Source organism: Mus musculus, chromosome 7, assembly GCF_000001635.26.
Source record: "Mus musculus strain C57BL/6J chromosome 7, GRCm38.p6 C57BL/6J".
NCBI classification, from domain to species: Eukaryota; Metazoa; Chordata; class Mammalia; order Rodentia; family Muridae; genus Mus; species Mus musculus.
The window spans coordinates 127,162,862-127,295,109 of record NC_000073.6 but is presented as its reverse complement, the minus strand read 5'-3'; the positions used below and the strand labels follow the sequence as shown (position 1 = coordinate 127,295,109).

General features: G+C 48.3%; 8 protein-coding genes, 2 long non-coding RNA genes and 1 pseudogene across 35 annotated transcripts; 7 read left to right on the top strand and 4 right to left on the bottom strand.

Moving 5' to 3' along the window:
• Positions 1 to 3,213: 3,213 nt before the first annotated feature.
• Gm31897 lies at positions 3,214 to 7,313 on the bottom strand. Its single transcript, XR_378503.3, has 3 exons — positions 7,120 to 7,313; positions 5,932 to 6,000; positions 3,214 to 4,911 (listed from the first exon to the last, which is right to left on the bottom strand). It is a non-coding gene; the product is annotated as a predicted gene, 31897 (long non-coding RNA).
• On the top strand, positions 8,643 to 9,110 carry Gm17511 (predicted gene, 17511; annotated as a pseudogene).
• On the top strand, positions 21,051 to 23,231 carry Sephs2 (selenophosphate synthetase 2). The gene has a single exon (NM_009266.3). It carries the CDS (start codon positions 21,191 to 21,193, stop codon positions 22,547 to 22,549), a length of 1,359 nt encoding a protein of 452 aa, NP_033292.2. The 5' UTR covers positions 21,051 to 21,190; the 3' UTR covers positions 22,550 to 23,231.
• Positions 23,232 to 34,442: 11,211 nt separating this feature from the next.
• Dctpp1 (dCTP pyrophosphatase 1) lies at positions 34,443 to 38,151 on the top strand. Its single transcript, NM_023203.1, has 3 exons — positions 34,443 to 34,587; positions 35,642 to 35,752; positions 37,774 to 38,151. The coding sequence occupies exons 1-3, from the start codon at positions 34,487 to 34,489 to the stop codon at positions 38,072 to 38,074; spliced, it is 513 nt and encodes a 170-aa protein (NP_075692.1). The 5' UTR covers positions 34,443 to 34,486; the 3' UTR covers positions 38,075 to 38,151.
• A 2,086-nt stretch (positions 38,152 to 40,237) lies between these two features.
• Zfp771 (zinc finger protein 771) lies at positions 40,238 to 52,114 on the bottom strand. Of its 5 annotated transcripts, none has more exons than XM_030242585.1 (4): positions 50,502 to 50,590; positions 49,976 to 50,125; positions 49,412 to 49,537; positions 40,303 to 41,305 (listed from the first exon to the last, which is right to left on the bottom strand). In XM_030242585.1, the coding sequence occupies exon 4, from the start codon at positions 41,291 to 41,293 to the stop codon at positions 40,493 to 40,495; it is 801 nt and encodes a 266-aa protein (XP_030098445.1). In that variant the 5' UTR covers positions 41,294 to 41,305; positions 49,412 to 49,537; positions 49,976 to 50,125; positions 50,502 to 50,590; the 3' UTR covers positions 40,303 to 40,492. The 5 variants fall into 5 exon arrangements, with proteins under 5 accessions (NP_796336.1, NP_001347845.1, XP_030098445.1 ...); XM_030242586.1 differs by having other exon boundaries at positions 49,976 to 50,138; positions 50,502 to 50,556; NM_177362.4 differs by lacking the exon at positions 49,412 to 49,537 and having other exon boundaries at positions 40,238 to 41,305; positions 50,502 to 50,584.
• A 4,798-nt stretch (positions 52,115 to 56,912) lies between these two features.
• Positions 56,913 to 62,049, bottom strand: Zfp553 (zinc finger protein 553). 2 transcript variants are annotated; one of them, NM_001360912.1, is made up of 2 exons: positions 61,593 to 62,049; positions 56,913 to 59,846 (listed from the first exon to the last, which is right to left on the bottom strand). In NM_001360912.1, the coding sequence occupies exon 2, from the start codon at positions 59,833 to 59,835 to the stop codon at positions 58,060 to 58,062; it is 1,776 nt and encodes a 591-aa protein (NP_001347841.1). In that variant the 5' UTR covers positions 59,836 to 59,846; positions 61,593 to 62,049; the 3' UTR covers positions 56,913 to 58,059. The 2 variants fall into 2 exon arrangements, with proteins under 2 accessions (NP_001347841.1, NP_666313.1); NM_146201.2 differs by having other exon boundaries at positions 61,624 to 62,049.
• Positions 61,980 to 62,692, top strand: Gm4532 (predicted gene 4532). Its single transcript, NR_030674.1, has one exon. It is a non-coding gene; the product is annotated as a predicted gene 4532 (long non-coding RNA).
• On the top strand, positions 62,125 to 82,401 carry Septin1 (septin 1). 13 transcript variants are annotated; one of them, XM_006508031.4, is made up of 11 exons: positions 62,125 to 62,545; positions 76,879 to 76,969; positions 77,053 to 77,139; positions 77,368 to 77,491; positions 78,075 to 78,209; positions 78,303 to 78,420; positions 79,141 to 79,242; positions 79,355 to 79,451; positions 79,664 to 79,829; positions 80,071 to 80,161; positions 80,266 to 81,332. In XM_006508031.4, the coding sequence occupies exons 2-11, from the start codon at positions 76,960 to 76,962 to the stop codon at positions 80,350 to 80,352; spliced, it is 1,017 nt and encodes a 338-aa protein (XP_006508094.1). In that variant the 5' UTR covers positions 62,125 to 62,545; positions 76,879 to 76,959; the 3' UTR covers positions 80,353 to 81,332. The 13 variants fall into 13 exon arrangements, 8 of the variants coding, with proteins under 8 accessions (XP_006508094.1, XP_030098656.1, XP_006508092.1 ...); XM_006508029.4 differs by lacking the exon at positions 62,125 to 62,545 and adding exons at positions 76,238 to 76,298; positions 76,655 to 76,703 and having other exon boundaries at positions 77,053 to 77,491; positions 80,266 to 82,401; XR_003946523.1 differs by lacking the exon at positions 62,125 to 62,545 and adding an exon at positions 76,342 to 76,785 and having other exon boundaries at positions 79,141 to 79,251; positions 80,266 to 80,663.
• Mylpf (myosin light chain, phosphorylatable, fast skeletal muscle) lies at positions 80,822 to 86,262 on the bottom strand. 3 transcript variants are annotated; one of them, XM_006507421.2, is made up of 8 exons: positions 86,159 to 86,262; positions 85,712 to 85,826; positions 82,157 to 82,249; positions 81,870 to 81,945; positions 81,588 to 81,692; positions 81,422 to 81,500; positions 81,127 to 81,175; positions 80,822 to 81,019 (listed from the first exon to the last, which is right to left on the bottom strand). In XM_006507421.2, exons 3-8 carry the CDS (start codon positions 82,190 to 82,192, stop codon positions 80,915 to 80,917), a joined length of 450 nt encoding a protein of 149 aa, XP_006507484.1. In that variant the 5' UTR covers positions 82,193 to 82,249; positions 85,712 to 85,826; positions 86,159 to 86,262; the 3' UTR covers positions 80,822 to 80,914. The 3 variants fall into 3 exon arrangements, with proteins under 3 accessions (XP_006507484.1, NP_001334584.1, NP_058034.1); NM_001347655.1 differs by lacking the exon at positions 85,712 to 85,826 and having other exon boundaries at positions 80,823 to 81,019; positions 86,159 to 86,211; NM_016754.5 differs by lacking the exons at positions 85,712 to 85,826; positions 86,159 to 86,262 and adding an exon at positions 83,347 to 83,502 and having other exon boundaries at positions 80,823 to 81,019.
• Positions 86,263 to 86,641: 379 nt separating this feature from the next.
• Tbc1d10b (TBC1 domain family, member 10b) lies at positions 86,642 to 97,651 on the top strand. Its single transcript, NM_144522.5, has 9 exons — positions 86,642 to 87,660; positions 91,270 to 91,369; positions 91,629 to 91,736; positions 91,832 to 91,938; positions 94,711 to 94,825; positions 94,950 to 95,015; positions 95,188 to 95,377; positions 95,658 to 95,812; positions 95,898 to 97,651. Exons 1-9 carry the CDS (start codon positions 86,747 to 86,749, stop codon positions 96,537 to 96,539), a joined length of 2,397 nt encoding a protein of 798 aa, NP_653105.3. The 5' UTR covers positions 86,642 to 86,746; the 3' UTR covers positions 96,540 to 97,651.
• A 1,381-nt stretch (positions 97,652 to 99,032) lies between these two features.
• Cd2bp2 (CD2 cytoplasmic tail binding protein 2) lies at positions 99,033 to 103,450 on the top strand. Of its 7 annotated transcripts, none has more exons than NM_027353.4 (7): positions 99,033 to 99,181; positions 99,649 to 99,749; positions 99,952 to 100,087; positions 100,209 to 100,366; positions 100,469 to 100,907; positions 100,989 to 101,095; positions 101,180 to 103,450. In NM_027353.4, the coding sequence occupies exons 2-7, from the start codon at positions 99,672 to 99,674 to the stop codon at positions 101,288 to 101,290; spliced, it is 1,029 nt and encodes a 342-aa protein (NP_081629.1). In that variant the 5' UTR covers positions 99,033 to 99,181; positions 99,649 to 99,671; the 3' UTR covers positions 101,291 to 103,450. The 7 variants fall into 7 exon arrangements, with proteins under 7 accessions (NP_081629.1, NP_001272834.1, NP_001272835.1 ...); NM_001285905.1 differs by having other exon boundaries at positions 99,643 to 99,749; NM_001285906.1 differs by having other exon boundaries at positions 99,033 to 99,195; positions 99,643 to 99,749.
• The last annotated feature ends 28,798 nt before the right edge of the window (positions 103,451 to 132,248 follow it).

Genomic DNA, 132,248 nt, shown 5'->3' with positions numbered 1-132,248 from the left:
AGGGCTATACAGAGAAACCTGTCTCAAAAAAACAAAAAACAAAAAACAAAAAAAAAAAAGAAAAAGAACTCAGGACACAAAGACAACTCGATAACAACTTTAAAAAGACAACTTTTGAGGGATTCTTTTTTTATTTCTTTTCTTAAAAAAAAAAATCACTGGGCCCATGGGATGTTTTTTTTTTTTTAAGAAAAGAAATAAAAAAAGAATTTGAGGTGTTAGCTCCACCCAAAGAGCCCACATAAAGGTCAAGGTTGTCTTCTGCCCTTCACATGTGTTCCCTGCTCCCCGTCGTACACACATAGTAATTTTTAAATATTCAAAGTTTTATAAATAAATATATTTTTCAAAATCAAAAATAACAATAATTTTCCTAGTGCAGGGATCAAACTGATGCATTCTATTGCAAAGCTTTGCCCCTCAGTTCATATTATTTATGGGGGGCGGGGTGTTGTTGTTTTGTTGGGTTTTTGTTTGGTTGGGTTTTTTTTTCATTTTGTTTTGAGACAAAGTTTCTGTACGTACTCCTGGCTGTCCTAGAACTCACGCTATATACAAGGCTGGCCTCGAACTCATGAACATCTCTTTGCCTCTGCCTCCAGAGTTCTGGGATTAAAGGCATGTGGCATCACGCCCAGCCATTTATGTTTTAAACGAGCACTCTCCCACTAAGCTACCTGCCCAGCTCATTTCTTTAACCATGAAATAGAAATGGCTGACAAAAACATGAAGGAATGCTCAACAACATTAGTTATTATAGAAAGAGCACGGCAGCCTGTAAGGCCTGCAATTGGGGATGGAGACGGGCATGAGGTGCACCTAAGGCAAGCTACAGTGCAGACAGACCCTGAAAACAGACCGGGGTGGGGGTGGGCGGGTAGCAACCAGGTGCAAAGGTTCAGATGTGGAATTTCATTTGAGTGACATGTCCAGAATAAGTAAATTTTTGTGTGTGTGTTGTTGGAATCAAATGTAGTGCCTCAGGCTTGTATTTCAGTTGTCTATCACTGAATTGCGTCCCCAGCCCCCAGACAGGTAAGCCTGAAGAGATGAAGCGTGGATGAGTGACTGCCGAGGAGCAGGAGGAGAGCACGGCTGCTGAGGAGTTCAAGTTTTTTAATGATTCATGTTCTGGGTTGAAATGGTAGAGATGACTGTACAACTTCATGAACATATATGAGAAAAGCTTTTAAATGAGTGTATGTCTGTGTCTCTTTCACTCTCTGTGTGTTTGGTTTTTGTTTAAGATAGGCTCTTGATTGGCCCAGGTTGGCCTTATACAACAATCTTCTTCTGTATTGGCCTCATAGAAACAACACACTAGGTCTGAATATATTAACAGTGACTGAACTGGCCACTTACTTTTTGACATAAGTGTCAAAAAACGTGCAGTGGAAAGAACACTTAGCACCTTGTGCTTGCAGGGCTGGGTGTCCAACTGCAGAAAGATAAAATGAGTGATGTCTCTAACCCGGAAGAAAAATCAACTCAAAGTAGGTCAAAGTCTTTAATACTCAAAGTGTTACAGGAAAACATGAGAAATACACTTCACCATACAGGTCTAGGCCAGCTGTGGTGACACTAGCCCAGCACTTGGGAAGCAGAGGCAGGGGGATCTCTGAGTTTGAGGCCAGCTGCTCTACAGAGTAAATCCCAGGCAAGACAGGACTACATCCATCAGAAAAAGGAAAACATGAAATATATATTTCTCAGAAGAAAAAATACAACAAATGGTCAATAAGTTATTTTTAAAAGTGTGCAATATCCCCAGTCCTCAGAGAGATGTAAATTAAAACTACTTCTACATTGTGCCTCACCCTAGTCAAAATAGCTGTCTTCAAGAAATCTAGCAACAAACACTGATGAGGATGTGGGGAAAGAGGAACTCTTATTTACTCCTGGTGGAAGCACAAATTAATACAAAAATATGGAAATCAATATGGAAATTTCTCAAAAAATGAAAACTCTAAGTACCATATGAGTGAGCTCCACTCCTCCTGGGCCTGTGCCCACGATAAATACCCTACCTCAGTGCCACTTGGTCTTCTGAGCTTAGTGTTCTGTGCTCAGAGAAGCAGAGAAACTGAGGCAGCTTAGACGCCCATCAACGGATGATGGATAACAAACATGTAATATAGATACATTCTGGAGTGCTATTCAGAATGTAAGGAAAATTAAGCTGTGACATTTGTAGAAATATGGATGGGTCTGGAAAGTATAATATTAAATGAAGTACCCAAACTCAGAAAGACAACTACATAATGTTCTTTATCATCTGGGGGTCTTAATCTTTAAAGTACAAATGTATTTGTATAAACAAGTATGGATAAAGCCTAAAGAACCAAGAAGGGGCCAGGCGTGGTGGCACACGCCTGTAATCCCAGCACTTGGGAGGCAGAGGCAGGCAGATTTCTGAGTTCGAGGCCAGCCTGGTCTATAAAGTGAGTTCCAGGACAGCCAGGACTACACAGAGAAACCCTGTCTCAAAAAACCAAAAAAACCAAAAAACCAAAAAAAACAAAAAAAAAAAAAAAAAAAAAGGAAACTGGGCAGTGGTGGCACACGCCTTTAATCCCAGCACTTGAGAGGCAGAGGTAGGCAGATCTCTGAGTTTAAAGTCAGCCTGGTCTACAAAGTAAGTTCCAGGACAACAGGAACCTAGAGAAACCCTGTCTCAAAAAAAAAAAAAAAAAAAAAAAGACACAGTAAGAGCAGGTGGATCAAGAGTTTAAGACCATCCTCAGCTACTTTGTAAATTCAAGGTCAACCTGGAGTATATGAGACTCCATCTCAAAGATAAAACAAAATAACATTTGTATGTGTGTATTTTGAAAATCTTGAGGATGAAGCTGATGAAATAATTCAGTGTGTTAAAGTACTTGCTGCAACCCTGGTGACTCGACTTCAATCCCTGGGACCCATACAGTAAAAATCAAGAACTAACTCCCCCATTATTGTCCTCTGACCCACACATGCATGCCCTCCTACAATCAATCAATCAATCAATCAATCAATCAATCAATGTATTAAAAATAAAAATCTTGCCAGGCATGGTGGTGTACATCTTTATTCTCAGCACTCTGGAGAAAGAAATAAACAGATCTCTGAGTTTAAAGCCAGCATGGTCTACACAGCAAGTTCCAGGACAGCCAGGGCTACACAGAAGAACTCTGCCTCAAACACACATACACACACACACACACACACACACACACACACACACACACACACATTGAGCTGCTAGACAGCTGAGGGTGCCTCTGGATCTTCCTGCCCCCAGCACCACTGTGCTGGGATCATCACCCTGTGCCACCGTACCTCTTTTACTAGGTCTAGAATGACCGAGGCCTTCATGCCTCCTAGGTGAGCAACAGCGCAACATCCCTCCACAACCTGATTCCAAACAGTGGCTATTTTGGTAGAATGAGCCTTAAACATTTCTTTATTAACTGATTTTTTTAAAAAAACAACACGAATGTGTAATTTTACTATTTATTTTAAAAAGCATACAAATAAGGCATAGTGTCACATAAACCTGTGATCACAGCTACTTGAGAGGCTAAAGCAGGAGGGTGGCAAGTTTGAGTAATTTAGGAAGATGGAAGACTCTGTCTCAAAAGCTAAGGGAGAATGAAGCTGGGGCAGTAGGTCATGGCACAGCGCCATGAGGCTCCAGGTTGTCGCCCATGCTGCACAAATGGGATAAGGGCAGAGGTGCTGTAATACAGTTTAATTCTCTCTGTGCTGAGCAATCTTTTCAGCCTGCAAGGTCAGCGGCTTTCCTCACTGGTGTACCCCCATCTCTGTCTCTGTCTCTGTCTCTGTCTGTCTGTCTGTCTGTGTCTCTCCAAGGTTTCTCTGTGTAGCCCTGACTGGCCTGGAACTCAGAGGTCTGCCATTCTCTGCCTCCCAGACAATGGGCGTACCACTAAACCCAGCTCCTAAACTGTCACCTAAAATGTCACCTAAAATGTCACCACATTCAGGTGGTGTGGATTGCTGTGGACACATGGGTGAGGGCAGGTATAAGAAAAGGCTAGAGCCTGTGATTGGGCAGTAGAAAAGAAAGGCGGGCTGAGAGTTTTAGAGACAGGACAGAGAGGGACAGAGAGACAGAGAAAGGACAGAGAAAGATGGAGGACAAACCGGATCCATGTGACTTGAAGTAGCCACAGGTAGCTATGAATATCGAAGAAGAGCAATAGAGTAATATAGGGCAATTTGTCCAATCTAGGTGGGCAGCTTGTATAAATATCAATTGACTCTGGGTTCATTATGTGGGGCATTTTGTGGGTTGAGTATTTACTGATGTAAATCTGACTGATAATTTACAAGCCTCTGGGGTTTTGATTTTACTGGGCTACGGGTATTTGTGACAGCTAGCTATAGGGGGTGGATGACAAGGAATGTAAGTAGTTTGGCAGCAAGCAAACCGAGGGAATTTGGGCAGACTGCCTCGTGGGGATAGCCATGGGGGCAGGGAGACCACTGTGGGCAGAGTAGCCGGCAATAGCAGAGATTGTTTTATAGTAATTACACACAACAAGGTGTAACTTAATATATGGTTCATCCTGAGGCTGAAGGGAACCGGATCTTCCTACAGTTTTGAATCTGTCATATTGAGCAAGTCCTGAGCTTCCAAGCTTCATCGGAGGAACAGAAGCAGAATAAGTACGCTCATTACAAAAGGAGAAATGGGAAGTTAGACGCCCAGCGGAGTGTGAAGGGCAGGGAGACGGAAGGAAACCCTCACAGCTGGGCAATCCCAACCGAAGCAGGGGGATTTTGTGGCATTCAAGGTCAACCTGCTCTGCATAGTGAGATGGCTCAGCAGATAAAGGTGCCCAAGTTGATGGCTCTCAAACTCCTACTGCTCCAACTCCAAGGATCTGAAGCCTCCATCTGGCCGTCCTGGAATCCCCACATGCATAAATTAAAGAAAGGCTTTTTAAAAAGAGAAAGGGACAGACTATCCCTTGAGACTGTTTGTGGGGCACTAACACTGCCTAAGGGCAGAGCCCTCATAGCTACCATACTAAGAGGAAGGGGCAAGCATGACAGCTGGGCATGGTGACACACACCTTTTATTCTGGGAATTGAGCCCAGGGCCTCAGCCTAAGTTTTCCTGAGATGCACCTCAGCCCTGTCCCCACTTATTACTCTCACCTTGGTGTCTGAGTTTCAGTATGTTCATGGAGAGCCATATCTATCTGGTCCACAGCAAATACATTGTTTGTTTGTTTATTGTTTGTTTGGTTTTCCTTCTGTTTAAGAACATGAGGCTGGGGCTGGAAAGATGGCTCAGTAGTTATGAGCCCTGGCTGCTCTTCCAGAGAACCAGGTTCAATTCCCAGCAACCACAGCTCACAACTGTTTGCAGCTCTTATTCCAGGGAACCTGACACCTTCATAGACATACAAGCAGGCCATGCACGGAAGGAAAGGAAAGACTAATGTGTAAACCAATAATAAATAATTTAAAAAACAAAACAAAACAAAAAACTCTGAGACTGAGAAAACTGTGAGGCTCAAGAGTTACAGGAAATCTGTGGGCAAGCCAAGAGAGCAATTCCCCTGAGGAACTTGGCCACAAAGATCTCAGCCTGGGACCACATCGGGGAAGTCCTGAGGCAGCATGTGTGTCTCTGTCTCTTAGTCTGTCTGATCCTCTCTCACACATACACACACACATACACACATTCTCTCTCTCTCTCTCTCTCTCTCTCTCTCTCTTTCTTTCTCATACACATACACATACACACACACACACACACACACACACACACACACACACACACCCCTTCCTGGTCAGTTATCATGTCCTTTGAACTATCTCTCATCCTCATTCCTTCTCTTCAGACTTTTCTTTGACCCTCCCTGGAACTCGTAGTCATAATTCAGCTCTTCTCCCTCAGTGGGACTGCTATATTACCTTCAGACACCTGAGTGTGGCCTTCTTCAGCTTCGTAAACTTCTGACAGCTAGGCATGGTGGCACACGACTGTAATTCCAACATTTGAGTGTTTGAGTCAGGAAGAATTCCAGGCTCAATAACTAAGCTACATTGCAAAACCCTTTCATTCTCAGAGAGAGGGGGGGGGTGGGGAGAGGAAGGGGAAGGGAAGGGAAGGGAAGGGAAGGGAAGGGAAGGGAAGGGAAGGGAAGGGAAGGGAAGGGAAGGGAAGGGAAGAAGGGAAGGGAAGGGAAGAAGGGAAGGGAAGGGAAGGGATGAAGGGAAGGGAAGAGAAGAAGGGAAGGGAAGGGAAGGGAAGGGAAGGGAAGGGAAGGGAAGGGAAGGGAAGGGAAGGGAAGGGAAGGGAAGGGAAGGGAAGGATGTAGGTGTAGTGACATACACCTATAATCTTAGCATTTGGGAAGAGGTAGAGACAGGAGGATCAGGAGTTCAAGATCATACCAAGACTGAAACTAAATGAGCTAAATGAGACTCTATCTTGAAAACCAAAACCAAAACCAAAGGGAAAAACAATGGACCAAATTTCCAGGCATGGTGGGGCATGCCTTTAATCCCAGCACTCGGGAGGTAGAGGCAGGTGGGACCTCTGTGTTTGAGGCCAGCCTGGTGTACAGAGCAGGTTCTGGGACACTAAGAGATCCCAGGTGAATGTCTGTACCATTGCTTCAATTAAATGCCTGCTGCCACATGCAGTCCCTAAGGCCTTCACAGTCCAATATCAAAAACAAACGCAAGAATAGGAAGACTAAAGGCTGATATTCTCCCCATTTGCAAAAATCCTACAAAAAGAAAAACCAAATCTACTCACTGATCTCTGGAGGAAAGGCCCTGCCTGCTAAGGACGCTCAGGGATGAGGGCCCAGGATGGGGTCATTTAGGCCAGAGCTTCAGGCTGACAGGGCACAGCTGGAAACTCATTTCTAGAGCTACAATCTTCTTCCTGTTTTAAACTGGTGAGGTAATGACAGCTCTGAGAAGCCCTGCTTCAAAGGTGACCTCAATGCTCAGACAGAAGTCAACAGTGTAATCAGGAAATAGCAACATGATTTGCAAAATGTGTCACCACCAGGATTGTTCCCCTTGCCTTTCTTATCAGTCAAAGAGAGCACAGATCAACAATTCTCCATTCAGCATGATACCACTCACCTGTAATACTAGCACTTGGGACTGTGAGTTTAAAGCCAGCATGACCATGCAGTGACATTCTGTGTTAGGGTTCTATTGTTGTGAAGAGACATCATGACCTTGGCAACTCATAAAGGACACCATTTCACTGGGGCTGGCTTATAGTTCAGAAGTTTAGTCCATTATCATCATGGAGGGAAGCATGGTGGTACACAGGCAGAGATAGTGCTGGAGAAGGAGCTGAGAGTTCTACATCTAGATCATCAGACAGCAGGAAGAGACTGTGAGACACTGACCTGGCTTCAGCTTCTGAGACCTCAAAACCCACCCTGTAGTGATGTACTTCCTCCAACAAGGCCATACTTCCTAAGAGTGCCACTCCCTCTTGGTCTATGGGGGCCATTTTTCAAACCACCACAGTTCTAAATCAAAACATAACAAAACGGGCTGGTGAGATGGCTCAGTGGTTAAGAGTGCCGACTGCTCTTCTGAAGGTCCTGAGTTCAAATCCCAGCAACCACATGGTGGCTCACAACCATCTGTAACAAAATCTGATGCCCTCTTCTGGAGGATAGCTACAGTGTACTTACATATAAATAAATAAACAAGCAAACAAACAAAGAAACAAACAAATCTTTTTTTAAAAACATAATAAAACAAAGGCTGGGTCTATATGTCAGTGAAAGAGCATTTGCCTTGTGTGACAGCTGTTCTTGGTTATCAACTTGCCTACATCTGAAGTTAACTAAAACCCAAATGGCTAGGTTCACCTGGGAGGGATTTTCCCCCCAATTGGATTATTTGAACTGGGAAGACTCACCTAAATCAAGATCTTCTGAGATTCAGCGATCCACCTTAAATCTGGACCATACCTTCTGCTGGCAGCCTATACAAAAAGACATGGAAGAAGGAAGCCATTGCTCTTTATCCACTTGCCCTCGATCCTGCTGGCCAGTCTATTCCTTCACTGACAAGTCACTGGAGCCAACTTGCAGAGGAGGGCTGAGGACGTAGCTGTATGAATGACCTGTCTAACATGTGTGAGACCCTAGGTTCAAACACCAGCCCTACAAAAAATGAGAACCTTCTCTAAATAAATACATAACATTTTCAAATCAGGGCAGGAGAGATGGCTCAGTAGTTAAGAGCACTGGCTGCTCTTCCAGAAGACCTGGGCTCAGTTGCCAGCACCAACAAAGCAGCACAAACAGGTCTGTAACTCACACCCTCACCCAGCCGTATATACAGGCAAAACACCAATGCACATGAAATAAAAATTTTAAAAATGTGTTTAAAAAGTAGAAAAAAATTTTAAAAAGGTTTTTAAAAAGTAGAAGTGAAAGAAAGCTCTGGCGAATGCTTGCCCAGAGGTCCCAGAGGTTTGGCGGGCCTGGGGGCAGATCCCCAACACCACAAGTAAAACTAAGAAACTGAGGGGGGGGTTGGAGAGCGGAGACAGGGAAGAGGTGTATTTCAATTAAAACTGAACTAAAATCTTGTTTTTAAAAAACTGAGCTTTTCCTCAGCTGCCGCCAAGGTGCTCGGTCCTTCCGAGGAAGCTAAGGCCGCGTTGGGGTGAGGCCCTCACTTCATCCGGCGACTAGCACTGTGCTGGCAGTCTACAGCATGGCTTCTGTCTCCGAGCTTGCCTGCATCTACTCCACCCTCATCCTGCATGATGATGAGGTGACAGTCACGGAGGATAAGATCAGTGCCCTCATTAAAGCAGCTGGTGTCAGCGTTGAACCTTTCTGGCCTGGCTCGTTTGCCAAGGCTCTGGCCAATGTCAACATTGGGAGCCTCATCTGCAATGTAGGGGCTGGTGGGCCCGCTCCAGCAGCTGGAGCTGCGCCTGCTGGTGGTCCAGCTCCATCCACTGCTGCCGCCCCAGCTGAGGAGAAGAAAGTGGAAGCAAAGAAGGAAGAGTCCGAGGAGTCTGAAGATGACAGGGGCTTTGGTCTTTTTGACTAAACTGCTTTTGTTAAGTTGGCCAATAAAGAGCTGAACCTGTAAAAAAAAAAAAAAAAAACTGAAAAAAAAAGTGCATGCATACAGAGAAATGGTCACCAATGTCTTGTACCAGTCTGACCTAGGGGATCTACAAAGACCACTAGCAGTAACACGGGCTCATTGGTTAAGAGCACTCATTGGTCTTACCGAGGAACTGAGTTCGGTTCCTAGAGCCCTCAGCATGGTTCACAACCATACCTAGCTGTAGTCTGAGAAAACTGGATTCCTCTTCTGACCTCCATGGGCACCAGGCCCCCCCATACACAGTTCTCATGCGTACATGAATGCAAAACAGCCATACAAGTAAAAATAAGTGAATAAAAAATAAGAAAAGGCTAAAAGTAACCTGATAGTAGCCTCCACAACTAATGGCCACCCTAGTCAGTCTATGTGCTGGTGTACTGCTTGTATGGCTCTTAAATCTTGCAGGAGCAAAAGTAGTGAGCCTCTGGCCATGCTTGGAGCGTATAGACCTCTGACCAGAAACTCTGGCCTGCTAGCCCACTGGGGTCTCTTTGCTTTCTTCCAGTCTCACCAGGTTGATCACCCACAGGCCACAGATAAACCAGTGAAATGTCTCTGCAGAAGCACATACGTTCCCCACCTACCACTTCCTCCCCGTCACTGCCTTACCAGCACCACCTCTGAAAGAGAGTGATAAGAGACGCCTCTTAGTGGCAGCCTCGGCTCCCAGTTCACATGCACTGAACTGAGAAGCCTTTGAGAGGCAGGAGTGTGTGTGTGTGTGTGTGTGTGTGTGTGTGTGTGTGTGTGTGTGCGTGCGTGTGTGTGTGTGTGCGTGCGTGTGTGTGTGTGTGTGTGTGTGTGTGTGCGTGTGTGTGTGTGTGTGTGTGTGAGTGTGCGTGTCCAGGTCCAGAAGAAGGCAAATGTCGGGCTGGAGAGGCTCAGTGGTTAAGAGCACCGGCTCTTCCAGAGGTCCTGAGTTCAATTCCCAGCAACCACATGGTGGCTCACAACCATCTGTAATGGAATCTGATGCCCTCTTTTGGTGTGTCTGAAGACAGTGACAGTGTACTCAGACACATAAAATAAGTAAATAAATCTTTAAAGGAAGAAGAAGAAGAAGAAGAAGAAGAAGAAGAAGAAGAAGAAGAAGAAGAAGAAGAAGAAGAGGAGGAGGAGGAGGAGGAGGAGGAGGAGGAGGAGGAGGAGGAGGAGGAGGAGGAGGAGGAGGAGGAGGAGGAGGAGGAGGAAGAAGAAGAAGAAGAAGAAGAAGAAGAAGAAGAAGAAGAAGAAGAAGAAGAAGAAGAAGAAGGCAAATGTCTACGTTTTAGTCACATGCCATGACCAAAGGAAGTCCAGAACCTTCTCTTATTCTATACCAAAGGCAAAAGGTGAGTAACTGGCAGACAGCAGACACCATCAGACAGGGCTCACAGCAAGGCTGAGACTGACCAGGAAGTGGAAGCCATAAGCTGAAGTTCCCAGTTGAGCTCTCTCCCTGAGGATGGGCTCTCACCTCTTTCCCACTGTGGGCATTTTATACATGACGAACTCTGTGGGAAATGATTTATCCACATGCTGTTCTCAAGAACACAGTTTTCTGTGGGTTTGGAGTAGGGTTTAGTTTCCTTTTCTGTAGGCTCCCCCAGCCTGAAGCAGGCTGGTCCAGACTTTGACCTTGCTGCCACTAAGAAGGAGATTACCTAAAGTGGAGCCTTCTGACCTTGATGGCTCTTTTGTTCTGTCACCTGCCACTGTCCCCTCCAAGACCCTGCTACCTGCTGAGAGGCCCCTGAGATATTCCGGAGGAACAACCTATCCTGCAGGCTCCAGGCACCTAGAGTGGACTGGCAGGGGATGAGCCTTTCCGTTTATAAACACACTCTCTAAGTAAACTGGTGGGCCTTGAACAGAATCGTGTCTTGGTACCCATTAATCTCTCCCCGTCTAAGTCTCTTTTAGCCCCAGCCTGCCTCCCAGGTGTACCTGGTTCAAGTAGGCTGCAGGCCGGTATACAACACTTTTCTTTTTTTGAGGCAGGGTCTCACTATGGATCCTTGGCTGACCTGAAACTTAGAGATCTGCTTGCCTCAGCCTCCCAGGTACTGGGATTCAAGGCGTGCGCCACCATTTCCAGCAAGGATATCAAGTTTATAATACCCATATCTGCTTGTTGTTTTTTCCTGCTATAGAACTTGGGGAGCAGGTTAACCTAGGACCAAGAGTTTGGGGGTAAACAAGCAGAGACCTTCTTGCTCTCAGGACCTGCTTTCAACAAACTGAAAGAGAATATGACAATTAACAATATAATTTGCATTGCAATCATAAATCTCTCTGTGTGTGTGTTGTGTGTGTGTGTGTGTGTGTGTGTGTGTCTTTTTCTCCTACAGCTCTAGCCACCACGCCCGGCTCCAGAGACTCTCCAAGCAGCTCTCCTGTCTGTAGCAATGCCATGGGAAAATGTCCTGTAAAAATACACCTGCTGCCAGGTGGTGGTGGCGTGCGCCTGTAATCCCAGCACTCGGGAGGCAGAGGCAGGTGGATTTCTGAGTTCGAGGCCAGCCTGGTCTACAAAGTGAGTTCCAGAACAGGCAGGGCTATACAGAGAAACCCTGACTCGAAAAAAACAAAAACAACAACAACAAAAATCCACCTGCTTGCAGGGTGGGCAGTGGTAAGGTATGCTTTTAATCCCAGCACTCAAGAGGAGAGGCAGGCAGAGCTCTTGAGTTTGAGACCATCCTGGTCTACAGAGCCAGTTCCAGGACAGCCAAGGCTACACAGAGAAACTCTGCCTTGAAAAACCAACAAGCATACAAACAAACAAACAAAACAAAGGTGCCTGCTTGTAACTTCTCAGCTTTTTTTTTTTTGTTTTTTGGTTTTTCAAGACAGGGTTTCTCTGTGTAGTCCTGGCTGTCTTGGCTGTCTTGGAACTCACTCTGTAGACCAGGCTGGCCTTGAACTCAGAAATCCACCTGCCTCTGCCTCCCAAGTGCTGGGATTACAGGCATGCGCCACCACTGCCCGGCTACTTCTCAGCTTTAAAGGCAGTCAAGACATGTTTGCTCCATCCGACTCTGGAAGGCCCCAGAAAAACTTAGGACCGCTGCTACCTGTCAGTCTTCTCTCTTCTACGCAGAACATCAGCAGTTAGTCAAACATTTCCCATAAGGCAACTCTTCTGGTCCTCTTCTGGTCATACCAGGAAGAACACCTATTTCAACTTCACTCCTAAATTCTGCTACTTCAAAGTCAGTACAATAGGATGTTTCAGACAGGGTCTCTCTATGTAGCCCTGGCTGTCCTGGAACTCACTATGTAGACTAGGCTAGTTTCAAATTCAGAGAGATCCTCCTGCCTTTGCCTCCTGAGTGCTAGGAGTACAGGTATGAGCCATTACTTCTGTCTTCCAGAAAAATCTTTCAATAAAAGTAGGAAGGTGAGCTAGGGAGATGGCTCAGTAAGGTGCTTGCTGAGGATATGGGTTTGGGTCCTCAGGACCCACTTAAAAACCAGGTGCAAGGACTCACATCTGTAACCCCAGGGAGAAGTGAGGCCAGCCAGTCGAGAGGAAATAGCAAGCTCTAGGCTTGTCTCAAAAATAGAGTGGAGAACAATGCGATGCATGCACATGTACAGGGCACATGCCTGCACACACACACACACACACACACACACACACACACACACACACACACACCACTATATCCTTTAAAAGATAAAAGAAAAAGGAAGACTAGGGCTGCTGGGGAAAGCTTCACAGTCAAGTGAGTCTCTCCAAGCCAGGCTCTGGATTTGATCTTCAGCAGCACAGCAGCACACAACACAAGGAGGACAGAGAAATGAGTATCTGTCAGTGAGGAGTTGGTAAAATCAGTTAAAGACATCCATTTTAAGACAGTGGTGGTGGTGCACGCCTTTAATCCCAGCACTCGGGAGGCAGAGGCAGGGGTTTCTGTGAGTTCGAGGCCAGCCTGGTCTACAGAGCGAGTTCCAAACAGCCAGAGCTACACAGAGAAACCCTGTCTCAAAAAAACCAAAAACCAAAACAAAGCATTTTGGGGGCTGGTGAGATGGCTCAGTGGGTAAGAGCACCCGACTGCTCTTCCGAAGGTCCGAAGTTCAAATCCCAGCAACCACATGGTGGCTCACAACCATCTGTAATGAGATCTGATGCCCTCTTCTGGTGCATCTGAAGACAGCTACAGTGTACTTACATATAATAAATAAATAAATAAATAAATAAATAAATAAATAAATAAATAAATAAAACAAAGCATTTTAGCCAGGAAGTGTGATTCCTGACCCGAATCCCAGCACTCAGAAGGCTGATTCTGGGGACCCTGAGTTCATACTTCAAGTTTGTTTTTGTTTTCTAAGGTTTGTTTATTTATTTTATGAGTACATTGTAGCTGAACAGGTGGTTGTGAGCCACCATGCGGTTGCTGGGATTTGAACTCAGGACCTTTGAAAGAGCAGTCAGTGCTCTTAACTGCTGAGCCATCTTGACAGCCCAAGATTCGTGTCTTTATACTCATGTATGCACATGGTTTTGTGTGTGTGTATATGTGAGAGAGAGAGAGAGACAGAGACAGATAGAGGCAGAGAGAGACAGAGACAGGGGACACATGAACATGTGTGGGCATGTGTGTGTGTGTGTGTGTGTGTGTGTGCGTTAGGGCACTATTTGATATTTAACAATGAAGAATTAGCCAGCATAGGTTGTCACGATGATGCAAGGAGAATGAACAAGCTACAGAACAGATGTGCTAGCTTGCTTATCTTTTAGACAGGAAGTCTTTCTTTCCTGCCACTTCTCTGACCCCATTTTTTAACCTTGGAGAGTGAGCCCCGTTGTGCATGCTAGGAAAGAGCTTGCACTCTGCCTTGTCTTAAACATTCCTTAATAAATGTATTCAAAAGGGGATATTTTTAAGGGTGGCATTGTTATTATTTCTAAATCATAGAGATAACTTGAGTTGTATCTAGAGACAGAGGAAGTTTTAAGAAGTGTCTAGGGGCTGGAGAACTGGCTCAGAGGTTAAAGCTCAAACTCTTCTGCCAGAGAACTGGACACCTAGCACACAGGAGGTGTACACAGATATACATGCAGGCCGATCAATGATTCACTTTAGATAAAAATAAATTAAGAACTCGCAAAAGCCTCTTTATAAAACAAAAATGAAAGGGGCGTGGTGGCGCACACCTTTGATCCCAGCACTCGGGAGGCAGAGGCAGGCGGATTTCTGAGTTTGAGGCCAGCCTGGTCTACAAAGTGAGTTCCAGGACAGCCAGGGCTACACAGAGAAACCCTGTCTCGAAAACCCCCCCCAAAAAAAAAGAAAGAAAGAAAAAGAAAAAGAAACTCCTGTGTGCTACTAGATATGCACATATGTAGATACATAAGTAAATTTTAAATTAAAAGTACTTTCCCCCTGTGCTGGTCACTGAACTTAGGGCCTTAGATTTGAAAGGCAAGCACTCAACCACTGTACTAAATCCAAAACCCATTCACTATCTTTGTTTTGTTTTGAGTCTCCCATGATTCAGGATGTCCCCAACTGACTCTGTGATCAAGGACAACACTGAACATCTGGTTCTGCCTCCAGTTCCCAAGTGCTGAGAACTCAGCTGCGTTCCACCACACCTGGGTGCTGGCTTTGAGACTTGGGAACAAGCAGAAGAAACTTACTCAAAGTCCTGCCATTTTGTTTTCAGACTCCAGCTAACCATAGGGAGAAACTAAGTTCAAGATCTCAGGCCCTAGGGGACCTGGGGACTTCCCTGTAGCTGAACAGCTTCTGCTGTCAACAGCTGTCTGAGTCCAGACATCTGAGGGACAACTTGTAAGGAGACAGTTGTCCGAGTTCAGACATTTCAAGGACAGCTTCCAAGCCTTCTGGCAGGGTCAAACTAAGTTCATGTTCCCGGGCCCAGGAACCCACTCCTAACCTGACGGATGGAAATTCCCACGTTCAACCTTATGTCAAAAATGATTGGACAGGACAGGCAGTGATGGTGCATGCCTTTAGCTCCCAGCACTTGGAGGCCAGATTTCTGAGTTCAAGGCCAGCCTGGTTTACAGAGTGAGTTCCAGGACAGCCAGGGCTACATAGAAAAACCCTGTCTCGAAAAACAAAAAACAACAAAAGGGAGCCCACCCCTCCCTTTGTGGTCTCATCCTTTATCTATGCTATACAATGTCCCTTCACTGCCCATGCCCTCCCCACACCCATTGTTCACGGCACCCGTCCTCCCTGGGCATCTGCTGTCTATAGCTACCGCAGTCTGTGCTCACCCTGCGGCCTGAACGGCTTTCCAAAAAGCCCAGCCCAGCCATGTCATCTCAGCTAAAACTCCTCTGCTCTCTTTTCAGGGGAAATAAGCCTTTAGTCCTTGACAGGACTCTGTGGGAGGGTGGGGGAGAGGGAGAGGATTCTGGGGGTTCATTTTGGTTTTGGTTTTGAAACAGGCTGTTATGTAGCTGAGATTGGTCTTCAACTTACTGTGTAGCTAAGGATGGGCTTGAACTCCCAAACCTCCTGCTTCTACCTCCTAAGTGCTAGGACTTCTAGTGTGTGCCAGCATGACAAGACCCATGGAAGCTTGCATACAGGAAGTTCTGTTGGCTTTACCTTGAAAATCTTTCCAGACTCTGGCCTCTCGGCATGTGAGGGGTGTCGGCTGCAGGGCACACTGCTGTGGCTCCCTGGGTTCCTGGAGGATATTTGTAGCCACTACTCTGCTTTGACCTCCCACCCCACCTCCCCTCATGGTGTCAGCCATCTTTTCTAAAAGCCCAGCACACCCTGGTCCTCTCTAGTATCCCTGACAGGCCTCCTCTTCTCCCTCACCGTTGCTGCTGCCCACACCAGCCTCCTTGCTGTTTCTCTCACACACCAGGTTCTCTCTACTGCAGCCGTAGGCCTGTGCCACCTCTGTCCTAAAGGCCTCTCCCCACATTGTCGCTTTCCTCTTCCAGACCCATCCTGCTCCCACCAGCTCTGAGCTCTCCCTGTGCAATTCCTCTGGGATTCAGAAACAGCCTCCCTCTCTCTGTTTCTTTCTCTCCCTGCCCACCCCCACCCCTCCCTTTACCCACCCCTGCCCTCATCCTAGCCCCCCACTCACATCCACACTCCTCCCTTCCCCAAATCACCCCTCCCTCACCCCCTCACCCCTCACCCCCACTCCCCACAGGAGATGACTCGCATTTGTCCAACTCTGCCACTCAAACTCTTCCTCCTTGTGACAGGAGCTGGTGGACAGGGTGTGAAGGTTGTGGTTCGGGGTGTCAATCTCAAGTCTTCCCAGGCAGATCCTGTTGCTAGGAGCCCCTGCAGAGCAAGTTCCAGGAAGGCGGGGGCTGGAACTGAGGCTGAACCGGGCCTAGAAACACCAGCAGAGTCAAAGTTCAGGGAGAGAAGACATCACCACAGAGGCTGTGGGCCTCCACGTTTAACTGCAGTGTTTTTGCCTGCCCGGTGTCTTTCTCTGTACCACACGTGTGCACGGTGCCCAGAGAGGCCAGAAGAGGGCACTGCATTTCAGGAACTGGAGTTACAGACAGCTGAGAAACACGATGTGAGTGCTGGATTGAACCTGGAGCCTCTGGCAGAACAACAATCAGTGCTATTTAACCACTGAGCCAGCTTCCGGGGCCCCAGAATAATTTAGCAAAGAAGCCTGAGAGTGTACCCCAATATACAAGTGCTTGCCTAGAATACACAGACTCCTGCAACAAAGAGAATGTTAGTCATACAACAGTCGGTGAGCCTGGGGGCCGTGGACCCTGCTGCTCTCCTCTGAGTTGCCTGAATTCTTCCTTCAGCTCCGCTTTCCCACCCACCAGGCACAAGCCACATACCTTTGCTCCTCAGACACCTACACACTCATTCCACGTAGGTCTTACTTCAAAGGCTCCTTCTCAGCAAGGCCATCCCTGGCCACCGGTCAGGACACTCCCTCATAAACCACATCTCCCCTTCTGACCTCTCCTCAGCCTTCATCTCCAGTGGATGCTCTTGGATGTTGTCTTGTCCCTCCAGTATGAGGACAGCAGGCCTTAGTTTCTTGCGTGTGTGCCTGTGTGTGTGTGAGTGAGTATACATGTTTGGGCATTCGTGTGAGCCACTGCACACATATGGAAGTTAGAGAACAACATGTAGGAATCAGTTCTTTCTACCGTGTAGGTTCCAGGTGTTAAACTCAGAAATGCAGGTTGGCAGCAAGAGTCATTACCTGATGGACTGTCTTGCTGGCTTGACAATGGGCTTTGTCTGTTGTGCTCCGTGCTGTGTCTCTGATGTCTAGAGCAATGTCTGGCACAGAAGAGGCCATACATACGTTGTTTTGTTTCGTTTTTAATTTCAGTTTTTGAGATAGGGTGTCATGTAGCCAGGGTAGTCTGGTACTTGCTGTGTAGCCAAGCATGCCTTGGCCTCCTGATTAACCTTGCTCCCACCTCCTAAGTGCCTGGATTTTAGTGAAGTGCTACCTCTGCTGGTTCCCAAGCTGCTTTCGTTTGTTTTTAACTGAGGCTTAAAAACCTAAAAGTTATGTGTGTTAGTGGAGTGTCACGGTTCTGAGCATTCTGGACAACTGACACTTAATCTGCCAGTAGGATTATCCTGCTTTTGTGAAGGGAAACACACACACACACACACACACACACACACACACACTTAAATGTAAAACAAACTCAAGGGAAGAAGGCTATCTTTTGTCTTGTGATTTTTGGTCGCAGTGGCTGGCCCCATTGTCGTAGGCCAATAAAGAGGCAAAGTATCACCCAAAAGAGTGTGGCAGAGCTGCCAGCTGGTGTCAGTCAGGAAGGAACCCAAGTAATAAGAAAGAGCAGAGAGAAGACACAGCCTTCAAGGCCTTTGGTGGCCTGCGTCTTCTGACCTAGTCCCCTTCCTCTGGTTTATAACCCCCTCCAATATTGTCAAGTTACAGATTCATTCGTGCGTGCATCAGTCTATTGGTCAGATCAGAGCCCTCAAGGTCCAATAACCTCACAACAAGCAGATCCATCAGCAGGGCTTCAAGTTCCACACATGAGCCTTTGGGGGATATTTCATACCCAGACAGTAACATGAGCCTACATGATTGTCATCAAATGGGACAAATTTTAACTGCGAGGGGAAAGTCCAAAGGACAAGAGAGAACACAAACAACGGGCCTCTGAGACTAGTCACTGTTTAACTTGCCAGCTGACGACAGACTTTCTTTTTCCCTCTGAGACAGGAGGCTCCTTCAAGTGTGCCACACACCTTTATGCTGGACTCTTTCATCACCATAACTCCCAAACGGGAATTACCAGCCCCAGTTTACTGAAGTGGCTTGGGGGAGCAGGATGGCCTATCATTTCCTCAAGGTCACAGCTTGGCTACAATTGGGTGTAAAGGCCAGGCCAAAGATCAAAAGCCAGGGGATGGGGTGGGGTGGACGGGTGCAGCTCATTGGTAGGCTGGCCCCACACCCACTAAAAAACAAGGCAGGAGGATGGAGGAGGGCAAGCCTGGAAGAGAGGGAGGAAGAGAGACCCTGGTTTAGATCCAGCACCCATATGGCATCTGAAACTCTACTTCCACTTATATACATGTGAGCAAAACACACACACAAAAAAGCAACCAGTGTAGTTACAAGTTGAAAGCAAGCCGGGCGTGGTGGTACACGCCTTTAATTCCAGCATTTGGGAGGCAGAGGCAGGTGGATTTCTGAGTTCGAAGGCAGCCCTAGTCTACAGAGTGAGTTCCAGGACAGCCAGGGCTATACAGAGAAACCCTGTCTCAGAAGAGAAAAAAAAAAAAGTTGAAAGCAGGGTGGAGTGGTGCTAGTGGTGCACACTTTTAATCCCAGAACCCAGGAGGCAGAAATAGACAGATTTCTGTGAATCCAAGGCCACCTTGGGCTACACAGTGAGAGACCATGTCTCAAAAAAAAAAAAAAAAGAAAAAGAAAAAAATCATGTCCTCAAATCCTACATGTTAATATGTCCTTATGTCCTTCTGAAGTATTCCAGGCAGCCTCAATGAGTGGTCTCTGGAGCAGACTATTGGATTGTGATTCTGTCCCACTCTAATTGGTGGTGACCTTGAACAGGGTCACCTGCACCTCATACTCTTCCTTTTCCTTTTTTTTTTTTTTTAAGATTTGTTTATTGTACTTATATGAGTCCACTGTAGCTGTCTTCAGACACACCAGAAGAGGGTGTCAGATCCCATTACAGATGGTTGTGAGCCACCATGTGGTTGCTGGGAATTGAACTCAGGACCTCTAGAAGAACAGTCAGTGCTCTTAACCACTGAGCCATCTTTCCAGTCCCCATATTCTTCCTTTTAAATAAATGTTTTATTTTAAGCCAGGCAGTGGTGGCCCACCCCTTTAATCCCAGCAGTTGGGAGGCAGAGGCAGGGAGACCTCTGTGAGTTTAAGACCATCCTGGTCTACAGAGTGAGTTCCAAGACAGCCAGGGCTCCACAGAGAAACCCTGTCTCTATGACATGTGTGTGAGGAGACCAGAAGAGGGCTCCACGGAGATCCTCCTGCCTTTGTCTCCCAAGTGCTGGGGCTAAAGTCATTTGCCACACCATCCAGTTGTGAAAATCTTGACAACTTCACTTAGATTCCACGAATCCATGTAAAGGTTGGGGAGAGCCAAGCTACACAGTCATCCCCGGAAAGCCACACGCACCATCAAAGACAGCAATAATACAAAGATTCATTTACTTTTATTTTGTATGTGTAGGAGTGTTTTGGCTATATGTTTGACAGGGAACTGTGTGTTCCTGGTGCTCTCAGAAGCCAGAAGAGGGACATCAGGTCCCCTGGAAACTGGAATTACGGATGATAGCCACCATGTAAGTTCCAGGAACTGAACCCAGGTCCTTTGCAAGAACAGCAGGCGCTCTTAACCACCTACCTACCTCTCCAGCACCTATTTTAGGCTTTTTGAGACAAGATCTCACTGTGGAGCCCAGGCTAGAATGGACATCATTGTCTTCTTACCACAGTTTTCCAAGTACTGGGATCACACAGTGGAAAAACCTATTCATTTATTTGGTTTAGGGTTGCAAGCTGTAGAACAGGCTGGCCTGGAACTCACTATGTAGTACTATGTAGTACAGGCTGGCCTGGAATTAACAGTCTCAGTCTCTCAAATGGTGGAATTACAGGCATAAAGCCACTACTATGAGTTTAGCATTTATAATTTCAGTAGACATTGGCAAACCCCCCTGCCTGGATCTGAATTCTCACATATATTAACTTCAAGAAATAGAGACATCTTAGCACAGAGTAGCCATAAATAAATAATAAATTAGCTTGCACTGAAGATGCAACTCACTGCTGCCAGATAATGGCCAAAACAGTACCCAAACCTGTGCAGAATTTTTAAGTCCATGTGAAACTTCACAACATCAATTGTGCAATTTGCTTATGCAATCATAGTATTTACTTTGTGATGTCCCCTTTCTTCCCCTAAACCTCCCCTTAAAGTATTTTCTTAGCCTAGATTAGCTTTGTGTCCTGTCAAATGACCCTAGGACTGTTCTGACCTTGGGGCTAGCCCAGTGCCAGAGCTTCCTTCCGTAAGTAATTTATTCTTTGGTAAAATGATTCCAAAAACAGCAGACTTCTGCCAGCCAACTCCAAGACCAGGTTCCCAGGGCGGAGGGGGGCGGAGGGGACAAGACACGCACGGGTAACGTGGCTCCCACCTGTAATAACAGCACTTGGAAAGCTGAGACAGATCGATGGACTCGAGTTCGAGTCCATCCTGATCTGCGTTCCAGGCCGGTTACAAGGGGTTCACGTGATGATCTCGCGGGGACCGGTTGTGCAAGCAGACGGTTAATTTGTAATACACCTTTTTGAGTAAAGGAAGCCCGCCTCTCGGTACGGGAATCGTCATTGGATAGAGCAGCTGTCAATCACGCTGTATATAAATAGAGGCCGCGCGGCGCTCCGACAGGCAGCGTGGCTCGAGTCCTCCGGTCCGGCTCGCGTGGTTGATCATCTCCTGGCGTAACCTTGGCCCGCTGTGGCTGGGAGACTCATCTGCAGGTATCTGGGCCTTCTGGTCCGCACGGCCTCCCGGGCGAGCGGCGCGATGGCGGAAGCGGCGGCGGCGGGCGCCAGCGGAGAAACCATGGCGGCGCTAGTGGCCGCAGAAGGTTCCTTGGGCCCGGCGGGCTGGTCTGCCGGCCGGAGTTTCTCCAACTACCGGCCGTTCGAGCCCCAGACACTGGGCTTCAGCCCGAGCTGGCGGCTGACGAGCTTCTCCGGCATGAAGGGCTGAGGCTGCAAGGTCCCCCAGGAGACCCTGCTCAAACTCCTGGAGGGACTGACGCGGCCCGCGCTGCAGCCCCCGCTTACCTCGGGTCTGGTCGGGGGCCAGGAAGAGACGGTGCAGGAAGGGGGCCTGTCCACCAGGCCCGGCCCCGGCTCAGCCTTCCCCTCGCTGAGCATTGGCATGGACTCCTGCGTCATCCCCCTGAGGCACGGAGGCCTGTCGCTGGTGCAGACCACCGACTTCTTTTACCCCTTGGTGGAAGATCCCTATATGATGGGGCGCATAGCTTGTGCCAATGTGCTCAGTGACCTCTATGCCATGGGTATCACTGAGTGTGACAACATGTTGATGTTACTCAGTGTGAGCCAGAGCATGAGTGAAAAGGAACGAGAGAAGGTGACACCGCTCATGATCAAAGGCTTTCGTGACGCTGCGGAGGAGGGAGGCACTGCAGTGACCGGTGGACAGACAGTGGTCAACCCGTGGATTATCATCGGTGGCGTTGCCACGGTGGTGTGTCAGCAAAATGAATTCATAATGCCTGATAGTGCCGTGGTAGGAGATGTGCTGGTATTAACCAAACCTTTAGGAACCCAGGTTGCTGCCAATGCCCACCAATGGCTGGATAATCCTGAGAAATGGAATAAAATCAAGATGGTGGTTTCCAGAGAGGAAGTAGAGTTAGCCTATCAGGAAGCTATGTTCAATATGGCTACTCTAAACAGGACTGCTGCTGGCTTGATGCACACTTTTAATGCCCACGCAGCCACGGATATCACAGGCTTTGGCATATTAGGACACTCTCAGAACCTGGCAAAACAGCAAAAAAATGAAGTGTCCTTTGTCATACATAATCTGCCAATAATTGCCAAGATGGCTGCGATCAGCAAAGCCAGTGGGCGCTTTGGCCTCCTCCAAGGAACGTCAGCTGAAACCTCTGGGGGATTACTGATTTGTCTGCCAAGAGAGCAGGCGGCCCGCTTTTGTTCGGAAATCAAATCTTCCAAGTACGGAGAGGGTCACCAAGCTTGGATCGTTGGCATCGTGGAGAAGGGAAACCGGACAGCCCGGATCATTGACAAGCCTCGCGTTATTGAAGTTCTACCTCGGGGAGCCTCTGCTGCTGCTGCTGCTGCTCCTGATAATTCCAACGCAGCCTCTGAGCCTAGTTCTTGAAATGGAATAGCGGTTGTTGGGAACTCGGAGCCATTCTACCCGCTCAGGGACTGCTGGCCAGGGTTGATTTTAAGACCTTTCCAAAGGCTGCTTGCATGGTTCCTCCAGGCCCATCCAAAGCTTCCTGTATGTGCATCCAGGCCTGTGAGTAATGGCGCTGCGGATGTGTGTTCATCTGTTGAGAGCATGAGGAGCAAAAACCCGTTTCCCAAAGCAAGAGGAGGCTATTTCAGTTTTAGGGATTTTTTTTTTTTTTTTTTTTTGCACTGAGTTGATTCATTTCTGCACAGGGAGTAAAGATTATTAAGATTACATATGAGAAAAGTAAACCTGCAACATGAAAAATTATTTGGACCAATATATTGATAAATCTAAATTGTTAGGAGAACTCTTACTGATTTATTGTCAAATTTGTTATTAATTTTTTTCTGAGAAACTGCCTCTTTTCCTGTTCTGGACAAGAGTTGAGCAGCTTGTCCGACAGGAAAGGAAGACTAGCCACCTGACTTGGTCTCTGATAATGATGTCTCTCCCTCTAACTCCCAGTAAGGACTGGGAGAGGCTGAACAAACCTCAGAGCCAGGTGTCGGTGGCCATTGAATCTTACACTGAAACTTCTGGAGATTTAATTAATAAAGAGAATTTCTTACAGTAACTAAATAAAAGGGACTTTGTTGGAAAACTTGTGGCTAATGTTTGGTTCTGTGGATCACTTTCTTGTTTCAGACAGGTTCTCCGGTGCCTTGATTTTGCTTCTGCCTCCAGTATGCTGCCAAAACCAGCTGGAACGCGGACTCTCTTTACCCCTTGACATTACATCTGGAACTTGCAAAATAGAAAGTAGATGTTGTCCTTGCCCCTGAGTCAAGGGATTTGGGTTTGCACTGTCCCTTGAGATGACAAAAGAGGACTTGGAATGGATATAAACTCTAGGGATTTTAAGGTAGACAGAAAATGGGGAAAAAAGTCATAAAAGATGACTTAACAGAATAGAAGAGACTGTCTGAAGGTGAGGAGGCTAACAAGAAAGAGCTCTGAAAGGATTCATCGAGGTGAAGGCAGGGAGTTGGCGTGAGAAGAGACGCTGGCTAAAAGCTTATACACAGAACAATTATGTCCTTACACTTGCAACACCCCCTGACACACACACTTTGAGGTGAGTGACTGCCTTTTCCCTCTAGGAGGAAAAGAGAAACTCCAGGCACAGCAGTAGACAAGGAAGCCTGATTGAAAGCGCCAACTAGACATTAAAAAAATGAGCCAGGGCTGGGGATGTGGCTCAGTTGGTGGAGGGCTTGCCTAGCATACCTGACAGTGAGTTCCGTGGGTGGGTTCCTCAGCACCAAATAAGGCTGGGGTGGCACCACTGGCATTTGGAAGGTAGAAACAAAAGATCAGAAACTCAAGATCATCTTTGGTTATATTGTTCAAGGCTGACCTGGGCTACATCTGTATGAGACACTCAACACCCCCCTATAGAAGAAACTGACCTAGGATTTGCTAGCAGGTGTCTAGCGTGCAAAAGAACTTTGGTTCAGTACCTGTGGTTTGGACGTTGGGAGTACCTTGTACTTTGGACATTGGGGATAGGGTGGGGATAAAGGAGAAAGAAAATAAGGTTTAAAAACAATGGCCAGGGGCTTGAGGCGTAGTTCAGTATCACAATGATGTAGCTTGGGCAAAGTCCTAGTTTAATCTCTACCACCAGAAAAAAAAAAAAAAAAACCTTGCCCAGGAAGCAGCCATCAGTAGGGTGACACAGATGAAATACTCTAGAGAAAATGACCGTGTCCAGTGACATGTTCTTCAAGCTCGAGGCTCTGTATCAGGAAAGCCACCATCCTGAAGTCTCCCACTTGAAGTTTGATTCAATCAATACCTTAAGCTTTTAAATGTCACACCCCTACCTCCACAGCCCCAACACATGCTTCTGACAGCATCTTGAGGTGTAAGCCAGGTTTGTCTAGATCATCCTGCTTTGGCCTAGCTCAGTGCTGGCTCAGAAGTTTTGATGTTGTCTTCCGTTCTCCACTGACAGTGCAACTTTGTTCTTAATATTTTGCAATGTTGCTTCCCCTTCTGCAGACTAGATGCCAGGCAAACACCACTGAGTCACACTCCCGCATTGTTTGAGACAAGGTCTTGTTATGTAACCCTGTCTGGCCTGTAACTTGCTAAGTAGATCAGGCTGACCTAGAGCTCAGAGATTTGCCAGCTCTGTGCTGCCACATGTGGCTCATTTTTATTTTTCAGTTTCTCCATTATTTTTATGTGTATGAGTGTTTTGTTCACATGCATGTGTGTATCACACACCTGCAGTGTGTCCCCTACCCAGGCCAGAAGAGAGGCTTTGAGTCCCCTGGAACTGGAGTTACAAATGGCTGTGAGCTGCCATCTAGTTGCTAGAGATGGAGCCTGGGTTCCCTGCAAGAGCCACCCATGCTCTTAACCACTGAGGCACGGCTCCAGCCCCTCACGCTGTTGCTGCTGTTTTTTTTTTTGTTTGTTTGTTTGTTTTGTTTTTTCCATTAATTTTTAAAAAGATTTATTTTATGTATATGAGTGCACTGTAGCTGTACAGATGGGTGAGCCATCATGTGATTACTGGGAACTAAATTCAGGACCTCTGCTCCCTCCAGTCAGCCACCCTTGCTCCGGTCGGCCCTGCTCACTCCAGACTAAAGATTTATTATTATATCTAAGCACACTGTAGCTGTCTTCAGACGAACCAGAAGAGAGCATCAGATCTCGTTATGGATGATTGTTACCCACTGTGTGGTTGCTGGGATTTGAACTCAGCACCTTTGGAAGAGCAGTCAGTCCTCTTACCCGCTGAGCCATCTCTCCAGCCCCCATTAATTTATTCACTTTATATCCCAGTCACTCCCTGCACCCATCCCTACCCCCCAGTCTATTTTTACTTTTCTTGAGAGAGGGTCTCATTGTGCCGCTCAGGATGTCCTAGAATTCACTTATGTAGACCAGGCTGAGCTTGAATTTACAGAGCTCCACCTGCCTCTGCTTTAATCCAAGTCCTAGGATTAAAGGTAGGTACCACTACACCCAAGTAGGCCTCTCATTTTTATTCTTTTGGTTGTTTTTTCTACACAGGGTATCTCTGTGTAACCCCTGGCTACCCTGGAACTCGATCTGTAGACCAGGCTGGCCTGAATCTCAGAGATTTGCTTTCCTCTGCCTGGTCTACAGAGTGAGTTCTGGGACAGCCAGGGCTATGAGTGAAAGAAATAGAATGTATCAGAGACGAATGCAAGTGTTCTCAAACTTAGAAAGCTGAACACAGTGGCTGGATTCTGCTTAACAGCTAAGCAGAGCACTGGCTGCTCTTCAGAGGGCCCAGGTACCATTCTCAGCACCCACCCACATGGTGGCTCACAACCATCCATAGCTCCAGTTCCAGGAGATAGGATGCTCTCTTCGGAATCAAGGGCACTAGGCATATATATCATGCATATACATACATGACATCAAAACACGTAGACATATAAAATAATTAAAAATTAAAAAAGGTTTTTTTTTCTTAAATTGAAAGTAGCTAGGTCTGATGGTACATGCCTGTAATCTTGGCACTTGAGAGGTGGAGACAGGAATATCAAGGGTTCAAAGTCACCTATAGGCTTATATTTCTCATAGCATTCTTTAAATAAGACTTCAACCTCCCTTCTAGCCCACCACCCAACAGAGGTAGTGGAAAACAAACGTTATTAGGTTATGGGGGAAGTGACCTACTTAGAATAGTTCTTCGGGGCGATTCCAATCTTCATTATTCTGAGTCCAGTCCACTAGCAAACACCAAACACCAACCAGACCTACAGTCCAGTCCACTTGGCAGACACCAAACACGAATCAGCAATTAATGCAGTTAATCCGATCTGCCCAGGTCTGTGGAAGCGGCAAGAAGTCGCAGGAATCTCGAGAGAAGGTCTTTGATGAGTTTCTCTCTATGAAGCCACCACAGGTAAACCTCAGCGAAGCAATGTAAGGCGAACCGATACATGTGTGTAGTCAGGGAAGACTAGCAAGGTGGAGCAAGGCAAACCAATGCTCCAGCTCCCACTGTCATATTTATACTCCTTCTAAGCATCACACATCCTTTCACTTGTGTGCCTCAGCACAACAGCATTTGACATAATTGACTTTCCAAAAAAAAACAGAAGTTTCCCCTTCAGTCACCCACATGTGTGTAGAGAGATCAGGGCAAATGAATAAGACCCTGTCTTTAAAAACGACAGCAATGGGGCTGGAGAGACAGCTCAGTGGTTATGAGCACCGACTGCTCTTCCAGAGGTCCTGAGTTCAATTCCCAGCAACCACATGGTGGCTCACAACCATCTGTAATAGGATCTGATGGACTCTTCTGGTGTGATTCAGGACAGCTACAGTGTACTCATATACATAAAATAAATAATTCTTAAGACAACAAACAAAACAAAACCAGAAAATAAATTGAAAATCATATGCCTCTTGAATTTCTAGCATACTAAATTTTGATATTACTGTTTGCTTTGAGGCAGGGGTCAGATTTTATAGTCATAACTATCCTGGAACTTACTATGAACCCTAGGATAGCCTTGGACTTGTGGCAATCTTCCTGCTTCAGCTTCTCAAGGACCAAAATTACGGCCTTGAGCCACTGCGCCATGCTCTAGTTTAGGGACTTCTAAGATATACTAACTTTTATGAAGTTTTAAATTCCCTGGGTAAAGCTCCAGAGTCCAGTGGTGGTCAGAGCTATATGGTGAGATCCTTTCTCAAAACGAAGATATTTTGAAACATTCAAATGATCAAAATGGCTTCATCTCATACAGTCTTTCTCAGGCAACTACTGGAAGGGCTAAGAATGTGTTTCAGTGGTGGAGTGTTTGTCTAGTGTGTGTTAGGGCTTGTGTTTAATTAATCCCCAGCACCACAAAACCAAACCAAAACAAAACAAAACAAAACAAACTGGCAAAACTGTTGAGAGCTGTGTTCCCAGAGAACAAGGTGAAAGGGAAACTCCATCTGGATATTATTGGAGAGAAGAGAAGCCTATAGCTACAGAGGAGACAACCCAGCCAGCCAGAACAAGTGTCCAGGCAAGAAGACAGTAGAACTGAGTCTTAGCACAAAGAATCGTGCTTTAATCCCAGCACTCGGGAGGCAGAAGCAGGCAGATTTCTGAGTTCATTGCCAACTGGTCTACAAAGTGAGTTCCAGGACAGCCAGGGCTACACAGAGAAACCCTGTCTCGAAAAACCAAAAACCAAACCAAAAAAGAATCGGTAATAATCATAGAGAAAGTTAACAAATGGAAACAAAAAATGAAAAACGCCCAACCAAAACACCAAGGAAATGTAATCACACTATAGTATTCAGCCATCAATGCCACAGTTGATTAAATGCCATTTAGTAACAACAAACGTCCATCAACTGCCCTCCTCGCGACTCTTCACCAAATGCTGCTGTGTGGACCCTGCTGCAGGGCTCCAGCTTCATCGGATGGCTCTCTGTCACTTGGCAACCTCAAACCCATGTGCTTTTCCATGGGCGTTAGACAGAACCTCACTAGAGACTCCTTTTTTTTTTTAGATTTATTTATTATATATATATATATATATATATATATATATATATATATATATATATATATATATATATATATATATATAAATACACTGTAGCTGACTAAAGACACCACAGAAGAGGGCATCAGATCTCATTACGGATGGTTGTGAGCCACCATGTGGTTGCTGGGATTTGAACTCAGGACCTTCAGAAGAGCAGTCAGTGCTCTTAACCGCTGAGCCATCTCTCTCTCTCCAGCCCCCACTGTAGACTCTTACATATTTAGAGTTGGAGCATTTTTCAGTCCAGTCCTAGCACAAAACCCTTCAGCAGGCCTAAGAATGCAGCCCGGGAGTAGAACACTTAACAGTCACGTGTGAGGCTCAGCCCGAAATTCCATCCCCAGTACCACCACTCCCAAAATATTAAAAATAATTTAAATTCAAAATCTATTAAACATAATAAAAGCAAAACCTCAGGAAGGACCTTTCTGACAGCCACCAGCTGCAGAAGGCGGAGCAGTGAGCAGAGCAGTGGGCGGAGCTCACAGCGCCAAGCACAGGAGGCAAGCTCTCCTGCCACCCAACCATTCTCCCACGCGTCCCATGTAATTGCTTAATCTATAATTACCTCTCAATGTATTCATTTACTTTAAAATAATTTTCTGGAGGGGCTGGGTTAGGGCTTGGTGGGTAGAACCCTGGGGCCTTCCGTGCATGAAGGCCTAGATTTAATTCCCACTTCTGTTTTTTTCACCTTTTTAAGTAAACTTTTGTTCTGATGAGATGACCTAGTAGGAAAAGCACCTAGCCTGGTAACCTTAGTTCACACCCCATAACCCATGGTGGGAAGAGAGGACAGGTCCCCTACAGCTGTCCCCCGACCTGCTGTACTTGTATGTATGAATGCATACACTCACACTCATTCACTCACACACCAAGAGTAAATACAAACAATTAATGTAAAACACAATTGCTCTCTAGTAATATAGGCTTCAAGAGGACAGGGATGGTCACACTTCGGACTGATCATTGCCTGAGTAGGGTTCAAAACTGAGGGAGGGAGAGAGGGAGGGAGGAGGGAAGGAGGAAGGGAGGGAGGGAGGGAGGGAGGAAGGAAGGAAGGAAGGAAGGAAGGAAGGAAGGAAGGAAGGAAGGAAGGGAGGGAGGGAGGAAGGAAGGGAGGGAGGAAGGAAGAAGGAGGGGAGCATGAGGACCCAACACCCTTTTACATTTTTCTAGCACTTAAGTCTGGCTGTCTCTGAGCAGTGGAAGCCAGGACCACTTAGTCACAAAACAAGTATTTGGAGAAGAAATTCAAGTCTTGGACCTGTTTGTCCACTTAAAGGGCATCTCTCTGTCTCTCTCCCTCTGTCTCTGTCTTTCTCTCTGTCTCCCCCGCCCCATTTATTTTGTTTTATGTGTATGAGTATTTTGCCTGCATGCATGTGTGTGTACCACGTGTGTACCTGGGGCCGATGCCTGTCAGAAGAGGCTGTCAGATCCCTTGGAGCAGTTGTGAGCCATCAATCATGTAGGTTCTAGAAACCAAACACAGGCCCTCTGCACGAGCCACAAGCGCTCTTCACTGAGCCCTCTCTCCAGCCCCTTAAAAGCTCTTATTGGTTCCTTTTTTTTTTTTTTTTTTTTTTTTGGTTTTTCAAGACAGGGTTTCTCTGTGTGTCCTGGCTGTCCTGGAACTCACTCTGTAGACCAGGCTGGTCTCGAACTCAGAAATCTGCCTGCCTCTGCCTCCCTAGTGCTGGGATTAAAGGCGTGTGCTACCACGCCCGGCACTGATTCCTTTTCTAGACTGCATTTGACAGTAGAAAAGGAAAGAAAAGTGGCTCCTCTGTGTGGGTCCTCTACTTAACTTCGGCAGAGTCAAAGGTTGGCAATAAGGCAGCACCCAAGTCTGCCTTGGGGACAGGCAGGACACACACGTGATGGCTGCAGATGAGAGGGAACAGTGTCACCTGGAAATAAAAAAAGACTGGCTTAATGAGTAAGATCACTGGCTGCTCTTCCAGAGGACCTGAGTTCACTTCTCAGCACCCATGTGGCAGCTCACAACTGCCTGTAACTCCAGTTCCAGGGGATCTGATGCCCTTTGCTGGCCTCTGTGGATGCAGCATTGAAAAGCCATTGCACCTGGGGTTTACTCTGAAGTGATGGCCACTTAGCCTTGAAGTGATCTCTTGTAAATATCAGTGATTGTTTTCTGGAATGTATAGGGTTGCTCTTACTTGGGAATTTCAGAACTTCAGTCATAAGACACTCCTGGAAAATCTGCGATTCTTAAAATGACTGCGTTTGCTTAGGTAATGGTTCCTTAAGACAACTCCTAGGTCTGATAAGATATTTTGGTATGCAGGAATTGCCTTGCTAAACTGCCGTTTGTGTAAGAATCGGTAAAAAGTGCCTCTGCAAAGCTGCTACTGTTCATTCAGAACTGACCCCTCCTGCTGAGAAGCCTAAACCCATCCATCAGTATCACTTGATCATCCCATGGAACCCAGGTGGGCACCAGGCACGTGAGTGATACACAGACATGCAAACAAAACTCTGATTTAAAAAAAAAAAAAAAAGATTTATTTCATGTGGTTGCTGGGAATTGAACTCAGGACCTTTAGAAGAGCAGTCAGTGCTCTTAACTGCTGAGCCATCTCTCCAGCCCCCTGATTTTTTTTTTTTTTTTTTTGGGGTCTGGGTAGTGGTATCGCACGCCTTTAATCCCAGCATTCAGGGAAGCAGAGGCAAGCAGATCTCTGAGTTCGAGGCCAGCCTGGTCTACAGAGTGAGTTCCAGGACAGCCAGGGCTACACAGAGAAACCCTGTCTTGAAAAACCAAAGAGAGAGAGAGAGAAAGAGAGAGAGGAGAGAGGAGAAAAGAGAGGGGAGAGGGGAGAGGGGAGAGGGGAGAGGGGAGAGGGGAGAGGGGAGAGGGGAGAGGGGAGAGGAGGGGAGAAGGAGAGAAGGAGGGGGGGAGAGGAGAGGAGGAGGAGAGAGGAGGAGAGAGGAGAGAGAAGGGTTAGTACATTTAGAGACTTTCCCTGAACTATGGAGTGGTTTCAGTTTGGCAGGCGGTACTTTCTACCTGATGAGTTCTTCAGCCTGAATGATGCTTCCACCAAGGCATCAGCTGTGCTAAGGTCTGGGGGCCTGTTGCGGTTATCATACCCTGCTAACCCAACTAACCAATCTCATACCCTGCTAACCCAACTAACCAATCACCTTTCCTTTTTTTTTTTTTTTTTTCTTTTTTTATGTATTTGAGTACACTGTCTTCAGACACCAGAAGAGGGCATCAGATCCCATTACTGATGGTTGTGAGTCACCATGTGAGTGCTGGGAATTGAGCGCAGGACCCCTGGAAGAACAGTCAGTTCTCTTAACTGCTGAGCCATCTCTCTGGCCCCAACCTTTCCTTTTTAGACAAGTTATTACATAACTAGTCTGAACTCACTATTTAGACCAGGTTAGCCTCAAATTAAAGAATACTCACCTGCCTCTACCTCTTAAGTGCTGGGACTAAAGGCGGGGCCCGCCATGCCCAGCCCAATCTTTTCACAGTGTTTTTAGTTTTGGTTGGGAGGCAGTGTGGAGGATCAAGTCCAAGGCCTAAGCAGGCCCTCCACTGCCATGCTTCCTCACTGCGCAGGTATAACACAGCCTTCAAAACCAAACTGTCTGAAGTCTGGCACTACTAACTTAACAGTTGTTTAAGTGCCTTACTTTCTCAGTTTCCTTCTCTGTAAAGTGGGCATGACCATAACATTACCTACTCCTAAAGGTTGCCACGGTTAGATATGTGAGGTGCTGAGTCTGGCTGCCACAACCCAGTCCATTCCCCAGGCTCATCTTACCCAGCAGTCATTCCTGTGCCCCTGAAACAAATTGCATTTACTTAGTAAAGTGGTCTCCTTTTTTGGTTTGTGTTGCTGAGACAGGGTCTCAAGTAGCCCAGGCTGGCCTTAAGTTTTCTCAGTACAGCTGAAACTCACCTTGAACTTCTGATCCTCCTGTCTCAGCCTCCCAGATGATAAGGGTTACAAGCATGCACCACACTTGCTTCAGATCCCCTTGCCTTGTTTAAACCAGTTCAGAATTGTGTCTGCTGCTTGTACTCCGTGTGAACTGCTGACAATGTCCATTGTGTAAGCAGCCTGTAACACACCGGCGCCTCTGAACTGCCCTCGCTTCTGCCGATATCACAAAGAAAACTGTGATGGCCTTCATGTCTGTCTCTTTAGATAAATGCACTAGCTTGCCAGAGGAATCTATCTGTACTTAGCAGGAAATCACTACACCATTGGGTTTTATTTATGAATTTGGTGCTAGAGTTTGAGCCAATGCTCCCTTGCATGCAAACCTCTACCACTAAGCTACACCCAGCCTCCTCTCTGATCTTAGTGTCTAGAATCTGACTCTTTCTTCCACTTTCTTTTTTTCTTTCATTTCTACAAGAATGCAAGCCCTTTCTAAAGCGGAGAACAGACAGAGTGACTATGACTGAGGTACAAAAACAAACAGCTGTACAGCTGGGTTACACACAAACAGCTGGCACCCGTCCATGCCTCATGTCTATAATTTCAGTGCTTAGAAGGCGATGCAGGGGGATTGGCATGAGTTTGACAGTACCCTAAGCTACGTAATGAGTTCCAGGGTTATAAGGTGATAGACTGCCTCAAAAACTCAAACCAACCGAACCAACAAAACAACCCCTCTTCTTGGGTAACTCCATTCCTGTCATGGTCAATGACTGACTCTGTGATTTTTCAGATTGAAAATTCTGAAGAGATTGGATAGCTCCATGGGCTGGGTACAGAACTTGCCTATCATGCTCAAGTCTCTGGGTTCCATCCTGGAACCTTTAAAAATGAAAAAGGGAAGCTGGACGGAGGTGGCTCATGCCTTTAATCCCAGCACTTGTGAGGCAGAGGCAGGTGGATTTCTGAGTTTGAGGCCAGCCTGGTCTACAGAGTGAGTTCCAGGACAGCCAGGGCTACACAGAGAAACCCTGTCTCGAAACAAACAAACAAACAAAAAATTGAGAAAGGGTGTGCAGTGCTGATAGCTGAGCAGTTGAAAACCTTTGTTACCTGCCTGGTGATGGTGGCACACACGTTAATCCTAGCACTCAGGAGACAGAGGCAGGTGGAGCTCTGTGAGTTTGAGGCCAGCCTGGTCTACAGAGTGAGTTCCAGGATAGCCAAGACTATACAGTGAAAGCCTATCACAAACAACTTTGCTCCTCTTATAGAGGGATCAGGGTTTGGTACTTCATAACCACTGATAACTCTAGTTCCAGGGGATTCTACATCTCTGACCTTTGCTAACAACTCATGTGCACACACCCAATGCACATACCTGGACACACGCATATACATAATTTTCTTTGTAATTCTTAAGGTTCTTAAGGAGAAAAAAAAATCTTACGGGTCTGGAAAGATGGCTCTAAGGATAAGACCACTTGTTGCTCTTGCAGAGAACCACAGTTCTAATCCTGGATCCGACATCTTCTTCTGGCTGTCCTGGGCACGGGCACACAAGGGGTCCAAAGACATACATGTAAATATGGAGAGAGAGAGAGAGAGGGAGAGAGAGAGATTGAGAGAGAGAGAGAGAGAGAGAATAAAAACAAGTCTTTTAAAAGAAAACAGGCTTCAAAACCTAGCCAGTGTAAACGAGCTTGGTGTCCTCTTGTGCATTGTGTAAGGCTGTGATAGTGACCCATGGGAAAGAGGTCATACCCTATCTACCTGCTACAAATGTCAGTGTCACGTAAACGCGAAGAGGAGGTATGCCTTCCTCTCCCTGTAGGATTGCTTGCAATCATTGGAATCCACTGGTGTAGGACGCTGAAATGGGTTACAAAGACTGGGTCCTCCCCCTCTCTGGAAGTATGCAGTTTTTCTCATCAATCTCTTTCAAATTGTGTGAAGGCCGTCCACGTGAAATGACCACGCACATGCTGGGTCCTTCACTTGTAGGGTTTTTGCTCTCAGTGGACCCGCCTCCTCCGCGCCTGCCATTTCACTTTGGCGCCATCTGGCGCCCATTAAGCAAGTCACGTCGCATTAGGCTTTCTGTTCTACTGTCTTTCCCAGATTGAATTTGTACCTGTCCCTTTAAGAAGTTTCGCCTGGGCGGAAGAACTCGAGGGCACAGAAGGAGAAAATACACTTGAAACTCCCTTCAGATTGGTTCAGGCCGGAGAAGGGGCGGGCCGTAGCTAAAATTCACGTATATGACTGGGTCCTCCTCCGGCTCCGCCCCGGGAACGCACTGAGAAGCCGTGATTGGTCAGAACTCTGGAGGCGGCTCCGAGCGCGGCGCGGGGTCCGCTCCCGCGCGGGTTGGACTAGTGGGCGGAATGTCCACGGCTGGTGACGGTGAGCGCGGTACTGTGGGACAAGAAGACTCTGCTGCTGCCCGCCCGTTCAGATTCAGTCCGGAGCCCACGCTTGAGGACATGTAAGCAGTCCTTGTCCGTCCTCGGATGGAGAAACTAACCTTTTTGTGGTAATGAGGAGGGTCCCTCCACGTGGTCCAGAAGAACAACACGTCCGAGGCCATCCGGGTCCTCCTGGCTGACCTCTGGAGAACCTAGCTAAATAAACATTATGTGCACAGTGCACACCTGAGGCCGGGGAAATTGGGTGACGCCCCCGGGCATGTTAAGTACCAACCTTTAATACAACCTTGGAGAGATAACAGAGGTCTGTTAGAACCTCTGCACCCCAGGAGAGATGGGTAGTTGGACAGGGGAAGCTGAAGTGTAGAATTCTTTTTTCTTGCAGAATGTCAAGGAAGGCCCCAGTGGGCAGTGTCTCAAAACTGCATCCTGTGAGTTAGTTAGACCTAGATGTGTGGAGATAGGGGCGTTAAGGTGGAGTACCGGAAGAAGTAGCAGTAGGAAAATGGAATAATAAAGGGTGTTGCTTAATTTGGCTTGAGGTTAAAATCTGTACAGGGGCACGTTCATTTCCAGATGATAAGAAAGTCTTAGCCGGGCAGTGGTGGCGAACACCTTTAGTCCCAGCATTTGGGAGGCAGAGGCAGGTGGATTTCTGAGTTTGAGGCCAGCCTGGTCTACAGAGTGAGTTCCAGAACAGCCAGGGCTACACAGAGAAACCCTGTCTTGAACACCACCCCCAACCCCAATGAAAGGCTTGTTAGGGCTGGAGAGATGGCTCAGTGGTTAAAGAGCACTGACTGCTCTTCCAGAGGTCCTGAGTTCATGAGTTCAGTTCCCAGCAACCACATACATGGTGGCTCACAACCATCTGTAATGGGATCTGATGCCCTCTTCTGGCGTGTCTGAGAAGAGTGTCAGTGTACTCACAAACATAAAATAGGTAAATAAATCTTTTTTAAAAAGTCTTGTTAAAAGTTAGTAACATAAGGACATCCAAGATGTTTGACTGTAGGATTCAGAGTCCCATGCCCTTTCTAGATGTATGCCAGGCACCTGCGTCTTGTCCTCTAACCCTGAGACTTGAACCTCCACCCCTTTACTTTATTCCAGCCGACGCCTCCATGCAGAGTTTGCAGCTGAGCGGGACTGGGAGCAGTTCCACCAGCCTCGGAACCTGCTGCTAGCCTTGGTGGGAGAAGTGGGCGAGCTGGCAGAACTCTTGTGAGTAGATGGAGTCTTCCTGGAAGAGGCTGTTTGGGGTTGGGGAAACAATGTATTTTAGCCTCAAAAACTGTGGTTGGTTTTATTTTCCTTACTGCTGTATTCTGTGCTGCTGCTAGGGATACAGAGATGACAGACGAGTCCCAGCCCTGGTGGGTGCTGGGGACAGTTTCCAGGGAGAGTGAAATGTAGAAACAGTGAGGCAGACCTAGGTCTAAGAAGAACAGTTGTCAGCAGGGCTGTGGTGGTGCACGTTTTTAATCCAGTATTCAGAAGGCAGGCAGGTGAATATGTAACTTTGAGGCCAGCCTGCTTTACAGCATGAGTTTTATGACAGCCAGGGGTACACAGAGAGACCCTGTCTCAAAGGAAAAAAGAAGGTATATGGGGACGGGGGTGGTGAACAGTTGTCACCGGCATTTTACCTCTGTGTAAGGCTGAAATAAGGAATTTAAAAGGGTGGCCTGCCAGACAGAGAACTTCCTTTACAAAGGTAGTGCAGGGGCTGCTGAGATGTCTCAGTGCTGATGAGCACTTCCTGCTCTTGCAGAAGAGCTGAGTCAGTTCCCAGCACCCCTGTGCCAGGTCACAACGTCCCATAACTCCAGTTTCAGGGGATCTGACACTCTTTTCTAGCCTTAAAGGTTCCTGCATATGCATAGTATACATGCAAACACGTGCTTACATATGTCTGCAGAATAAATAAATCTGGTTTGTTTTTTTTTTTAATAGTGAGAGAAGGGGCAAGTTAAAATCTGGGAGAATTCAGAATTATCTTTCCCAAGAAAGAGGGAGGATTTTTGTATCTGTTTTTGTTCTCTGTATGCCCTAAGTATCTGGCCCATCATAGGCATGATGTAGAAGATGGAACTGTGGAAGGTAGGGCAAGAGGCAAATCCAGGTTGATAAGACTGGAGTTAGGTGATAAAAGAGTTCAGACAGAAAGCCACATCTAACCTGAGAAGCAGAAAGATATCTGGGCCTGCGGGGCAGATTGGACGCCTGAGAGAATGGATTAGAGCAGGCTAGTGAACAGGCTGGTGTGGACCTAAATATGGGCGGTCGTTGTGGGATGAAGGGTAGAGGGCATACAAGATGCATCTGAGGGTGGTCCATCGCCTGTTTACAGATGGATCAGCATCGGTTGTGTTCCAGGTCATCTGGAAGCAGGATGGGACCTTGGACCAGACTGCCTCCATTCCTGGTGGAAGGAGACTGATAGCACAATTTTAAGTGGTCTAGAACTGTGACAAGGATTAAGGGGAAATTAAGTCAAATGTGGTGGTATGTGATGTGACCCCAGGGCTTGAGAGGCAGAGGCTGGGGGATTACATGTTCATCCTTGGCCACATAGAGACTCTGAAACCTGAGTTATGTAAGAGCCTGTCTTGGGATTGGAAGGGGAGAATAACACAAGGAGATGAGAAAGTAAGTTTCTGAGATGGGAACCTCTGAGTTGAAACCTAAGTATTAAGAACGGGAAATCTAGGAGGATTGGGGCGGGGGTGTTACTCATAGTAGAAGGAACAGTGACCACAAACAGGGGAGGTGATCAGGCTTTGTGTAGGAGAGGGATGGGTGGGGGAGGTAACAGGAAGGTGAATGCCCGCAATGACTCGGGTCTGGGGTTTGGTTTGGAGTGACAGCAGCTAGGGCCAGTGAAAAATAGACTTGGACCTCGGAGTGTCTCAGCAAGTGTTCTCTTGGTTACTCCCATAGCTTAGGTAGAGTCACGGGCGTGGTGGCGCACGCCTTTAATCCCAGCACTTGGGAGGCAGAGTCAGGTGAATTTCTGAGTTCGAGACCAGCCTAGTCTACAGAGTGAGTTCCAGGATAGACAGGGCTACACAGAGAAACCCTGTCTCAAAGAAAGAAAAAAAAATCTCTTTCCCACCTGGCTCTACCCAGGGCCTGGGCGAGTACATTGTTCTTGGAGGGATTTTCTGAGCTGTGGTGGTTTGAAGCTATAGACAGGCCCACTAAACTAGCAGGCTTATGTGTCTGTCCTGTTCTCTCTCTAGCCAGTGGAAGTCTGATACAGAGCCTGGTCCTCAAGCATGGCCACCAAAGGAGAGAGCAGCCCTTCAGGAGGAGCTTAGCGACGTCCTCATCTACCTGGTAGCATTAGCAGCCCGCTGCCATGTGGATTTACCTCAAGCAGTAATCTCCAAAATGGACACCAACCGCCAACGTTACCCAGTCCACCTGTCCCGAGGTTCTGCCTGCAAGTACACTGACTTGCCCCGTGGGACCATCTCTGAAAACCAGGCTGTGGGGGCTGGAGACCCTGCCTCGGAGCTGAGAGACCAGGCTTCCACATAAAAACGAGGTGCTAATCTGGCCTTATTAAGTCTGGGCCCAAGTGTTTTCTCTCTCAATAAAATGACTTAAGGCAAAAACATCTCGATTTTTCTTGAGTAGCTAGACAGAATATCTCAAATCCTGCAGAGAAGTGGGGTACTGTCCAGTGTAACTAACAGTTGCTGTTTTGCCTTTTCAACTTAAAACTTGCAGAAGAGAGTAGGAAGTAAGTATGGGCCACAAGTCTTGGGTACAGCTTCCTTTCCTTGGCCCCTTTGTACAAGTAAAGACCGCCTGCCTCTCTTCCCTGGCCAGGGCCAATTTCTGTTCCTTCTTTACAGTCAGATGGTGTTGAATGCACAGTTTATGTGGTGTGTGGGCACATTATGTCCCGACAACACCTAAGACTGCCTCCCAAAAAGCGAGGTCCTGCAGAGAAACCAGTGCTATTGACGAGTTAATTGTCTGCCTCCTCTGATGACCCTTCGTGCCTCCCCAGGTAAAAGAATTCATCTGATTAAAAATGGCTTAGTTTGAGGCTGGAGAGATGGCTCAGTGGTTAAGAGCATTAGCCACTCCCCTGAGATCCTGAGTTCAAATCCCAGCACCCACATGGTGGCTCACAACCTCTCCTGACACACAGGTGTAAATGTAGATAGAGCACTCATACACTAAATCTTTTTTTTAAAGGCTGAGTTTTACATTTCCACCCCACTGTGAATATGGTGACACTTAAATCACATCTGTACCCTGCCTTGTCTCTGGAGCTCCAGCTCCTTTTCCTTCACCTAGACAAATCTTAAAACATGGCTTCTGGAACTGGAGAGTGCTCAGCAGATATGTGTACTTGCTGTCTTTTTTTTTTTTTTTCTTTTTTTTTTTTTTTGTCTGTCTGTTGAGATAAGGTCCCTATGTATTGTTGGCTGACCTGGAACTTGCTGTGTAGACCAGGCTGGCCTTGGACTCACAGAGATGCATCTGCCTGTGCCTCCCAAGTGCTGAGATTAAAGGCATGCGCGACTATACTTAGTACTTGAGGCTCTTGCAGAGGACTGAAAAGTCTTGTTGCCAATGCCCTCATCAGGCAGCTTACAGATGTCTTAACACTACTAGGTCCAAATCTCACTCCATCTTCCTGGTTTGACTAGCACGTGCATTCAAGTATGCACAAATCTACACACTTTAAAAACACAAATAGTACTTCCAGGCTTACGAGATGGCTCATCAAGGCCAATGTCCAGTGACCCAAACTATCCCAGAGATCCACATGGCAGAGGGAGAAAACCAATTATTGCAAGTTGCCCTGTGACCTCCACACATGCCATGGCTCACTGTCCCCCATCCCATCCCCTAATGATATTTAAATCACTTTGGGGCACGGTGTTGCATTGCACACCTGTAACCTCAGCATTAAAGAGACTGAGACAAAAGGACATAAGTTTGAGGACAGCCTGGCAGTGGTGGCACACGCCTTTCATCCCAGCACTTGGGAGGCAGAGGCAGGTGGATTTCTAAGTTCGAGGCTAGCCTGGTCTACAGAGTGAGTTCCAGGACAGCCAGGGATATATATACAGACAAACCCTGTTTCAAAAAATGAATCCCCCCAAAAAATAGGTTTTAAGGACAGCTTGCGCTACAAACCAAAACTACCTTTTATGTGTATGTTTTGCCAGTGTGTGTCTGTGTACCATGTCAGACGTCAGGGCTTTGGGTCCCCTAGGACTGGAGTTATGGATGGCTGTTAAGCCATGTGGGTGCTTGGGATGAAGCCCTGATCCTCTGCAAGGGTTTTGGTTTTAATCCTGTGGTCATCAGTTTCCTTGACAAATGGCACAGTTCCTGCTGTACCGTTCACTAGCTGTCTGCAAAAGTGGAGATAAAATGAGGTTTGGAGCTAGCTATGGTGGTGCATGTTTGTAACCTCAGGATTCAGAGGATCCCCAGTTGAAGCCAGGTGTGTATAGTGAGTCGGCTTAGGGTTAATTAAATGGGGAGAGGGCGCTAATATATTTACATAAGTACTTAAATCTATTTACAGGGCCCCATTTCTCACCTTTGCCATACCGACCCTCAAAGACTGCAAAACACAATCATCTAGCCAAGCACATGTCTTGTTTATGGCTCTTTTCAGAACTGAGACTGAGGCATAGCCAGCCTGGTGTGTGTCTCCCAATCCCAGGCTAGTTTATTGCCCCATTTGGTTCCGTACCTAATGTTCCCCTTCCCACCCACCTCACTTACAGGCATCGTGAGGTGAGGATAGAATACTTTATTCACTCAGAAGGGCCAAGGGAATGTAGTCGGGGACGAGGCATGGTTCTAGGGACCCCGGTATGGCATTCCCTATCTCCCAGTCCCAGAGCACCCCGACCCAGGTGCAGGCATGGAAGGAACAATTCAGGTGCCAGTCCCAAGTGCCCCTCGCTGCCCCGCCGTGGCTCAGCTGCCCTCGCACTCCGGGCAGCGCTCGGTGGGCGTGGCGGCTGTGGCACTGGCGGGTAGCTTGAAGTCTCGGCCGCAGCCCGCGCAGATGTAGAGGCGGCGCCGCATGTGCGCGCGACGGTGGCGGATGAAGTGTGAGCTGAGGCGGAAGCGCCGGCCGCACTCCGTGCACGGGTAGGGCCGCTCGCCCGTATGCGTGCGCGCATGCTCCGCCAGGTTGGAACGGTGGCCGAAGCGCCGGCCGCACACGGCGCAGCGGTGCGGCTTCTCGCCCGTGTGCACGCGCCGGTGCTTGGCCAGCGCCGAGCTCTGAGCGAAGCGCGTGCCGCAGTCGGCGCATGCGTACGGGCGCTCGCCCGTGTGCGTGCGTCGGTGGCGCGCCAGGCACGAACTTCCGCCGAAGGCTCGTCCGCAGTCCGGGCACGCGTAAGGCTTCTCGCCCGTGTGCACGCGCAGATGCTGCGCGTAATTGGAGCTCTGCGCAAAGCGCCGCCCACAGTGTGCGCATGCGTACGGCTTCTCTCCGGTGTGACGCCGCCGGTGCTGCCGCAGGTTCGAGGCGGCGGAGAAGCGCTTGTCGCATTCCGGGCATTGGTAGGGTCGCTCGCCCGTATGCGTGCGGCCGTGCTTGGTCAGCGCCGACTTCTGCGAGAAGCACCGGCCGCATTCCGTGCACGCAAAGGGACGCTCGCCCGTGTGCGTGCGCGCATGTTTGGCTAGTGTGGAGCGGCGCGCAAAGGCGCGGCCGCAGTCCGGGCACGCGTGGGGGCGCGCCGGGTCGGCCGATGGCGCTGGCATCTGGCTGGCAACCTGCAGGGAAAGGGAGAACAGGTCAACCCTAAGGCCCCAGCGGAAACCTCGGTCTCTCGAACACTGCACACTCTTTGCGCCTCAATTCCTTAAATGACTTAATACATCACAACACCAGGTGACATTATAGTTACCTGTGTTCACAAAATTTATTGGGCACGATCTAGGTTATAGAGTTAAGAGACACTGGGGATTTGGCATTAGATAAAAAGTGCCAGGTGTCTGACATTGTAGAGATGAGACAGGAAGATCAAGAGGTCCAGGCCAAGCTGGCACACGCCTTAAATCCCTCCCAGCACTTGGGAGGCAGAGGCCGGTTGAATTTCTGAGTTCGAGGCCAGCCTGGTCTACAGAGTGAGTTCCAGGACAGCCAGGGCTGCACTGAGAAACCCTGTCTTCAAAAACCAAAACAAAACAAAAACAAAAAACCAAAAAAAAACATAAGGAGCCCCTGTTTCGAAACCCGAGTGCTGGTAATGTAGCAGTGACAGCTTGCCTCCTAATTTCCTCAGACCTGTGAGGACTGAATCCGGGGAGGAGTCCCACCTACAAGAGCAATGGGTTAATTGCTGGAGTGCTGCAGACACACATAAGGCTGGGAAGACCCTTGGTTGTAATAGTTATCAGGAGGAAGGAAACACGAGGGTTTCTTATTTAAGGACCTGTAGTGTAAATGAGATGGAGAATCACTGAGGGATTTCTGAGAATTTTGATCAGGAAAGTGACGGTCACACTCTTTGGGAACCCGAATGAAGGAGAAGACAGAACCAGGAGCCTCGTGAGGAGGCTACTGCACTCATCTGACTTGGCCTAAGCCCAGGAAGCAAGTAGAAAGTAGAGCCAGTGAGATGTTGGTTTCTCTCTCCACTTTACAGGTTGAGATAAGAGATGGCAACAAACTGGCTTTGAGGTATGGAGATTCAAAATGACTATGGGTTAGTCCTGCTTGCTTCTTCTGCCTCTCCTCCTCGGATTAAAGGTGTGGGACACCATGCCTGGGTCCAAGTAACTAAGATGTTTAAGTTCAGAACTGCACAGATGAGGGTTGCCATGTACAGAGGGGAACCAGGTAAGAAGAAAGATCTGGGGCTGGAGAGATGGCTGAGGTTAAGAGCACTGCCCTTCCAGAGGTCCTGAGTTCAATTCTAAGCAGCCACATGGTGGTTCATACCATCTATAATGACATCTGCTGCCCTCTTCTGGCCTGCAGGCCTACATGCAGGCAAATAAAAAAATCATGCATGCATGATAAAAAAATCTTTTTTGAGGAGAAGGAGGAGGAAGAGGATGGGGGAAGAGGAGATGATCTGCTGTTTGGGGCTGTATGGAACGCAGGAAGGAGCCAGGGCTGGCGATGAGAGGTTTTTGGTGTATAAATGTCTAGAGACTGAAGAGATCTCACAGGGAATTGCAGAAGGAAACTGGAGCAGCCATTTGGCAAATATAAGCAGAAGCCAGGACAGGGACAGCTTGGCCAGGATCAGACCCTTCAAAGTTTTCAAGCAAGCACTTTCTTAAGCTATGAAGAGAAAGCCAAATGTTGCTCTGAGACCTGAGGTTCTGAAGCTTGGAATGAGTCAGTTTGGACTTCTAGAAGTAAACTAAGGAGAAGGAAAGCATGCTGTGTAAGAAGCAGGTGAAGGGGCAGGTGAATTTCTGAGTTCGAGGTCAGCCTGGTCTACACAGTGAGTTCCAGGACAGCCAGGGCTACACAGAGAAACCCTGTCTTGAAAAACAAACAAACAACAACAACAACAAAATTAGTTCCAGGCTGGTGAGATGGCTCAGTGGTTAACAGCTCTGACTGCTCTTCCAAAGGTCTGAGTTCAAATCCTAGCAACCACATGGTGGCTCACAACCATCCAAAGTGAGATCTGACGCCCTCTTCGGGTGTTTCTGAAGACTGCTACAGTATATTTAGATATAATAAATAAACCTTAAAAAAAAAAAAAACTTTAATTCATTCTGGGCTTAGTGGTTCAAACCTTCAATCCTAGCACTTGGGAGGCAGAGGCAGAAGGATCTCTGTGAGTTCAAGGCCAACCTGGTTTACATAGCAAATTTCAGGACAGTCGGGATAACAAAGACCCTGTCTTTAAAAATAAACACACACAAACCATTAATTCATGACGAAAGACTCACCTGCCACACAGGACAAGACACAGGCTGCCTTGTATTCAGCCCACCACCCTCCTTTTACAGAGGAGACAACAACATAAAAAAACCTAAGTGACAAAGAGCAGGACCTTCCCTTTCAGAAGCTGTGGTGGAGCACCCTGAAGGCCATCGCCCTCTGTCATGAGAAACTGGCTCTGGGGCCAGGTAGGTGGTACATGACTTTAATTTCTGCACTCAGCAGACAGAGGGAGGCACAGCTCTTGTGGATTTAAGAACAACCTTGTCTACATAGAATTCCAGGCCAGCCAGGGTTGCACAGTGAGACACTATCTCAAAACAAACAAAAAAAATAATAATAAATCAAAGAAAGTAGCTTTGAACTACAAGATATGACAGTTTTGGAAATTAGCAATCAGCCAAAAGAACTCTGGTTTTAATAATAACAATAGTCTTCCCTTAACTGTGGCTTGATTTTCCTGTTTCAGCTGCTAGCTGTCATAGTCTAAAAATATTGAATGGAAAATTCCAGAAATAAACACCTTTTAAGTTTAAAACAACTTTTATTATAGCATATTGTTATCGTTCTATTTTATTATTGTTAAACTCTTATTGTGCCTAATTTAGAATTAAATTATATTATAGGTATATACCTAAAGGAAAAAACACAGGCTGGGTATGACCGCAAACCTATAATACCAGCACTCAGGAGGATCACAAGGTCTCAGCCAGCTTGGAGAATATAGCAAGAACCTGTCTCAGCAATAACCTAGTTAAAATGTGTGTGCGCATGACTGAATCCACTCAAGGTTTTAGGCACCGGTGACAGGGTGTGTCTGTCTTGAAATGTCCCCTGTGAAAGGAGCTTCTGTAAGGAAGACCCTCACTTCAGGCTTTGATGGTACTGCTTTACGTATGCTATCACAGTAAATCTTCCTGACACCCCTCAGTCAGGTGGGACAGTATTTTATTTTATTTATTTATTTATTTTCGTTTTTCGAGACAGGGTTCCTCTGTTTAGCCCTGGCTGCCCTGGAACTCACTTTGTAGACCAGACTGGCCTCAAACTCAGAAATCCACCTGCCTCTGCCTCCCGAGTGCTGGGATTAAAGGCGTGCACCACCACTGCCCGGCTGGGACAGTATTTTAATGTGTAGCTCAGGTTAACTTATACATATAGACGATCTAGCCTCTGCCTCCTGACTGTTTGATTACAAGTGTGTTCCACTACGCAGGGTTATTTTGTTTTTGCTTTTTTTTTTGGTTTTGTTTTTAGAGAGTTTCTTGCCTTGCCATATAGCCCAGGCTTACTTCCACCTGCTGAGCAGAGATCACAGGGTTATCTAGACAGCAGAGAACACCAAGGCTTAGAGAGACTGAGCTGACAGAGCATGGGAGGGTGCCACTCGCCCTGACCTCACAGCAGGGCCGGACAGAAGCCGTTCTCTAAGTCTCTATCTTTCTCCAAGAAAGCCTCCATGTTAAAGTAGATGCTGTGGGGAAGTCCAGTGTGAAGTAGTTCGAGGCCACACTTTCTCCCTTGCCCTGGCTGTGACACTGCAACCTTTCCCCAGCGCCCTTCTCTAAGTTGTCACTGCCCAGCCTGGGGACGGCCTCACGCTGGCTTTTCTGAAGCATGAGAAAGAAACCCTTCCCACTAATCATCCTCATTGTCTCCAGCCCAGGAGGAGCGGCCTGGGCACCTGGAGAAGAATCGTGGTAATGGTCTGAGTCTAGCTCCTCCAGACATGGATAAGGCTGGGGTAGTAACCAGCATCCTAGCATCACTGTGTAGCCCAGACTGGGACTTACAATGGCCTCAAACTCAGAGATCCACCTACCTATGCCTCCCAAGCTCTGGGAGTGCGCCACCACTGCCTGGCAATGAAACACATCTTAAGATTTTTTAAATCTTCATCTTATGCTGGTAATACAGCTCAGTGGTACCCAATATGCACAAGACCCTAAGTTCAATCTCCAGCATTGCAGAAATTAAAACTTTCACTGTATCCAGTTCCCAATGATCTGCCTGCATGTGTAACATAAGTCCAAACACTCCCTCACACTGGCTTCTCTGACTTACGGTGGGCAGTGAGAGCATACTCCTTCAAGTCTAGCAATCAATCTAGAAGTTGAAGCAGGAGGACCACAAAGTTCAGAGTCACCACACGTAAGGAGGAGATATCCCATCTCAGTAAGTAGGAAGTGTAAAGCGAAGCCATCTAGTCTGCAGGTGAGAAGAGCCACACCAGAGAGGGCGGGTGCACAGCAGACAAAGTTTGTGGGCTGAACCACAGTTGCGTTCAGGGTCAGGTGTGTCTGAAGCTGGGCATGAGGTGCCAGGCTGGGCATGAGGTGGGTGCCAGGCTGGGCATGAGGTGGGTGCCAGGCTGGTGCCAGGCTGGACATGAGGTGGGTGCCAGGCTGGTGCCAGGCTGGGCATGAGGTGGGTGCCAGGCTGGTGCCAGGCTGGGCATGAGGTGGGTGCCAGGCTGGTGCCAGGCTGGGCATGAGGTGGGTGCCAGGCTGGTGCCAGGCTGGGCATGAGGTGGGTGCCAGGCTGGTGCCAGGCTGGGCATGAGGTGGGTGCCAGGCTGGTGCCAGGCTGGGCATGAGGTGGGTGCCAGGCTGGGCATGAGGTGGGTGCCAGGCTGGGCATGAGGTGGGTGCCAGGCTGGTGCCAGGCTGGGCATGAGGTGGGTGCCAGGCTGGTGCCAGGCTGGGCATGAGGTGGGTGCCAGGCTGGTGCCAGGCTGGGCATGAGGTGGGTGCCAGGCTGGTGAGGGCACTTGTTGCTAAGTTTGATGACTTGAGTCTAATTCCTAAGACCCACCCTGGTAGAAGGAAAGAACTACCTTTTGTAAAGTTGTACTCTGGCTCTCATAGGTGCCATGGTAACCCCATACTGTGGTACCCACTGTACCTGATACTCAAAGTCACACAGATAAATATAATTGAAAATTCAGACAGGTCAGAGTTTGACAGGCAGACAAAGACTACTCCAAACTCTGAGTGTAGCATCATTGAAGCCTATGTTTCTCCAGTCCTGTGAACCACACAGTAAGGCCAGCTTTACCCCTGAGCTACATCCACAGCCCCTTGACACCAATTCTTAACAAAGAACAGCCACTGTTGACAGGTAACAACCCCAGTCCACTGGTACTGGATGCCACATCCCAGAGACGCATTTGCTATGTAAACCATGCTGGCCTAGAACTTGCAGTCCTACCCTGGCCTCCCTAGAACTGGGATGGATTACAGGCATGCACCACAATGATGGCTGGAAGGCACTTTTGAGAGAATTAACATGTACATGAACAAAAGAGGCTAAAGGAGGCCACATAGCAATCCTTGTGCTATTTTGTTAGCAGAGGGTCAACTGTGGCTGTCTCCAACCTCCAGCTGGTTCGCCCTCCTAATCCACTTACTCAGATTCCAGATTGAAGTTTTGATCTGTCTGTTTGAAACAGGGACTCTCTATGAAGTCTTGGCTGTCCTAGGACTCAATATGTAGACCAGGCTGGCCTTGAACTCACAGAGATCATCCTGTCTCTGCCTCCTGAATGCTGACATTAAAGGTGTGCACCACCATGCCCAGCACACTCAGTGATCTTATTACTGAAGCTGAGGCAAAGTTGGTAAATGATAGAGCTAGGATTTGCTTGCTACCTGACACTATATAGTCTGGCCCAAGGGAACTTTGATGACTTTCACAATAAACCTTCTCTTAATCCTTGGTTTCGGCTGTTTCAGAGGGGGTATCCAAACACCCTTTTCTCTTACTGCTGCTACTACTTCAAAGCAGGCCATTAACCTTAGCAGCTGATGTTGTTGGGTTTTTTTTTATTTTGGTTGGTTAGGGGTTTTTGTTGTTATTTTTGAGATAGGGTTTCATGTAGCCTAAGCTGTCCTCAAACCCACTACATTACTGAGGTTAAGTTGGAACTTTAAAAAAAAAAAATCATGTGTATGAATGTTTTGTCTACATGCTTGGTGTCCCTGGAGGCCAGAAGACGGCACTGGATCTCAGAACTGGAGTTACGGGTATTGTGAGCAATCCTGTGGGCGCTAGGACTTGAACCTGGGTCCTCTGGAAGAGCAGCAAGTACTCTTAACTCCGGAGCCATCTCTCTGGTCCCAACTCTAACCTTCTGATTTTCTTTCCTCTACCTCCCTAGCACTGAGACCACAGTACATGCCACCAGGCCTGATTATGTGGCGCTGGGTATCAGGACTTTTCTGCATGCTAGACAAGAACTCTATGGACTGACACATCCTGGCCTCCCTGCTGGGGATTCTTGTAAACAGAAAATCTAATCATTTTTATCAGTTGGCCTAAGACTTCCTATGTCACAAGATGGAACACAGTATGCCCAAACTGCTACCCTGTCCTGCTTAGCAGCCTTTCTCAGGCTGGCCTTAATGAAACCTTCTAGTGCTGCCTTCTGTGAGCCTTTGCTCCTGCCCTTCCTCACCTCAACTTGCCACCTCTCCTCCCCACACAAGCCGTCAAGGTCCACACTCAATATCTTTCCCGAACTCTTTCCCACTGCCTAGGTAGTTTGCCTTCACTCTATCCAATTCCTGAAATCAGCCTAAAAAAACATTCGATAAGAATGAGCGGAGAGGTCAGCAAGTTGGATCAGCAGGTAGAAGGGCTTATCATGTAGCCCTGAAGAACCAAGTTCTGTCCCTAGAACCCTTAGTGGAAGGAAAGAAGTGACTCTCAGAAGTTGTCTTCTAACCTCCACCTGAGTGCCTACACACACACACACGTGCACACACGTGCACACACGCTCACGAACACAACAAATAAACATAATGGTTGGAGCCAGCTATAGTAGCACACACCTTTAATCCCACCCAGGAGGCAGAGGCAAGTGGCCATCTTGGCCTATAAGGCAAGTTATAGGCTGCCCAGGGCTATACAGAGAAACCCTGTCTTGAAAAACAAACAAACAAACAAGGACAAAAACCAGGTAGGTGTGCCTTGTACCCCTTGTACCCCTTGGTGCTGTAGTAAGAGGCCAGGGGAAGATCAGTTGGACTTGTAGGCCACCAGCCTAGTTCCAGATCCAGTGAGAGACCCCCGTCAAGGGAATCAGGTGGACAGTAATGGAGCAGGTACCTGCTGTACCTGCCCAGCTCCGGCACAAGCACAGGACACACATTCACATACACCGCTCACCTACACACACAGAGAAAAAAACGGAACTACTTACACACTGCTTATGTGCAAGACATAGCTCTAACTCACATATTCACTCAGTCCTTACATCTCCAGGAGGTAAGTGCTGCTATGCTCTCCCTGTACAAATGAGGAAACTGAGGCACAGAGAAGGTAGAAAGCCAAGTAGCTTTGCTCAGGCCTGAAATCCCACTCAATTAATAGGAATGCCAAGGTCAAAGGACTGCCTGCCTGGACTACAGAATAAATTCTAGGCCCACCTGGGCAACTTGGTTGAGACTCTACCTCAATAGAAAAGGGCTTGGCTACAGTACAGAGACGGGTAAAGCCTTGGCTCAATTCTTAGTACTGCAAGAAAAACTAACAAGGCCGAGAAACTTGTCAGCTGGTAGGGAGGTGATGAGAATGGAAGTCCATCTTAATCTCTGGAGCCTTAGGTCCTTAGTGTTCAAACCAAAGTGTATGCGAGGTCTCAAAGTCAGGCTGAGTGAAGATGATAGCCAAGAAGGCTGGAAAGAACCGGACTTCACAGTTAGCAGTGGAAGAGGCCTAGAGAGCAGGTGTCCTTTCCCAGCAACTCATCAGGTCCGCTAGGGGAACGAGCATTTATCCCCAAGGCAGCCAGAGCCCTCCAGCTGAACTCAAGTCTACTGAGAAAGGGACAGCCCAGGGTCCCTGGCAGCTCTGGGAAGTAAAATAATTGGTGAATAGTTAGGGTCTCAAATGGCAGACTCTAACTCATTCTGATGTCCTAAAAACCTCCAGGAGAAAACCCAGATCCCCAGCATGCTCTGCCAACCAACCTGCCTGGAGCTGTGCTGGAGTATGAGGGAACTACTGTCCCATAGCTCCCTACAGACAGAGCCACTCTTCCAGTCTGGGGTAGTCACTTAGGTCGGTTGCCAACTGTCTTAGACTCAGTTCCTCACCTAGAAAATGGAGTCAGTACTAGCAACAAACCAGACTGGAGGTGCTTAGAATAGCATCTGGCACACCATAAACTATGCGAGAGGTAGCTGTTGTTACTGCGGCCTGGCCTCATCTTCCCTCACCTCTGGCCTTTGCTAACTCCTATATCTGGACTCAGGATACAGGATTGTGAGTTTACAGACATCAGGCTGCGTGGAGACTGAAGCCACTCAGCACGGTGCCTCAAGCAGCACCCAGCATGGCATCTGGCTCTCACAGTGGGCCAAACGTCTATCCAATGGGGCGTGGGGGGCAGTGAGCACAAGGATGGGCCAATTCTGAGTTTCTAGATCTGAGATCCAGGAAAAGGCGGGGGCAGGATTTTTGACTTCTGTCTGAGGGACGTTGAACCTGGCACAGGTTCGAGGGTGGGGGTGGGATCGGGACGGAACACGTACCTCCTTGTTGTCCACAGGGATCTTGAGTTTCACCACCTCATACTTCTCCTCACCCTCCTCCTCCTCACCCTTCACCAGCAGCACCATCTCCTCCTGCATCTCTTCCTCCTCCTCCTCCTCTGCCTGCTGTTCGCCAGGCATCTTGGTGTCCTGAGGCGGGGCGCTGGATCAGAGGCTCAGGACCCGCCCCCCACCCCCACCCCCACCCCCACTGTGGCCCCGGCCCAGACAAGGCGGTGCAGCCGTGGCTTCCCCCGCCCTGCCCAGGCTCCGAGTCCAGTCCTTTCCCATCCACCCTAACCCAACCCCACGCTCCGACACTGCCCAGGGCCCAGCTCAGAAGACACCCGTTCACCCCACTCATCCCGACATTCAGGGCCCTGAACAGTTCGAATCTCCAGCTCCCGCGAGTTGCCACCCTCCTCGCGCTGAGTCACTCCCCAGAGCCTGGGTCGGCGACCTGAGCGCTAAGGGATGAGCCGGAGGCCCGCTGGAGCTGAGGCCCCGGGGTGGAGTGCGCACTCACCAGCCCGAGGTTCGGTGCTCGTGCGGCCCCGGGCCTGGGCGAGGGGCGGTTGGGTGCTCTGCGAAGGCCGCGGCTCCGGAGGCGGGGGCGGGGCGGGGCCCCAGGGGCGGACATTCATTGGTTCGCCCGTCTGGCCCCGCCCCTAGGGGAGAGGCTGGAGGCCTGAGCTTCTGTCCCTAACCGCCCCGGGAGGGGTAGCCGGGACTCAGAGGTGTCCGCGGCCCGGAAACTCCTAACCAACAGACCATGCCTAGCCCGGCCTTCAAGGCCCTGCAGCCGAGTTCCAACCACCCTCAGCCGGGCTCCGCCGCTGCTGGATCTTGACGCCCCACCGAGATTGCTGTGCCCGCGTAGGCCACGTGCGCTCCCGGGGGTCTGGGCCTCTCGCTGGCGCCCCGCCTGGAGAGCGGGCCCTGTTGCCTCCTCTCTTCTTTCCCCTCCTTTTTCCTTCTTCGTTCTTTCTCGCGTCGCCTTCCCATCCCCTGATCTGCCAGACAGCTTACTGTTTGCCCGCATGCGGCCCAGATCCACCACCGCCCAATCTGTCGCTTTCATCTACCGAGTGTTGTTTCTGACTTGTCAGAGGCTCACTATGTAAACCTGGTTAGTTTAGAACCAGTGGCAAGCCCCCGACCCTCACCCCGAATCTGGAGAGTATAAGGCAGGAGTTGTCGTGCCTGGCTTGGGTACCTGTTCTTGAAAGTTTGCTGTTTTACACACTGGGTCACATTTGCTCAGCACAGAGGATTGCGATCTCACTTTACACGTGCACTTAAAGATAGTTCAGAGAGGACTGATTTACCTAAATTATACAGTAAAGAAGCATTTCTCACTACTGGTAGTGTGGGAAGAAATAGCCCAAGGTCAAATCCACTCTACAATACTACATACAGTACCATCTTGCCTATCTCTCTAGATATTTTTAACTGGGCATGGTGCCACTTAGCCCTGGGGAGGCAGAAGCAGGTGGACTTCTGTAAGTTGAAGGCCAGGCAGACCTGCATAGTGAAACTTTTTTTTTCTAATAAAAATAATAAAGGAGCCAGAGAGATGACTCAATGGTTAAGAGCACTGACTGCTCTTCCACAGGTTCAATTCCCAGCAACCACATGGTGACTCACAACCATCTGTAATGGGATCAGATGCCCTCTTCTGGTGTGTCTGAGAGAGCTACAGAGTACTCATACACATAAAATAAATACAATCTTTGTGGTTGTTGTTTTGGTTTTTTGTTTTGGTTTTTTTTTTTTTGGGGGGGGGGTTCGAGACAGGGTTTCTCTGGATAGCCCTGGCTGTCCTGGATCTCACTCTGTAGTCCAGGCTGGCTTGAACTCAGAAATTCACTTGCCTCTGCCTCCCAAGTGCTGGGATTAAAGGTGTGCGCCACCATGCCCAGCAAATACAATCTTTATTTTTTTTTTTTTTTTTTTTTTTTTGGTTTTTCGAGACAGGGTTTCTCTGTATAGCCCTGGCTGTCCTGGAGCTCACTTTGTAGACCAGGCTGGCCTCGAACTCAGAAATCCGCCTGCCTCTGCCTCCCGAGTGCTGGGATTAAAGGCGTGCGCCACCACGCCCGGCCAAATACAATCTTTAAAAAAAATAAATTAAAAAAGAAAAAGAGAAGGGTGGGAGACAAAATCAGAGAGGACAGTTGTGTCCCAAAGGCTTCTGATACCACCAATATCTAGTGACTCCCATGAGTATCAGTTCCAGATAGGACTGGAAACAGAAACTTGAAGTTCCATGTGATGGCTCACCTCTGGAATACAAGCAACTCTGGAGGATCCTGAGTTCAAAGCCACCTGGGCAGCAAGATAGAAGCCTCCATTTCACAAGGAAAGAGACTGCGTCGGGAAGCTGAACAGGAGGCGGCAGAAGCGGCTCCGGAGCTGTCCTGATGGTCAGGATGCTCCTTCGCAGTTAAATGCCTTTTTTTAAGGTTACTGTTTAAAGATACACGACTGTGTGTGTACACATGCTTGCAGATGCCCAAATAGGCCACAAGAAGGTGTGGGATCTCCTGAGGTGGACTCAAGAGTTGTGAGGGATGCACGAGGGTGCTGGGAACCAAGCCCTGTGCCTCTGAAAGAGCAGCCAGCTCTCTAGCTTCTGAAAGTTTTTCTTTTTTTCTTTGAATGTGTGTTTGTGCACACTTGAGTACCTGTATGTGTGCTGCATGCCTGCAGGAGCCCCAAGAGGTCAGGAGAGGGAGTCAGATCTCCGGGAGCTGGAGTCACAGATGGTTGCGAGCCACCATGTGGGTGCTGGGAACCAAACCAAATCTTCTGCAAGAGAAGTAAATGCTCTTAGCCACTGAGCCCTCTTTCCAATTCTAGTTAAATATTCTCCAAATGGCAGTTGGGTTCTGGTTGTATAAGAAACTATAGTTCTACCGCAGTCTGCCATCCCTGTGCACCAAAGAAGGTCTGCCTTCTCAAAGACTTCATTACTGTTTTTTATTCCTCCCCCCCCCCCGTTTGTGGGCTTTTCAAGAATAATGTGGAAAGAAATAACCTAACAAGGTCTGATCTGTTGAGGCTTGCCCTCTCCCCAGCACAGCTGTAGCCATTTTGTTCCATGCCTGCCAGCTATTTCATATTGTTGTTATAATATACCTGCCAGTCATTGACATAGAAAAATAACTTGACTCACAGCAAGGTCATGCTGATCACATATCCTGTCATGTTCTGTAGGAAGGTGTTAATCTTAAGAAATTCTACAAAGCCGGGCGTGGTGGTGCACACCTTTAATCCCAGCACTCAGGAGGCAGAGGCAGGCAGATTTCTGAGTTCGAGGCCAGCCTGGTCTACAAAGTGAGTTCCAGGACAGCCAGAGAAACCCTGTCTCGAAAAACCAAAATTCCACAAAGCTGTATGTAGGACCCATCAAATTAAAGGTCAATATAAACTGTTACGTCTAAAATAACTTGTGTCAGAGCTGACCACTGGGCGGCACGGCCTACACCTGCATCTGAGCTCATTGTGGTTTTTGCAGTTTTAGCCTTTATAAGCTGCAGAGAAAATCCGTTTTAGGGTGGGCATTCAGTAAACCATCCCTGTCTGACTGAGATCAGTGTCCATGTGGTTTGTGGATATCACCTCCTGATAGGACTGGGAACAGAAAATCTGAAGTTGATTGTGGTGGCTCCTCTCTGGAATCCAAGCTACTCTGGAGTGACTCCTGGACCCCAACATGATCCATCATGAGGGAAGGGGGACAGGGAGGCATCTTACACCCATGAATATAATATGCCTTCCACCTAAGAATCTCCCGTAAAACTTAAAAAACCACCGGGCGGTGGTGGCGCATGCCTTTAATCCCAGCACTTGGGAGGCAGAGGCAGGCAGATTTCTGAGTTCGAGGCCAGCCTGGTCTACAAAGTGATTTCCAGGACAGCCAGGGCTACACAGAAAAACCCTGTCTCGAAAAACCAAAAAAACAAAAACAAAAACTTAAAAAGCCCTCAAGGCAGGACACAATGGGCTATTTATCTCAGCTGTTTTATATCAGTCCTCTTCAAATCTCAAATTTGAGTTTTAACTGTCTCAGCTGAATTCTCAGTGAAGGAAAGGATTTCTCTATATAGGGTTTCTCTATATAGTCCTGGCTGTCCTGGAACTCACTCTGTACACCAGGCTGGCCTTGAATATCCCGAGCTTTTGTCCACGCCGGCAAGGCAAGAACACGCTCAGGACAACCGGAATCTTCTGTGGCAAAAGCTTTATTGCTTACTTCTTCAGGAGCAAGAGAGAAAATGGTAAAACCCCCGTCCCTTTTAAGGAGAATTATCCTCCGCCTAGGACGTGTCGCTCCCTGATTGGCTGCAGCCCATCGGCCGAGTTGTTGTCACGGGGAAGGCAGAGCACATGGAGTGGAGAACTACCCCAGCACATGCGCAGATTATTTGTTTACTACTTAGAACACAGGATGTCAGCGCCATCTTGTAATGGCAAATGTGAGGGCGGCTCCCCACATCTCCCCCTTTTCTTTTATTTAAGAGCAATAGGCCACCCATTCTAATGAGAGTGGAGAAAATGGCAAAACCCCCGTCCCTTTTAAGGAGAATTATCCTCCGCCTAGGACGTGTCGCTCCCTGATTGGCTGCAGCCCATCGGCCGAGTTGTTGTCACAGGGAAGGCAGAGCACATGGAGTGGAGAACATGCGCAGATTATTTGTTTACTACTTAGAACACAGGATGTCAGTGCCATCTTGTAATGGTGAATGTGAGGGCAGCTCCCCACACTTAACTCAGAAATCTGCCTGTCTCTGACTCTCAAGTGCTGAGACTAAAGGCATGCGCTACCACTGCCCGGCGAGCCCTTCACTCTTTAAAAAAGCAATGTAAGCGGAAGGTCTAAGGCTTAACAGGCATTAATGAGCCAGGCGCCTCTGTCCTAGGCTTGAAAGTCATTGTAAAGACAAAATTAGGCTCATTCCTGTTTATGATTAAATCTGTTTCTTAAGATTGGGCTATGCCCCACCTGTAACCTTAACTACAAATGGTTTAGTACTGCCTGTTCCAGGAATGGCATCAGTGTCTTTGTTTCAAAAGTTGTTTATTACCATCCTGCAACCCTTTGTTTCAAAAGGTTATGACTACCGAAGAACTAACCTGGCTCCATTTTAGGCTTAAAAGCCATTTTATAGTAAAGACAAACTAGATTCATTCCTGCTTGTGATTAAACCTGTTTTTCAAGGATTCTGCTATGCTTCACCTGTAACCTTAAAAACAAAGGGTTCTGTACTGCCTGTTCCAGGAATGGCAATTATGTCTTTGTTTCAAAAGTTGCTTATAAGTATCTTGCAACCCTACCTTTGTTTCAAAAGGTGACACATCTGGACCTTGTTTCTTTTTTTGTTTTTGTTTATTCGAGACAGTGTTTCTCTGTATAGCCCTAGCTGTCCTGGAACTTAACTTTGTAGAGCAGGCTGGCCTCTAATTCAGAAATCCCCCTGCCTCTGCCTCCCAAGTGCTGGGTTTAAGATTTATTTTATTTATATGAGTACACTATAGCTGTCTTCAGAAGAGGGCATCAATTCCATTATAGATGGTTGTGAGCCACCATGTGGTTGCTGGGATTTGAACTCAGGACCTCTGGAAGAGCAGTCAGTGCTCTTAACCACTGAGCCATCTGTCCAACCCTGGACCTCGTTTCTTTGGCTCAGGAGGTCCTTACTGACTTCTGTGCTTATGCCCTGCTTCTGTACCCTGTTTTGCCTGCCAAATGCTCCATTTGGAAACCCCCTACACCTGAACTATAAAACCCTTGTCATCTTCCTCACACCCTCCCTAGGGGGAGGCAGCCCATGCACACAAATCAAAGTTTGCTTTGCTTGCTTTGATCTCCATGACTTGGGTTGATCGTCTTTCTCCTCTAATCTTTGGGATTAGCAGAGGTTCCCATCTTTCAAAAATTTTTTCAAAATGTTATGTTTGCTTGTATCTATGTGCACACGTGCGTGCCTGATACAAGACTTCAGAAGAGGGTACCAGATGCCCTGACTGGAGCGGGCGGGTGTGTAAGCCACTATATAAGTGTTGAGGACCGAGAAAGGTCCTCTTCAGAACCAAGCCACCCATCCAGCCCGGGAGTTATGCTTTAGAGAGTTTTCAATGGAGCAGTGAAGTGGCATGGCTAACAGCAATTTACAAAGTTCACTGGGATCAGCTTAGAGAAAGGAGACAATTAGGAAGAACCTTCCAAGGTCCCTCAGAGGGCCAACGGGATGCCTATGCACTGAAGTATACAAGTCTCTAAAGATCCTGGGACAGATTGTAAAGTTCCAGGGTTTCAGGTATGCATCCAACTTCACAAGGGCCTGATTTCTGAGGAATCCAGTCAGATGGCAATCATCTTGGGAGAACTCCTGTGACTATTCCTGAACAATTAGCTGAGTTACCAGGTCTGGCAGGAACTTGCCAAGTAAGATGAATGGAGCTAATGATGCCTGCCATTGGCCAATTAGGTCACTCCTTTCCCTGCCCTTTGGCTCTGCACTCAGAACAAGATAGGGACCTGCTTCCTGCTCCTGAGTTAGCTCTACTGTTGGAGAAACTGCAGAATTTGTAAAGGTCTGAGGAGGTGGGTCTTCCAACATCCCTTGACAAATTAGCATCCAGACTTTCTGAACCTGTACCAGGCAAGCTGGCAACTTCTTTCCAGGCTCACTCATCACCAGCCTCCTGCTTCCCAGTCACTGGTCCTCCCTCCTTGGTACCTCACCTTCTTTTCAAGGGTTCGTGTTGTAGCTAGGTTCTTGTGGGCAACCAGACCTTGGCCTAGGACATCAGCTGACTAACCTGAAGACTACTGAGCCTGTCTCAAATCTGAGTGATCCTCCTGCCTCATCCTAAATTCTGGGACTACAGGCATGAGCCCTGTCATCTTCCTCCAATGAAAGCAGCTTAGTTGTCTATGACAATGTCTTTTATTTAATGGACATAAGGCTCGGGACCCATTTAAATCTCATGGCTGAGGGCTTTACAGAGTCTCTGTACTTGCTTCAGTCCTTGCTGGCCTTTGTACTTACCCATGCACACACATACACATAACCACACACAAACCTCAGACAAGGGACAATTTATTAATAAGGAGACAGACAGACACTTAGCTGTGGAGACTTGAAGCTCCTCTGGCCTGCACTGGCTCCGCCCTTGCTCGGCAGGCTGGCCTTTGCAGATGTCCACACGATGACCTAGGCTGGAGGCTCTGAGGGTTCCTGCTGGCTCTTCTATTTTTTGTTTGTTTGTTTGTTTGTTTTCGTTTTTTTCGAGACAGGGTTTCTCTGTATAGCCCTGGCTGTCCTAGAACTCACTCTGTAGACCAGGCTGGCCTCGAACTCAGAAATCCGCCTGCCTCTGCCTCCCGTGGCTCTTCTATTTTACCAGGTCCCAGTGTCTGAGTGGGAAGGACCCTCAAATCATACAGACATAAGCTCTTTCCCAAAGTGCCCTTCTTGGATAAAACCACGCCCAGTGCCCCACAGGCTGAGGTGAGAACTGCCTTCTCCACAGCAATACTTCACCCCCAGGGTGGCCAAGATGCCCCCGCCTTGTCTGGACACCTAAAATTCCAACAATCTGCTCTCCCAGACTAAGGCTGAAAGGATCAAGGGTTTTTATTTGTTTTTTTGTTTCACCAAAGAGTTCTGGCTTACCTAGAACTCTCTGTAGATCAGTCTGGCTATGAATTCAAGAGATCTGCCTGCCTTTGCCTCCTGAGTGCAGGAACTAAAGGCTGGACACAGCTGTGTCCAGTTGAGGGGCGTGTTAACAGGAGGCAGTAGGATTTTAAAACTGGGTCCAGCTTTTACAACTATTGGGGGCCTAATCTGTGCTAGGCAGTGTTCTAGAAGCTGCGATACAGCTCACACTGGCAAGGTCCCAGCGCCTAACCAAGACAGTTTCCTGAGCATGAAGGTTATGTAGTCTCTAATCTGTTTCTAGCTATTCTCATCCTCCTCTTCCCTCCCACCGTTTCCCAGGCTCTTCTCTGCCTTCACCTGCAGACACCCTCCCTCCGGTACCCTGGGCTTCTACCCTCCCTAGAATTCCCATCACTCCAGTCCAGCTGGTGACTCCTCCTTAAGGGGCCTTGGCGGACCATCCCCCACCCCAAAGGGCTTTAAGGCCAGATGCCCACGCTGGTGCTTTATTCGAGCAGAGCTGTCACCAAAGCCCTTACCACATTCTGCACATTTGTATGGCTTCTCCCCGGTATGTGTACGCCTGTGTTTGACTAAATCTGAGCTCCGGGGGAACTCTTTCCCACAGAAGCCACACACGTGAAGCTGGCTGGGTCCGGAGGGCCGACCCTGCACTCGAGACTGAGGGACAATGGGTACAGAACCAGGTGGATTATGGGGCCGCAGGAGAGTAGATGGTGGTGGTGGTGGTCTAGTGCGTTCGCCCTGGTGGGTGCGGAGGTGTTTGACTCGGGCAGAACTGTCAGCAAAGCCTTTGCCACACTCAGGGCAGAGGTAGGGTTTCTCCCCTGTGTGCACACGATGGTGTTTCACCAGATCAGAGCTTCGTCGGAAACCTTTGCCACACTCAGGACACTTGTGGGGCTTGTCACCTGCCAGAGGTGGGGGCGGCTCCCCAGCCTGCGGGCCCCCAGGCTCTGGTTCCAAGCCAGGTAGGCCAAAAGGCCCATCACTGGAGTGTGAAGGGCTCCGAGGCGTCAGTGAGGGGCTGGTGCCGAGAGGAGGTGGAGGAGGGCTGGGGATGAGCGGGACCACGGGGTAGGCTGCGAGACTGAAGTCCTGGGGCTCCACATGGGTGAGGCGATGGCGAAGAAGAGTGGAGCTGAGGCTAAAGCTACGGTTACACTCTGGGCAGGCGTGAGGCCTCTGGCCGCTGTGGGTGCGGAGATGCTTCACCCGGGCGGAGCTATCAGCAAAGCCTTTGCCACACTCAGGGCACAGGTAGGGCTTCTCACCTGTGTGTACCCGCAGATGTTTCACCAGGTCAGAGCCCCGCGCAAACTCCTTTCCACACACATCACAACCGAAGGGTTTGGGGCCTAAGTGACTCCGTTGGTGGCTCAGCAGGCTGCAGCTGAGCACAAACCTTTTGCCGCAGTCGGTGCAGATATACGGCTTGTCCTGGGCCTTGGGTCTGTGTGGAGCCGCCGGAGCTGCCGGGGATGGCTGCCGTCGGGGAACCACTGGCCGGGGCAGCTGATCCCCTCTGTGTGTCCGCTGGTGCTTTATTCGGGCTGAACTGTCCCCAAAGCCCTTGCCACAGATGCCACACTTGTAGGGCTTCTCTCCTGTGTGCGTCCGCTGGTGTTTGACCAGGTCAGAGCTCTGCCGGAAGCTCTTGCCACACTCGCCACAGATCGTGGGGCGTTCACCAGCAGGAATCCGAGATCGAGGCATCTTGGGAGGACCTGGGGCCGGTGGCCGGACCCTGTAGGCCTTCTCTCCAGTGTGAGTTCGCTGATGTTTGATTCGGGCTGAGCTGTCCCCAAAGCCCTTGCCACAGACGCCACACTTGTAGGGCTTCTCCCCTGTGTGCGTCCTCTGGTGTTTCACCAAATCAGACATCTGCCTGAAACTCTTGCCACACTCACCACACACAGCAGCTCGGTCATTACTGCCCTGTCCCCACCGGGGTTCTCCCAGAATCCGGGGGACTGGGTCTCGAGGCTGTCGCTTTCCAAGCCCCTCTCTGCGGTCCCATAAATCATCCCAGCACTGAATGCCATCGGGTTTGAGAGAAGTGTTTCCTACTTGGAGAGTTGGGGCTAACTGTTCCTCTTCCTTGATCTCTGGGCCATCCCTCTCTTGTGGTGAGTGTTCAAACTCATCCCCCGGAGAAGCCTCCATAGTCTCAGTCCCTACAATTAGAGAAAGAAAACAGAATTATAAATCTCACCCTTTGGCTCAACCTCATCTTTCCTTTTATGGCTCCCGGAATGGAACCCAGGGCCTCTACCCCTGGGGGTAACCCCCGGTAACTCTCCCAGTAAAACATCTTTAATGAGGCACAATCTCTGAATGTTCTCCCTCTCTACTGAACTTAGGGAGCACTAATTATCTGCCTCTCACTAATTATAAGTACTACTGTGCCGCAATCCTTAGCTGAGACAGGGGTTTTGATAACTTGCCCAGGCTGGCCTTGAACTTTCAGCCCTGATGGGCATGGTGGCACATGCTTTTAAACACAAGCTGGGAAGGCAGAGGCAAGTGGATCTGACTTCAAGGTCAGCTACATAAGTAACAACTTGTCTCAAAACAAAGTGTTCTTAGCCTCCCAAGTCCTGGGATAGTAAGTGCACCATTACCCCTGCTTGCTATGCATTTAATCAATGATCACTAAACTAAACAATACAGGGGCCTTCTAACAATACAAGACTTTCACAATCCTATTGGTAATATTAGTCTCTTTGGTTTACCCCCATGGAAACAAAGAGAATTAAAGCAATTTTTTTTCTTTCTTTTGTTTTCAAAGCAGGGTTTCTTTGTGCAGTGAGTCTGTCTTGGAGCGCACTCTTTAGACCAGGATGACCTGAAACTCACGGAGGTGTCTCTATCATTCCTCTGACTTCTGAGTGCTAGGATTAAAGGCATGTGCCACCACCACATGAAAGTTAGTAGAAGCCCGGTGTGGTGGTGCAAGCCTTTAATCCCAGCACTTGGGAGGCAGAGGCAGGGGGATTTCTGAGTTCGAGGACAGCCTAGTCTACAGAGTGAGTTCCAGGATAGCCAGGGCTACACAGGAACCCCCCCCCCCAAAAAAAAGAAAGAAAGAAAGTTAGTAGAAAACTTTCCAAGCCCCTCTCTGCGGTCCCATAAATCATCCCAGCACTGAATGCCATCGGGTTTGAGAGAAGTGTTTCCTACTTGGAGGAAACCCTACCCTGGGCCGAGTTTCTAACTATCTACTCAAGCCTGTGTTATATTACAGTATTTCAATTTAGAAAACCTAGTATATGGTCTTTTGATCGAATTTCTGTGGGTTTTTTTTTTTTCTTTTTTTTCCTCCAGTTTTTGAGACTGTCTTACTGTACTGCCCAGACTGGATCTGAATTCTCCACTCCATTGGCTCTATCCTGGTAACTTCTACGATCTTGTATAAACTTACTTCCCTACAGATAAACAGATATGGGGTGTAGGAGAGAAAAAACAAAGTAGCAATGATTGTAACTGCGGGTTCGGAATAAACCTGCTGCCACAAGAGGCAAGAGATAAGTCAAGGACCGGCATTACTCTGCAGCAAAAACAACGGAAAGGAACGCGGTTATTTGGAAAAGGATACTGAGACTACTCTGAGCACGCAAGGTCTGTACTTAACACTAGAGCTTTTAAATTAATAAAAATAAGAAAGCCAGGGAAGGTTTTGAGAAGGCAGCCAGTATTAGAGCTGGATTTACAGCAGAACGCATGCAGAGAAAGAGCACCAGAGATTACAATTGAGCCTGGAGGCCTGCAGTAGGGCTGAGTGAAGGGGGAGGGGAGAGCGTTAGGGAGGATGCCCCTCACGGCCTGGCACACAGTAGGTGTTGGCTTCTTCCCTTCGGATTTTGCTGCCCCTTCGCCCACGTCCGACTTTCCTGGGCCCTGGGTCCCCAAGCATCCATTACCTTCCTGTGCGATGCGGACCGCCGCCCTCACCTGTACCGATGGCTCTCAGCCGCTTTCAAGTCCTCTGTACCGCGAAGCTCGGCGCCCCAGGGCTGTGCAGCGCGCTGCACCGTCGGCCCACGACCGGGACGCGGCCCCGGTGAGTCCGAGGGCACCTGCCGCCCCGTTCCCCTCGGTACAACAGGAACCCAGCAGCCAGCCGCACGGGTACGGGCTCCACGCCACGCCAGGAGGGGGCTCGGCCCACGTCCCGGGCGCCGCTGGGCGGGACGGGAAGCGGAAGCACGGGCCTCGGCGAGCTGCTCTAGGACCCGGAGGAGCCGCGGGCTCGGCGGCGGCGGCGGCGGCGTGGACCAGTTCTAGCCGTGCCCTGCGGCGCTAGCGGCGTGCCTCCTCGGATGGACAGCTGGCACGGCGGAGCCGGACTGCCCGCGCGGGACAACCAGGAAGGAGCCCAGGAATGGAGTGGCAGACAAAGGGAAACAGAGAGCCGGCGGGCGGGGCGGGGCGCCGAGGCGGGGGAAACAAAGCCCAGCTCGGAGTGGGGGCTGGGCCGGGGCAGGCAGGTCGAGCTGGAGCCTGCCAAGTTCTAGCCTGAGAGTCACGAGTCGGGGCACTGTCGGCGAGAGACGATGCTCGGGGACAGGACCTAGAGACTGGGTACCAGAGACAAAGAGATGTAGAAACAGATAAGAACCGTCAAGTCACCCTAATGGAATCAGGGGCCCTAAGAGGCGGAGAGCCTGGAGAGAAACGGGCGGGAGACAGAACAAAGGACGACAGGCGGAGACAAAGGTAGAAAAACAAAGAAAGGCTTTGCAAAGGCCAAGCCCAGGGAGGGACTGAAGAATAAACCCTGCCTCCATCTTGCTGGAGTCACGTTCCAAAGGATCCAGGCCCTAGAAGCATAACCCCGGCATCTTATGTTGTAGGCAGGTTTTCCTTTATAGAGGTGAGTACCCAGAGGCTTCCGTCCTGCCACTAAAGCGAGTGCTAACGGGGTTTTTATTAATTCGTTATGTTTTAGCAGTACATAATGTTATTTGTATTATATTAGATTTGTCAATAAAGCAGAAGTTAGAGATAAAGTTAAACCATGCATCGTCTGTCCCTTGAGTGCGGTCAGTTTTTGTGGGGTTTTTTGTTTTGTTTTTTCGAGACCGGGTTTCTCTGTATAGCCCTGGCTGTCCTGGAACTCACTTTGTAGACCAGGCTGGCCTCAAACTCAGAAATCCACCTGCCTCTGCCTCCCGAGTGCTGGGATTAAAGGCGTGCGCCACCACGCCCGGCTAGAGTGCGGTCAGTTTTTTTAAAAAAAATCATACAAGGCGTGGAGAACTGGGCCAGTGGCATGCCTCAGTGGGAAAAGGGGATTGTCCGCAAGCTTGACAACCTGAGTTCTCTCCAGGGAACCTGTGTGGTGGAAAGGAGAGTGCACGTTGTCCTGTGACCTCCACATGCACTGGTGCAATGTGCCCCCCAAATTTTAAAAATTCTAACTAACTTAAAAAAAAAAATTGGTTGGTCCTGTTAATCCCAAAGCAGGGAGGAGAAAGACCACTGACCCAAATTATCATGCCCAATTAAAGCAAGCTTTGTTACTCTTCTACACGAGATGCCTGCCCCTAAGATGGATTCAAAGGTCAGTATTGAACTAGGGAAAAATAAGGGTTTTATAGCTCGAGGGGGTTGGGGGGGTCCAAACTGGGGATTTGGCAGGCAAATAGGTGGAGTTACAGAGCAGAACAGTTACAAGGCGTTCATAACAACAGGTGGTTACAGTGATCTTTTGAGACAAATGTAGGCTTGCAAGATGGCTGTAACTTTTTGGAACAAGGACGTGGTTGCTGTTTTCTGGAACATTCTGTATGGTACTATTTGTAGTTGAGGTCACAGGTGGGACATGTGTTAGGAGCTGCCCACATTCCAGAACCAGGTGTGCCCTCACCTGCCTTCAGCAATCCAGCCCCAGCAGCTATATCATCACCAGCTGCCATACCCTTTATAAAGCCCATGCCATCAATGGTTCGTTCTCTCTCTCTCTCTCTCTCTCTCTCTCTCTCTCTCTCTCTCTCTCTCTCCTGCTCTGAATCAGCCTTTTGTGCCCCCCCAATAAATCTCTTAACATTTATTGCATTATTATAGGTCAATTGTGTGGTGTGTTCTCTGCAAATTCCTTGGCCCCAGCCACCAAGGTCAACTTTCGATACAAACCCGCCCTAACATGAATATCCTGGTGCCTGCTTTCCCCTTTTGGGGGTTAAAGCCACTCTGGGACCCTACCCACCAGTTCTACCTGCAACAGACCCACCTGGCCCACTGATGGCTTGATAAATGCTCCCCCTTGGTTGGTGTAAATGCTTCACCAGATCTCTGGTGTTCTTGGAGGCAGAAGTTCCCACCGGGCTTTGGACCCTATCCCTTTGGGTTAGGCTTTATTTCTGAGCTCTGTTTCTGCCTTTTGGGTTCCCTCAAAGGCCCTGGTACCAGTCTCCTCAGGGTTTTAACCCTTGTCCCACATTCAGCTGTGCCTTCCAGTTCAGCCTTCCCTGGATCCTGGTGACACTGATCTTCAGGCCTAGGACCTCTTCCTCTTCCTCACCCATGGGAATAGCTTTTTGTACCTCCTGGCTCCCTTTGGGATGCTTCTTGCAGAACACCCGACCCCTCTTTACCTGGCATCTGAACTGAAGGACTCCAAACGTATTGGCTTTTGCAATCAAATTTGGCCTCAGTATCCCTTAGTCAGTCCAAATGTGGCCAACTAGTGGCATCCTAGATCTTAGTCTACACTGCCAGCAATCGAGGGGAGTGGAAAAGAGATTCTCTCCCTATTTCTCTGTTCTCTGCTCCAAGCTCAGTTCGTTTTTGTCTAGTTTTCCCAACACTGTGTAAATGTCCCGTCTCTAAATTACAGTTGTTGGGTCTGTAGTCTGACTCTTCAGCTGTTGCTTCCCTCCCTGCTGTGCCCACCTTGTGGGCTCCGCTCTCTGGCTCCCACAGCCTGCTATGACTCTAGCCTGCTACGCTCACATGGACATCGCCCTTTTCCATTCTGCTCAGAGCTACCTGCTCGCTCTTTATGCCTTCCTAGTCCTAGATTTTGCAGGTTTCCTTGCTTTATGTAGGAGCCTGCCTGCTTAGTCCTGCAGCGTCTCCACACCCTTGTGGCTTCTGTGACATTGGAACCCTCCCTTGCTGGAGTTCCTACTTGTTTCTTTCTCCCTTAACTTTAACCAGTCTACTTCTGGTCTATACCATAAATGCCTCTCTCGAACCTGGAGCCTGCTATGCCCTTGGGCGCTCACCATTGGGCAACAACCTTCCCTCAGCTCTGGCCTGCTGCATCCATCTGGATCTTTCTACTGATGTACTAGTCCCCTTTCCCCCTGCACTCTAGGCTATCTCTCCTTCCAGCCTGTAGTCCCTCAGCTTCGGCTCTCTGCTTCCTCTTGGAGCTATAGGAACACCCCACCCCCACACAGAGAAGCCCTGTCTCACAATAACAAGCAAAAGGATTTCAGGCAGACTGGCTTCCAGACTCCATCCTTACGCCAGTGCTCTAGACCACAGATCCTTAGGCACTTAGTTGGTTCTGAGGCCAGGCGGTTGGTCTTACTCCTGGCATCCAGAGTCTCCAAAGGCCTGACTTGGGACTCTTTAACCACGGCAAATCCTGAGCCAATTCAGTTGAATCCCCAAGCTCTAATGACAGATTTGGAATTGGGTGTGATCGAAGTTTGAAATTTTTCAAACTGTTACCCTAGACGGTGAAGATGGTTCCCCAGGTAAAGGGCCTGCTGCTTAAACATTATGGCCTGAGTTTAGGCCCCCAGCAACCATGTTAAACCTGTAGCAGTCGCACATCTATAGCCCAAGTGTTGGGAGAGAGAGCAGGCAGCTGCCAGATGCTGGAGGCTCAACTGACCAGGCAGCCTAATGAAAACCGCATTCTCCTGTTCAGGGAGAGACCCTGTCTCAAAACGTAAGGTAAGCATGATTAGAGGAAGGAGCCGGAGTGATGGCTCAGCATTCTCCCAAAGGACCTGGGGTTCAAGTCCCAGCATCCACTTGGCAGCCACAACTGTAACTCCAGTTCCATAGGATCTCTGACAGCCTTGTGTAGGCATACATGCAGGCAAAACACCAATGCAGGGTTAAAAAAAAAATGAGGAAGACATCCACGTTTATTTGTGGCTTCATTATGTATCTGCACTGTGGTTTGGTCATGTACCTGCACAGGTGAGTGCACACAAACACATAGAAAAAAAAATACCATTCAGCCCAAAGCATTTGGTAGGAGATGTAGATAATACAGCAAACAGGAACACTTTCACCATAAAAATGCATCATTGTGGGCAACAAGATGAGCCAAGTCAGACAACCTGAATTTGGTCCCTGAGACTCCCACATGGTGGCAGCAGAGAGCTGGTTCTGACAAGTTGTCCTCCTGTGCTGTTCCCCTACCACCACCACCTCCTCCCCAACTTCCATACTTGGGATAGACAGTAGTGGTACATGCCCTTAATCTCAGAAGACAGAGGCAGGTGGAGCTCTTAGTCCAAGGCCATAGAAGGAGTTCCATGCCAGCCAGGGCTACAGAGAGAAACCCTGTCTCCAAAAACAAAACCCAAAACTAAAAAAAACAAAAGAGCACTGACTGCTCTTCTGAGTTAAAGTCCCTGCAACCACGTGGTGGCTCACAACCATCTGTAATGGGATCTGATGCCCTCTTCTGGCGTGTCTAAAGAGAGCAATGGTGTACTCATATACATGAGTGGCGCACGCCTTTAATTCCAGCACTTGGGAGGCAGAGGCAGGCAGATTTCTGAGTTTGAGGCCAGCCTGGTCTAGAAAGTGAGTTCCAGGACAGCCAGGGCTATACAGAGAAACTCTGTCTCAGAAAAAAAAAAAAAAAAAGTTGAGTAGTGGTGGAGCACACTTTAATCCTAGCACTTGGGAGTCAGAGGCACGTAGATCTCTAAGCCTGGTCTACACAAAGAAACTCTATCTAAATAAACAAAAAATAAAACAACCAAAAACCCATAAATACCTATGTATAGACAAAGGAGAAAAATCTAGAATAATACAATTAGAGTAGTGTTATATTGATACAATATATTAGATTAATACCTGATAGTATGTGTATAAATGGGCCAGTTTCCTAATGGTGTGTTGTACATATTTCATTGGTTGATTCTCTCACATACTCATCATCTCCTCTCCTAACGCTCTGACCCCCTGTTGACTCCAGAACCCTCCTCCTCTTCAATAGCTCCTGTATTCTATTGGTCTTCCACCCTCTGACTTTATAGAAATGATTTTATTTATCTTAGATTTATTAGACAGGGTCTCTCTATAAAGCCCTGGCTGTCCTGGAACTCATGCTATAGACTAGGCTGGCTTTGAACTCACAGAGATCCACCTGCCTCTCCCTTCCAAGTGCTGGGATTAAAGGTGTGCACCACCTTGTCAGGTGAAAATATATTGCTGTTGTTGTTATTTAATTAATTGGGTATATGTGCATCTCTGCGAGGTTTGTGCACATGAATACCACAGAGGCCAGGAGAGAGTGAGGGATCTTCTGGAGCTAGAATTACAGGCAGTTGTAAGCCACTCTACGTGAGTGCTTAGAACCAAACATGGGCCTCTACAGGAACAGCCAGTGTTCCTAATGGCCGAGCCACCTCTCCCACCCCCAGCCCTTCCCTTAAAGCCATTTCCCCTCATCTCATGGATCATTTCCTACTTCCTTGGCCTTTATTCATTCATCCAGATAAACACATTTAACAATTAGAAGCTAGGATCTGCTAGGAGAGAGCAAGTGCTGTTTGTCTTTCTGAGTCTGGCTTGCCTCAGTAATGTAATGTCTTCAGTTCTAACCCTCGTTCCCAAAACTTTCATAGTTTCATTTTTCTTTAGAGCTGAATAAAACTCCATGGTGTATAAGCCCCACCTTCCCATTGTCCTCCACTGTCTGATCTCATTCCCCAGCATGGAGAGAGCAGGTATCCCCACGGCTGGATTTTGTCTTCTCAGAATGCAGCCATGGGTGGTGCAGCTGGGTCATAGGGTGGTTCTAGATTCTTGTTCTTGTATATTTTGAGACAGGGTCTCTATGACATACATACATAGAGTTGTTCCGCCTGGACCTTGGTATACAGACCAGGCTAATCTAGAATTCGTAGAGATCTACAAGGCTTCCTAATGCTATGACTAAAGCCATTGGTTACCACACATGCTATTTTTAGTGTTTTTTGTTTTTGTTTTTTTACGGGAGTGTTTTGCTTGTATATACATCTGTGTACCACTGATATGCCTGGTGCTCTCAGAAGCCAACACTAGACTCCCTACGATCAGAGTTAGTGATGGTTGTGTGTCACTAGGTAGGTGCTGGGAACTGAATTTGAGTCCCCTGCAAGAGCAGCAAGTGCTCTTACCCACTGAACTATCTCTCCAGCCTCTATTTTTAGTTTTTATGAGAAATCTCTACACTGATTTCCATAGTGGCTATACCAGGTCACACCAGTAACAAATACAAGTTCTCCCTTTCCCACCATCTCCCCAGAATTTGCTGCTATGTTTTCTTGATGATAATCATTCTGACTGGGGTAAGATGAAATCTTTCAGTTTAATTTATTGGTGTGTGTGTGTGTGTATGTGTGTGTGCTCGCGTGAGGGGTTGCACTCCAGTGGCCTGCAGCATACAACAAGTGTCTTTCTCTCTCCAGCCCTCATTTTCCTCCTTCCTTCCTTCCTTCCTTCCTTCCTTCCTTCCTTCCTTTCCTTCTTTCTTTCTTTCTTTCTTTCTTTCTTTCTTTCTTTCTTTCTTTCTTTCTTTCTTTCTTTCTTTCTTTCTGTCTTTATTGTTTTTCGAGACAGGGTTTCTCTGTATAGCTCTGGCTGTCCTGGAACTCACTTTGTAGACCAGGCTGGCCTCGAACTCAGAAATCCGCCTGCCTCTGCCTCCCAAGTGCTGGGACTAAAGGCATGTGCCACCACCACACCCGGCTGTCTAGTTTTCTTTTGAGGCAGGGTCTCACTATATAGCTGTCCTGGAACTCACTGTGTAGACCAGTCTGACCACAAACTCCCAGAGATCTGCCTGGGTCCCTGGGGAGAGCACCTGGTGCTCTTAACCTCTGACCCATCTCTTCAGTCTCTTGATTTATTTTATTTTATTTTATTTTTTGAGACAGTATTGCTATGTAGCCTCAGCTAGTCTGTATTCACGATGTATCCTAGGCTGGCCTCGAATTTTGGGCAATCCCCTGCCTCAACCTGCCCAGTGTTGAGATTACAGGTGCAAGACACTACAACCAGCTGCATTTTGCTTTTTGAAACTATTAAATCCCCCGTTGAGAAAAAAGAGACACATTTATATAAAAGATAGATGGGATTTGGAAATCAGCTGGACATATTCATGGAGGGTGAGAGGGAAAAGAGTTTACATTGCTTTCTTTACTTCTCTCCCTCTCTAATTTAATTTAGGACAGGTCTCAACAGGTAGCTCAGGCTGGCCTGCAACTTGAAATCCCCTGGGCTCAGCATCCCCAGTCTAGGATTACTCACAAGTACAGAAATCCATAGCCTGTCCCTTTCCTTTTCTGTCTCCCCTTTCCTCGCTTCCCTCTCAGTGCCAGGAAGAGAATCCAGGGCGTCACACTTCACACTCCAACCCCCACAAGTCTGCTCTGTGTGATAAGAAATGAAGGGGAGGAGGCAGTGTCATGTAATAGGATGGAACCATCCCTTTCTTTTCCTTGTGTCTAAGCATGGCTTCTCTGCCAACACTGTCATCATGGTGCTACAAGTGATGATCATGGCGGTCTCTCTCTCTCCTCAACAGCTAGGATGCCAACTTAGCTCACACTGGGCCATCAGGGGCTCGTGCAGAAGAGCCGGTCCTCGCTTTAGCTGACACCCCACTGTGTGGCTGAGCCTGGGAGAGGATGAGCGGCCTCTCCTGTAAACTCATATCACACCCTAGGCACTGTTCTGAGCGCTGCATGTGTGCACTAACCTATATCCTACCATCTTCATTAAGTGTGGTATTCTTTTGTTTTGTTTCCAATGAAAGAGTAATAAACTCAATGCTCCAAGGTATGCTAATCATAAAGCAGATAGCGACATACCTTCCTCCACCCACCCGCTTCCTGGGTTCAAAGAGTGTTCATTCAAAGAAAGTCACCCTGACCCACCCTGACCATTACCTTAACCTGCAATGTAAATGTGCTATTGTTAGGGGCTCTTAGAAACTGTCTTGAAAGTTAACAATTACCAGTTATTCCTTGTGACACCTGTGACTTTGTACTTCCTTGTGACTCTTAACTGGTATTTTTGGTATTTTCCAACAACGCCCTTCCCACCTCCTTGAGTTGTGGTTTTTTCCTTTAAATACCCCCTTACTCAGCTACTGGGGCGCCACGGTCCTCTACCCCTGCGTGGTGTATGACCGTGGGCCTGAGAGCGCTCTTGAATAAAAATCCTCTTGCAATTTGCAATAAGACCGTTTCTTGTGGGTGATTTTGGGGTGTCGCCTCTCCTGAGTCAAAACGTGGGGGAGTCCTCACATTGTGGGTCTTTCACCAAGATAGGGTTTCTCTATGTAGCCTCCGATGTCCTGAAACTCATTCTATAGACCAGGTTGACCTTGAATTTGGAAACCTACTTGCCTCTGCCTCCCAAAGCATGAGACACTACCACCCAGTTTTCATTATGTCTTTGTGTGTGTGTGGTGGTGGTGGTGGGGGGAATTATCAATGAAGCACTGAACAACTATAGAAATGGAGTCACTAAGGTGTTGCTGTAAATCTCCAACCCAAATAAGTCCAGGCAAAGAAAACACAACTCAGTTAATATGAATACAAGCTGCACGCCTAGATTGGGCAGATCTACCGCTACACTACCATCTTCCCCATCTATGAGACCCCTAAGAACTTGCGGTTTCTCCAGACCACCTGCTTCTGCTCCACTTTTCTTCTTCTTCCTCCATTGTCCTCTCTTCTTCCCTCTCCTCCTTCTCTCCCAAACTTTCAGCTCCACTTTCCCTTCTCCTGCCCAGTCACCCAGACTCTAACCTTTATTTTAGGAATTAAGGTTGGGGGGTTGGGTATGGGGGACCTTTGGGATAGCATTGAAAATGTAAATGAGGAAAATACCTAATTAAAAAAAAAAGGAATTAAGGTGGGAAGAAGATTCACCTGGGTGCTGACTCATTCCTTGTTCTCAGTCCCTCCAGGAGAGTGGAATTAGCATCAAAATACCAGCAGCCCAGGGTTATCTGCAACACTATGGTGTTAGTGGAAGATGTCCAAGGTCACACAGCCATGAATGGCCATAAGTCTCTATAATCATATTGATCACTCTGCTGGTTAAATTTTTTTTTTTGTAGTTGTTTGGGATGTTGGATCCTTAGTTGCGGATTTGCCTTCATCTTTTAGCCTAGAGCGAGTCTGTTGGGTCTTTTCTTGGTTAATGATTGATATGGAAGAACTGGCCCTAGACAGGTGGGCCTGAGGACCTGTCACACTGTTCTATTGCTGTGAAGAGATACCTCGACCAAGGTAACTTATAAAAGAAAGAATTTAGCTCCGTGGGCTCTAGGGGGTTAGTCTATAACCATCATGGTGTGTAGCATGTTGCCAGGCAGACAGGCATGCCACTGGAGCAGTAACTTAGAGCTTACATCTGATCCACAAGCAGCTACCTGTCCCTGTGAGGGCTTTTGAAATCTCAAACCACACTCTGGTTGACACACCTCCTCCCACAAGGCCACATCTACTTCAAGAAGGCCACACCTCCTAATCTTTCCTAAACAGTCCACCAACTGGGAACCAAACACACAAACATATGAGTTTATGAGGGTCATTCTTACTCAAGCCAACCCAGATGTATAAGATAGCAGTGTGTGCCTTTAGTCCCTATACTCGGGAGACGGAGACAGCCAGCTTGGCCTGTTCCAGGACTACCAGAGCTCCATAGAGAGACCCTGTCTTAAATTCAAAAGCAAAGGCAAACATGAAAACACACAAAAAAGAAAGAGAGAAAGAAGGAAGGAAGGAAGGAAGGAAGGAAGGAAGGAAGGAAGGAAGGAAGGAAGAAGGAAGGACAAACCACAGGCTCCTGGGCAAATCAGGAGGCGTGAGCCAGAAGCAGAGATTCTCCACAGCCTCTGCCTCAGCTCCTGCCTTCCAGCCCTGCCCTATTTGGGTTCCTGACTTGAATTCCCTCAAAGGTGGGGACTGAGGTGGAGACATACAAGCCAAATTAACCCTTTATTCCTCAAGTGGCTTTCGATCATGGTTTTTATCACAGCAATGGGAAACAAACTAAGACACAGCGCAGGACCTGTGGGTTGAAGATGGCAAAGGCTTTCAATCCCATTTGACAGATAAGGAGCAAAAAAACTCAGAGGGGGCTTTTTTTTCCTCTTCCTGTGTGTGTGTGTGATGACACATGTACATAAATGTGCAGATTTGCATGCCCACGTGTGCATGCAGAGGCCAGACTTTGTGTGTCTTTTTCTGTTGCTCTCCACATTATTGTCTTGAGACAGGGTCTGTCACTGAACTGGAAGGTAGCCTTGGCTCCAGGTTGGCTAACAGACTCCGAGGATCCATTTGTCTCCACTGCCCAGTGTTGCTATGATGCCATTCCCATAAGCTTGAAGCACTGGGTCTTTGACATAGTGTGCCCACATCAACAGGACACATTCACTCAGGCCTCCACTTATTCTTCCCACATTCATTCAAGGCTCCCTCCATTCCTTGCACTGGGGCATACCTGTAATTCAAGAATTTGAGAGGCTGAGGCAGAGAATCACAGCAAGTCTGAGTCTAGGCTGGGCTGCATATTGATATCCTAGCTCAAATAAACAAGACAACAACATCAACAAAATACCAAACCAAAACAAACCCACCAACATGCATAGCCACAAAAAAAAAAAAAAAAAAAATGGGAAGAAAATTCACTGTGAACATGCTATCGAGGCTAGCTTAGACAGGGATAGAAAAGGAGGGAACTGCATGGTGTACAGTCTCCTGGAAACTGTCTTAGTCACTATTCTATTACTGTTACGAGACACTGTGACCAAGGCAACCCTTATAAAAGAAAACATTTCATTGGGGCCTCACTTAGAGTTTTAGAGATTCAGTCCATTATCATCCTGGCAGGAAATGTGGTGGGAGTCAAGCACGGTACCAGAGAAGTAGCTGAGAGCTACATACTGATCCACAGACAGAGAGAATGATGCTCAGCCTAGTGTGGGCTTTTTAAAGCTCATAGCCCAATCCCAGTAATACACTTCCTATAACAAGGCCACACCTCCTAATCCTTCTCAAATAGGGCCACTCTCTGACGACTAAGCACTCAACTATATAACCCTACGGGGGCCATTCTTAGTCACCACACTTTTATAACAGGAAATCACAGACCAGGTGACATAAAGAACAAACATTTATATTCTCACAGTTCTTCAGATTGAAATTCCAAGATCAAGGTGCAAGCAGGGTTGGTATCCAGTGAGGCTCACTCCTTAGGTTATGTGTAGCCCCCTCCTGCTGTGGCCTTCCTGAGCCTTTCTCTGTACATGGGTGGGAGGAGGAGTTTTTTTCCTTGTCATATAAGGACATTAGTCCTATTTGATTAAGCCACCAAATTTAATCACTTCCTTTCTTTTTTTTAAATATTTATTTATTTATTTTATTATATGTAAGCACACTGTAGCTGTCTTCGGACACTCCAGAAGAGGGCATCAGATTTCCTTATGGATGGTTGTGAGCCACCATGTGGTTGCTGGGATTTGAACTCAGGACCTTTGGAAGAGCAGTCGGCGCTCTTAACCGCTGAGCCATCTCACCAGCCCCTCCTTTCTTGCTCTATATGCAAATATAGTCAGATAGGGCTGCAACATATAAACGGGAGAGGGGAACACAATCACAAAGTTCAGTCCGTGGTTAGAGGCTAAGAAGGAATATAATAAATAAAATGAAACGAAATAGAGGAGCCAGGCTAGACTGCACAGGCCTGTCATCCCAGCACTGAGAATGTGGAGACAGGAGAATGCAAAGTTTTAGGCGACACAGGGAGACCCTAAAATAGAATTAAAGCAGAGAATGAGCAGGTTCCAGGTCACAGGGTCTTGCAGACGATCAGATGACTAGTTTTTAAAGTCCAGAGGAGTTAATTTCCATGCCTGAGGTCACCCAGCTCAAATGTTACAGACAAAGTTTGTAGGTCATAGAAAACCTAGAATGGTGCTGATGACGTGCTGAAATATGTCAGCACTTCATTTTACCCTGAGGAAACTGGAGTTGAGAGAGGTCAAAAGACTTGTTCAAGGTCACACATCAAGTCAGGGGTAGATCTGGACTTTATGGGGGCTTCCTTCTGACCCCAAAGCAACGGTCTCTAAGTTCAGCAGACTTCTAGCATTTATTCTGCCTAACTTCATTTATTCATCCCTGTTTGTTTGTTTTGTTTTGTTTTTTTCAAGTCAGGGTTTCTCTGTGTAGCCCTGACTGCCCTAGAACTCACTCTGTAGACCAGGCTAGCCTCAAACTTAGAGATCCACCTGCCTCTGCCTCCAAAATGCTGGGATCAAAGGCGTGCACCTCCACCCAGCTCATTTACTCATCGATTGCACACACACACACACACACACACACACACACACACACACACACCCCTAAGAAATCAAGTGTTATGAAGCACCGAGAATATACAAATTAGGAAGACATAGTCCCTGTCCCCAGGGCATCAGACACAGACAGGTAGGCAAATGGGAGCACTGAGGGGCCTGAGAAAGATGCTAGGCAGTTTAAAACAGAAAAGCTCTGTCAGAGGCAACGGAAGAAGGTGTCACTAGAAAACTGGTCACCTGGTGCAGAGAAAGGAAATGTTAGAGCTGATTGTATAGCTCGGTGGCAGTGCGACTGCCTGAGTGATGTCATCCATAAGCTTTGCTCGAGCTGCACTGTCTGGGGAGGTGGGACAGCCTTGCTATCTCTCTCTCTATCTCTGCTATGGGAGGAAGTACATCACAGAGGTGGGCTTCGAATGTCTGTAGCCCATCCCAACTTCCAGACTGCTCCCTTTCTTTCTCAGTGGTTGAAAGTGTGATTGCTTTCTTCTTGCTCTGGCTGTCTACCACATACCCTTAATGATGGTCTCTTACCCCTCTGGAACCATAAGCCAAAATAAAAATCCTTTCTTCTGTAAGGTACTCTTGGTCAATAGTGTTTTATCACAGCAACAGAAAGTAGCTGATACACTTGACCTGCATCACCATTCCAGCCCCAGCCCTGCCAGGGTGAAGATGGAAGCTCGGGGACTGGAGAGATGACACAGTGGTTAAGAGCACTGGATACTCTTCCGAAGGACCTGGGTTCAATTCCTACCATCCGCATGGTAGCTCATAACTGTTTGTAACTTCAGTTCCAGGGCATCTGAAATCCCTTCTGGCTTTTATGGGCATCTATGTGGTCATTTCATGCTTGTGGTGCACAGACATATGTGCAAGCAAGCAAACACCCATACAAATAAAACAATAAAATAAAATGGTTTTTTAAAAAGGGGTTTGAGGGGCTGGTGAGATGGCTCAGAGGTTAAGAGCACTGACTGCTCTTCCGAAGGTCTCCTGAGTTCAAATCCCAGCAACCACATGGTGGCTCACAATAATCCGTAACAAGATCTGACGCCCTCTTCTGGAGTGTCTGAGAACAACTATAGTGTACTTACATATAATAAATAAATAAATCGTAAAAATAAATAAATAAAAGCCTTGAGAGATGGCCTATTGGTTAACAGCACTGACTGCTCTCCCAGAGGTCCTGAGTTCAATTCCTAGCAACCATCTGTAATGGGATCTGATTCTCCCTTCTGGGTGTTTGTGAAGACAGATCACTCGTGTGTGTGTGTGTGTGTGTGTGTGTGTGTGTGTGTGTGTGTGTGTGTGTGTGTGTGAGAGAGAGAGAGAGAGAGAGAGAGGCCATCAGGCAAAGAGGGACAAACAAACCTTGCTTCCCAAGACTAGAAGACTAGAGTGCAGACTGCATTCTGATGTAGAGGGGCTAGGGGCGTTGGGGGAGCAGCTCTCAAGAGTTTGAGCTGTGACTTCCTGGGTCTGGATCTTGAAAGCCTTTCTGATAGTTGTGACCAAATACCAGGTCTGCACACACCTGTAATCCCAGCCCTGGACAGCCAGGGACAAGGCATAGTAGATCAAGAGCTGAAGGTCATTCTGACAACAAAGTGAGTTTGAAGCCAGCCTAGGCTTCCAGGAGATCCAGTCTCAAAAGCAAGACAGCTGTAATGGAGGTACACGTGGGCCTGGAGTCCTAGCTTTCAGGAGGCTGATTCAAGGCCTGACTGGATAGACAGCAAGACCTTTGACAGTCCTGTGTCAAAATGTCCAAAATCCATTGGGAGCTGGGAGTATAGTGGAGTTGAGCACAGCAGTACCCATGACTTGAGTTCAATCCAAGCACTAAGACCCTCAAAAAGAACCCATAGCCTGAGCCTGGAACTGTTAGTCACCTACCTCCAATTCTATCGTGGTTTTTATGTTCGCTCACACCCTGGGAACTTTTTTTTTACTTTTTGCAAATCATCTTGCTCAACTCTTATCAGACTTGCTAAGGAGAACATCTTGCTTCCTTTCTTTCTGTCCATACCCACCTCTCACCATGATGATGAGGGCCATGGTAAGTCTCATCATAAAGCCATGTGGAGAATGAAGGGGCTGAAGCTGTATATAAGGTGGCGGGAAGAGATGCATCGGGGCTTATCAATTCAGAGGGTGCCACTCTTACAGAGGACCCAAACTCAGCTCCCTCTGTCTATGCCAGGCAATGCTCAGCTCCCTGTGACTCCAGGTCCAGGGGATCCAATGCCCTGTTCTGGCCTCTACTTGTGTGCGCAAAGAATAAAATCTTTGGACTAAAAGAAAAGGGATGGGCATGGGTTCTCACCTCTCTCTAAGCAGCTCAGCTTCCTGCACTGCCCCCTCACTCCACCCCCCCCCCTTTGTTTGACACCGTTCAACTTCCTGCCCCACCAGAGGAAGTGGGGAGCAACACCAGGTGCAAGCGACAACCAGCAGAGCCATGGTGAGTTCTCGGGGGCCCAGGAATCTAGTCATTCAGGGCCAGCTCTCTCCCTCGAGGGTCCCCAGTTCAAAGTTAACCCACAGTAAGTGGCCTTACTAGCTTTTGGGCTCAGGTGGTACTGGGGCACTCCCTGCCATGTCCAAGAACCTCATATTGTCTCCCTTTACCCCCACAGGACAAGGAATATGTGGGCTTTGCTGCCCTGCCCAACCAGCTGCATCGCAAGTCTGTCAAGAAGGGGTTTGACTTCACACTCATGGTGGCAGGTCTGTGGGTTCTGGAGGGGGTGATGTACTTATGAGATCATGGCCATCCTCCTGTCTGACCAGTGGGCCTGTCCCGTACACAGGGGAGTCAGGCCTGGGGAAATCCACCCTCATCAACAGCTTGTTCCTCACCAACCTCTACGAGGATCGGCAGGTGCCAGATGCCAGTGGTAAATCTACCCCGAGTCTCCACAGGCTTCCCATCCCCACTGCTGTCCTGGCTTCCCTCTGTGCTGTCCCTGGCCTCTTCCTGTGTTATCAGGCTGCATTCTTTTTCTTTCTATCTGGGGACTTTGGTGGCCTCTGGTTTTCTCTGAGATGGTTTCCTCCCCTGAAAACACATGTGGGAATGGAGCCCTGCTTCAGAGCCCTACGCAGCCAATTCTCTGTCCCCATAGCTCGCACGGCACAAACTCTGACCATTGAGCGCCGGGGTGTGGAGATTGAGGAGGGAGGTATCAAGGTGAAGTTGACCTTGGTGGACACGCCTGGCTTTGGGGACTCTGTGGACTGCTCAGACTGGTGAGAAGGGGGAGGGGCAGGAGCTAAGCCTTTCTTCCATTATGGAAAACCAGAGGTCAGTTGTAGGGCTGGCTTGTCACAGCCCCTTGACCCAAAAGGGGGCACCTGTTTCTGGTAACAATCTAGCCCAAAGTATCCAGTGTTTCTTGTTTTGAGATAAGGTTTTTCTATGTAGCTCAGGGACCTCAAATTCACTGTGTAGCCCAGACTGGCCTGAAACTCAAAGTCCTCCTCCTGAGATTACAGGTATATATATGCATGCCTGGTTTGTTCGATGCTTTTGTTGTTGTTGTGGCTTGTTTTTGTTTTTAGCCATGGTGTCACATTAGCCCTAGCTGGCCTGGAACTCACTATGTAGGCCATGGTGGCCTCAAATGTGACAATCCTCCTGCCTCAGCTTCCTGAGTGCTGAGATTACAGGTGTGCAGCCACCACATTCTGATGTCTCATGTACTGTGGCCAGCTGTCCCTGATGGCTTTGGTTAGGAGCAAAGAAATGACTTGGGACTGCACAGTCCTGGTTAGCTTCATCTTGTCCCCTGGCCTGTGATCTCGGACTATCTATCTCCTTCCCACACACCAGCTGGCTGCCTGTGGTTCGCTTCATTGAGGAGCAGTTTGAGCAATACCTCAGGGATGAGAGTGGCTTGAACAGGAAGAACATCCAGGATTCCAGAGTCCATTGCTGCCTCTACTTCATCTCACCCTTTGGCCGAGGGTCTGGAGAGCACCCTGGGGGTGGACTGGTTGGGGAGGCTGGAGAAAGCTCAGTACTTGAAGCTGAGTCCTGACCAATAAATCCCTGAAACAGGCTCCGGCCCCTAGATGTGGCTTTCCTCCGGGCAGTGCACGAGAAAGTCAATATCATCCCGGTCATCGGTAAAGCAGACGCCCTGATGCCTAGGGAGACTCAGGCCCTCAAGCAGAAGGTATGGCTGAGGCCCCTAAGTGACAGCCAAGGCCATGATTCAACCTTGTCTGTCTGGACTTTTTTTTTAATCTTGGGGTGACCTTTTTGGGGGTGGGGTGAGGAAAGGGTTATGATCCTGCCACAAGCACCATGGCCCTAAGGGCTCAGGCTCAGAACAGACCGGTCATACAGCCCTGGAACTAGATGCTTGACTAAGAGGAAAGGGGGAGGGGCACCACAACTCAACTCCTGGGGTCTCTTTGGTTCTGCGATAGTGATGGCTGCCTGTCTCACTGTCTTCAAAGTGCTTTCCCACGGACCCACGTCCTCGGGTTTTTTTTTTTTTTTGTTTTTTTTTTGTTTTTTGTTTTTTTTTTTTTTTGTTTTTTTTTTTTTTTGGTTTTTCGAGACAGGGTTTCTCTGTATAGCCCTGGCTGTCCTGGACCTCACTTTATAGACCAGGCTGGCCTCGAACTCAGAAATCCGGCTGCCGCTGCCTCTGCCTCCCGGAGTGCTGGGATTAAAGGCGTGGGCCACCACGCCCGGCCCCCTCGTATTTTGATATTTGTCCTATCTGAGTTTCTCACCATCATGTCTCTGAGGTTTGGTTTTGGTCATCTTGTGTGGCCATTTCTCACCATTTGTCCTTCATATCGTTCTTTCTCTCTGATCACCCCATTCTATCTACCCCACTGTTTCTAGCCATGTAATGTCCGTTTCTCCTTCTATCTGCTCTGAGATCCGGGACCAGTTGAAAGAGGAGGAGATCAACATCTATCAGTTCCCAGAGTGTGACTCTGATGAGGACGAAGAATTCAAGAAGCAGAATGAAGAAATGAAGGTTTGACAGGTGGAGGTGGACAGGGGCAAGGAAGCAGGAAGTGGAGGCGAAAGCTGAGAAAGAGGATTATGCCCAGGATGAGCCAACGTGACTCCTGACTCCCGTTCTATAGGAAAACATCCCTTTCGCAGTCGTTGGGTCTTGTGAAGTGGTGAGGGATGGAACCCGACCAGTGAGGGGAAGACGCTACTCCTGGGGTACCGTGGAGGGTAAGGCCAGGCATGCTTTGAGAGCAGTAGGGAGTTCGGTCTGAATTCATACGTGAAGTTGGAGGTGGGCTCTAGTCTTGGGAGTTCCTAGAGGCCACAAGAGGGGTCCTTGGGCTGCAAATCCTGGGTTCTTCTCTAGACTAGTGAAGTACTCCCAGAGAGCAGAGCCTAAGGGTGGCGTTGAACGCAAAGCTATCTGGTCCGCCCTCTAGTGGAGAACCCACATCACTGCGATTTCCTGAACCTGAGGCGGATGTTGGTGCAGACCCACCTTCAGGACTTGAAAGAGGTGACCCACGATCTGCTCTACGAGGGCTACCGGGCTCGCTGCCTACAGAGTCTGGCTCGACCTGGGGCCCGGGATCGAGCCAGCCGCAGGTGAGAGCAGGGCTATTTTGGTGCTTCCATGGCGCCGCCGTTTGGGCAAGCCTTCCTGACTGGTCCTGCTACCCTTCTTAACTCGGCTTCCCAAATCCAACTAAGCCTCTCCCACACTGACCTTAACCTCAGGGACAAGGCCCCGCCTCCTACACTCAGAATTCGCCCCAAGGCTAGACCCACAATGTCAGACGTCAACATGTTTTCTGAACGCACACAACCTTTCCCTCTACTCTCTTAGCAAGCTTTCCCGGCAAAGTGCCACAGAGATCCCGCTGCCCATGTTGCCTCTGGCTGACACTGAAAAGTTGATTCGCGAGAAGGACGAAGAGGTGAGCAAGCACTTCTCTTTCCCTCTAATTAATGCCCTAGAACGTTTTCTAGATCCCATTTTGGCCTTGCCGGGTTCCACTGCCTGCAATCTTGCTCCGCACAGCTGCGCCGCATGCAAGAAATGCTGGAGAAGATGCAAGCCCAGATGCAGCAGAGCCAGGCTCAGGGCGAGCAATCAGATGTGCTGTGATATTCCCCAATACCGCCTGTCCTCGCCTCTGCTCACCGCTAATCGGCTATCCCATCCCCGCGCTGGACAGCCCAGCGCCCAATCCGGGGATCCAGAGGGTAGGCCTGCCCTTGCACTTAAACCAGATCCCTCCAATCCGGAAGTTTAAGGCCCATCCGACTTCGTCTTCCGCGCGGCTCTAAGAGGACCGCACTCCAAGAAAAGCCTCCCCACCACTCCTCCCCCCCCCCCCCCACCGCTCTTCCCGCGTTCCAATTGGGTTTTCCTATTCCTCCAAGTTCTCCATCTAATAAAAACTGCTTCCCGCCTTCCCCCAGCTGCCGGAGTCTTCTTCCCAGCAGGAATGGAGCTGCCCGCTGGGGGCCTCCTGGCCACTAGTCATTCCACTGTTAGCCACTCCTGTCTGTCTGGGCCGTTGTTTCAGCCTCCCACCTGAGTTTGCGCATGAACACACTGAAATTGCCACCAATAAGAAACAAAGACCAGTTGAGTTTTATTGAGGGCCAGGGTGAGAGATGGAGCGGCTACAAGCCTATCTAGGTCTTCTGAGACCTTGGGTCCCCTATTCCTGGTCCTTAGCATCACCATGTGTGATGACGTAGCAGATGTTCTTGTAGTCCACGTTGCCGCCCACGTCTGGGGGGAAGGCTGCCCACATGTTCTTGATCTGTAGGAAGACAGGAGTAGCTCTAGGACCGGTTCCCCCACTGCTTCCCTCTCTCCCACTTCCCTCCACTCGGAGTCCTCTTCCTTCCCGGGCTCTCCCCAACTCACCTCCTCCTGGGAAAATCGGTCGCACTGCGTGGTAAGCAGCTCCTCCAAGCTGAGAAGGACATTCGGGGAGGTGAGATTGGATTCATGAGTACGGTCCCCTCTCATTTCATTCCTGTTCCCACCAACCGTTCCTGAAACATGTCTGGCGCATCTCCCAAGTACTGTCTAGAATTTCTTCCCTTAGTTATTATAAAAATGTCACCCAGTCCTTACTGCTCATGCATTCTGTCAACCTGTCACCCCTAAGCAGGGATTTTTGGAAAAGACAGTAGAGCCACTAGAGGGAGCCACTCACAACTGCTTTTTGATGGTGCCCTTCCCTTCTGGGTCCAGGACCTTGAAGGCTCCAGTGATCACATCCTCCGGGTCCGCACCTGCAGGGACAGAGGACACGAGTCTAGCGCGTCCCCAAAGGTCTGGAAAGAGCAACCAGGGTCTTGGGTGGAGAACCTTTTACTCACCCTTAAGCTTTTCCCCAAACATGGTCAGGAAGACAGTGAAGTTGATGGGCCCACTGGCTTCCTTCATCATAGCGTCGAGTTCCTCATTCTTCACATTGAGACGGCCTGAATGGGGTGAGCGTTAGGGGTTGGAGTTGGGTGTTGGGGACCAGAGGTGTGCTTCTCATAAGCTTATATTAGCTCATTCATTTTTTTCATCTGGGCAGATTAAGGCCTGAAGCCACTGGATTCCCCTCCAACTCCATAGCTTTCAACATTTATAGATAGGAGTAGGGGCCTCACCCATGGCTGCAAAGGTGTCCCGAAGATCCTCTTTGTCGATAATGCCATCCCTGTTCTGATCAATTACAGTGAACGCCTGTGGAGGGGTAGGGGTGAGGACAGATGAAACCAGGAATTGGCCCAAGGCAGATCAGATTCTGGCCCTGAGCCAGCTGTCCCCCTCCACCCTTTGAAGGGAGGGGAAGGATTCTCCTCCTCCCTCAACAGGTGCACTTTCTGGGAAGGAGGGGTAGGGAGGAGGGTGGGGAGGAGGGTTGGGGAGGCTTTCCTTAGCCTCCCACTCTCACCTCCTTGAACTCCTGGATCTGAGTCTGGTCAAACATGGAGAAGACGTTGGAGCTCCCTTCCGCTCCTGCCCTTCTCTTGGCCTTCTTGGGTGCCTGTGAGGGTAAAGGTTGAACAGGGGAGTTACAGGCCAGTTCCTGTACCTCTCTCCTGGGAGCAGCAAACCAGACTTTTGTTTCTGTTAAGGACAGGGTCTCATGGAGCCCTCAGACTTGCTACTTAACAGAGGATGACCTTGGCCTGCTCACCGTGCCTCCGTCTCTAACCTTGACCGTGCGAGTTCCAGGGTTAGCGTCACGAGCAGCACATCCTATTTTATTTGGTTGCTTGTGCATGCTAGGCAGGCTACATCCTCAACCCCAACCCTGTCCCTCCCCACCCCCACCCTGAGACGTGGTCTCATGATTTAGCCCTGGGGCCTATTCTATAGACCCAGTCTTCCTTTCCTTGAACCCAGGAGATCTGCCTGCTTCTTCCTGCTGAGAATAAAGATATTCATCACCACACCCAGATTCTCCTCCTCTTTTCTTTTTGTTTTTCTTTTTTAGACTGGTCTCACTGCATAACTCAGGCTGGCCTTGAACTCCTGGACTCCTGGATTCCTACCTCTTCAGGCTTTAAAGCAGTTGAAATTACAGGCATACCCATTATGCCTGATCAGATTCAGATTCGGAGTTCTTTGAGTCCATTTTTATAGAATAACTCTTCTTTTTCTTGGCACCTCTTGGCTAAGGGGCCTCATTTTGGCTGTGTGTCTTAATTCCCAACTATAGCTCCCAGATCACTTCATCCTGACTGACAAGTGCCCTTCTCAGAATCCTCTGCCTGCCAACTTGGCGTCCATACTTGCTAGCTTAATCTACTCACTGGCCCTATCTGAACCTCTAGTTCCCACTTACAAAATGCAAGCAGGATCATCTCATTCGTCTGAGGACTTTAGGAAATGATAGAAAGGGGTGGAACAGACTTTGAACAGGTCTACCCCTACCCCTAGACATCATGGTTAGATATCTGAGCATATTATCCTTGACTGAACCTTTCAGCCCATCACTCTCCTCTGGCCCCATTCTGGTGCTAAGAGAGAGGGTTCATATTTTGCCTGTAGTTGGAATGAGAAGCAGCACCCTTTTTTTTTTTTTGAAGGGTAGGGCTATCCTGAGCTAATGCTAGGTTGGGAGGAATCTTCACTCACCATGTCTTAGATCTCCTGGGGGCAAGGCAGTAGCTCCAGATGGAAAAAGGAAGAGAATCTGCTTGGAGCAGTTCTTCTGGGGTTATATAGTCCTGCCCCGGCAGCCCTTAACATACCGTGGTAACCTTAGCCCTGTGGATACCCACCCCAGATACTAAAATAGCCCAGCTCAGGGGCCTCTCCTTTCTTGGAGGCCTGCAGCAGCTGGAGCCCAGGAAGGGAGGGGGAGGAGGCCTTGGGATGCAAGTCTCGTTAGGACCTAGGTAGGAAGGGATGTTCTTTCTCCCAAAGGGGGACTGCAGTGTGCCAGGATTCAGAGGGGCTCAGGGAAGCCCACAGTTCTGGAAGAGATGAACTAGACTTTTGAGCCCCTGAGTGGGGTGGGCACAGATCTAAACTCAGTAAGCATTTTGTGCCAATAGACAGTATGCTTGGTTTTGTGGGTTCACTTTAGCAAGCAAGCAGGCAAGTAAGCAAATGACAACAGCAAAACTCAGCAGGAAGCTAAGGAAGTGAGTGAGGTGAGGACCAGTGAGCAGACCGCAGGGCACATGGGCAAAGGCCAGCACAGTGAAAGTCAGCTGTTAGGATTGCCAGAATCAGGATGGGGCTTGATGTTAAGGTTGGTGACCAAATGCTGTGGGGTTTGCAACAACAAGCAGAGACATCATCGGTGCACTTGAAAAGAAAGGATTGAAGCAAGAGAGGTTTAGGCTTTTTTTTTTTTTTTTTTTTGGTTTTTTTGAGACAGGGTTTCTCTATATAGTCCTGGCTGTCCTGGAACTCACTCTGTACACCAGGCTGGCCTTGAACTCAGAAATCCACCTGCCTCTGCCTCCCAAGTGCTGGGATTAAAGGCGTGCGCCACCACGCCCTGCAAGGTTTAGGCTTCTTGCTGGACCTCAGAGAAAACACAGAGGCCCCAGCCATCCTCTCCCAGGTAGCATAACCAGTATCTTTTCCTTTCTGGGAAAATGCTAGCTTGGCTGATGTTGTGACTTTCATAATGTTCTGGGCCTCAGTGGCCCATACTGATCCATGCAGTGGGAATCTAGGGAAACCGCAGTATAGGAACCCCAGGCTGGCAATGGTACGCATCTCCTCCTGCTCCCTTTAGGACCTGATGTCCTGAGGAATGTGTTCCCTCCCTTGCCCTCCTCCAGTCCATGCCAATGCCACTAAGACATTTTCTTTTCTGGGCACTGGGGCCCAGCCACCTGTTGTCTCTAAGAAGAGAGAAGGAGCCACCCTAAACTTAGCAGCTGCCCTTGGCCTTCGCACAGCCCCTCCCGGCTTTAGTTGGCAGCTGTTTTGCCTTATATGGGTACCACATATGGGTACCACGGAGGGGGCTACGTCATGCAGGAGCCCACTCATTAGTGCATTCTGGGAGGTGAGAAAGACTCCAAAAAGGGAATGGGATTTGTGGACTTCTCAGTAAACTTGAATCAAAGGGGAAGATGGAGAAGTTATGAAAAGAAGATCTGACAGGTCCTCACCGGGTCCGGGTCAGAGCTGGAAGCGGGAAAGTAAGCTGACAAGACTAAGGAGCTTCAAAAGACAGAAAGGGATAGGGACATTGAGAGCTAGGTCTCACTAGGATTTTGAGAGTGGCCTTATGGATTTGGTAGTCCACTCATCCTGGGGCTCAAGAGAATGAGAACAGAGGAAGCAGTGTTTAGAAGTGGGAAGGTTCCTGGTTCAGCGGTGGCCTTTAGTCTCAGAACTCAGGAGACAGAGGCAGGCGGATCTCTGAGTTTGAGGCCAGCATGGTCTTCAGAGTGAGTTCCAGGACAGACGTGCAGGGCCACACAGAGACACTGTCTTGAAAATAAATAAATAAATAAATAAATAAAAAACAAAACAAAAAAAGAAGAATCTGGAAGGTTAGAACTCATAACGTCAGGTCTTGTAGTTAGTAGCTAATGAGTACTAAGAGAAGTGGATAACAATACGGCTTGGTTCTTGAATCCTTCAAAGAGGAGGGTTCATGGTATTGAGGATTCATGGATTTGGGTTCTGAGATGGGACCTCCACCCACAAGCCGGGAGAGTGAAGTAGTGCTCAGAGGATATGGGTTTCAGAAATTGCAGTGTTTGCGGCGGCGGGGTGGAGGTGGGGGGGGGGGGAGAAGCTGAGTTTGTACATGAGAACTTAGAGAAACCTGGTCTGAGTTCCTGCCTGAAATAGGGAATTGAGAGATGAGTCTTTCAGAGGACTGACTATAGTCTAACTAGACACATCGAGGTAGAGAGTACTGATGAGGGCACTGGGTTTGTGGTGCAGCTCAGGAGTTGAATGAACAGGGGCTCTTTTGGAAACCCAAGAAGGCCAGCGCGGCACTCTTATTGGCTAGGAGCCGCACCGATGCTCCAGGCTCTTCTCAGTGATGTCCCCAGTTGTCACCTCCTCTCGCGCTTGTCTCTGGTTGTCACTGACTATTCTTGCTCTGGCACCGCCTGCTGGCAGCATCCCTGGCCCTAGAAGCAGAGAATGTTATCTATTTCTACTCTTATGCAAAGTGGAGAAGGACAGTCATTGGCTAACAAGTTAATCACAAGTTAAGCCCGCCTCTCCCTGGTTGTCATTCCTTCCTGATCATCTCAGGAAGTCTAAGAATTTTTCGGCTCTTTCTATTGACTGCTGATGCTGTCATCACAGGAATAGACGTGACCGTCAGTCAATTTGACTGCCTAGCCCCCCTTTTTAATTTGGTTCCCTTTTCACCATTTCCATTGGCTAACAAGTTCCTAGTCCCTGCCTCTTACTGCCCAACACCAGCCTCATTCCCCGCCCTTCTGCGGTCACTCACTCTCTTCAGTTGTGTTTATTGGCCTGGATGCTCAGGATCTCTCTTTTCTATTGCTTGTTTTCTTCGTCCTGCCTCTGCCTTCTTCACTTCCTCTTTCTCGAGTACCCACCCTCTTCCCGCCTCTAACCCCACCCACCCTTCCATCGATTGGCAGGAACTCAGTTTTCTCTCTCCTATTATCCGTCCTGGTCTTATAGAGGGGGCGGGAGATTAAAAAAAAAAAAAAAAAAAAAAAAAGGAGGGGTGCGGGAGGGCCTTTCCTCGCGCAGGCGTAGTTCGCCGGGACAGTGGCTGCTCCTCCGCGTCTGCGCAGGCGCGACGTCGGCAGCCGGCCCCTCGCTGGGAGGGGGCGGCGCGAGCGCGCGAGTAGGGTGAGAGGCCGGGAGACCCCGGCGCGAGCGCCGTCGACCCTTGCCCCGCCTGCGCGCGCCGCCCGCCGCCTGCCGCCGGGTCCCGCCCCGCCCCCGGCGCGCGCCGAGCCGCGCCCTTCGCCCTCTCTGCAGCCCCGGCGGGCTGCTCCGGGCGGCCTGAGGGGCGGCGCCTTCTGCGGCCTCCCCGGCGGGGGGATGTGAGGGGCCGCCCGCAGCTATGGAGACGGGTCCGGCGCCCCTTGTGGCCCCGCCGCGCCGCCACGGCGCCCCCGCTGCCCCTTCGCCCCCGCCCCGGGGCTCCCGGGCCGGATCGCACTTAGTGGTGGAACCGGGACCGCCAGTGACTACAGCCACTTCGGCCCCAGTCGAATTGGTGGCCCCCGGGGAGGCTCGGCCCGCCTGCGTCCCAGGATCATCACAGACCTCGGCCTCTACACCCACGACAGCTACGAGCAGCACGGTAGTGATGCTGACCCTGGAGGCCTCACCCGAAGCCGCGAAGACGCAAGAGTTCCCCGCACCAGCGGCAGAAACAGGAGCCGAGACGTCGGTGGCTTTGGCTTTGGGGACAGACACTCAAAAGACGGAAGAGGTTCGAGCCTCTCCTGTCCCAGGACCAGGGACCCCCACTCGGACACCTTCCAGAATGGCGCCTGGAGCCCTGACTGCCAAACCCCCGCTTGCCCCCAAGCCGGGGACCACAGTGGCTTCAGGAGTGACTGCACGGGGTGGAGTAGGACAGGTGGCAGGTGGGCATGAAGCTGCGACCTCAGCATCAGCAGGGTCGGTGCCTGAGGACCCCTCAGGGCCTGTCACAGGCCCTCCCGGGACATGCGAGGCTCCGGCTCCGACTCCGGTGGCTGTGGTGACAGTGACCCCAGCTCCGGAGCCTGTTGAAAACTTTCAAGACCTGGGCTCCACGTCCAGTCTAGGACCTGGCATCTCGGGGCCTCGGGGTCAGGCCCCAGACACCCTGAGCTACTTGGACTCCGTGAGCCTCATGTCAGGGACCTTGGAGTCCTTGCCGGATGATGTGAGCTCCATGGGTTCAGACTCGGAGATAAATGGGATGGCCCTGCGCAAGACGGACAAGTATGGTTTCCTTGGGGGCAGCCAGTACTCAGGCAGCCTGTGAGTACACAGTGGGCACCCCGTGGGGGCTGCCTGGGGACGCGTAGGGGGAGGGGAGGGGCGGGGAGGGGATGCACCTGGCCAGCCCTGGCCCAGGGAGTCATTAGCAGGAGCTGCAGTGCCCAGAGCATCCTGGGGTTTCTATGACTTCAGAGCTGAGGACCAGGGATCAAGGCAGTCGTCTCGATTTAAGCCTAGACCTTGCCTAGGCCCGTGTCCTTGAGCTAGTGGTGTCCCTGTTTCTATGCCTCAGTTTCCTCTATGAAGAGAGGGATTGAATGAGCTGATACCTACTAAGCAGCTAAGATGCCAGCTGCTTGGTATGAAACTATTAACTAAAAAGGCCAGACATTCTGGAAAGTTGGTTGGGCGAGGATTCTGGCAGAAATCTTAGATCTCTGAGGGCAAGAGGGATGCCTTCAGAGTAGCAGTGGGTGTGGGGGGGTATCTGTAGGCAGAATAGTGGGGTGAGAAAGTCTGCTTGATGGAGGAGAGACCCTGAAGGCAGGGCTTTTGTGAGAGGGCAGTTTTGTATTTTCATTGAAGGGAAAGGGTGGGGGAGGCCTCTTCCCCATTTCCTCATCTCCCCTGCCCTAGTTGAGCTTTCCTAGTTCCTTCCAGGGAGGGGCCTGAGTCACTCCTAAGGTGGGGGTGAGTGTGATTAGCCTGACTTCTTCCTTCTCTCTCTGGAGCCTGGCCATTGCTTCTGTGCTCCCTAACCTGCTTGCTGGTCTGTACCTGGTTAGCTCAGCCTGGAGCATCGCCTGAGGACACTGCAGCCCGGCTCTGAACTGAGCACTCACTCAATCCACTAACTGAAGGCACTCATCAGGAGGGAATGCCCAAACAGTCTCAGTGTAATTGGCTGGGTTTAGCTTAGAGATGAGAGGCTTCTGTGAGCGCCTGGGTGTGAGAATCCTCCTGAGGATCTGAACCAGGGGGTGGGGTGGGAGAGGAATACAGGCAGGGCTTGTAAGCTAACAAAATTCAAAACTTGATTGGGGCCAGGCAGTGATGGCCCATGCCTTTAATCCCACCACTCGGGAGGCAGAGGCAGGAGGATTTCTGAGTTTGAGGCCAGCCTGGTCTACAGAGTGAGTTCCGGGACAGCCAGGGCTACACAGAGAAATCCTGTCTTGAAAAACCAAACCAAAACAAAAAACCTGATTGGGCACCGACATTCAGTCTGAACTCTAACTTAAGTTTGACCCTGGACCTTTCTCCACATCTTTTACCTCATAAGAAACAAAACTAGAGTTGCTTCCCTCATATAACATTTATCTATGTGACTAGGGGACATTCCCCCATACTAGTCTGTCCAGAGGAACTTGGTTACAATTCGGTTTTAGAATATCACTCCTGTGTCAGGCACTCTGCTGGGTGCTATTTTTCTGCTTTATAACTTTAACACTTAAGAATCTATCTTCCTGGGGAGTGGGTGGGTAGGGGAGAAGGGGTGGGTGGCTATGGGGGACTTTTGGTATAGCATTGCAAATGTAAATGAGCGAAATACCTAATAAAAAATGGAAAAAAAAAAAAAAAAAAAAAAAAAAAAAAAAAGAATCTATCTTCCTGAGCCTGGCAGTGGTGGCCCATGCCTTTAATCCCAGCACTTGGGAGGCAGAGGCAGGGGGATTTCTGAGTTTGAGGCCAGCCTGGTCTACAAAGTGAGTTCCAGGCCAGCCAGGGCTACACAGAGAAACCCTGTCTCGAAAAACAAAACAAAACAAAACAAAATTTAAAAAAGAATCTATCTTCCATACCAGAGGAATTACCTCTGAGGCACTTCTTTCTCCTACAGGGTCAAGTCCGAACTCTTTTGCCCACACATTGGCTCCACACTGCCCAGCTGTGCTTGTTGCTTTGGTCTCAGCAGCAGTCTGAGACTGTATTGCATTAGTAGGGTTATTTGGGCCTGTCCACCTGCCAGGAGTGCTCTGCCCCTTCTTTCCTCTGTCTCTCGTCATTCCTTGTGGTGCACTTCTGATATCTTTTTTTCCAGGAAGCCTTCCCTGATACTTACTGTCCTTGTAGTAATGTCCCTGATACTCACTGTCCTTGTAGTAATGGCTCTGTGTGAATGTTTTGCCTTTGCATCTCTTCCCATAGCTGGCATCCTCCCTTTCTGTCTGTATTTTTATTTTATGTGCATGGGTGTTTTGCCTGCACTCATGTCTATGCGCTGTGTGCATATAGTGCTCGGGGAAGCAAGAAGAGAGCTCCAGACCCTCTGGACCTGGAATTACAGACCATTGTTAGCTGCCACACGGGTGCTGGGAACTGAGCCCTGGTCCTCTACAAGAGCATCCAGTGTTTTTATAGCTGAGCCATCTCTCTTGCCCTTCCCTTCCTTTGTAAGCTGTAATGTTCCTTGAGACAGGAAAAGTACCTTAATCTTTTCAGCCCTGAGAGTATAGAACTGACATTAATGTAATAAGAGACGATGTCTCTGTTTAAGGAGTTGCTAGCACAGAATAAATTAACATCATGTTGCGTGCTTATTAAATAGTCTTTTCGTGTATTTTCTTACTAGTCCTTATGACTGTAGGTAGCTACGTTCTTTATAGCTGAGGAAGAGACTCAAGTTACCCACATGTCTTTTTGGTTTTGTTTTTTTGTTTTTTTTTTTTTTTTTTTTTGGTTTTCAAGACAGGGTTTCTCTGTATAGCTCTGGCTGTCCTGGAACTCATTTTGTAGACCAGGCTGGCCTCGAACTCAGAAATCCACCTGCCTCTGCCTACCAAATGCTGGGATTAAGGGCGTGCACCACCACTGCCCAGCAAGACTTTGTAGCTTCTTAGGGACAGAACTGGGCTTTGAGCTTAGTCTGGAATTTTTAAATCCATGGTCTTTCTTCCATTTCATTCTCCTGTAACTGGCTCCTGCAAGTAACCAACCATTTCCAGACAGATGGAGCACCTTGAGCATGGAGCCGTCAGAATAGCATCAGGGCAGAAAAACTCATTTGCTTGGGAATCTGGAGAGGTTGCGAGGAGGAGGAGGACGAGGACGAGGAGGAGGAGAGAAAGCCACAGATGGTCCAAGAAGTCTCATGTCTCATAGGATAAAATGACACATCTAAGGTCATTCATATGAGCTTCTGCTACAGGCTGTTTATAGGTTCTTTCAGGTCTATATTGTTATTCTATCGACCTTACAAATGAGGAAAGTGAGGCTTAGAAAAATTAAGTGACTTGTTCAAGGTCACATAATGAATGGTAAAACTAGGACTTAGATCCAGATTTAATAAGCTTATAGTTACTTATTTTTTTGCAGTGCTGGGACTCAATTCGGAGCCCTTCACATGCCAGAGAGAAGCACAGTACCAGTGAAGTACGTCCTCAGCCACAATGTGTCTTTTCATTATGACCAAAATCGGACGTGCCAGAAGTGGGATTTAAATGACCTGTGTAGAAATTCAGTAGTGAAGGAAGCCTTTAAAGTGTGGTAGACTAGGCTTTGGATGGTCAAGGGTTCAGACATTTTGATCTCACACAATGTTTAGTGTCTCAGTTGCGCCTGAGGGAACTGGCTGGCTATGTTTCCCCAGCAGCCTGGGGCTCTGCACTACTGCATCTGACCTCTTCCATACATACTCCCATTCTGCAGAGAGAGCTCTATTCCGGTGGATGTGGCTCGCCAGCGGGAGCTCAAGTGGCTGGAGATGTTCAGTAACTGGGATAAGTGGCTGTCACGGCGTTTCCAGAAGGTTTGAGAGCTGTACAGTGGGCTGGGCAATGCACAGGGGTGGGGAGTGGAAACTACTAACATCTGCCCTCCTAGCGCATTGAGGATCAGTGGTACTTGGGCATTGGGAAGAGGAGCTTTTAAACTGTAGCCAGGCCAGGTCCAACGTTGTCACATCTGGCATGTGGGAGGAATGTCTCTGGGAGCCTGATGGCTGGTGGGGAAAGCTTAGAGAATGTTCCAGGCCTGAAGCTGTCACCCTAGATGTTACTCTGCCTTAGGTAAAGCTGCGCTGCCGGAAAGGAATCCCCTCCTCTCTGAGAGCCAAGGCCTGGCAGTACCTGTCTAATAGCAAGGAACTCCTGGAGCAGAACCCTGGCAAGTTTGAGGTTTGTGCAACTCGAGGGTGGGCGATATGTGGCACTGTCTCTGCAGGAGAAGTCAGTTCTCCCAGACCCCGAGGTAACCCCGCTGTCCCCTGCAGGAGCTGGAGCGGGCTGCTGGGGACCCCAAGTGGCTCGATGTGATTGAGAAGGACCTGCATCGCCAGTTCCCTTTCCATGAGATGTTTGCTGCTCGAGGAGGGCATGGGTAAGAGCCTGGCTGGGGGTCGGTTGGCAAACGTCTGCTGAAGGTGCCAGGTAGATATAAGGCTCAGTCCAAGCAATTCATGCCCTCTAGGGCTCTTAGAAGAGTGAGTGTAATCAGTTGAAAGTCAAGCAGTGTTAAGTGTCTGGTGAGGGAGAGTCTTATGTGGGCCTTCTTATAGGTACATCAAGGACTATGAGGTTGTATTTGTGCTGGGTTTTATAAGCTAGTCGGGGCTGAGGCAAGGCAGGGTTTTCCTTCCTGGGAGGTTGTATAAGCAGGGTCTGGGCAGTGGGTCTTTACAGAGCTGAGTCTGGAAAGTTCAGGCTCGGTCACCAAGGACCAAGGCACTTGGGTTTGTATTCTGTAGGTTAGGCTTCCTTCAGATGAAGCCCGTGCACCACTCCTAGTATGTAAGGTGATCCTAGGTAGTTACACGGACTTTTGTTGTTGGATTGGAGCTTATACCTGGGACCGCTAACATGCTAGGCAAGTAGGTGTTCGACCACTCAGCTAGTTCTAAGCCCTAGATGACCATTTTTCATGAAATATATATTTACTTTATGCAATATAAGAAAACAGTATGTATATTTTTTTCTTTGAGATAGGGTCTGACTAGGTAGATCACACTGGCTTCAAATTCAGATCTATCCCTGCCTCCCAAATGCTAGGATTAAAGGCTGTGCCACCATAGCCATAGGCAGCTAATTTATTTATTATTTTAATGAGTGACTTTGAACTTGCTAGGTAGCCCAGAGTATCTTGAACTCAGTGTTCTGCTGTAGCCTAAGTGTTAGAATTATAGATAAGTACTATGTGTAGCTTAAATAAACATATTTATCAATATGTTCATCTTTTTTTTGGTTATTTTTGGTTTTTTCAAGACAGGGTTTCTCTTTATAGCCCTGGCTGTCCTGGAACTCACTCTGTAGACCAGGCTGGCCTCGAACTCAGAAATCCGCCTACCTCTGCCTCCCGAGTGCTGGGATTAAAGGCGTGCACCACCATGCCCGGCTTGTTCAACTTCTAACAAATAGTTATTGAGTACCTACTTCTCCTAGGTACTGTTCTAGTCACAGATGACAGCAATGAACCGAAACCCAAAAGTTGTCTTCCTGAGGGATGGACAATCCTTGATGGAGGAAAGTTTGTGAAATATGTGTAGTAGTGGTCAGCACTGGTGAGGGTTTAGACAGTAAAGGAGGATGGAGAGCATGTGGGGACAGGATTCAAGAACACGAAATAAAAAGAGACTTGCGAGTTAATAATAAAGACCAGAGAACTGGAGGAAATGTAGGTTTGGGATATGTCAAAAGTTTTAGAGTCAGACATGGTAGCTCATGCCTATAGTCTCAGGTACTTAGGTGGACTTTGGTAGTGAGGCTGTGGATCAGACCAGCTCTTAGGAAGCTGTCGCAGGAGGAGTGACATGCGTTTAAAGCCAGCCTGACATACTTTTTTTTTTTTTTTTTTTTTTTTTTTTGGTTCTTTGTAGACCAGGCTGGCCTCGAACTCAGAAACCCGCCTTCCTCTGCCTCCTGAGTGCTGGGATTAAAGGCATGTGCCACCATGCCCGGCTTTGCCTGACATACATCTTGAGTTGTAGAACAATTTGGCTAGAGTATGACTCTGTCTCAAACTAGGTGGGGGTTGTGAATGGAAATCTAGGGGATGTAGGCAGGTTGGGAACCCAGTACATTATAAGTCTGGATTTCAAGAAAGAAGAGTGTTTGTTTATTTGTTTGAGACAGGGTTTCTCTGTGTAGCTTTGGCTATTTTGGAACTCACTCTGTAGATCAGGCTGACCTTGAACATGGAGATCCACCTGCCTCTGCTGGGATTAAAGATGTGTGCTACCATTGCCTGACTCAGGAAAGAAGTTTAAATTGGCAATACATTGGAAATTGGAAGTATGCTTATGAAGGGATTAGGCTCACTCATTGGACAAGATATTGCCAAGCAGCACGTATAGATACAAAAGGAAGATGTGACCTGGTGTGACAGCACACATCGTTCAATCCCAGCCTGGGGAGGCAGAAGCAGGGGGAGCCTGGTGTTAGATAAAGTAATCAACACCATCAGGTGTGTTCCCTCTTCAGGACTCTTGCAAAGTAAGCAAGCAGGTGGTGATGTAGCTCACTCAGTAGAGTGTTTGTCCAGCATGCAGGAAGCTCTGGATTTGATTTCCAGCACCACAGAAAGCAGAGTGTGATAGTGCATGCCTTTAATTCTGTTACTGGAGAGGTGAAGGCAGGAGGATCAGATTCAGGGTCACTTTGGGCGGTTGGAGGTTGGAATTCAGCAAGCGCTGCATGAAACCCCATCTCAGTAATTTGTAAGTAACAGTGAAGTAGTTGGGTGCAGATATAAGCGATCACATCTGAGTGACTGGATCGGGGTGGTGCTAGGATAAGCAGTGTTAGCAGTGTGACTGCAGGCAGGGAGATTGGGAGGCTAAGAGGTCAGAGATGGAAGTAACTGTGAGTGGGGAAAAAGAGATTAGAGGATTGAGTTCAGGAAGGAATGACCATGATTGCTTTGCGGCTGGTTGCAGGTGAAAGAAGAAATGTATAGGAAGTCTATGGTATATGCAGCTAAGGGTGAAAGGCCAGGACATAGACTGCTTCCAGTGCTGAGCCTCTAGTAGCCAGGGCTAGGAAGGTAGATGGCTGTCTGGTAGTAAAGCTTTTGAGGTTAGTTTGGAACTTGATGTGAGAGTACTGATCCAGGGTTAGGGGCAGATTTGATGATTGCCATCTTCTGTACTCCCCTTAGGCAACAGGACCTGTACCGAATCCTGAAGGCCTATACCATCTACAGGCCTGACGAGGGCTACTGTCAGGCCCAGGCCCCAGTGGCTGCGGTGTTGCTAATGCACATGCCTGCTGAGGTCAGCATAAGTGGACCTGTTTGGGGTGGGGGTGAGAAGATATAGACATACCATGGTGAAGGGAGAGCTGCATACTCCCTGCTTCTCAGGCCCCATCCCTGCCTCTTGTTCTTGCCCTTCTTAGCAAGCGTTTTGGTGCCTGGTACAGATCTGCGACAAGTACCTCCCAGGTTACTACAGTGCAGGGCTGGTGAGTGTCTGGAAGCTGGGTGCACTGGGGCTGCCTTAGGACCTTGCCCTGCCTCATTTGTCCTTCTGTCCCTCGACCATTGAGGTTAAGACAGCCTCTTAGGTTTGATTGTACCCTGAGGGGACCACAGCAAACCAGACCCACTTCTTATAGCTCTTCCCACCGCCTCTAGGAAGCCATTCAGTTGGATGGAGAAATCTTTTTTGCACTCCTGCGCCGGGTCTCTCCGCTGGCACATCGTCACCTTCGGCGGCAGCGCATTGACCCTGTGCTCTACATGACAGAGTGGTTCATGTGCATCTTTGCCCGCACCCTCCCCTGGGCTTCAGTGCTGCGTGTCTGGGACATGTTTTTCTGTGAAGGTATTTCAGTGGCTGGCCAGGCTGAGGGGGGAGGCTAGGATTTGTTACTTACTGGTATCCCATAGACAAGTATTGTTGGGCCTAGGCTTCATAATAAACTCTGCAGTTTGGAAAAACAGGGCCTATCTTGGTTTGGCCACCAGCCTAGAGTCTGCTTGCCCTCCAAGAAATCTTCAGCTGTAAGGCTGGCAGGCATCAGCAGCAGCAGGGCTGTTTGCCTCCATAAGACAGCGGAGGTCCTGGACCTGATTTCTCTTTGCATTCTTCTCTGACCCTGTAGGCGTTAAGATCATCTTCCGAGTGGCTCTGGTTTTACTGCGGCACACACTGGGTTCTGTGGAAAAGCTGCGCTCATGTCAAGGCATGTATGAAACCATGGAGCAGCTTCGAAACCTACCACAACAGTGTATGCAGGAGGACTTCCTGGTGCATGAGGTAGGCCATGAGCCTCAGCACACCCTGACCTGCTTCAGCCCATTCCCACACAGGTCTACACTCTGGCTTCCATGTCTCTGTCTAGGTAACCAACCTCCCAGTGACAGAAGCATGGATTGAGCGGGAGAATGCAGCCCAACTGAAGAAGTGGCGAGAAACTAGAGGAGAGCTGCAGTATCGGCCCTCACGGCGACTACACGGCTCCCGAGCCATCCATGAGGAACGCAGGCGGCAGCAGCCACCCCTGGGCCCTTCCTCTAGCCTCCTCAGCCTCCCTAGTCTCAAGAGCAGAGGCTCCCGGGCAGTTGGAGGGGCTCCTTCCCCACCACCTCCTGTCCGCAGGGCTAGTGCTGGGCCCGTCCCTGGGGCTGTCGTCATTGCTGAGGGACTGCATCCATCCCTTCCTTCACCTACTGGTAACAGCACCCCACTAGGCACCAGCAAGGAGATCAGGCGGCAGGAGAAAGAGCGGCAGAAACAGGAGAAAGATCGAGAGAAGGAGCGGCAGAGACAAGAGAAGGAGCGGGAAAGGCAGGAGAAGGAGCGGCAGAAGTGGGAAAAGGAGCAAGAGAAGGAACAGCAGAAGCAGGAGAAGGAGCGGCAGAAGCTGGAGAAGAAAGGCCAAGGCCGGAAACTGTCCTTGCGTCGAAGGGCAGATGGGCCCCCGGCATCCCATGATGGTGGGGACAGGTCAGCAGCTGAGGCCCGGCAGGATGCTTACTTTTGACCTCTGGTTGGATCTGGATGGCATGGCCCTCCTCCTTCCCCTCATCGAGAGCAGCCCTGGCAGGCTCTCCCAGCTCCCCTTGGCAGGCTCTTCCTTTTTCTGAGGAAAGTGGCTTGATTCCCCTGACTCCTTGCCAGCTGCTGATCCGTACATGGCCAGGACAGCCACAGTGCAAGGGACAGCTGCATTACCTAGGGTAACAGTGACCAAGTCTGGAGACCCTTTTGTCCAGTTAGGCTCAGCTTGGGTCTCTGTCACACCTATGAAATCCTTCTGGGGTGCTGTCTTACACTCCGGTGGCTTCCCTTAGATGGTGGAGCTAGGTTCCTTTTCCTGTCTTGGGGCCCTGCCTGTCACCCCACTGCCTACTGGGGGCCAAGGCTGTTTTCTCTCCTGGATATCCTTGTGTTGTAATTATGTACAGAAGGTCAGGTTGGCCTGGGGTGGGTGCTGTCCTTTCCCCTCTCCACAGCGCTGCTTCACTCCAGTTTATTTAAGAGGATATGCTAGGAAGTGTCCTCCGTCTCCTTCCCACCCGTGCCCTGCTCTCTCCTAACTCACTTGCTTTGTATGCTCAGGCCTCTCTGCTGCAGTCACAAAGTCTGTCTTCGATTTTGTTCCTTTCTAGCCATCAAGCCCCTCTCTGAATAAGGGTCTTCCCTTGAGTCCAGGGGTGGAACCCAATGTTTACATTCTCTTCTGTCTTGGTCCCACCTCAGTGGCAGTTTTGTGGCGCTTTGAGGAACCGGAAAATGAACCTGCTGTTATATCTGTCTCCCGCCTTGTTATTTGAAGAGTGCTGTAGAGTAAGGGGAGTGGGGGAGGCAGGCACAAAGTCTGACTTTCCATAGGTTCAGTCTGCAGGTCTTGGCAGGAACATCTGGACCACTGGTTCTCAATCTTCCTAATGCTGTGACCCTTTAATACAGTTCTTTATATTGTGGTGACTCCAACCATAAAATTATTTTCATTATTACTTAATAACAGTATACTACTGCTATGAATCATAATGTACGTCTCTGTTTTCTGATAGTCTTAGGCAACCTCTGTGAATAGTATTCGACCCCCAAAAGGAGTCACAGTAAACGCTCACTTCATCTCTCATCAACAAACATAGTGGTCCAGCTCCTTCCTCCTCAGCTTTGCCTGGATTCTGCTGCTCCCACTCTCACTGGCCTCCTGGGATCCTCTGCACAGCTTGCAGGACTGGGATCGCCTTTCCAATGGCTTCAGCCCCCTGGAAGCTGAAGGAGGGGCCTGAGAGTGTGTGCAAAACCACCATCTTTAGATTGGGCTGGGTTCTTGGTCAGCAGCTTGGTGCAGTTCCCTGGGCGTCTAGGGTAGACTAACTGCCTGGGGTTCATCCCAGCAGGTACACACAACCAAACTGCGCAGCTCTTGTTTTCTGTGGCTAGATCTTTGCCACACACCCTCTACTCCGGGTCAGGATGATAAAGGTGTGGGCTTCTGTGGCCGTAAAGCTCCACTTGGCACTTCTCAGCAGAAAGGGGATCAGGGTGTGTGGTCTCCAGGTAGAGAAAACCCCCTCCGGATGAACCAGCAGTGCTGAGAGCTGCTTTCTTCAGGGTCCTGTCTGTAGCAAGATGCCCTCCTGGTCTAGAACTTGTGTTCTGTACCCACAGAAGTGAAGTTTCATGATTCACAATGGGAGAAAACCCTGGAGGAGAAAGGCGTGGTCCATCTGGCTGCCCTCTTCCAACTCTAGTAGGATCACCGGAGCTATTTAGCCGAGGGTGGGGACGGGGGTGGAGGCGTTGAGGTTTGAGTTGTTCCCCAGAGCTCCAGATCTAAACCTCACTATTGGGGAAGATCTCACCTGGCCCCAGCTTTGCAGGAGCTGGATCCCAGCCCTTTGGCAGTTTGCTAAGGGATGAGGTAGGCTTCGTGTAACTGATGGGCTTCTGCCTGGTTACAGGCCACGGACGGAAGCCAGTGGCACCTCCTGTGATGGTTGTCCCGCTACAGAAACTAGGAATTAAGTGGGAGAATAGACATGGTGCAAATGACTCCTGGGTTCTAAAAGGGCTTGGTTTGGAAGGTGCCCGAGCGCTTATAATCAGAAGCAGGACTCAGAGAGAAGAGCAAGACTTTCTTTAAAAATAGACGGTCTCATGTTGTATCCCAGACTGTCGTCAATCTCGCGACAATCAATCCTGTTTCAATTTCCCGAGTGTTGGGACTGCGTTAAGATCGGAAGCCCGGGTGTCTACTGAAGGCCACTAGGCGTACAGAACCCTATCCATACATGCAAACGGAAGCCCGAAGCCTCTGTTCGGCCTGTGCCTCTCCATCCAGGCCTTGGGAACCTCTTAGCACACCACGTCCTTATCCTCACTGTAGCCTCCATCGTAGAGGAATAATAAAACATTTCCCGCCATCCTCAAGTCCCGTGAGGCAAGGACGTAGTTCACGCGAGTCTTTGCAGGTCTTGCGTCACTTCCTGCCGCGAGTCGGCCTTGGCTAATGGTATGCATCCGCCCTTTTTGAATAGAAGTGAAGCCACTTCCGGGTCCTATGCCGGTCTCCACGGTTTTTTTCCGGGTGATGAAGGCGGGTGCCCCGGATGTAATACCGGCGAAAGCATCTTTCCTTTTCTTCCCCGCCTGACCCTGGGTTCCTAGGTGAGCACCGGCGGGTAAGATTGTTTGAATCCCCGCGGGTTTGCTTCGCCTTTAGTTTGTACGCCAAGGACATGGCCGAGCAGGTCGCTACGTGGTATTCGGGGATCTAGGCAGCTCCAGCTCTTGGGTCCGACCGGCCTCTGTGAGCACTCGGGTGGGAGAGGTGGTTGAGTTCGGTAGCTCCGGACTGGTAGGGGAGTGGTGACGTAGGGGAACCTGACTCCCCATCCCCGGGTGGGAATACCCGCAGGGTCCACGCGGGGGCGGAGATCCTTCCCATCGCCTCTCCTCCGGGCCTCAGAATTGCCCAACCAACCCCGGACGTCGTGCCTGCTAGTTCTCTCAGATGCTTTAGCGATCTGTCCTCGCTCACATTTACCAGGAAAAATGTTGGTGGCCCCTGCACTCCCCCGCGGTCCTCTCTCCTTACCTCACTTCCTCACTACATATCTTTTTCCGAGGTCCAGCTGGAGGAAATCCACAGCCAATCATGCCAAAGAGGAAAGTGACTTTTCAGGGTGTTGGAGATGAGGATGGTGAAGATGAAATCAGTGTGCCCAAAAAGAAGGTGAGATGGCCAGATTTCGAATTTCCGTGGAGGACTGAGAGGAAAGAAGAAGGAGAAATCTGATGGGAGGAAAGCCGGGAAGCCAAGGAAGTGTTAGTTTTCCCCGGCGCACTGGGTTTGGAAAGATTTGTGTACAGATCCTGGAGTATCTGGGGAACTACCCAGTTGGCTGCATTTCTCATTTGCTTCGGCCTCCTCACAGCTGGTGGACCCTGTGGCTGCAGCAGGTGGTCCTGGGAGCCGCTTCAAAGGCAAGCACTCTTTAGACAGTGATGAAGAGGATGATGATGAGGAAGGGTCCAGCAAATATGATATCCTGGCCTCAGAGGATGTAGAAGGTGAGCTATGTCCGAAGCGTTAACTGAGTTGGGGGGACAAGCCTTCAGGATGGAGGTGGGAGGTGTGCCTGCTTCCCTTTTGCGTGTCTAGCATGCCCCACCCCCAATGTCTTCGGTGCAGGTCAGGAAGCAGCTACTCTCCCTAGTGAGGGCGGTGTGAGGATCACACCCTTCAACCTGCAGGAAGAGATGGAGGAAGGCCACTTTGATGCTGATGGCAACTACTTCCTGAACCAGGATGCGCAGATCCGAGACAGCTGGCTGGACAACATTGACTGGGTGTGGCCCAGGGACTATTCTGGCTGAGGCCTGGGAGTGCAGGTGCAGGGCCTGGGCCCTGGTGGAAGTTTGTAAGAAATTCTAATTATCTTTTCCTTGTAGGTGAGGATCAAGGAACGGCCCCCTGATAAGCACCAGGTTTCAGACTCGGAGGAGGAAGACAGCCTGGGTCAGACTCCAATGAGCGCCCAAGCACTCCTGGAGGGACTTTTGGAGTTGTTGTTGCCAAGAGAGACAGTGGCTGGGGCCCTTAGGCGGCTGGGGGCCCGAGGAGGAGGCAAAGGGAGCAACAGCAAGGGGACTGGACGGCCCAATTCCCCCCAGCGGCTAGACCGGCTGTCTGGGTTAGCTGACCAAATGGTGGCACGAGGCAACCTTGGTGTGTACCAGGAAACAAGGGAACGGTTGGCTATGCGACTGAAGGGTTTGGGGTGTCGGGCCCAGGGATCCCATGACCCCACACCTCCACCCTCCCTGGACATGTTTGCTGAGGAAGTAGCAGAGGGTGAACTGGAAACCCCAACCCCTACCCAAAGAGAGGGTAAGTTTGGAGGGCACGGGTGGGGGGCAGTGTGGGCTGGAGACTGAGTGCTTGAGGCCCAAGTATCGTTCATTGTGTTAGAGGCAGAGTCAGCAGGAGATGGCCTGATGGATGTGATGTGGGAGTATAAATGGGAGAACACGGGGGACGCCGAGCTGTATGGACCCTTCACCAGTGCCCAGATGCAGGTGAGCTGCCCCCTGCCGCGTCTGTCCCATCTGTCCAGCCCACCTTCTGTCAGCTTGCCTGAGTTCTGTCCTCTGTTCTTACAGACGTGGGTGAGTGAAGGTTACTTCCCGGATGGTGTTTATTGTCGGAAGCTGGACCCTCCGGGCGGCCAGTTCTACAACTCCAAGCGCATTGATTTTGAGCTGTACACGTGAGCCCGCTAAGGGCCCCATGCGGCACGGCAGCCCCTTCTTTCTTGAACTTGGCAGAGGAAGCCCCAGCTGCTCTGGGCAGTGAGGATATTGGAGGCCACTTTAAAGCCATTGTTTCCCAATAAAAGCCTTGACTGTGCGATGGCCAAGAGCCAGGGCTTCTCCATAGCTCCTTTTGGCTTCACCTGGTAGGTCCCTGAGCGTTTCTTCCCGAGAGACTTCCTCACTTGCTTCTCTCTGGTGTCTTGGACCACCTCAGTTTTTTTTCCCACCCTTGGAGGCAGAGGTAGGGCCCATCAGATGTCCTGTGACTTTCCTACGTAGACAACTTCTACTTGCTGTGTAAAATTCCCTCCATCACTCTTTTCTCCAGTCTCCCTTGCAAGTCCCTGTTCTGCTGATCTTTGACTTTTAGGACCTCAAATGCTCTGTCCTGGCAGCTCCCTTGTAGCTGGGACATTGGGAAGACCTTGAAATCCTATTGAGAGATTCTCTTAAACATGCATTCTCTTCTTCCATAGTCTGATTTTTCTACCCCTCGCCCCCCTGCAGTAGCTTCTGTAGCTTTTAGGTGAAGTATAAACTTGGTAGCACTTCAAGGTTGCTTGAGCCACCATGTGACACAGAGGGGGGCAAAGTGCAGTGGCTTATTGGAGATGCCACAGTAATAGAGAGCTGGCCATGGAGCTAAGTCTCCTGACCTTTTTTGGCATAAAGCTTTTTCTTGCTTGGCCTTTCAGGCATTGTAGTGTACGTTTCCTGGGCTCCCACATCTCGGGCATGGGGCTGGTGCCTCGAGGAAACAGTCGGTCTGGCCCTTCCAGGAATCTGGAGTGCAGTAGAGGGCTGTGGGAGGCAGGCAGGGCCTAAGTTTTCACCCCACCATGCTGCTCTGCTCGCCTCATCTGTCTCCAGGAGGCGCCCCAGGAGCTACAAACTGAGAACTTGGGAAGTAGTTCCTAGGCTCAGCTCGGGCTTGGTGGTGGGTATTTGATGCAGAGACCTCCAACACATCTAACAACTAGACTGGTTCCTGCCAGTCTAGACTGCAGTTGCCTTGACTTCAAGAAGCCCATTAGTAGTAGTAGGACATCTGATGCAGTGAGTCACTGAGACAGCAGAAACCCTCCAGGCATTGGTAAGGTGTTAACTGTTACAGAGGAACTGGCTTTCTGAGGTACCTGGCATCTTGGGACGAGTGAAATCTAGTCAGGTGGCCTGAGTGTTCACAGGTGTTGGGGGATAGATACCCAGGTGTCACTCAGTTCCCTCACGCTTGGCGAGTTCTCCCCTTCTCTGATAACACCAAGGAGGGGGCAGAATAGTGATCCCTGAAGATACCCACATCCTGAGCTGTGTGAATACCACTTTATGAGTTATGTGGCAGAGGGAAAGGGTAAAGTGACATTGAGGTTTTGTTTTGTTTTAATTTTTTGAAATGGGGAAGGGGGTCCTCACTGTGTAGCCCTGACTGGCCTGCTGCCTCCCAAGTGTTGAGACTAACGTCATGCACCATGGCGCTGGGCAAAATTAAGAAATTTTGAGACTGGGAGATTGATTACCTTTGATTATTTGGGCCATTGTAGTCATGGGTCCTTGCTGATCCCTAATGAGAGCAGAGGACTCTGAAAGCTGGAAGTGAGGCGTATGTCTCAGGGTGCAGGTGCCTGGAGAGACGGGAAAAGCAGAAGACAGATTCTTCTCAGACAGGTGCAGTCCCACAGTGATAACCCAGTTAACCCACTTTGTACTGTACCCTCTAGAGTGGTAAGATAATAAATTTGTGTCAAGCTGCTTACATTGTGGTAATTTAATAAAGCACCGGTCGGAAGTGAGTCTGCGCCCAGCTACGCTCTGGAGAGCCACCAGAGTTCCTTGTCTTCCCGGCCAAGCACTCACCTGACCCAACCCTGCTTAGGTTCGGAACTGGGTCTATTCTGGGTGGTAAGACCATGGACTTTGTTAAGCACAAAGCCAGTAATTGTTTGGATGGGTTTTTGTTGTTTTGAGACAGAGTCTCTCTTGGACCCTGGCTGGCCTGGAATTGATTATGTAGACCAGGCTGGTCTTGAATTTAGAGAGACCCATCTGCCTCTGCCTCCCAAGTGCTGGGTAAACTGCCTTCCTCTCCACTTCCTCTCCAGTAATAAAACTACAATGTGCTTTTTTTGTTGTTGTTTTTTTGAGACAGGGTTTCTCTGTGTAGCCCTGGCTATCCTGGAACTCACTTTGTAGACCAGGCTGGCCTCGAACTCAGAAGCTGCCTCTGCCTCCCGAGTGTTGGGATTAAAGGCGTGCGCCACCACCGCCCGGCTACAATGTGCTCTTCTAATAAGGGGGCCGGAGAAATACCTGAGCAGTTAAAAGGGCCCAGGCTTGATTCTCAGTAATTACATGGAGGCTCACAATCAGTCTCACAATTGTCGCCAGGTAACTGTGGGGGAGTCTAATGCTTTCTAGCTCCAGGCACTAGACTACCAGGTGGTTAGACAATACAAAGGCAAGCACTCATACACATGTAAAAAATTGGTTTTAGCCGGGCTGTGGTGCTGCACGCCTTTAATCCCAGCATTTGGGAGGCAGAGGCAGGCCGATTTCTGAGTTCAAGGCCAGCCTGGTCTACAGAGTGAGTTCCAGGACAGCCAGGGCTACACAGTTTTTCGAGACAGGGTTTCTCTGTGTAGCCCTGGCTGTCCTGGCACTCACTTTGTAGACCAGGCTGGCCTCGAACTCAGAAATCCGCCTGCCTCTGCCTCCCAAGTGCTGGGATTAAAGGTGTGCGCCACCATGCCCGGCTTGTTGTTTAATTACATTCATTTCTGTTCTCCAGCAGCTTATATCCAGCCTTATCTCCCACTCGCCCAAAGTTGAGTGGTTATTCCCCCACTGAGTCCACTTTGTGTTGTGCAGCTACTTCTCTTGGGAGTGCAGTGGAACTCGGGCTTGCATCTGCTGGACAGGCACTCTAGCACTGAGGAATAGCCCAGCCCAGTTCTCGGTTTTGTTTTGTGTGTGTTTATGGTAGGGGGAGGGTTTGAGAGAATTAGCTTGGTGGTTGTTTCTCCCACTGAGTCTGTAGCCCAGACTCTGACCAGCACCTAAACTACCTCCCCACAGTGTTAGCCTTAGAGGCAGAGCGCTGAAGACAAAGGAAGCGAGCCAGCTTTTCCCTGTCCAGTTGACAGGGGCAGCCTTCTCAAGGAGACTAAAAGTGAGGGTGCCATGGTTAGGTGGCTCACGTCTGATCTCAGCAGGAGCATCAGAAGTTCAAAGATGTCATAAACTGAAGTTCTCTGGGTGCTGTTTGAATACTGGAATACAGGTGTCTGAACCCAGAGTCTCTTAGAGGGCAATGAAGTGTGTCTTAATGTTTTCCTTGCTGGGATAACGTAGGACCCAAGTAACCTAAGTAAGATATGAGTTAAGGTGGAGGCGCACACCTTTGATCCCAACCAGAGGCAGGAGAATCTCTCGAGTTCAAGATCAGCCTGGTTTATGGAGTGAGTTCCAGGATAGCCAAAAACATACAGAGAAACCCTGTCTCAACTAAAACAAAAAACTAGAAAACCACCATGACCAAAAGCATCATGGGAAAGAAGTTTAGTTCATTGTTAAGCTGACGGGAGCCAGCTGGCAGAAGCAGAGGCAAAGACCGTGGGAGAACGTGGTTTACTGGCCTGCCCGGCTTGCTTTCTGATGGCACCCAGGACCACCAGCTCATACATGGGATACAGTGAGCTGAGCCCTATAGACTTGCCTACAGGCACATCTACAGAGGCTTTTTAATCGAGAGTACCTCTTCCCAGACGACTTAACATAAAACTAACAGCAGCCATTTTTACTCTGTGGAGTATCCTTGTATCTTGGACAAACACACAAGAAAGCCTTAAGATCAAAGCTATAGGTGACAATGTCACATTCAGTACATTGACTTGACTGCTGTCTGTTTCCAAGGAGGTAACAGGAGCCAGGCGAGGCAGGGAGTCTGGACCCTCTGGGTGAGGTAACTCATGAGGACAAGGAGTAGTAGAGTGATGTCCAAACGCTGCTAAAATAAGCCAAATGGGGTGTGGTGGGACACACTGGTTGCAGCACTTGAGGGAAAGCCTGAGTTGCATAGTCACAGGTGTGGTGGCACATGCTTGTGATCCCAGCACACAGGACCAGGAATTCAGTCTCAGTTTACCTAGCAAGTTTAAGGATAGCCTGGGCTACATGAGCTGTCTTAACCCCTCAAACAACAAAAACCCAACTAGACAAAAATGGTTTTATTGAAGAATGTCTGACACACCCTCCATTCCTTCCCACAGGAAGAGGTCTTAGCCTCACAGCATTCATCTGCTGGTTTTGGTTTGTTTGTGTATATGTGTGTGTAGGGGGTTGTTGTCTTTTAAGATTTTACTTGTTTTCATGTTTGCTTGCATGTATGTGTACTGTGTCTGTGTACCATGCCAGACTTGGAGGCCAGGAGACTTGATTGACAGATGTGAGGCACCTGTGAGTGGAGAGCGAACCCAGGGCCTCCTCTGGAGAAGCAATTGCTCCTTACTGCTGAGCTATCTCTCAGGCCGTTTTTTCTTGACAAAAAACTGGCCTCAAACTTTCCACCCTCGCATTTCCTTTGAAGTTCTAGTATCTTTAGATGTGTGACAGTGTCTGACTCCATCTGTTGACTAGATGAGCCTTTTTGCTTTGCCGCTGATCCTAGATTGCAGGCTGTGGCTGTCTACATGAAGTCAAAACCAAGCTGTGTATCTGAAAGTACCCAACTTCTCATGATCCTGAAACCCGATGACTGTCTCAGGTCTGGGTTATAAACAGGTGTGTGCAAAATGGGAGGTGTTGATGCTCTGGGGAGTGTGAAGTCATTTCTGAACTCCCCCTGGAGGACAGGCTGTCCTTGGTCCTTTTGGGGATCAAGGTTATGGTGTTAAACAGGGTTTCAGCAACCCCAGGCCACCACCAATACTTTGGGGCCCTATATACAGTCTACCTACACTCAGCTAATTCCAGCTACTGCCGGCCTCTCCCTACCAAGTCTCTGTTCTTCAGGGGCTTGTCAGGCCTAGACTATCTCTAAGGTAGGACTCCAGCTGCCATACTGCAGGTGCTGGGGCTGTAGAAGCCAGCAGCCTGGGGGTTGCCCCGGGGGATGCCTTGAGCAGTTTCTGTTTTCCTGTTCTGATGCGATCAGTCTTGCTCTGACTTTCCGGTTCCCACCCTCTCCTCTGCCGGCCTCTGCCCTGCAGTTTGCAGTGGCTTCAGGATCCCTGGCTCCAGTGTCCTGCTCTGAGCACATTTATTTCTGCCGCTCCATGCTTGCCAAGTAGCTGAGTTTCTCACCCAGTCCACACTGTCCTTGTTCCGAGTATCAAGCCATCGTTTGGCAAGGAAGACTGGCATTGAGGCATCCCTACACATATTAGTCCCAACTCTTTATTTAATACCGAATTTGCCCATTGTGCTGAGGAAGCAGATGAGATGCGGAGCGGAGCACTGAGGTGAAGCCGCAAGCCCGGTGCCCCTCAGCCTGTGAGTGTTCAAGGACCTCAGTCACTCTGCCTGTCCCTAAAGATTAGTCACGAGATTCAGTGATTTTTTTTTTTAATATTTATTTACTTACTTACTTACTTACTTATTCTATGTAAGTACACTGTAGCTGTCTTCAGACACTCCAGAAGAGGGCATCAGATTTTGTTACGGATGGTTGTGAGCCACCATGTGGTTGCTGGGATTTGAACTCGGGACCTTTGGAAGAGCAGTTGGCGCTCTTAACCGTTGAGCCATCTCACCAGCCTGTGATTTTTTTTTTCTTTATATTTTTGCCCATTTTTTAAAAGCTGTAGTTGGGACTGGCGACATATGCTTATAATCCAGGTGCTCAGATTGAAGCAAGAGGAGGCTCATGAGTTCAAGTCTGGACTGGGGTGTAGCATGAGAGACATGGCTGTGTCTCAAATTAACTATAATTCTTAGAATTAGGTTATCTTCCTCTCACTGAGATATGAGAGACATTTTTATATCCCAGACACAAGGCATGGTCAGATGCTGCTGTTAAGTGTTCTCAGGCAGTAACTTCTCTTTCCTCTTCTTTTCTGAGACAAGTTTATGTCTCCTAGACTGGGCTCCAGCTTGCGTTCCTCTTAGGTCCATCTTCAGATACCGAGTTTACAGGCGTGTGTTATTACACTCAGTTTATGTGGTACTGAGGTACTCAGGGCTCTATGGATGCTGGGGAAACACTTTGCTGTAACACACCCCAGCCCGCTCCTGGAACTTACAGAGATCTGCCTGGCTCTGAGTGCTGGGATTTAAGCGTGCACCCTGCAGTTTCTTTTCAGGTTTAAAAACCAGTACCTCAGCTGGGTGTGGTGGCGCACGCCTTTAATCCCAGCACTCGGGAGGCAGAGGTAGGCGGATTTCTGAGTTCGAGGCCAGCCTGGTCTACAAAGTGAGTGCCAGGACAGCCAGGGCTACACAGAGAAACCCTGTCTCGAAAAACCCAAAAAAAAAAAAAAAAAAAAAAAACAAAACCAGTACCTCCTGTTTTGATTCATGTCTGTCCCTCTCAGCCCCAACCTGATTCTTCCCCTGCTGGGAAGCCCAGGACCTTCAGCATACTGAGGCAACAGGCAAGCTGCACCTGCAACCCTGTCCAATTTCTACCATCACATGGTGCTTGAGAATAGGAGGTGTAGCCAGGCGTGGTGGCGCACACTTTTAATCCCAGCACTTGGGAGGCAGAGGCAGGCAGATTTCTGAGTTCGAGGCCAGCCTGGTCTACAAAGTGAGTTCCAAGACAGCCAAGGCTACACAGAAAAACCCTGTCTCAAAAAACAAAACAAAAAAGAGAATAGGAGGTGTCAGGGGCTGGAGAGTTGGTGCAATGGTTAGAGCCCTGGATGACCTTAGAGAGGGTCTGAGTTCAATTCCTGCACTCACATACAGGTTCACAGCCATCCATAACTTTGGCTCTGGGCACAAGTAACCTGGCCTCCCCAGGCAGCAGGCATACATGTACAACACAGACATACGTTACAGACAAAGCACACACACACACAAAGTAAAAGAGAGAGAGTGGGGGCGCCATCTGAGCAACAGGTTACTAGGTGATTGCTTTTTCCATTTATACAGTTGCTATGCCAACAGTATAGGGTGTTACTGCACAGACCTAAATAGTGTATAACCTGTTACACAGCTGCCGGCTGGATCCTGGGCTGTAGCCCTGTGTATGTGAGTGACTCAATGTCATGGACAAGGGTAAGGGTGTGGGAATATTTATCCCTAAACATAGAGCAGGACCAGTAAAGAGGCCAGGCAAGCTCCTAGAGAAACATGAATGACCTCCAGGACATTTTCAGGACAGTCCGAGACAAAGCCCACTCTTTAGGCTGTGTCTCTCCACAGGCGAACTCGCCCTCTGCATGGATTGACCCAGACAAGCTGGTGACAAGGCAGTTTCAGTCACAGTCACTCCCGTGCTTTTTGTTGTTGTTTTCCCATTTATTTATTTATTTATTGAGACATGCTTTTTCTGTGTGGCCCTGGCTGTCCTGAAACTTGCCCTGTAGACCAAGCAGGCCTCAGACTCAGAGATCCACCTGCCTCTACCTCTTAAGTGCTGGATTAAAGGCCTGCAAATCTATGCCTGGCATTTGTTACTGTTTTGGTTGGTTGGGTGTTTGTTTGTTTGTTTGTTTGTTTTTGAGACAAGGTTTCACTAGCCTTGGTTGACCTAGAACTTGCTGTGTAAACCAGGCTGGCCTTGAACTCACAGAGATTCACCTGCCTCCTTTTGAGTGCTGAGATTAAAGGTGTAAGTTACCAGGCTTGACCTGTCAAGTTTGTTGTTACTTTAAAATGTAATCTTCCGTGTTCAACCCTGTCCCCAAGTTGTATCCTCAGTCAGTGACAGCTGACATGGGCTTGGAGGAATCCTTGGGTTTCCCACTGACATCTCTGAAGTTCTCTCTGGAGGTCAGCAGGGGGCTCTATTCTCTGTGAATACTCATGCAGTGTATGCTAGAGACAGATGGAGGGAGCAAGGCAGTTTTGGGAGACTGGATGTGACCACTATGGTAGACTTGGCTGGAGCCCCTCTGCCACCGACTCTTCTGGGTCCATCTAGATGCGGAGCTTTTGACCCCCTCCCTCCTGGGGGTATGAAGTCTGTGGAGTGGACTATAGGCCCTGGAGATACAGCCAACTGTGAACTGCCATGTAAGTTCTAGGCATCCAACTTGGGTCCTCTGTAAGAACAAGAACTCTTAACCACTGAGCCAACTCTCTTGACAGGATTGTTCCAGAAATTTCCCTAGTGCTCATGTATGTAGACCTATTAATGTGCACTTAGACACATCTGTACACTTTTCACGCACATCTGTTCTGGTGATGAGGAGAAATGTCACCCTCTTAGTAGTTGGAGCGTAGGACCTGCAGGGTGCTTCCTGAGGGAATGACAGGGTAACTGAAGAAAGGGGGTGGATCTAGGGGTTGCTTGGGCCAATAGTTATGCAGCAAGAGGCATAGACCTATTTCAGTTTCTCTGTTGTTTGAGACATGGCTGGCTTCCATTACAGGCAGGTGTCATCCTTTCAGCCTAAATCAGGAAATTCAACCCCCCACCACCACCCCCCTTTTACCAGTGTTACACATGGAACTCAAGGCCTTGTTCATGATCCGACCTTAGCTAGAATATTATCATCTATCAACAAAAAAGTCTATTTGAGGAAGATGACAAGAATGAAGGGGTTTTCCATGGTGTCTGCTCCTTCCTCCCCCCCCCCCCCCCCCCGGTTAACTAGAGAAGTCCTTTGTTCAGGAAGTATTAATAACATAAAATACTAGCATTGGGTTATTTTTTCACATTTTTTGAGATTACAATACAATTACATCATTTCTCCTTTTTGTTTCCTCTCTCCAAATTCCCCCACATACCCTCCCCTTGCTCTCTTTCAAATTCATGGCTGTGTTTTCCTGTAATTCTTGTTATGTATATAACAGATATTCCTAAATACATAAATATAACCCACTCAGTCTGTACACATTACTTGTGTGTATGTTTTCAAGGCTGACCATTTGGGACTGGATAACCAGTTGTGCTCTACCCAGGGTAAGGCTGTTGCTCTGCTCTCTGCATCCTTACTGTTCTTTGTCTAGGGTTGAGGTCTCCTGAGCGCTCCTTCATCCACATTAGCATGTCTGTTGGTGTCCTTGTTCAGATCAGGTTTAGGAAGTCATTTAGAGGAGGAAGGCAAAATAACAATCTAAAAAAGGTCATAAGGAACCAGCCTATTAAGTGCCCAGCTAGGGGCTGGAGAGATGGCTTTCCCAGGACATTCCAAGCCTGATTCATTTTAGGAGCTGTGAATTGGAGATGTTTTCCTCCAGAAGTCCCTTCTTCCTAATCCCCCATGGCTGGCTCCCTTTCTCTGTCAGGTCTCACCTTCTCAGGTCAGCCTATGAGAAAGAGCATTTCCTATCAGCCCCAGTGCTCTACGGTGTCTGCAGCATAAGCTTGTTTAGAATTTGTCTCAGGAGAAGTCAGTTTAGAGACTCACCAGCCCAGGTCTAAGTTCATCCCACAGGGGAGAATGTCCACAGGACAGTTGTCCAGGATATGAGTGAGAATTCTGGGAAAGAAACTGTGTCCGCAAAGACCGACTAACTGATTAGAACTGCTGTGGTTGCAGCTGTATAGCACCGGCTGCGCTTCCTGTGGACTTTGGCTTGATTTCCAGCACCATCAGGCACAGCAGTACATAGCACATTAGGTCCAGGAGATCTGATGCCTCCTGCTGGCCTCCTCAGGCACGGCACATACGTGGTGCATGTTCATACAAGCAGGCAAAACACCCATACACATAAAATTTGGAGGGGAAAAAAAGTAGCACATATCTTTAGTTCCAGAACTCAGAAAGCAGAGGCAGGCAGGTATCTGTGAGTTTGAGTCTTGTCTGCATAGTGAGTTCCAATACATACAGGTACACTTGCTGGTTTGGGGGGTGGGGATGGGGGGTTGGAAGGGCTGCAGCAAGGTGAAAAGATGAGATTTGTTTTGTTTGTTTTGTTTTGTTTGAGACAGGGTTTCTCATTCACTCTGTAGAGCAGGCTAGCCTCGAACTCAGAAATCCACCTGCCTCCCAAGTGCTGGGATTAAAGGCGTGCGCCACCACTGCCTGGTGAGAGATGGAATCTTTAGCGCCTTAAACAGTGACCTTTGCCCAACTCTGTACCAGACTAACATCCTGCGACTAATAGATAAAAACCTTGGGTATCTATTAACTCAGAACACCAACGTCCACAAACCCAAAAGCTAAGAATGGCATCAGATAGCGTCTAGGGCTTCCCCCTTCTGTAACTGCCTCTTTGATGTTTCCACCCATGCATTTTAAACTTGCTTGGATTTGACTTTCTTTGACATGTCACTATAAATGCCACGAATCTGCTTCCATTGGGGACCTGGAACTTGAGGTAATCTAGTCCCATGTTCCTCCAGCCACACTCACTCAATCAAATTCAGCTGTCGAAAAACTATCATTTACTCTCCTAGAGGTGAGAGCTATGTTTTTTTTTTTCTTCTTCTTCTTCTTCTTCTGAAGACATGAAGAAAACTTGCTTCCAGTGTCCAGGACGGATGAAGAGCTGGGCCTATGGATCAGTAGTCCCAGACGCAGGCCTCAGGAGTGGCAGACAGGCAGGAAAAGGGGAGGTTGTTCATGCTCTTTCTTGGGTTAGGTGGAGGAGTTCCAGTCGGGAGGAATGCCACCTTCCAATCCTCTGATGGTCTGGAGGTCCGGCCATGTGGCTGGTAAGTGCCTTTATCCTTGAAGGCCAAAGAGAGCAGACACTTACTGGGCAAGTCTAGGTCACGTTCCAGACAGGACACTGCTCAGGGATCAACAGGTCTAAAGCTGAAGAGAATCCGACCTAAAGACAAAGGCAATGAAAGAGACAGACCTGTTACTTAGACAGAGAGGCCAAGTCTGTTCATCTCTTCCACTTCACAGCAAGGAAGCATTTCTAGTAAAAGTAGCCTTCAGATCCCTGGAAACTGCTTCAGATCCCTGGAAACCGACCCAGGCCACTGTTGGCACCACAGGCCACAGCAGGGATTGTCACTACAACAACGCTAATAAGCTGATTAGGTATTGCCTGGCTCTGCGATGTCCAAAATTAGTACTTAAAAATTACTTTTAGACTTGTTTACCTTATTTTTATATGTATGGGAGCTTTGCCAGAATATGTGTACATGCGCCACATGCATGTCTGGTACTTGTGAGGTCAGAAGAAGGGGTCAGATGCCCTGAAACTAGAGTTATGGATGGTTGTGAGCCATCATGTGGGTGCTGGGATTTGAACCAGAGTCTTCTACAAGAGCAGTGGTTACAATAAGATGGGAGAAGCTTTTACACTGAGCCCAGCTACTTCAGTTGGTGGAGCAAGAGTCTCTTAATCTCAGGGTCATGGGTTCAAGCCCCATGTTGGGTACCATTTATAGAAGTTTGGTCTGGTTCTTCCAGCCCCATGCTCCCAGAAATAAGACTCAGATTCAAAATATATTTACAAATACCTTGGTGATATAGCTAGGCTTTTCTCTGACTAGATCATAACTTAAAAGAACCCACTTATTTTAACCTGCATTCTGCATGTGGCTGGTTACCTGTGCTCAGGTACCATGTGTCTGTCTCATCAAATCTTGGTTGACTCTTCTGTACCTGGCTCTGTCCCAGAATTTTTTTTAAATTTTTTTTAAAGATTTATTTATTATATGTAAGTACACTGTAGCTGTTTTCAGACACACTAGAAGAGGTCACCAGATCTCATTACAGATGGTTGTGAGCTACCACGTGGTTGCTGGGATTTAAACTCAGGATCTTCAGAAGAAGCAGTCAGTGCTCTTAACCCCTGAGCCAGCTCTCTGTTGTTGTCTTCAGATGCACCAGAAGAGGGCGTCAGATCTCATTACTCAGGACCTTTGGAAGAGCAGTCAGTGCTCTTAACCACTGAGCCATCTCTCCAGCCCCTCACCCCCCCCCCCCCGCCTCTCAGATGTCCTTTAATTCTATCCTTTTCTATAGCCCATAGAGTTTGATTTTTAATTTTTTTCAATTTATTTTATGTATGAGTACACTGTAACTGTATTTAGACACACCAGAGAAGGGCATTGGATCCCATTACAGATGATTGTGAGCCATGTGGGTACTGGGAATTGAACTCAGCACCTCTGGAAGAGCAGTCAGTGCCCTTAACTGCTGAGCCATCTCCCTACCCCCAACCATGTTTTTAATTGACAAATGATGCACCCATACAATATGCACAGTACTCTCTCTCCATCATCTCTCCATCATCTCTCCTGCTCTCCCACCCCCTAATTAGTGATTCTTAAGTCATCTGAAATAAAGTGAAACTGGAGATTTATTTAGTAACAAGATCATCTTCCCTCCTCCTCGTCACCCCCCCCCCCTTTCTTTTTTTTCCTGACACAGGATTTCTCTGTAGCCCTCACTGTCCTGGAACTGGCTCAGTAGACCAGACTGGCCTTGAACTCACAGAGCTCTCTTCCTCTCTGGAGTTGGGATTAAAGGCATGCACCACCACCACACAGCCAGTTTCTTCGTTTTTGACTTGATAACTCACACCAGTCTCCCTTCTGAAGCCAGTCTCAGGAAACTGGAGGTTGAGCATAGAGCCAAGGACTACTGAGAGTGCTTCCTCAGGCTTGGTTGTGCATCTGTGACTCTGAGAGTGCTTCCTCAGGCTTGGGTGTGCATCTGTGACTCTGAGAGTGCTTTCTCAGGCTTGGGTGTGTATCTGTGAATGTGTGTATTTTTGTTTATGTCAACTCTGTCACCAGCTGTTTCCTGTGGGTGCTAAATTACAAATGACACTTTTGTGGTTTTGCTGGCTTGGGGTGTGGTTCTTGCATTGGGCTGGCACTAACTCGATGTTTAGACCAGAGATGAAAGCATTTGGCCTAGTGAGCATCTTCTAGGATGTGTCTCCCATCCTTTCTCCTTCCATTTCCTCGGTTCTCTCTTGCTAGTACATTTATAAGTTGGTTCTTGGCCTGATCTGCTGTGACTCTGTAGAGAAGAACTCAGAACTTCAGGAATGGATTCTTTCCTCCCACTGGAATCCTGGGATGGAACTCAGGTTGTAAGACTTGCGTGAATTCCAGGCTTAGGCTTGGAGAGATTCAGCCATCCTTGTGCCCACACTTCCCTTCCCGCTAGTAGAACAGATCCATTCAGACGACTACAGGACCCTGTCGGGTAGCAGAGGAATTACTACAGAGCGATTGGAGCCCATGAATGACACAGGAGTTGCTTCTTTGCCACCACATAACATGTTCATCAAGAGAAGTAGTCTGAAGGTGGACATGGTAGCACACGCCCTTCATCCCAGACCTGCTGAGGCAGGCGCAGGCCTGTGAAGTAGAGGTCAGCCTGGTCTGTAGAGCAAGTTCCAGGATAGCTACGGAGAGACTATTTCCAAAAACCTACACCAAACACAAGAGTGTGTGCAGGGAGGAATCTGGGTTGTTTTCAAGGCTATAACTATTGGAGCTTTGTTAGGTCTTGACAGTGCAGATTCACCTAAGATAATAGAGTTCTCTCTCTCTCTCTCTCTCTCTCTCTCTCTCTCTCTCTCTTTCTCTCATTGGTTTTTTGAGAGAGGGTTTCTTATGTAGCCCTGGCTGTCCTGGACCTAGCTCTGTAAACCAGGTTGGTCTCAAACTTAGAGGTCTGACTGCCTCTGCCTCCCAAGTGTGATTTAAGGCATGCCATGATGGCCTGCCTATCTGTCTGTCTATCTATCTATCTATCTATCTATCTATCTATCTATCTATCTATCTATTTTGTCTTCCATTCTTACTTGTGTGTGGGGGGGTTCTATTTTTGGGTAGTTCCTTGACTTTTTGTATTAACGCTTTGAGTAATTAGTATTATATTTTTGATTTCTAACAATCCAATCTACTATTCTTTTTAAAACTTTGTTTATTTATGTATTTATTTAATGTGTGTGTGTGTGTGTGTGTGTGTGTGTGCGCGCACACACTCTTATATGCATGTGTACCTAAGTGGGGACAGAGGCTGAGGTAGTTGGAGTGAGAATGGTCTTCATGGGCTCATATATTTGAATGTATTGTCTGCAGTTGGTGGCACTGTTTTGGAAGGATTAGGAGATGTGACTTTGTAAGAGGAGGTGTGACACTAGGGCCAGCCTTTGAGATTTTAAAGGACTCAGACCATTTCCTCTGTGTTTTCTCCTCTTCCCAACCAGTTCCATACCTGTTGCTTGAAAATCAAGATGTGAGCTCTCAGCTAATCCTGCACCATGCCTTGCTCTACCATTATGGATTCTACACCTTTGAAACCATGAGCCCAGTTAAACCCTTTGTTGTGTAAGTTGCCTTGGTCATGGTGTTCAGTCACAGCAATAGAAAGATGACTAGTGCACAGCCAACCTTGAGTACTATTCCTCAGGGCACCCACCTGGCTTTTTAAAAATATAATATTTTATTAATTCTCTTTAAATCTCATAATGCACACAATGTATTTTTAAAAAATATTTATATTAATTTCAAAATATATGAGTGTTTTTCTGTGTACCATATGCATGCAATGCTCATGGAGGCCAGAAGAGAGGCAGTGTAGCCCCTGAAAGTGGAGTTGAAGATGGTTATTAACCACCATATAGATTGCTGGGAATTGAACCCAAGACCTTTGGAGGAACAAATACTCTTAACCACTGAGCCCTCTCTTCAGGTCCTCACAATATATTTTGACCAATTTCTTCTTCCCCCACAGCTCTTCCAATATCCATACCTACCCTCTCCCAAGTTTGTCTCCTCATTTTTTCTTCTCTTTCTTTCTTTATTTCTTTTTTTTTTTTTTTTTGGTTTTCCGAGACAGGGTTTCTCTGTATAGCCCTGGCTGTCCTGGAACTCACTTTGTAGACCAGGCTGGCCTCAAACTCAGAAATCCGCCTGCCTCTGCCTCCCAAGTGCTAGGATCAAAGGCGTGTGCCACCACGCCCAGCTTTCTTTCTTTTTTCTTTTCCTTCCTTCCTTCCTTCCTTTTTCTTTTTTTGAGACAGGGTTTCTCTGTGTAGACCTGGCTGTCCTGAAACTTCCTCTGTCAACCAGGCTGGGCTTCAACTCAGAGATCCACCTGCCTCTGCTTCCTGAGTGCTGGGATTAAAGGCGTGTACTACCACCACCACCAAAGCTATGGCCTCAGTTTTGAAAACCCACTGATTCCAATTTCTGCTGCTCATATACTTGTGGTTGTGGGGCCATCCATCATGAGTGCATGCCCACCCTGTTTGTTGAGGTGGAGTCCCTCACTGGCTTGGAATTCTCTGAGTAGTCTAGGCTGGCTGGCTGAGAGAGCTTCCTGTCCCTGCCCCCTCCCCCCTGCTGTGATTTCAGGTGACACTCTATCTAGCTCTCTTATGTGCATTCCAGAGATGAGTCCAGTCACCCAAGAATCCATCTGGGGCCAGTTCCTCTCAGAGTTTCAGGATGTGGCTTTAGTCATGTCTGGTGGGAGAAGGCGTCCCTCTTTCATTCTCTTCAAAGTAGACAGACTTGGCAAGAAGTGTCTCTTCCTCTGTCCCAGGGGCTGGAGCTGGGGATCGTGTCATGGGGGATGTGCTACTGTGGCAGCAGAGTGCCAGATAGAGTCAGCCTTCATCCGGGGTTTGACGGTATACATTCCTTATCAGTCCCAACTCTTAAGAGGTGGAGCCAGAAAGCTTAGGAGTTCAAGGCTAGCCTCTGCAGCACTGGTTATATGGGACCTTGGGTCAAAGAGAAGGAATGACACAAAATGAAACAAAGCCCTTCAAAATGCAGAAGACAAAATATTTATTTGGCTCATTGTTTTAGCCCATGGTTTCTTGGTCTTGGTGCTTTGGGCCTGGGATGAGGCTAATTGTTGTGGAAGGTTGCTGCCTTGTGTCTGCTCCTCCCTCAGGGTAGGGGTAGTCAGGCCCATTGTACACCAGACTAGAGGAAGAGAAGCACAGTGGGGCAGGGGGTGCAGGCAGGGTCTTGGTCCACAGTGAGTGGTGAGTATGTAGGGAAGGAACACACACCCTGGAACAGCTTGGAGAACTCATTCAGTTTATTGGAGGTGGGGGCAGCAAAGGCTATTTAAACCTTTGCGGGGTGAGTAGGGACTATTGGAGTGAGTGTACATCACTGGTGGGGGGGCCAGCGTGCTCAATGGGGGGGCCATGCCTCAATCCCATGAGGGGGAATTTCAGGTGCTGCTGGACATGATATTTTAAGGGGAGAGGAAGTTTAACTTGGCTACATGGCCTCCTCTGGTGAGGCAAAGATGGGAGCACAGGGCTACCTGTGCAAGGACATGCATGCCTGGGACAGTGGGGGAGCAAGCCTACTCCTGCCCTTCTCAGGAGGGGATTTCCAGATTTCCAAGGTGTGGACGCACCTTGACCCGACTCTTGCTCTAGGCCTGCTTCTCCCTGTTCCATGGTTCCACGGCCCCACAGACTTCTATGGTGGGAAGGGTTTGGCAGGGAAGAACTTCACCTCACAGCAGTCTGAAAACAGGGGACCAGGAGGAGCTGGAGATGGGGCTACAGATCTAAGAGACGCCCACTGGCCTATTTCCTTCAATCAGGTCGCATCCTGTAGATGAGTCAGCCATTGTGTCAGCTGCTTTCACATCACTGATGGAAGCCCTGAAAAACAGCCCAAGCGAGGAAAGCATATTGGTTCAGGTTTCACTCCATCATGCCAGGCAGAAAATCCATCCCTGGCAGCAGGAGTAGAGGGTGAGGCTGCTCACATGGTGGTAGACCAGGAGGCAGCCAGCTGGGCCAGAGCTAGGGGCTGAACTAAAACTTTCAAAGGCTTTCCCCTAGTAATCTACATAATGATTCCTAAATATTCCACAGTGGATTGCATTGTCGCCATCGTCTGGAGAACAACCTTAAAACACGGAGCTGGAATCCAAACCTGTAACAGGCCTAGGCTTGGATTCCATCAATAAATTAACCTATTAGTATAGGAACGGGCGGGGGGGGACGTGGGGGGGTGAACTGACCCTTCAGTACAGAGACAGACAGCCGAACCGACCCCTCAGTGCAGGGACAGGCGAATGGCCCAGCTGCATTTTAAGTATGTCACCAGCTGCAGACTACACTTCACATGTCAGCCTTTTGGGTTCATACACAAGTAGATTAATCAAACTTCACCATTCCTAGTGCTGTGGAGGCACACAATCGGGGGCTCTGTCAGCAAGGAGAGAGATTGTGAGAGCTGCTTACTCGGTGCTCTTGGTTCACATTTAGGATCTTTGGATGCCTGCACCTCTGTTTTAGGTGGTGATGGTGTTGCCATTGGCTTTTGTTTGTTTGTTTTGTTTTGTTGAGATAGAGCTTGCTGTATAGCCCAGGCTAGCCTCCATCCACCTCATAGGCTTGTGCTAGAGCTCATTTTCCAAAGAAAGCCACTGAAGTGCGATCTGGGCTTTAGTTTTTACGTTTACACAGTCTGGGACTTAGTGTATTTATTCGTTTCTGTTTGTTGTTGTTCGGTTGGTTTTTGTCTCCCCCCCCCCCCTTCGGTGGTGGTTGTTTTTTGTTTGTTTGTTTGGTTGGTTGGTTGGTTGGTTTTTCGAGACAGGGTTTGGCGGTTGTTTTTTTTGTTTTTTTTTAAGACAGATGTTCTCTGTGTAGCCCTGGCTGTCCTGGAATTCTCTGTAGATCAGGTTGGTCACTGACAGAGATCCACCTGCCTCTGCCTCTTGAGAGCTGGGGTTAAAGATTTATTTATTTATTTATTCTATGTATATGTATGTATGTATGTATGTATGTATGTATTTTATGTACCTGTACAGATGGTTGTGAGCCATCATGTAGTTGCTAGAAATTGAACTTAGGACCTCTGCTTGCTCCAGCTCTGCTTGCCCTGGCCCAAAGATTTGTTTATAATTATAAATAAATACACTGTAGCTGTCTTCAGACACACCAGAAGAGGGAGTCAGATGGTTGTGAGCCACTATGTGGTTGCTGGGATTTGAACTCAGGACCTTCGGAAGAGCAGTCAGCGCTCTTACTCACTGAGCCATCTCACCAGGCCTTTCTCTTTTTTCTTTTTCTTTTCTTTTTTTGGTTTTTCGAGACAGGGTTTCTCTGTGTAGTCCTGGCTGTACTGGAACTCACTTTGTAGACCAGGCTGGCCTTGAACTCAGAAATCCGCCTGCCTCTGCCTCCCAAGTGCTGGGATTAAAGGCCTGCACCACCACGCTCAGCTCTTTTCTCTTTTTTCTTAGAGAACAATTCTTTTCCAACATCAGACTTTTCACCAGCCAACCTATATCCAAATTCTAGTAGGAGTGAAATAGTGCCTCTAGGTTTCCAGGAACTGCTCATTCCACCTAGACTTCCTGTCAGGTAGTGGTGAGGGTGAGATAAAGGCACATTTGAACAAGTCTCTTGGAAGGCTCACCAACTTCTGAAGAAGTCACTGTCTTAGGAAGGGCCTTGGAGATGAGCTGTAGCAAAGTTAAGGAAAGGAGTCCTGATTGAAAGAGGAAGGTGTGGGGACCGGGAGACAGGATCTCATTCAGGCCATGAGCAATAATTGCCAGCACCAAGGGGACACTCTCAGAGATCCCAGTACCCGGAAAGCTGAGGTGATTCTGAGGCCAGCCTGGGCCACAGTGAGACCCCATGTCAAAAAAAAAAAAAAAGCACTCATGTGTGTTTGTCCAACTGGCAGACAAAGGCATGAAGAGCGGGTTAGCCTAAACTTTATATCCCCAAATTTATTGTTCAGTATCATTCTTTTTTTGTTTTTAAGATGTTTTGTTTTGTTTTGTTTTGTTTTTGGTTCTTTTTGAGGCAGGTTTTCTCTGTATAACAGCCTTGATTCTCCAGGAACTCACTCAGTAGACCAGGCTGGCCTTGAAGTCACAGAGATCTATCTGCCTCTGCCTCCCGAGTGCTGGAATTAAAGGAGTGTGCCTCTGGTGGTACCTGGTAAGATTTATCTTTATTGTTTAAATGCAGTGTATTTGTGTTGGATGCATCTGTTTAAGGGGATGTACACATGAGTACTGGTGTCCATTAGAGGCTAGAGGTATTGAATCCTCCTAGAGCTAGAGTCACAGTGTTGGGGTCTGGGGAGAGTGCACCAAATGTTGGGGTTTGGGAATTACCACACAAACCATACCTACACCAATCTCAGTTAAGCAAGAATAGTTTATCGAACACACTCCATAATACTGGACGTCCAGGTCCACAAGAAGGAAACACCTAATTGTGGCAGCAGTCTGTCCTCAGAGCAAGCTTTTTATAGGGAAAACCAGGTTCAAAAGTTCGAAGGCAAGCAGTGAAGCCATACAATGTATTTGCCTGACTAGACAAAGTATCATCATGAAGCGGTACAATGTATTTGTCTAACGTGACAAAGTATCGTCAGCTCACCTTTCCGCTGATTGGTCCTGAGTGAGGTAAGAAAGGTGGAGGACAGGTGCAGAGCAGGGGGATTTCAGAGCACTGAGGTAACAGGGAACAAGTGATTCAACCGTAACTTCTTGGCTTATTAGTAACAATCTTTAGTGTCAGCTATGGATAATTACTTCTGGGAAGTGGAGTCTGAGAACCTAAACTTAATTTCATCTTATGAGCAAAACGGAGACTGAATACAAACTGGCTGTACTTATGCTAAAAGGAGCAAGCTCAAGAACAGGCACCAGACATGGGTGGTAGGATGTAAAAGTAACTTTTTATTCTCCACATCTGAGACTTATTGCTTCTGTCTGCTAACCTACGCCTAGTCCTGGAAGCTTCTAGTCCATATGATCTTATCTATGCCTTGAATGTTTTCAACTTCTGAGACTTGCTGCTATAATAGGCTCACTCTGTCCTGGCTCTTTCTGAGCTCTGGCTATCTGGTTCAACTCAGCTGTTCTGGCTCAAACTCTTCTCCAAGATGACTGCTTCCCTCTGGCTTCTCTCTCATACCCTTTCCTGAACTGCTCTGCTTGGCCTCAAACTAACTCTGGCAATCTGTTCTAATCTTCTGGCTCCTTCTCATTCTCTGACTTATTCTGTCTTTACATATGTGTAGCTTTTTCTCTCTTTGTAAGCTGTGTCTATACAACTCTCCTCCTCCTCTCCTCCTCTTCCTCCTCCTCTTTCTCCTCCTCCTCCTCCTCCTCCTCCTCCTCCTCCTCCTCCTTCTTCTTCTCTCTCTCTCTCTCTCTCTCTCTCTCTCTCTCTCTCTCTCTCTCTCTCACTCCTCTCTTAAATAGCCTCCCTTTCCTCTCTCTTCTAGTGAGAGTTGGACATATCTTCTTCACATCTGATTTGTCACTTTGCTGCCACTCAGACATCACTTTCAAATATGGCTGCTTCCTTCTATGAACTAACTTTACCTTCATTGTTTGGCATTAAAAATGTGTGGGCTGGTGAGATGGCTCAGTGGGTAAGAGCACCTGACTGCTCTTCCGAAGGTCCGGAGTTCAAATCCCAGCAACCACATGGTGGCTCACAACCACCCATAATTAGATCTGATGCCCTCTTCTGGTGCGTCTCAAGACAGCTACAGTGTACTTACATATAATAAATAAATAAATCTTAAAAAAAAATGTGTACTAAGGGTATGTCTGTATTCTAGACAGAGGGATTAAAGGTGTGTGCTAAGGCTGAGCCATACCACAACCAGTAACAGGGTTTTTCATCAAACAACACAATCTCAGGGTTCACAGTATGAACAGATATCCTGCACCAGTAGGAACCGAACTTGGGCCCTATGGTGGTTTGAATATGCTTGTCCCGGGGAATGGTACACTATTATAAGGTATGGCAATGTTGGAGTAGGTATGGCCTTGTTGAGACCGTGTGTCACTGTGAGGGTGTGCTTTGAGGCTCCTATGTTTAATCTCCAAGCCTATGTGGAGTGACCCTCCTCCTGGCTGCTTGCAAAGGAGAATACCCTTCTGGCTGCCTTTAGGTCAAAATGTAGAGAACTCTCGACTCTTCCAGCTTCACTTCTGCCTGCATGCTGCCATATTTTCTGCCATGATGATAATGGACTATACCCCTGAAACTGTAAGCCAGCCCCAATTAAATGTTTTCCTTTATAAGAGTTGTCTTGGTCATGGTGTCTCTTCATGGCAATGGAAACCCTAAGACAGAAGTTGGTACCAGGAGTTGGGTATTGATGTGATAGGCCTATCCACATTTTTGTTTGAAGGAATATGGATTTTAGAACTTTGGATTATTAAAGCAATGGAGTGCTTTACTGGGACTTAATGGCCCAAATTAGTAGAAGCATGGAAGACAGTGGTCCTAAGGGTAATTGGAACTGTGTGACCTTGGCTCAAGAGTTTTCAGAGGAGAAGAATTTTAGAATATGGTCTATATTATGTAGAATTAGAATTCTAGATTAGAATTTTAGATAGTTCTTGTGATATTTTGGGGAAGACCTTGTCTGTGGCTGTTTTTTGCCTTTGTCAGAAGAATCTGCCTGAGGCTATGATAAAGGGATTTAGATTAATTGCATTGACAAAAGAAGTCTCAAAAAAGGCTAGTTTAGACTTTACTCCTGTGGTTCATTCTTTTTTTTTTTTTTAAATAAGCATTATTATTTTTTGATTTATTTATTTATTAATATGTAAGTACACTGTAGCTGACTTCAGACACTCTAGAAAAGGGCATCAGATCTCGTTATGGATGGTTGTGAGCCACCATATGGTTGCTGAGATTTGAACTCATAACCTTTGGAAGAGTAGTTAGTGCTCTTACCTGCTGAGCCATCACACCAGCCCACTGTGGTTCATTCTTATGAAGAGCATTTTGATCAAGTGTAACAAGCTTAGAAAGAAAAAAAATATGAAATACATGGTTTGAATATTGAAGGGATACCAGGAAATGGAATGGAGCTAAATCCTGCATTTAAGGATGTTAAATGGAATTAAGGGAATGATGACTTCAGGGGAAGATCCCACCCGGCTAAGCTTATCATTTAATGTGTTTGCAGTTGAACCAGAGAGAGTTATATCATGTTAGGCATTACTATGACCTGGTTATTCCTTTCATTTGAACAGAAGGAGATACAATTATTGACAATGAATGGATTGTGACCGCTATTCTCAGTTGTCAACTTTTACTATATCTGGAATGAACTACAATCTAGAACTTATTAAAGATCTTGTGAAAAGGTAAAGAAAATCTTAGACCCAGGCATGGTGGTACACTTCTGTCTTAATTAGGGTTTTACTGCTGTGAACAGATACCATGACCAAGGCAACTCTTATAAGGACAACATTTAATAGGGGCTAGCTTACAGGTTCAGAGGTTCAGGCCATTATCATCAAGGCGGGAACATCCAAGCAGGCATGGTGCAAGAGGAGATGAGAGTTCTACATCTTCATCATCTTCATCTGAAGGCTGCTAAAAGAAGACTGACTTCCAGGCAGCTAGGACTAGGGTATTAAAGGCCACACCTACAGTGACACACCTACTCCAACAAGGCCACACCTTCTAATAGTTCCATTCCCTGGTCCAAGCATATACAAACCATCACAACGCCTTTAATTCTAGGAGACAGAGGCAAGCAAATCTCTGAGTTCAAGTCCAGCCTGGTATAGAGCAAACTCTAGATAATGAAAAGCTAGAGTCCAGGCATGTTGATACACACCTTTAATCCCAGAACTCAGGAGACAGAGACATACAGAGTTCAAGGTCAGCCTGGTCTACAGAGCAAGGTCTACAACTGCCAAACTTAGGCAGTAAAGAAGAGCATGGAAAACAGAAAGCTGGTGATGATGTAATAGAACAAGGGGGCCATGTTCCAGCCCCAGCAAGCAGCAGAATTCAGCAGCCTCAGCCTTATAGCTCTGGCTTTAAAGTCAAGAATAGAAAGGAGTTTCCTTGGACAATTGATGCTGCTTAGAAATTAGCTAAGTGCCGGGCGTGGTGGTGCACGCTTTTAATCCCTGTTTCGAAAAACCAAAAAAAAAAAAAAAAAAAAAAAAAAAAAAAAAAGAAATTAGCTAAGAAATTAGCAGCGATTAAGAAGCGACAGCGTCATGGAGGTGAAATCTTCTGGAAGGTGCTTTCTGAGAGCACAAAGAAGCTGTGTTCCAGAGACTGACATCATGATGGCAGCCAAACTTGATAACATGTAAGAATCAGGTGGTACTGGGTTTGAAGGCATCATGGAGAGCAGCTGAGGCCTGGCACTGTGAGAGGCTAGGAAAGTCCTTTGGTTAAGTTGCAGCCTCAGTTGCAGCTGACGCTCCAAGACCGAAGGGGTCTCATAAAAAAAAAATTGAGGCTTGGCATCTATAAGATGCTATTGGTAAAGCCTGGTTGCAACAGAAGACCCCACCATATTGAGGATACCAGTACCATGGGTTGATCACCAAGAATATCAGCAGCAGTGGAGTGGAGTCAACCAGAGTCTAGAGAGCTACAGAAGGCAGAGCTGGAAATGTGACCGAGGCTATTTGAAGGGGCCCAGAAGATCATGTGCAGATTCTAGCTATTGGAACAAGAAGCTGTGAAGTTGAAGTTGCCTTGGAGACTCCAATATGTTAGAGAGAGCAGAATCATGGGATGCCTGCTGAGGAAAGCTGCTAACAGGGAGTGGAAACAGATCAAGAGAAAGAATGTGTTGAAGTCAACACAGCTGATAGGGGTTGGACATCAGATATGGAGGTGCAGAGTTTAGAGTTTGCCCACCTGTTTTTTGGTCTTAGTTTGGTTCAGTATTTTTTCACTATGTCATTTTGGAATGGTAATGTATTGTTGTGGTATTGAAAGTATACAATCTGCCTTTTGATTTTGGTTTTGATTTTATAAGGGCTTATAGTTAAGAGATGGCATGAATCCCGGAAGAGACTTTGAACTTGAACTTTTAAACATTGTTGAGACTGTGATAGACTATGAAGACTTTTGAAGTTGGACTAAATGTATTTTGCATTATGCTATGGCTGGGTATGGCCCCTATAGTCTCATGTGCTTGAACAAGCCTATGGGGGCCAGGAATGGAATATGATGATTTGAGGAGCCTCTCCCTGGCAACCTGAAAAAGAATCCTTCTGGCTGCCTTCAGGTCTAGATGTAGAACTCTCCACTCTTCTACATCTGCCTGCATATTGCCATGCTTCCTGCCATGATGATAATGGACTGAACCTCTGAAACTGTAAGCCGGTCCCCAATTAAATGTTGTCCTTTATAAGAGATACCTTGGTCATGGTCCTTGCTCTTCACAGCAATGGAAACCCTAAGGCAGGTCCACTGCAAAGCAGTGCATTTTCTTCTCTGTTAAATTATCTCTCTGGCTCCCAGTATGAGTTTCGATGCATGTAAGTAAGAGTGTGATACACAAGAGCATTGAAGTTGCCAATTCCAATTAATCTCTTCTCTAATTGACCCAGTGACAGCTACGAGTTCCCCAATGTTCTGGCACACACACAGCCTTATATTTTAATATGACTTAAACAGCTTAATGGCTGAGCCACTCCCAAGCCTCCACATGGCTAACACCTGCCCTCTAATATTATATTCCTGAGTTATTACTTACTAAAATCTACATTCCATCATAGTTGCCCTCAGCCCAGTTGGGGCCTCCCTGGGGCCTCTCTTCCTCAGCTCTTACATGTTGGCTGTCTGTCCTGCCTTCCTCAGCTCTTACATGTCGGCTGTCTGTCCGTCCCACCTTCTCAGGCATGGTAGCTACTCCTTTCCCAGCACGGCAGATACCCTCTTCCTCCTCCCTCGGTCCCTTGCCTGAGAGTCCTAAAGTCCCACCTCTGTCTCCCTGCCCAGTCACTGGCTGCTGGAAACTTTATTTACCAATCAAAACCAACTGCGGGCAGGGTCCCTCAGTATCTTATGTGCAGATGTGCAGATTCTCCTGTAGTTTTGGTGACCAAATTAACACAGGTAGCATTAGACCAAATCCACAACACAAGACAGCTCAAAGTGATGATGGTATTAAGAATGTGGTTGGTTCTGACAATAAAGTCAGAAAAAGAAAAAAAAAAAGGAAGTTTTATAAAAAAGAAAAAGGGGACATGGGGTGGAGTGTGGGAGCTGGAAAGATGATTCATCATTTAAGAGGACTGGCTGCTTTTCCAGAGGACCTAAGTTCAATTCCCAGCAACCACATGATGGCTCACAACCCTCTATACTGGGATCTGATGCCCTCTTCTGTCCTGCAGGCATAGATGCAAATACAGCACTAACATGTATAAATGAATAAATCTTGAAAAAAAATTTGGAGGAGATGGCTTGGTTGCTAAGTTGCTAGATGCACAAGCATATGAGTTCCATCCCCAGAACCAAGTAAGCAAAACTGAGCCTGGAGGCTCGAGAGATGGCTTGGTGTTTAAAACATGGGACCGCCGGGCGTGGTGGCGCACGCCTTTAATCCCAACACTCGGGAGGCAGAGGCAGGCGGATTTCTGAGTTCGAGGCCAGCCTGGTCTACAAAGTGAGTTCCAGGACAGCCAGGGCTATACAGAGAAACCCTGTCTCGAAAAACCAAAAACAAAAAAAAACCCCAAAAAAACATGGGACCAAGTTCAGTCTTAGCACCACACCAAGTGCCGCACAACTGCCTATCACTCGAGCTCCCAGAGATCTTATGCCCTTTTCTGCCTTCACACACACACACACACACACACACACACACACACAGAGAGAGAGAGAGAGAGAGAGAGAGAGAGAGAGAGAGAGAGAGAGAGATACAAACATACAGACACACAGATGTACAAGACACACACACACACAGAATTAATTAAGCAACCAGAAAAACATACACATACTTATACACACATGCATACACTCATGCACATATGCTCAGAATTAGAACCATCTATAATGGGATCTGATGCACACACACACACACACACACACACACATGCACAGAGAGAATCAGTGAAAGCAACCAGAAACTTAAGGGAAAAAGAAATGATGAAATCCCAAATCATAGAACCTACGGGTTTTCCAGCCCTGACCCTGACAGGCCAGCAGAGGCCCCTGCCTTTCCCTTCCCTGAGAAGGAGATCCTACCAGGGAAAGATACCTAAAGGATGCTGCCTGTCCTCGAGGCTCGAGGTTCGTCCTCCCCTGGCCTCATTCCCCAAGCATTACACAGGATCCCAAGGTGAAATAAAGGCCCTGGGCTCTGACCTGGAGCACTGAGCCCTCTGAGTCCTGATATGGAGACCCTTACTGCCTGCTCAGGGGCAGCTCATGATGGCTGGCTGCAGGGACCCTGGATGCCAAACTCAACCAGGAAAAATGCTTTGTGAGTTTATTTTTTGTTTGAAACAGGGTCTCACTATGTAGCCCTCCCCACCCTGGAACTTGCTATGTAGACCAGGACAATTTTATTTTATTTTATTTATTTTTTTACCAGAACAATTTTAAACCCACAGAGATCTACCTGCCTCTGCCTCTCCAGGGCTGGGATCACAGACACGCACCACCACCACAGCAGTGGTATTTTACAGAAACAGAAACTTCATAGATCAGTTTTTCTGTTGTGGAATATTAGCAACTGGAAAATAGAATTCCAAGAGCCTCAGTATACAGACAAATGCCCAGCAACAAGCCAATAGGCAGAGCTGGGTCAAATCCTGGTTGTTCTATTGCTGTGATAAACAGCATGACTAAAAACATCGTGGGAAGGAAAAGGATCATTTCATGCAGTCTACCCTGAGGGAAGTCAGGGCAGGAACTCAAGGCAGGAACTGGAGTAGAGGTTGGGGGGTGGGGGGAAGCAGGGAGATGGCTGCTGCTTACTGGCTTGCTCTGCATAGCTTGCTCAGTCTGCTTTCTTCTGGAACCCAGTCTCCCTTGTTCAGGGGTAGCACCACCCACAGGAGGATGGGCCATTCCAGAACAATCTTTAATCAAGAAAGTGCCCTACTGGGAGGATGGACAGAATAAAAGAGATGAAATTCTCTGCAGCAGGGGGATCAGCCTAGCAAGGACTGAACACTGACAGCTCCCTAGATGCTCTTTATTGTTACCTAAAAGGCACCTTATCAAGTCAATTTCCACATACCAAAACTTCTTATCTGATCTCCCGGTTGTCTTGAAAGACCCGCCACCTAAGCAATTCTCAGTCACTCCACACTTCCTGGTTTGTCAGGCATGCCCCTAGACTAAGTTATGCAAAGGCTCTGAGAATAGTTCAAAAGAACAACCTTATAAAGTCCCAGATGATAATTACCAACAAAAGGCTACTTCAAAGCTTACACGCGCCATCACTCCAGATTCATGTGCAATACGAGAATTCTAAAATCCTGTCACAGATATGCCTACAGTCTAAAGGAGGTATTTTCTCAATTGAGGTTCCTTTTTCCAGAAAACTCTAGCCTGTGTCAAGTTGATACAAAACTAACCAGGCCCCAAGGCTGCTAGGCATTTGGAGAAGGCAAACCCCTTCGTCTGTGACAGTTGTGACAATGTGACAGTGCAGATAGCTCTTGGACACAGGCTTCCCTCCCTGTCCATTTACCCAGTAGCTGGATTGCTGGATCAAATGGTTCTGTTTGCTTTTCGTGGTTTTGGTTTTGGACAATGTCACACGTGGTTTCTCGTATCTCACATGAATCTGGAGTGATGGCGCGTGTAAGCTTTGAAGTAGCCTTTCGTTGGTAATTATCATCTGGGACTTTATAAGGTTGTTCTTTTGAACTATTCTCAGAGCCTTTGCATAACTTAGTCTGGGGACATGCCTGACAAGCCAGGAAGTGTGGGGTGACTGAGAATTGCCTAGGTGATGGCTCTTTCATGACTGTACTGGAACTTTCCATGTAAGCTAGGCCAGGCTGGCTTTGAACGCCCCCCCCCCTTCTTCTCCAGTGCTGGGGTTGCAGGTGTGTGCCGCTGTGCCTGACTCTCATTTCATATCATTTCAGCGTTATGATATCCCAAGACCTTTCAAACGATACTTCTCTTTTTCTCTAGGGATTAAACCCTCTCATGTGATGCACATTGTCTGCCATGGAGCTACTTCCCAGCCCGGTTTCTAGCATTTTGAGGAACCTTTGTACTGTTTTCCATAATGGTTATACTAATTTGCATTCTCACCAAGAATGTCTGAGTGTTCCCTTCTCCTCCTCCTCTCAAGCACTTCTTGTTGCTGTTAGCTTTGCTTTTTGAAGCACAGGGTCTCAATTTATAGCCCAGGCTGGCCTCAAACCTGTGGGTTTCCTGCCTCAGCCTCTTGGGTGATAGGATTAAACATACAAGCCACCAAACCTAACTCCTGGTTTTCTTTGCTAGTTTCTTTATTTTTTTGAGATAGGGTTTTTCTGTGTTACATCCTTTTCTGTGTTACATACTTTCTGTGTAGACCATGCTGGCCTCAAACTCACAGAGATCCTCCTGCCTCTACCTCCCGGAATTGCTGGGATAGAAGGCATGCACCATTACACCCAGCTTCTAATTCCATATTTTAAAAGGTTTTATTTTTTTGTATATGTGTGTGTGTCTGTGTGCAGGTATGTATATGCACGTAAGTGGAGGCAAAGATCAACCTTGTGTTAGACGGGGTCTCTCACTAGGCCCTGGACCTGGCTGTTGAGTGAGCCCCAGGGACTCCCCTGCAGTCAGCTCCCCAGAACTGAGATTATGAGCAACACCAGTGCTCCCAGATGTTTTGTGACTTTGGTTGCATGAGCCCACATACCTGCGTCCTTTTGAGAAATGTCTACTCACAAGAGCCTCTCATTCTTTAGCTTGTTTTCTACTGTTTTATTGTTTGAATATCTGGTCTACCTATCTTTTCTATCTGATGGGTAGTTTGCCCCCCCCCCTTTTTTTGTCTCACTTTGTAACCCAGGCTTCCCTGAATCTACCAGGCTGGCCTCAAACTCTTGATCCTCCTATCTCAGTCTCTTAATGCTGGATTACAAATATATCCCACCATACCCTATATATATATTTTTTCACTTTCTTTGTTCTAAACATTGCACATGGGGACTGTAAAGGCTAATCCCATTTGCCCAAGGACAGGTAACTCCCTGGGCTGCTGTTCACGTCAGATAACAAGGCCTGTGTTTTCCCTTCAGTACACAAGCTTGGTTGCCCATGCTGCACAGGAAGACCTTGATCGCCAGTAGGCAGAAGACACATGGGCAGGAAGTAGTACATCAGGATGTATGGAAGCAGAAAGTACCAGAGCCTGTGGGTTTGACCTTTGTAGGCACCCGTCTGACCTAATTGGGGGCCAATCTTCATGGATCCTGGGTATGGATCTGGCCAGGGTCCATTGTCCTAGCCAGTATTACATAAAGCTTGCTTTAATAGGTCAGTTGTCGATTTGGTCTTTCTCTTAGAAATTTTCAGCTTTAACACTCCCTGCATGCTAGCATGTGCACAGGGACGCAGCTGCTGGGGTTGTTTCTCACTTTCTCCTGCAGCTTGCAGTTGGAGTGGAGACATGTCACTGGCTTGTTCATGCTGACTTAGCGCCTGCTACATGATGCCATTCATTTACCAATCCTAACATTTTTGGTGGAGTCTTTTTGGTTTTTCTAGAGACAGCCATTTGCAAGCAAAATATACTTCCTCTTTCCCTATGGGGTGCCCCCTTTTTTTTTCTCTTGCCTAACTGGTCTGGCTAGAACACCCAGTGCTATGCTGAGTTAAGGTGGTGGAGTTGGCAACTTCTTATGCCAGAGCTCCGAGCTCTCCTCTCCTCTTGTCCTCATTTTTGAAGCTAGCTGTGGGTTTGACTTGTGTGGCGTTTACTGTGTCAAAGAACCAGACCTTCTTCACACGGTTCTCTTTTATCTGAGTGTAAGACCTCGACCCCGACCTTCAGTCAGTGGTCCTTACTTCGAGATGCCCCTGTGTGAGACACAGAGATGCAGATCGATGTGAAAGCAAGAGGTTTATTTCCTTGGCATGTCGGGTCGACCTTCAATTAGCCCCTCAAGGTGAGTTACTAAGAAGGCGACCGAGAATGGCTATTACAAGCAGTTTGTATACTTTTTAGGGGCACAGGTTACATCAGCAACGTTACAGTTCAAACTTATTGGCCAAGTGTATTGACCTTTCAGTCTATTGGCTAGCAAGCATGACACACATTTGAACTCTACCTGGGACTTTCCAGAGGGTCAGGTAACTATCAGTCAGAAATTTTTACTCAAGAATGCTCCTGTGGGTGGAGAATGAAACTTGGCCTAGCCTTGACTCCGGGCAGGAGGGGGAAGCTACAAGGAGGGTGTGGGACTAGAAAACCTCTTAGTGTCCCTCATGAGTACGGTCTTTTGAAGTGACCATATTATTGTTCTTCAAGTAGTTACTGTGCTGTTTCTCATTTGTTGATTTGTGGAAGCCACTTCATCCTTGGGCAAATCCCACCTGGTCTGGAGTGTGGTCCATCGGGAATGAACCTTTTTGTGCATCATTGTCTGGTTTGGGTATCGGGGTGATGCTGATCTCACTGAATGGATTCGGAATCCCTTCCCCTTAGGTTTTTGGTTTTGTTTTGTTTTTTTGGATGTTAGAAGACTTGACATTTGCTCCTGGAACCTTCTAGGCTGGCCTAGGAGGTTAAAAAAAAAAAAGCTCCTGCTGTCAGTCTGAGGACCTGGGCTGGAGCATCAAGACCTAAAGGAGGAGAGAGCTCACCACACAGCATTCTCCAATGCCCTGCACACGGCACTGTGCGTCACCACCAGCATTGCTGGTGCACACACAATTAAGTTGAATTAAGAATGAACTGGGGGCGTGGTGGCACACACCTTTAATCCCAGCACTTGGATGTAGAGGCAGGTGGATCTCTGTGAGTTTGAGGCCAGTTCTGATTTACATAGTAAGCTCCAAGATAGTCAAAACTACCCTGTCTCATTACACACCCCATGTTCCCCACCCCCCCACCCCCAATTAAGAAAATAAAAGTTTGGCGAATGGCTAAGCATGTGGCACATGCCAGTTTGCC

What these genes read in the sequence shown, in the direction of transcription:
- Dctpp1 (NM_023203.1), top strand. Translation starts at nt 34,487, where the DNA reads ATGTCCACGGCTGGTGACGGTGAGCGCGGTACTGTGGGACAAGAAGAC. An exon ending in GAGCCCACGCTTGAGGACAT is followed by an intron (nt 34,588 to 35,641) that starts GTAAGCAGTCCT and finishes ACTTTATTCCAG; the next exon opens with CCGACGCCTCCATGCAGAGT. An exon ending in GGCGAGCTGGCAGAACTCTT is followed by an intron (nt 35,753 to 37,773) that starts GTGAGTAGATGG and finishes TTCTCTCTCTAG; the next exon opens with CCAGTGGAAGTCTGATACAG.
- Zfp771 (XM_006507843.3), bottom strand. Translation starts at nt 50,116, where the DNA reads ATGCCTGGCGAACAGCAGGCAGAGGAGGAGGAGGAGGAAGAGATGCAG. An exon ending in TCCCTGTGGACAACAAGGAG is followed by an intron (nt 41,306 to 49,975) that starts GTACGTGTTCCG and finishes CTTTCCCTGCAG; the next exon opens with GTTGCCAGCCAGATGCCAGC.
- Zfp553 (NM_001360912.1), bottom strand. Translation starts at nt 59,835, where the DNA reads ATGGAGGCTTCTCCGGGGGATGAGTTTGAACACTCACCACAAGAGAGG.
- Septin1 (XM_006508029.4), top strand. An exon ending in CTTCACACTCATGGTGGCAG is followed by an intron (nt 76,970 to 77,052) that starts GTCTGTGGGTTC and finishes TCCCGTACACAG; the next exon opens with GGGAGTCAGGCCTGGGGAAA. An exon ending in ATCTCACCCTTTGGCCGAGG is followed by an intron (nt 78,210 to 78,302) that starts GTCTGGAGAGCA and finishes TCCCTGAAACAG; the next exon opens with GCTCCGGCCCCTAGATGTGG.
- Mylpf (NM_016754.5), bottom strand. An exon ending in AGATCCAGGAGTTCAAGGAG is followed by an intron (nt 81,946 to 82,156) that starts GTGAGAGTGGGA and finishes ACCCCTCCACAG; the next exon opens with GCGTTCACTGTAATTGATCA. An exon ending in GGACACCTTTGCAGCCATGG is followed by an intron (nt 81,693 to 81,869) that starts GTGAGGCCCCTA and finishes CACCCCATTCAG; the next exon opens with GCCGTCTCAATGTGAAGAAT.
- Tbc1d10b (NM_144522.5), top strand. Translation starts at nt 86,747, where the DNA reads ATGGAGACGGGTCCGGCGCCCCTTGTGGCCCCGCCGCGCCGCCACGGC. An exon ending in AGCCAGTACTCAGGCAGCCT is followed by an intron (nt 87,661 to 91,269) that starts GTGAGTACACAG and finishes CCCATTCTGCAG; the next exon opens with AGAGAGCTCTATTCCGGTGG. An exon ending in TAATGCACATGCCTGCTGAG is followed by an intron (nt 94,826 to 94,949) that starts GTCAGCATAAGT and finishes TGCCCTTCTTAG; the next exon opens with CAAGCGTTTTGGTGCCTGGT.
- Cd2bp2 (NM_027353.4), top strand. Translation starts at nt 99,672, where the DNA reads ATGCCAAAGAGGAAAGTGACTTTTCAGGGTGTTGGAGATGAGGATGGT. An exon ending in GGCCTCAGAGGATGTAGAAG is followed by an intron (nt 100,088 to 100,208) that starts GTGAGCTATGTC and finishes TCTTCGGTGCAG; the next exon opens with GTCAGGAAGCAGCTACTCTC. An exon ending in GGCTGGACAACATTGACTGG is followed by an intron (nt 100,367 to 100,468) that starts GTGTGGCCCAGG and finishes TTTTCCTTGTAG; the next exon opens with GTGAGGATCAAGGAACGGCC.